The 144,179-nt window shown below is 37.4% G+C and overlaps 3 protein-coding genes and 1 long non-coding RNA gene across 4 annotated transcripts; all 4 read left to right on the forward strand.

The window, feature by feature from the left end:
- Window positions 1-44,673: 44,673 nt before the first annotated feature.
- On the forward strand, window positions 44,674-46,058 carry LOC124172986 (platelet glycoprotein V-like). The gene has a single exon (XM_046552518.1). The coding sequence runs from the start codon at window positions 44,674-44,676 to the stop codon at window positions 45,970-45,972; it is 1,299 nt and encodes a 432-aa protein (XP_046408474.1). The 3' UTR covers window positions 45,973-46,058.
- A 56-nt stretch (window positions 46,059-46,114) lies between these two features.
- LOC124172987 lies at window positions 46,115-103,264 on the forward strand. Its single transcript, XM_046552519.1, has 11 exons — window positions 46,115-46,141; window positions 46,685-48,171; window positions 49,439-50,081; window positions 58,311-58,522; window positions 60,520-60,631; window positions 64,680-64,751; window positions 84,715-86,186; window positions 87,029-87,674; window positions 95,712-95,996; window positions 100,649-100,860; window positions 103,015-103,264. Exons 1-11 carry the CDS (start codon window positions 46,115-46,117, stop codon window positions 103,181-103,183), a joined length of 5,337 nt encoding a protein of 1,778 aa, XP_046408475.1. The 3' UTR covers window positions 103,184-103,264.
- Window positions 54,629-60,764, forward strand: LOC124172889. The gene is made up of 3 exons (XM_046552394.1): window positions 54,629-54,907; window positions 58,311-58,522; window positions 60,520-60,764. The coding sequence occupies exons 1-3, from the start codon at window positions 54,662-54,664 to the stop codon at window positions 60,686-60,688; spliced, it is 627 nt and encodes a 208-aa protein (XP_046408350.1). The 5' UTR covers window positions 54,629-54,661; the 3' UTR covers window positions 60,689-60,764.
- LOC124172890 lies at window positions 76,491-79,018 on the forward strand. The gene is made up of 2 exons (XR_006868314.1): window positions 76,491-76,859; window positions 78,859-79,018. It is a non-coding gene; the product is annotated as an uncharacterized LOC124172890 (long non-coding RNA).
- Window positions 103,265-144,179: the final 40,915 nt, after the last annotated feature.

A 144,179-nucleotide genomic window follows, 5' to 3' on the forward strand; every position in this document is an offset into this window, starting at 1 on the left:
AGGGTGAATTCTCTTCCTTAGCATCCGAGCCTAATCCTAAATTGACCTTGGGATAGGTGAATATTTCCAGCTGGTTTTAATCAGCTGAGAAAGTGCATAAACTCAAATAATAATAATATTAATAAGAAAGATCAATACGTACATCATTCACAAAATTTAATTTACATCACCAAAAGGCTGCAATAGAAAGGCTAACGCTACCCCGCTATATGGGAGGTAGAGGGTTAATAGATTTACAACAGCTCCTCAAAAACCAAATTCATGGACTAAAACATTTCTTCTACGATAAATCAAACAATTCGATGCTTCACAAATCAATAGTATATGCCGACAACAAATTAACACCATTAAATCTAAAAAATGGCACGACCGATGAAGCAACCAACACAGGAGCTGTTCTATTAAATATAAATGTAGAAGTATGGACCCAGAAGGAATTACATGGACGACATATCAATGACCTCAATCAACCATATGTTGATAAAATCTCATCAAACAAATGGTTGTCATTGGGTAAAATTTATGGAGAAACCGAAGGGTTCATGCTTGCAATACAAGACCAGGTTATCCGCAGTAAAAATTATGCAAAGTACATCCTTGGTGATAAAAGCATAACAAATGACAAATGTGGAAGGTGTTTTCAAGTACCTGAAACAATCCAGCACATTATATCTGGCTGTAAGATGCTAGCTAATACAGAATATTTAAGTAGACATAATCAAGTTGCAAAAATTATCTACCAAAAACTGGCCTACCAACACAAGTTAATAGATACTAAGACCCCATATTATCTGTACCACCCTGAAACAGTGCTTGAAAACGGCGCATTTAAAATCTATTACGATCTGCCTATTCAAACAGATAAAACTATAGTTAATAATAGACCAGATATAGTGTTGATTGACAAGAAATATAGAACTTGCTCCATAGTTGATATTGCCGTGCCACTGTCGCATAACATCCAAAAGACAATTACAGGAAAAATTAACAAGTACCAAGAATTGGCAATAGAAATAAAAAGAATATGGAATATGGAACAGGTTTATATAGCTCCAATTGTCATCTCAGCTACCGGTATCATTCCAAAACATATACAAAATAGTTTCAAAATACTCAACCTCCATCCAAATACATACATCAAACTGCAAAAGGCTGTAATAATTTCAACCTGTCATATCACGAGAAAATTTCTCAACCCAATTCAACAGTAAAGGGTTACCTTGGTGAGAACCCGTGCTCTTAACACAGAAACTACTCAGTGAAAACTGAAGAAAATTAAAGAACATCATAATAATAATAATAATTATACCCCTGGTGCTTTCCAACTAAGAAACACACAAAGTTGGAAAGCACCAGGGGCAGATAAAATCCAGAATTATTGGTATAAAAAATTCACATCCATCCACAAAAGTCTAGCGTTTGGTCTAAACGAGATCCTTAAAAACCCAGAATCCTCACCAAACTTCCTCACACAAGGAATAACATACCTAAAACCAAAATCCGATAATACAATGGACCCAAATAAATATAGACCAATTACATGTCTACCCACAATCAATAAAATACTATCATCAATTTTGGCAAAAAAGATTTACAAGCATATCGAGACACATGAAATCTTGTCGGAGGAACAAAAGGGATGTAGAAAGAAATCACAAGGCTGTAAAGAGCAATTGATAATCGACAGTGTAATTATGAACACTGCGAAAAAGGCCAAGAGAAGTCTATTGATAGCATACATAGACTACCAAAAGGCATACGATTCGGTTCCACATTATTGGCTAAAAGAAATCTTAAAAATTTACAAAATAGATATTTCAATTGTGGAGTTTCTAAACACAGTAATGAATAAGTGGCAAACTCAGTTGGTATTGAATACCTCTCAAGGTCAAATTCAAATTAGTATTATCCGAATAAAAAAATGAATATTTCAAGGGGATTCACTGAGCCCAGTATGGTTCTGCCTAGCTGTCAACCCATTATCAAATATATTAAATTCAACGAAATATGGATTCAAATTAAAAATTGATAGAAATCAGACACATATGATTAATCATCTTTTTTACATGGATGATCTAAAGCTATATGCCCACAATCAGAAGGAGTTAAATTATATGTTGAAATTAACGGAGAGCTTTAGTAATGACATATGTATGAAGTTTGGAATAGATAAATGCAGAAAATTAGAAATTAATAAAGGGAGATAGGTTAAAGGGCAAGATATTCTTTTAGATAGCGGAAAAATCGAAACATGGAAGAACATGAAAAATATAAATATCTTGGCATACTGCAGAACACTCAAATCCCACAGAAAGAAATTAAGGAAAAAGTCGCAAGAGAATATAAAAACAGGCTTCAACTTATACTTAAAACGCAGTTAAATAGCAGGAATACAACAAAAGCCATAAATACATTTGCTGTTCCAACTTTAACGTATACATTTGGTGTAATTCATGGGACTAATACGGATTTAGAAGACCTAGATAGATTGACAAGGAAAGCATTAACAGATTACAAATCACATCATCCAAATGCTGCTGTCGAAAGGTTATACATTAAAAGAAAAAATGGTGGTAGAGGTTTAATACGCATTAAGAACCTACATTAAAGAATTATAGATAAGTTCAACAGATTCAGGCTTCAATTGGTGGAAGTTAGACATATTTAAGTAAATGAAAGATCGTAGCACTTTTCCACAAGAATTTTTAATGCGTACAACGCGTTTCGGCTCACTGAGCCATCATCTGGTACAAGACGCTTGAACACATGTGAAGATCCCTTTTATACCCTTGAGAGAGGAGAGTATTGGAGAAGGAGAGGATTTGACATCTTTGAGGATGGGGGGGGGTGGGAACGGGTGTACAGAGCATAGACAATGGGGAAAGATACAACTACGGGATGTGGAGAACCCACGTTGGAGGGAGGGTTCTGGTCATAACTGTAAAATGACGACACGTGCGGAAGACCATAGCAAAACAGGAGGAGGGGGTGTTGAGAAGAGTGAAAAAAGGGGGGCTTAGGGTAAAAAGAGGCCGCGTGTCTTTTGAAAGTGAGAGGAGTAAGTAGCGACGCAGGAAAAAAGGCGGGGTGAGGAGTCCCTTTGGGTTAGCTGAGGAGTGAAAGTTAGCGGGGGTACAAGGGGGGGGAAATTGCCAGCAATAGAAAATGGTCAAATGCGTAGAGAGGATGGGCGGACGGGAAATACCCCGTGGATGTTGGGGCACTTAAGGCGTGGGTGAGGAAAGAATTTCACCATTTGTTTTGATGAAGGGTATCTTTAGGAGAGGGGAGTGGGTGAAAAACACTTGCTCATTCATAAGCGTATTCAAATCACTTTGTACAATTTCGAATTGCTCAAAAACATCCAGTCTTGTACCCTTACTTTCTAAATGTAGAATTACATTTCATTGTAATTTTAAACCTGAAATCCTCAAAGATGTCACTTTGTCACCATCACTCACCATCCTCAAAGATGTCAAATCCTCTCCTTCTCCAATACTCTCCTCTCTCAAGGGTATAAAAGGGATCTTCACATGTGTTCAAGCGTCTTGTACCAGATGATGGCTCAGTGAGCCGAAACGCGTTGTACGCATTAAAAATTCTTGTGGAAAAGTGCTACGACCTTTCATTTACTTAAATTATAGATAAATTTAGAAATTCCTTTTTCCAAAAAGGCGAGACGACTAACCTCTATAAGTCAGTCATAAAAAATGATGATAAAGCAACACCACTCCAGCTTAATGTCAGAGACAAATCAATAGATGAAGAAAAAATAGAGGAGCTAGAAGACACATGGAGAAGCAAGCAAGTACATGGCATACATCACAAATTTCTTCATCAGGAATGTGTAGACACCTCACTATCAAATGCCTGGTTACAAAGAGGTGAGCTATATAAGGAAATGGAGGGGACAATGGTAGCCATTCAGGACAGAGTAATTGGTACGAAGAATTATAGGAAATATATAATCAAAGACGGAAGCGTATTAAATGACTTATGTCGCAAATGTAATGCAAAGAGTGAGACGATAGAACACATAATTAGCGAATGTACGAATCTAGTAGGTAATGAATACACCAAAAGACACAATAATGTATGCAAAATTATTTATTTAGAAATAGCGTATGTTACCGGATTAAAAGTGGATCATGAACCATATTACCTTTTCACCCCTGCTACAGTGCTGGAAAATTAAAATTATAAATTATACTGGGACAACACAATTTATACAGACAAACCTGTCCAGCATAACAGACCGGACATAATCTGGATGTAAAAAAAGAAAAGCAGACCTTTATAATTGAAATAGCAGTTCCGGCTGACCACAACCTTAAGAAGAAATACGAGGAAAAGAAACAAAAATATCAAGACCTCGCGAGGCAAATAAAAACTATCTGGAAACAGCACGTGGTCACCATCATCCCCATAGTAATATCATCAACAGGAATAATACATTCATCACTCAATTTTGGAATTGAACAATTAAAAATTAAAAAAAACACAATATATAACATTCAAAAATCTGTAGTACTGGATAAAAGATAGATCAGTTAGATTGTTTTTAAATGAATTGTAACTTGAGGCAGCGTCTTGGCAAGGCCCGACGCTGGCAGACCTCCAAGTAAATCTTGTGGAATAAAGAATAATAATAATTTTTTATCAATTTTCTCAACAACTTTCTCAGTTACGGAAATATTTTTTCAGCAAGAAATCTACCTCGGATCTCCTGAGAACTATCTGTGACGCAGACAATAAATACACACCGTTAAACCTATCTGACGAAAGCATGCAAGTTAGTGAAACCACTGTTACTATAGACAGTAAAATGTCAATATGGAAAGCTAAATCCCTTCACGGAAGACACCCTCATGCCCTGGAGGCCCCTGAAATCGATAAAGATGCATCGCACGCATGGCTCAGGCATGGGCAACTCTTCCCAGAAACAGAAGGATTTATGATCGCAATACAAGACCAGGTGGTGAAAACAAAAAATTATGAAAAATATATAATTAAAAACCCAAATTTATTGGATGACAGATGCAGAAAATGTGATAATGCCTCTGAGACGATACAGCACATCACAAGTGGATGCACTTACTTATCTCAAAACGACTACCTGCACCGTCACAACCAAATATGCAACATCATACACCAGAAATTAGCTCTGAAGTATAAACTCATAGAAAATGGAGTTCCTTATTATAAGTACACACCTAAAACCATCCTTGAAAACGACCACTGTAAGATTTATTATGACCGTTCAATTATTACCGATAAAACAGTCCATAGCAATAGACCTGATCTAGTAGTACAAGATAAAACTCACAATGAAACGTACTTGATAGACATTACCGTACCTAATTCGCATAATATCACTACAGCCTACACCAGCAAAATGGAAAAGTATGAAGAACTTAAAAATGAAATTAAGAGATTGTGGAAATCAGATAAGGTACATATTATACCCATCATTATCGCCGCCACAGGAGTAGTGCCTCATTCATCCATGAAGGTCTTAAAACCATTGGACTGCCGAAAAACTTGTTTACTACAATACAAAAAGCAGCAATTTTAAATACTTGCCGGATTGTCAGAAAATTTTTCAAAACAGAGTAAAGAGACGAGAGTACTTGGTGATACCCGTACCCCTCGCCTAAAAACAGCAAAAATGCTGTGAAAATATATTTTAAAAAAGTAATAATAATAATAATAATCTACATATATATGTAAAACAAAGCCGAAAATCGTGTTAGTTACAGCAATTGTAAATCGAAAATGTCCGTACCGAAATCAATGATACTCGTTTGTTTGTTGATTCGTCTCAGTGCCAGATAACAACTAAAACATTTAAAATAGAAAATTTTCACGACACAATTGATCTTAATGTTAAACATTTTACTGCCACCGGGACGACATATCGGCCCTCGTTGGTCGAGCGAAAACTGCCAGGTTTAACATTTTAAACATCATTTCACAATTGAAATAATTTAAATTTTGAACAGAATCTCAGTAATCAAATTGGTAGAAACAAAATAATCACTCGGCCCTCGTTGGTCGAGCGAAAACTGCCAGGTTTAACATTTGAAACATCATTTCACAATTGAAATAATTTAAATTTTGAACAGAATCTCAGTAATCAAATTGGTAGAAACAAAATAATCACTCGGCCCTCGTTGGTCGAGCGAAAACTGCCAGGTTTAACATTTTAAACATCATTTCACAATTGAAATAATTTAAATTTTGAACAGAATCTCAGTAATCAAATTGGTAGAAACAAAATAATCACGCAGCATTGACCAACTTAATATCTTTTTCAGTGAAACCATTTCATAAAATATGAACTTAAATCATTGAATTCCAACTTATACCAGCTCGAATTGAGATATCATCAAAAACGTCCCTACCGTGTGTGTAAACAAATCTCCACAAGGAATTGTTGACTAACAGTAATGGCCGTGTACCTTTCGAGGGATCGAGAGGATTGATTTTTATTTCCTCGGAAGTTTTGCAATTTCGATCCAAATATGAGCTTATCAACAAAGTGTTCTCGAGCATTATTGATAACCACGAAAATAACAAATATTTGACTGAATGAGCAATTTTCATGGCTGCGGACGAAGATGTGGATGATTGCAACTTGGTGACTTATGATAAAATAGTTTGTTCTCCGCATTAATTCAAACCTATTGACTGTTAAACAAACAACGACGAAGCCACCAACTAGCAATCTGAAAATTTTCAAGTCCTGCGATGTGCGTGGATTACCACGGCGCAATTTACAGTTGAAGTCATGCTCGCTTTTCACGATGCTTCAAAACGTAAACCAGTTCAACTATGCCATGGAACGCGGTTGGTGATCTTAATTTGGAAATCTCTCGGGCTGGAAATCAAATGTTTGATTGTAAGATCAAACTATTACTTTTCGTTCATAATGTTTAACTATGCTCATCGTGGCATTTGTTAGCACAATTTTAAATTGGTTCACTTTGCATTTGTTTACAATGTAATTTTATAGGTTTTCAAGGCACATGTGCCTTTTTATGATTATCCACTGAGCGAGGAATCCCTCTGTGCGGTGCATTTCCAAAAAGTAGTCCCATCTTGTGATTCGTAATAATGGGCTTATTTTGCATCCGATTTTGAAAATATTTGCATCACTGTGTTTGGCATAAAATTTAAAAGATTTAGAATACCCAAATTATCACTTTTTATTTAAAATAAGTTTTCCATTTTTAGTTAATATTATGGGTAGTGTTGTTTAGTAACTTAGTTTTCATGAATTAAGTATCAATATTGCATGGATCGTCACTGTTAAAGTGTCTTTATTGATTTCAATGTCACTATAAATCTCTAAAACAAACGCCAAGGCGAGAGCCAAAGAGTGCTCGGCTTAGCATCGTAGCGGCTCCCATAGCCTCGCACCAATGTGGCCTTACACAGCGGGGGGGCAAGAACCAGACTGACGTCACACGAGGTTTTCCCAGCATTCATACTAAGCGATCGTGTTTTCGCTCGCATAAAAATTTTCACTTTTCATTTAATCGCGGATAACAGATATTGCATTTAAAAATCTAAAAGCGTAAAATAGGTACTCAAAGAGTAATAATGTTTCATGTTCAGGCATTAAAAAATAATAGGAAACCACCCTATTATAATTTACGTAGATAATTGGTAGTTTTAATACCTACGTCACTTGATTTTAGTCAATGTCTCTTTATCTAAATTATGCTAATATTGCTAGATATGTTTTTTGGAAGGATAGTCACCGACAGTGGAAAATTTCACATTCCCATTAGATGCCTACCTGAACTAAAGCGCCTTCGGTAAACCTTCCAGCAGAATGGATATGATGAGAGAAAAATTTTCAAGGCCCTAAAAAGGTCCATATCCAAGACCAACTCAAGGAGAGAAGACGGAGAAAGAGACGATCGAACTGAGAAGGCGTGTTTACCACACATCTCTTCAGTGTCGGTGAAAGTCGCGAGAATTCTGAAGAGATTCAACATACAGGCCATCCACAAACCACCAAAAAAGATACGGACATGCTCGTCAAAGCAAAAGATCCGGTAGGATTGATAACACCTGGCGTTTACCAAGTGCCATGTGGGTGCGGGAAAATATACATCGGTGAGACGGGCCGCACCATAGACACGCGGCCCAAAGAACATAAGCGCCACCTCCGCCCAGGACAGCCCGAAAAGTCAGCCATCGCAGAACATTGGATGAAATGCAAAAGTACTGTTAAGTTTGACGACACCAAGTTGCTCTGCCGATCATGGCTTTTGAGATCGACTCATTTAAGAGTCGATTGAAATTAGACTGTCTAAGAATACCATCAATAGAGACTCCGGATATGCTCTGAGCAGCACCTGGAAACCTGTGCTCAAGACTATACAAAAGGCTAGGCATGCCGCTGACGAACGCCAATCAGCACTCACCTGACCACCAGAGTGACTGTATATAAGCAAGTCAAAATTCTCACTCGACATTAGTGATGGGCAAAGTCGATCATTTTAGTGATTCAATCAGTTTGACTCAAGTCAAATAAGTGATTCAATCATTTTGATCGAAAAGACTCATATGAATCGAGATCGAAAAGACTCAATCAATGGATGTAAAAAATCACTTTGAATAATCGAATAAATACTGCCTCATCTGCGAAGAGCATTGGTAACGCTGATTGCTCTCCATACTATCCTTTTATATGCTATTTTGATTGTAAATTCCTAGATGAGTAAATTAGATTGCGAAAATGAAGGAAGTAGTGTCATGAAAATATTTGGGAAGGCAAAACTGCCACAGTTTCTTAACACTAATAAAATAATTTCTAACTACATATCTCAAAATATAACACAAAATACACGACACACTATGCATAATTCTGATCTGCAGGATAATTTTATGAACGGCACAATAAAATGTAACCAGCTTTAACTTCTGCTTCTTAACGTTCTCCTACAGGAGTCATCTTAATATTTTCCTTTTACGTGTATTGGTGTTATTAATACTGATAACTGCTGGAAAACATTTAAGAAAAAGATTACACAAGTATTCAGTTCTTCATAACGTAGTATTTAATTTTGTCACAACTATTTTTGCCCTGACGAAAATAGATCAAGCATCGATCGTTCCAAATTTTGGAATAAACCGGAAACCGGGATGATTGATATGAAACCGGAAGTCGGAATGATTGATGATCGACTTGTTTAACGAAATGTATCATGAGTCATTTGATTCACCTAGTGATTCAATCTTTTTGATCGAATCGTTCATGATCGACCCATCACTTCTCGACATTCACAGCCCTGAGGACGGTGACCGAGTCGGACATCGAAACGTTGGCAGATATGGAGTTCCTGACCCGGTGGCGATCCCGAGAACTCTTCACTAAGTCCATTCGCCGGGATAGCACGAAATCTTTCTTTCCCATTAGATGTTTGTTTTGAGGTCTTCGGGTACAACCGCTATACGCTAACCGTCTCTCCTCGATTTCCTCTTAAAGAGAACACTCACATCAAAGTAAAACATATTTATTTTATCGTTTTGAGGACCTCTTCGAAATGGATTCGAGAGACGTGACTATTAAAATTTGTCTGGAAAAGCCATCTGTCGAATGCACACTTGTATCGATTAAAACTATGACTGTAATTACAGCATTAGTTTACGTTAAATTTTATCTCATTTTTACCATAATTTTACCTTTCAACACGAGTTTCAGTCCCTTGCTTTAATAAATAAAAAAGATATTAGGGAAAAATCGAATTTCAGGATTTTCCATATTATATTTTTTACTCGATAATAGATGAAGCGGATTCTTCATCATTCCTAATTGTTATACCTCTGTGATAAGGATTATATCCTTAAATTTTTGTTTATCTCGTAAAAGGGGAAACGTAGACAAAACGAATTGATTATATCCCCATTTACTTTACATTGAAAATAATGGTCGACATAAAACGAAAACTGTAGTTGCCATGGAGCCCGTAATGTAACGAAACATTTCTGTTAGCAATCAGGTACAACACTGAAAATTTCGGACAGGTACGGTCAAAAGCAAAGGAGAAAATGATATAAATTCATGGCGATATATTTTCATAAGGAATCGTTACTTATCAATATGATGTGTACGTGTGCAGGGACCTTTTCTGCCTTAGAAGACCATGGGTTATCGAAACTTGCTCCATTCACTGGTCCATTCCTATTTCACCGAGAAGCCTATTAGAGTCTACAATGCTGAGAGCAGTTTTCCACTAGAATTAGCATCAGACACTAAATGAACGTAAAGCTTTCTATGCATGGGAGAACCGAGGTGGACGCATAAGATAAGGGAAAGCGTGGACAAGAAGGTAAAAAATATATAATCAACAGAACTCTCTTCATCGTTAACCATTAACCAGTGACGTGATATATTTATTATATTACCAGTGGCGTGCGGTCTGGGAAACCGCCATAAAACAGACATTCATGAAACGTTAATAAATCATTTTCATTGCATAAGTTTATGTTTCTTTATCTTCTATGCTACTCCAAACTTTATATTTTATGCGTCACAAATACGAATCAATTTTTCGGTTAAAAAGGTAATTTAAAGCAGGATCCAAAAACTAATATCGAACACACTTGATATATCGTTTTCGTTTTTTTAGCGTCGATATCTCGCCATTATTCTAAATGACGCCTTAAGGCCGTATCACACTAGCGACTGCGGCCGGCGCTGCGGCTGCGACCGCAACTGCGACTGGCCCGTCGATCAATCAGAGCGAGGCAGTCGCAGCCAATCAGAGAGCTCCATTTCAATCTCGCGCGCTTGCGGCAGACGTGTTTGTTTGTTTTGGTTATCGTAGCGAGGGAAGTTCAAGAAGGTTATAAGATAACGCTGAGATAATTTCGGATTTTTAAAGTGAAGATGGAAGCCCAGTATATTGGATATTGCACCCGAGTACACAGGTGAATGAAAATGAAGTACGTTTTAACATATTTTATTAGGAACATTTTCAACAATTGCTGCTCTCTATCTATTCTTTGGGCTTTCGTAAACAAACAAGCCACAAGCAGAAACATTCATACGTACGCATGCGCGATCGTGGCGTCGGCCGCAATGTGTGATGGGGTGCAGTCGCAGCCGCAGTCGCGGTCGCAGCCGCAGCGCCGGCCGCAGTCGCTAGTGTGATACGGTCTTTAACCCTTTCTAACCCAGAGCTGATTATGGGATAAATCAAACATTAAGATTTTTCATTTTGAAAAACCTGAAAATTTAACACTCAATTATAATTATAGTGGCAGCTAAATATTTCGTCATCAAAATTTACTCTGAAAAATAGTGGGTAGTTTAAATACATCCGTAAGAGAGCTTAAAGTTTAAACATTCATGATGCTTCTTAGAAGAGACATTGGGTTTTAAAGGGTCGAAGAAAGGCGGCTAACTAATAGGAAACAATTGAATTCATCTCGTTTATTCCTTTTCTTGATGCTTTCAGACCGCTAATCGAATTAATTTTTTAAATTTACAGAAAAATAAAAAGGTTTGATTTTAATAGTTTTTTATCCTTGTTGCACAAACATTTGAAGCTAACGATCATTTTAGATATTAAAAAAAACAGCCAATTTGAAAATATTCATAATTGTAAACACACAGAGGTTTCTCAGACCGCACGTCGCCATTTAAGGGTTGAGGATTAGTTTGTTTCACGAATTTTGGGACTGAAATGTTAAAAAAAAAATGTGAACTTCAATGGTGACATCTCTTCAAATTCATAACATAAAAACGTACCTATTATTCGTTTTACCCTTAGTATACGCGAAAAACGGATACTCCATATAGGCAAAAAGGATTAATTGAAAAATTAAAAAGTAGCGTCTTGATAATCGTTTTTGAAGTAGCAGCTCACTCCCGCTTTTCATGTGCAGTTCTTATTTGTCCATCCTTGGAACTGTAAGCACTACATACTGTCAGCGATAATCGGCCCACTGTCTGTTTTCAGCTCAGACTTTGCAAAAGAAAAGAGATATAGCATAGCATTTTTATTCTTAGATTTTCCTTTCTTCCTGCAATTTCTGGTTCATGCAAGTTCTGTTTCCTTTGTCTTTTCGTTTTTTTAGTGCATAAAATTTTTAGCCCGATCAGTTGTATCATAAATTGAACGCAATATCTTGTTGTTGCTGCCTCTCGTATTTACGGTTGGTTTTGGGAGCTGTTGTAGATGATACGGGACTGCTTTGCAGTGACATGAATGTTATCGAAGGTGCTATAGTTGACCGCTCTTCCGCCTTACCTAAAGGAAAAGCAACCGATTTTATTGAAGAAGCTAATCATAGTTTTACGGACCCTTTTTGCACGACGCACTACTCCGAGTTAGCTGTTACTTTTGACAAATGAAACTATTGATGGTGGTGATTGTGTTGCCCTTCAAACCTGTTTGTTCATGTTATACATGACAGTAACAAAAAAGTTGTTTTTCTCCTCCTTAACGAGTACCTATCCGTTTTACCCATAGCCTATCCTTTTTGCCCGAAGCCACAATTTTAGAAAGATTCATGAAACCTTCATCATATTTGGTGCTCAGTGGAAGACTATGGTCAAATATTAAACTTAAAGAATCGTTATTATTATTTTTTTCTCCTTTTTCTTTTATTTAATACATCAAAATTAATGGTAACCTAGGTTGTGGCAATACCGTAGAAACCAAATATCAATAAATGTATTCAAAGTTTAGAGGTATGTCAAAATTTTTTGAATAATCTATTTTGTTCATATATATATGTTTATATATATATATTTCTATAAATTATATTGTTTATTAAAAAAACCGATTGCTCCTTTTTTATGTATATATATTGTATATTGCCTAATTCTCTGCATTTTATATTGTTTCACATTTTTTTTCTAACATAGCCCTGAAGATGTTTTTTAAATAAAACGAAACGTTGGCTGCTAACTTTTAATTTATTGACCTAAACACCAGGAAACATCATTTTATATATTAAAGAATCGTGCCATCGAACAAATAGACTACGTTATTGATAACTAGAGAATATGCGCATAGTATGGATATAGTCTTACACGTCACCATAGAGGGATAAAATCAGACATGACGAGGACATTGAGAGAGGTCCTCTTGTCAAGGTAGATTCAGCATATAAAATAAGTAAAAGTAGAAGAACAGTGCTTGGAAGAATTTAAGGAGTTTAAGCAAATATTCAAAAAATGATTACCAAAAAATGTTCGCATTACTTTCGGAGCAAACAATGCATGCATTTTGAGGATTGCCACAAAACCGCAGTCTGTCTTTCCGCATAAAACGTTTGGGAAGGAAGTTGAGAGAACCAAATAATATGTATCGCGAATCCACATCCGGCGTTGACACCACGTTCGAGCATCAGAGTTATTTGGAGCATTGATAAAAATAGATAATGGAATTCATTTCCAATAGGACGGAAAGAAAGCGTCAGAGGAGTAGGCTAACCATTTTATATCAAAAGGTAATTTCAAATAACTTGGTTTTTCAAATTAAACAGGGGCTATGTTTGGTAAACTCTCGTGTAGTGTATGCAACAATCCTCTGATATACCAGCGAAAGAAAGAAAATGTATAGAAACTGCGAAAAATCATCTGTAAATTCAGTCTGTTAACCAGTCTGGCGCTCAAATGACGGAAGAAAAAATATGATGACAAAGGACATACATAATTAGCAGAACACTAGTGGTAGGAGTCCTAAAGGCCGCCGTGACACTAAAAGGTACGTCATCAATTATTTTATAGTTCATGCAGCCGATACTAAAAAAGCGTGTTTTCGACAGAGGAAAATAATAAAAAGTAACGAAAATACGTTTAAACTCAAAAGGGCTAATAAATTGGGATCACGGTTGTAAAGGGCATCATAAGTTGGGGAATCTTCGGAATGACAACTTCCTCATATTTGAAGTTTCCTTTGAAGAAAGTCGCGCGAATCATATTCATTATAAATTTTTTGAATCATCAAACGCTTTCAGAAGGATAGTTATGGTTGGTTTAGGTTACAAAAGCATCATGAACACAGGGCCCACATATAGATGTGAATCGTGCCTTGGTAAGCCAGGTACGTCCAAGGACTTAAAATATTCAGATAGATAGTTGGTGATTTCGTCTTCGTTTCTTATGCAGTTAACAGATTTGAATTCATGAAGAGTACCAAATATTTCATCCTTATGTAGCTAGTTTGAGTAATCCACATCTTCGTTCTGGTCCGTCAAAATTGTTCGCTCAATCAAATATTTTTGATTTTTCTGGTGATCAATCATATTCTGGAACACATTGCTGATGAGCTCACCTTCCGATGAAACTAATTTGCAAACATTCCGAAGAAGTTTTTTTTTCTCGATTCCTCAACAGGAACACGGACATTACCGTTTGTCAACAATTGCTTGAAGATTTGTTTACAAACACGGTAGTGAAGAGTCAACTCGAGCTGGACTTTCATTAGCTCGAATTAAATTTTTTAAAATACAATTTCAATATTTTCAATATATTTATCAACAAAAATTTCATATTACTACGAATTTCAATTATCATATCGGTAAAAACAAAACAAATAATTTAATTTGTAGTTTTGACCGACTTATGAATTGTTGTTGCGTTACTAACTCCTAAAAACATATCACTAAGAAAGAGATGAATTTTTTGTGAAATTATCCTTTTCTAATATCCTGTATGTTATCGGGGGCTAAGACGAATCCAAATAACCTAATATCAATAAAATCGGTGCAGCCGTTCTCGAGTTATAAATATTCTAACCGACACGATTTTCGACTTTCTTTTATATATTATTTATATTTCTGAGGCGATTTGCAATAGATTATTTTTTTATTAGCCACTAGATGGCAGCTACTATCTGGTACATAATGTAGCCAAAACCTTTAAGAAAAAAACTCGAGAAATAGCAGCAGAATCAAGTGATAGATGTCACTAACCATTCTCCGTAGCGGTACCCTTGTGGTGTTTGTGGGCAGGTTCATGCCATGTACCAGTAAGCTTGTGGGTGCCAATGGGCTATCATGTTATGAAAAAAAACATACACGAAAGATTGCATATTGTAGAATATTCTACATTGACGTCTACATAATGCCCAGCTAGCATCCTCTAGGGTGTTTGGCAGGGGGTGATCAATCACCAGCATGCCGCATGCAATTGGATTCCCACATTCACACCACATGGTCCACAAAACGTCACGTATACCAACAAATATACCATGTGCTGTTAGAAATAATAAAAAATTAAGAAACATGCATTTATTTTTACATAGGTTAGTAGGCTACACTAAAAGTTATGCAATCTATTTATGAGTTCTATCGCTGCCGTTATAATTTCCTATTGATCATGGGAAAAAGACATTCCTAATCTGACTGTTCTAGAATGTATCTCTCTTATTTTATTAATTTGATGTGATCTTCCGTAGTATTTTGGCATCCGTAATATATGGAAAAGACACTGGTCTTGATTTTATCTAAAAGGTTAAGTCTATTTTTCACTCCACGGTCCGACGGAGATTCCCGTGCGAGTATATCTAATAGGTCAGTTACACTAACAAGACTATCGTAACGACCCTTCACATACCTAACAGCTCTTCCTTGCACGCGTTCCAACTCTGTTATTAAGCCTTTTTCATGAGGGTCCCAAACACTGGCAGCATATACCAAATGTGGTCTAAAGAGGGTAAAGTAGCTAATTTCTCTCACTTTGTCGTAGCACTTTCCTAATATTCTTTTAACAAAAGTCATTTTAAGGCATAGTTATATACTGTTGACCTAGTCCTAGTCAGCACAATTGCGGTAAAACATCTGCAATTCAGTTGTATTACAGAAGGTTTTACGAAAAAGAAGTCTGTTGGATTAGTGTTGTAATAGAGCTTCAAATTTCCTCTTAAACAATAGTTTTATGATTGAAATAAAAAGCTCAGTCACATGTGAGTTAATAATTGTATTTCTTTTTTAATAAAGTAGATAATATCATTTTTATCATTCATTCCTTTTTTGTATGCTACGTTAATAATGCAACTACAATGATACTTAAAGTATCATTAAAAATGGCGAATAGACGAAAAATACTATTTCCATCTCAAAGTTCACTAATTACACAATAATTTCTGCTAATTAGTTTTGACATTTTTGTTCAGAATACTGGCTCGTTGTATATCGAACCACACACTTGTTAATTCATATCTTAGAAAAGGTTTCAAAAACCCGTAAAAATCCATAAATAAACCAAAGAAACATAAACGAAGCAGAAAAAAAAATTAAAAAAGAAAATCTGAGCAAAATGGTGAAGTATCGCTTTGGATATCTAGTAGAACTTTATTTCAGTTGCAAAAACTTGACTCATGTGGTGTTACCTCCATAGTTATAGTTAACAGTCAATCATTAATCGATAACTCGTAACAATGGGCCTGGAATTAGCATTGTTGCTATTAGTTATTCTATGGATTATCACACGCAAAATAGCACGAATATTGCCTCTCCATTTGTATCTTGGCATGGTATCAAACTTGTGTGCGTATAGGCATCAAGGAGACTTTATTTGGCTAGTGGTGATTTTGGGTGGTATCCTACCCAGACGGCACAGAATCCTCCGTATCTAATTCGTATGCAGATAGTATCCATTGATGAAAAGATACGGAGCGGTAGTCAATGGATACTATCTGCATACGAATTTGATACGGAGGATTCTGTGCCGTCTGGGTAAAACCCCTGCCACACGCCCTATAGGCGGCTTGCGGGGTAGTATGTAGATGTATTAAGGCTACACTTCACGACTTACTTTTGGTGGAAAGAGCCGCCAATCTTTCATCCAATTCGTCTTAAGTCGGATCTTAATAAAGCAAGAAGTTAGCCTTAACAATACCTTTCTGATCTTTCTCGAGGCCACAGAGGGTCTGTGCTCAGAGATATGCGGCACCGTGTTTCTCATGTCTTAAAAAGTATAAAGAATGTTTATGTCCGTTCTGGGCCGCCCTGGGGTGACCTTCAACCTGGAGATTTTTGGCACAGTCCTGTACCAAAACTGGCAAATTTTAGAGTCAGAATACCAAAATTGAACCTTTAAATTTGATTTCAATGATGCCTCATTTGAAAGCATAACTAACACTGTCTTGAGTAAACAGACTTATTATTAAAATTAGCACATTTTAATCTGGTTAGGTACAATTCTATCTCGAGAGAATTCCGATTAAAATTTCAAAATTTATTTAATATATTATAAAACCCCAGTCTTCTGGGTAGTTCTACGCCTGCATTTTTCTCGAACCTTCTGGCCAAAGCAGTTCACAACCCTTGGACAGGGTCTAAAATAGCCCAGTCTTAAATACATGATTTCGCTTGAATTTTATAATGATCTAAAGTTCCTGAAGTTTAGTCAAAATGATGCAAAAGTGTTTAACAGACGTTACGGTTTATTCGGGTGCCATCTCTAGGGCTTTAAATGAAAAAAATTAGTGTACCATATTGATTTAAATATAAAATTTAATGAGCAATATTTTTCACAATAATATTAAAATAATAATTAAAAAAGGAAAACACAAGAATTTTGACATTTCTTATTTTTGGACATGGTTGTTTATTGATACCATATAACTTATCACTAAACTTATTTACAATCCATTTCCATTTATTAAAATGAATAAATTTTGTTAATATTCTCAATATTTGATCTTCCATTACAGTTGTTATTGGTTTTAGATAAATGAACCTTTCTTTGAATAATTTTTTTTAATTTATTACATAATCGAAACTTTTGGTGTTTTCGTCATCGACATTATGGCCATTGTTTACGCTATGGTCATCAAGGTCACATAATGTTATAATACGCTTTTTTAACTGCATGTTGTCTTTTATTTATATATCAATATTGTACGCTCATTGTTTTAATTTACAATTCTGAGAGCAGTATTCCAACGGAAATAGCATTCGTCGTTTAACTAATGTTAAGATTTGTATGTGCTCAATCATATGATTTTTTCTTGATATCAAGGCCAAAAAATTTCCTAAGGCTGTCATGAATGTCTCCTTATGAGAGATACAACAGTCATTTCTTGGAATCTTTCTTGGGATTATAACCTATTAGATTATCGGCTGTTGCAATAAAGCATATAGCAAGTCTGGGTTCTGTCTAAAAAAGTAAATAACCAGTACAGTACTAAAAGACATGACGAGGTATTTGCAAGAAGTCTGTAGTGTACCTTCCTGGGATCATCAACTGTTATATTGTCGCCTGTAATTGGATAAGCATATTGAAAATATGGGTTCTGTCTAAAGAAAGTAAAGAATCAGTATAGTACTAAAAGACGTGACGAGGAATAGGGTAGTTTCCTTCATCAAAGAAAACAAAAGGCATTGATTGCGATTCGTTACCCACCATTAGTGTATTCATAATACAGAAATTATTTGGTTTTTGAAATACCGGTTTAGACGAATGGCAAGGGCCAATTTTATCCTCATTTGAAAAAGACCAGATTAGCGCCCTTGCGTTTCAACTCCACGTGACGTCACAGGGACCTAGTTTCTGCACGAGATGATAGGAGTTATACATCGTCTGAGGTTACCAATGCATGCATGAGGCACAGAGCTCAGGGAAACATGTCTTAATAATCACCTATTAAAACTGGCTAAGGTCGGAAAGTTTTCTTCGTTTGATAAGGTATTAATAAACCTTTTTTAAGCCAAGCGCTACCAGCCAGCAAGGTACTCAGCTACCCGCTAGCATTCTGCGTCCTATCAGCACTCAGAGCCTCGATCAAGGTCACCTCACAAGGCGGGAGGGGGAACCAGAAATTCGTCGCACGGACTTTTTCCCATCATTCCTATTTACGCGTCGCGTTTTCGCGCCCTTGAAATTTTTCACTTTTCATGTAATCGTGAAAAATAGATATCGTCATTTGAAAATCTAAATGCGTGAAATACGTACTCCGGGAGTAATAATCTTTCGATTTACGCAATAAAAAAATTATAGGAAACCACCCTATTTGGAAAAGGTCTTTAAAGTATCCTTCCTGGGATTATCAACTGTTAGATTGTCACCTGTAATTGGAGAAGCATATTGAAAATATGAATTCTGTCTAAAAAAGTAAACAATCAGTATATTACTATAAGACATGACGAGAAATTTGCAAGAGGTCTCCAAAGTAGAGACCTGGGATTATTGCTGGTAGTTGGATAAGCATATTGCAAATGTGAGTTCTGCCTGAAGCCAGTGGCGGCGCGTGCGTATACGCATGTTAGCAAGTGCACACCCAAAGATGAATGAATTATAAAAGAAAACAATTCCTTTGCAGCGAGAAGGTTGAAAATCCTGTCTGCATATGCGAGAAACACGAAGCTCCGAACGTTACAGCTATCTCCTTTTCGAATTCACCGCTTTACAAGTGTGCGATCCCGTGGGATCGCGCCGGGCACATTTTCGGTCTGTGCAATCGCTTGAGGGTGCTCTGGCGGGACGAAGTAAACGGGGGGGCATGTACAGTTCAAATGGGTGATGAGAGCAGACTCAAAACGATGCGAGTGCGCAAGCGCATATTTTTGGTGAGTGACTCGCAGGTAGTGTAGTGGTGTAGCCGCCACCTACACACTACCTGCGCCCGGGATCCTAGTCCGTCCACAGAGTCATCTGTACGGCCGTTTTCTACACTACTTCCTCTTAGGGTGGTGTAAGGAAAGGAGAAAGAATTTCACCTACCGTCACTTGTAAAGGTGTGTTTAGAATAATTATTTTCATGCATGCTAACATTATTTCTGTTCATGCAATTTTAAGGGCAGAATATACCAGTGATATGTTTTGCTTGCTGTGTATGCTATTAGTATGCAAATATGATGCTTATGGATTAGTATTAACATAATTGAATTAAATCATCCTATATCTGCTCTAATGCACACCCTAGATAAATAACCACCAGCCGCCACTGCCTAAAGCAGTGAATTATTAAGCAGTATTGTACAAACAGTTATGACGAGGACCTTGCCAGAGGTCTACAAAGAAGCCTTCCTGGTCGCGTGCCGGTCATTGTAGAATCACAATAAAAATATATATAAAAGCCTAAGAACAGTGCTTGGAAGAATTTAAAGAATCAGTGCAAATCTGTTCATCAAAATTCTCAAAAAAAATATTCCCATTACCTTTGGAGCGAACTCTGTATGCTTTTTGAGGAAAGTCACAAAACTGCAGTCGCTCTTACCTCATTTAATTTGAGAAGGAAGTGGATGGAACGAAATAATATATATCGCGAATCCACATCTGGCGATGATACAATTTTCGAGCATCAGAGTTATTTGTAGCGTTGATTAAAAATCGATAATGAAATTAATTTCCAATACGACAGGAGGAAAGCGTCAGAAGGGTAGGATAGCCATTTAATTTTAAGAATAAATTTTAAACAACATAGTTCTTGAAATTAAATACAGAATATTCTAGGTAAATTCTGAGGAAGTCCATGCTGAGTTATATCAGCATAGTATTAAAAAACAAATTGTATAGGAATTGCCGAAAATCAGTTTTGAATTCAGTCTGTTCACGTGACTGCGACTCAAATAATTGGAAGAAAAAATCTGATTATAAAGGACAAACATCATGACAAGAAAGTTAGTGGTGCGAATCAACATAACTGCCCTGACACTGTCCACCAACAGTTATTTCATGGTTAATGCAGTCGATAGTAAAAAACTTCGCAAAAGTCGTATTTTCGAAGGACCATATTATTGTGAAAAAAAATTCAAAAAACTTAACCGGTAACGCCTGAATTAAATACTTTCTACGATTTTTGTGGCTATCGTTTATCTTAATTTCAATGAAAATCTGAGTCACTAGGAAAATTTATCCTTTTACCACAAAGAGTTACGCCTAGCGGTACCATAAAGTACCACCAACACATTTTGCATCATAAATCCCCAAATATTAGGCTCACATCAGATAATCATATTTTATACGAGACTAGCTGACCCGGCGAACTTCGTACCGCCTAACATTCAATGAACGTATAGTATAGTTGCACCATTTATAAATAAAGAGCGGCTGGATCGGTTTAATCATATTTAATTTATTATAAATTAAATGAGAAAATATTGATGAAATAAAAATTCGCATTCAGTTGTTGGCTATTTGTGTTATTAACCGTAAAAAATGTTTTTAGGTCTAAGTCCGTAGCGTAAACTTGACTCGTTCACGGGGCAGGTTAACGCAACGCTAGACCGAAGCTTGACTGATGCTCAAAACAGTGTAAGAAAAGCCCCTATGAAGCAGCATTCGTATCAAATGACTCTAGGCGCGCCAGCTATAGTATCTCTGTTTGGAAAAAATGCACTGCGTAAACGTGCTGCATGCGTAAACGCACCACGGTGTGTCCTACACATTCGGGTTTAATGTCTTGCGTCAAGCACCTTCTGATAAACAACAGTTTTTGTTTTGTTATCAGGCGCAAGATAAAGCGAATGAAGCTAAATTATACAAAATTAATAAATATTAATATAAATTGGGATCGTGGAATCTTCGGATTGAGAACTTCTTCATCTTTGAATTTTCCTTTGAGTATAGTGGCGTGAATCATTTTCATTATCAGTTTTTTTAATAACCAAACACGTTCCGTTGGATAGTTTTGGTTGGTTTATGTTTCGAAAGATCATGAACACAGAGCCTACCTTTAGCTGTAAATCGTGCCACGGTAAGCCAGGTGCGTCCAAGGACTTTAAATATTCAGATAGATAGTTGGTGACTTCGTCTTCGTTTATTACAAAGTAAAAAGATTTGAATTCATGCAGAGTACATGGACATTATTAATAATCAACAATTGCTTGGAGATTTGTTAACATACACGGTAGTTAGGGGAGACTGGGGCACAGTGGGACACGGGGCACAGTGGGACAATTGATTTATTTAAACAATTTACTCGGTCAAAGGGCAAATGCATTAAAATTAAGGAAGTCATATCACGAGGAATAATGCACAAAAATCTTATTTCCTAATCTTATGTAGCTTCGCGTAAATGTTATAAAATATGTTTTTTGCTATAATTTTCGTAACTTTCATGTTATGAATATTTATGCAATTCTCTTAATTATATCAAGTTTTATAAGGAATGACTTGGTGAATACATTATTTAAAGACTTAGTAATATTTTTCTAAACATATTTTTCGAAAGTAACATGTTTAAAATTTTTGCTGACAAATACAAGACTTCAGGACATGCGGGGCACAGTGGGACAGCTGAAATTGGGCACAGTGGGACAACTTGGATTGGGGCATAGTGGGACAACTCGAATTGGGGCACAGTTTGATGCCAAATTACAGCCCAGGAGCTTCGTACTATCAATATCCGTTACCTAAACGCACTCAAATTTCATATCATGCTTACTTTATAATGTTTTGGCTCCATATTGATGCTTTAGGATTTGAAGCAGTACATTTCAGTTAGTGAATGTGAGGACAAAACTAAAGAATGGCAACATCAATGAACATGAGAAAAGTAATGCCGAAGTAAATAATTAGTGTGAACCCCGATCGTATGCGATAATTTGTCTACATTTCCTGAATCCCACATCTGTTATATAGATGTGCTCTTTGTAAGGAACAGTTCAGTCTTGGCCAGAAGCGAGCTTGAGGTAGTGAGAAGAGAGAGTCTCATAAACATTAGTTGCTGCAACATTCCTCCTTTCTACAAGCCTGCTCTGGGAACATTCAGTGATTTGCGTGAAAGGAAGAAAAACAGGCAATAAAACTTTATTTTTAAAGAGAATTTTGAGGCAAGATTGTTTATTACGTACTATCTATTTAATTCTAATTATTTATAAATTGAATTTTTGAGATTCATAGCTTATAAAATAAATTACCACCATAGTAAACTGTGACTTAAAACTGCAGCACGACTGCACCACAGACTGTCTCCTCTGCGCACGAAAAAATTAGTATATGAGTTAGCTCAGAGAAATAGAAAGAAATACCCGCCATCTTGCGATCAGAAAGACATCGCTGATGTTGGTTTATTTTACGTTTTTTTGAAGCGGAATCCTTCAATTAGCCTTCGAAAATCAGAAGCAACCTCACTGGCCAGAGACGTGGACTTCTATAGGACGGTTTTCAGTGCATTTTTATCCGATCTATCAGCTCTTTATGTCAACATATATTTTCCGCTGGAGGTGTAATCATGATGAAAGTGGTTCCACTACCGTTCAACTCCAGGAAAAGTGACAGCCCTCAAAGGTGAAAACAAGTAGGTGAAGTTACCTCCTCTGAAAGAGGCTCCTCGATGTCATTGTGCAATATTATAAAGGTTCAGGTTAATACAATTCCTCCATTTCTTGTGTTGTCGAGAGTGAAATTCCTCCAAAAAATACTGTTGAAGTGTCCCATAGGATCAGTAGGTGCCGCATGTCCTTCTGAATGGATGACTATCAATTTATTTTTACTGGTTTTAAAATATTTCATCAAACACGCAAAATATTTTAAAGAAAACCCTGCATTGGTAGTTTTACATAACGACGAATCATATATTTCTGCCGATAGTATTGAGTTAGTAAAAAGGAATGGGTGGTACTTTTTACTTTGTCACCTCACTGCAATCAATTAGATAACTGTTTGTTTGGCCTTTTGAAAAAATATTGAAATGACCGCAAATGGCCTATAAACCACCCAGGAGAGAGAATAACAAATTTCAACTTGGTTGAATACAGCACATAAAAAAGCATTTACATCTAATAATACTTATTATTTTTACTTTCGGTTCAACCAGGATATGCCCTGTTAACCCAAGTATTTTTAATGACAAAGACCTTGCCCAAGAAACTGTCAAAGATCAGTTTGTTGGACCTTTAGAATTCCACTTAGAAACCGAGTAAAATCTCGAAAGCCCAGGACAACCGGGGTTGAAACTTCGTTTTAGAGAGCAAAGTTTTCCCTCCTGAGGAATAAACGTCCAAAATCTAGCAGGCTAATATCTAAACATGCTAGACAAAAGAAAAGATAGGAGATACCTACGGACACACCAGTTAAAAAGAGACTGGAAAATATCATCAATAATAAATAAAATAATATCATCAAAGGAAAGAGAGAAAAAACAGCCTGGTCATAAGAAAATGTTGAAAAATGAGCGATAAAATGTCAAGAAAATTTAAGATTTTCAAATTAAAGAACTAAAAAAAAGATTGGAAATGGAAGATATAGCTACAGTTTCAGAATAAAGTGACTAAATTTACCACTAAGGACAGTTGGCAGAACTTCAGCCATTAGCGTAATTAAATGTTGATGAAAAACATTGCATGCAGTGTTTTAAAGTTTATAATTACATGACTTAATATTTTTTATCAGCACATGTATCTTGAATAAAAATTTCTTGATTAAAATGTTCGCTTGCATGTATATTTCACCTATTAATGTTAATTAATTCGTTTGTACCCTCAATTAATTTAAACTTTGTATTTTATTGAGTAATGCAAGCCTGTCCCACTCTGCCCCGTGCACTGTCCCACTCTGCCCCAGCCTGGGGCAGAGTGGGACACTTTTCAACAAAGAAGAAACTTGAGTATTTCAACTATTTTAAGTTAGTTGGATTACTTGCGAATTTTTTAATAAGTTGAGGAATATACTCTTTAAGCAATGGCACCAAAATCTTCCATTTTCCAATAATTCTGTGGGAAATAAAAATGAAATGCTAAAACTGTCCCACTGTGCCCCAGTCTCCCCTATGTGTTTGTTGACAACCCAATTCGAGCTGAGCTTACCTGTAATTCAATTATTTAAATACTATTTTAATATTTCTTTAATATTTTTAACATGTTTGGACATTTAAAGTTTTTTTAATATTGTTAAAAAGATCAGTCATTACATTAGTAAAAACGAAAAAAATCTTATTATTTTGACCATCTTAACAATCAACTCCTGAAAAAATATCTCTAAGATCTCTAAAGTTGAATTTTTTTTGGTGAACTTTTCCTATTTTTTAATGTCCTATATGTTATTCGGGGCTGAGACGAATCCAAAGAACGTAATATCATTAAAATCAGTGCAGCCGTTCTCGAGTTATAAGTGTTCTAACTAAAACGATTTTCGACTTTCTTTTATGTATATAGATATACAGACTAAAAAAATTATAATTGCATAATAACACCTATGCATTAGCAATACATGGGGCGTAAGTAAAGAAAATAAAATGCTTGCTCTAAAAAATTCCGTTTCTTTGGGCTAGTTGATAATTCTCAAATTTCAAACAGCTCTAAATGCTTCAAATACAGCTTTAAAATACCAAAAGTTTCGGAAAATTTCATTAAAAATGTTCTCAGCAATTTCAAATTCTCAAAAACCCTAATAAATTATGATACATAATAAAAAAACAAAACAACGGACCAGCTGATAGTGAGCCTGATAAACAGCTTCTTTTGATAAACGGCTATTTCAACAATTTATGCTTCTGTTTCAGCTAAACCAAATGTATGATTTAAAAATTTCTGCACATCAATCATGCTCTACAATATGATAAGTGTGAGAGATAAATTATATAACGCTTTCAAATGCTGACTCTCAAGTATGTCACACAGGAAAAAATATGCCAAATAAAGAAATTTCGCTTATAACGAAATTAGAAAAGCAAATTTATCGAACTGTTATATGAAATTCAGATGTATCAAAAATGATCCTAAAAAATGGTGAAAGGAAATTAAATATTTAACAGGAGGGAAATCAACTGGCCCATGAAACTAATCGACCTCGCAATATTACTACCTATAATATGGTATTTCTTGGAGTATAGGTCATTTATACAAAAGTTAGCAGCCAACGTTTCGATTTATTTTCTTAAATCATCTTCAGGGCTATGTTAGAAAAAATGTGAAACAATATAAAATACAGAGAATAAGACGATATATAACTTTGTGTGCTCTTGCTAGCCATAGCATAAGCAATGGCCATAGTTTTTATTTTGAGAACGCCGAAATTTTAGATCATGAAGTTATATTGAAAAAAAGACTTTTCAAGGAAATGTTTTACATATCAAAAACAAAAAAAAACAGTTGTAATAAAAAAACAGACATCGATAACCTCAGCAAAATTTATTTTTATTTAATTCATCAAAATTAATGGTAACCTAGGCTGTGGCAATACCTTGGAAACAAAACATCAATAAATATGTTCAAAGTTTAGAGGTATGTCAAATGTTTTTGTATATTCCATTCTGTTCTTATATGTATGTTTATATATACATATTTCTTTAAATTATATTGTATTGTATAAAAAAAACCAATTGTTCCTTCTTTATGTATAAATATTGTGTATCGTCTTATTCTCTGTTTTTTATATTGTTTCACATTTTTTCTAACATAGCCCTGAAGATGATTTAAGAAAACAAATCGAAACGTTGGCTGCTAACTTTTGTATAAATGACCTATACTCCGGGAAATACCATATTATATATTAAATAAGGTCAAGAAAAGGAAAAAAAATATTACTACCGTCAACCACTGAAATTATCGGGCTAACGCTGTCATATGAAAACCGCCATTCAATACATATTACACACCGTAATATCATTTCGAGTGAACTTTGATTGCTTCTTTTCTCGAAATTTTACAAGTAGTGAGTCCTCTCGCTTCGGCACTTTTCGGAATTTATAACCATGATATTCTAGATTCGAAATTTAAACCCATTTTAACCCAGTGTTCCAAATTTGGAAAAAAAACATTGGTATCAAGAATTGACTCTCTCATTTCTCCGATAGAATATTTTTAAACGGTATGAATTTAGTAACTGTATGAACTTGTAGGGGGGGTAACGTGAATACAGCCATCATTGCAATTTTACTGCAACCCTGCCATTATTTTTTTTAAACTACAAGAAGCATTATTTATAGTTTGAAAATTTCTTACGCTACGACAGCTGATATTTGAATCACAAAACTTTTTGGTACAAGGATATTGATTTTCTTTCCGGTCATTAAATTGTGCACAATATCTATTTTACGATTTACGACAATTTGAGAAAATTGTTTTCATGCTCATATAGAATGCAAAAATAACAAAGTAAACGAAACCGTAGGGCGGGTTCGTGGGGATACTCTCCTGGGGCAGGGAGTGTAAGCGCTAGCTTTTCTCCTCTGCACCCAGGAGGGAAAGAACGGGAAGGAACAAGGAAGGAGGCGCCGCCGCGATAGGAGCCCGACGACGCCTCCTGGGAGGGGATAGGGAAGGAAGGGAATGGACAAGGAATCCCGCACCGACACAAAGGCGGACGGGTCCTACTATCAGCGAAACCAAGCATAAGCAATTAATTTTCTACCAATTTTAGTGGAATTTCCTATGAGTAAGAAAAATCCATCGATCAAATCGGTAGATAATGCAAAAATAACAGTGATCCATTTATGGAACACTGTTCTTTTTGCATTAACCAACCATTAACCGATTTTTTTTCAAAATCGGTCAATATCTTCTGATCGCCATCCCGAATGATAATTTCTATCTCCAGTGATATCTTCTAACGCGAAAATATAGTCACTATTGTCGGCCAAGGCATAAAAGAGCATGTACTCATTCTAGTGACTACCCTTGACAAGTTCAAACATGATTTACACTTAATTTAACTAAAAACATCTCTATTTCGCGTCAGTTATCACATGTATGGCGTAAATTAAGACGGTGTATTGCTGGTTGCCTATAAAAAAAACCCTGCCTTCGGGGACACGATAAAAGGTCATTTTCTGGATAATTAAAAGAAATAGATGTGACGTATTTGGTCTAAAATACCAAGGAAAGACAAACGTCATACAATATTCGAAAAAATAAGTGCTTGCTGACACCAAATTTAAATTATTTACATTTTTTTACGTTTTTCGGTAAAAAAAATTTCGAAATTTCAAGACAAAATGACGAATAGAGGATATTGACCGATTAAAAAAAATCATATCTGTAATACCCACCCGGGTACGCAACTTTTGCTGGGTATTACGATTCGCACCTAAAAAATAAAAACGAGGCACCCTAAGGTACACCCTTTTTATCCAGCTGATAAATTGTATTACAGTCGAAATCCAGGTACTTGTTGAACTATGCTAATTATATTTTTGAAATTAAGTGTAACATTACAACTGTGTGGGAGTAGTAGTGCAGAAAAAAGTGTACAATATCGCAAGACTCGTCTGGATCGTGTACTTCAGTCCCCATTAAGCATCCAAGTGGAGAGGTCATGCAGCAGAGAGCAGTATTTAGAGTACTAACGAGCCACGGAAGATAATTTCCAACCATTTTCATTGCATAGCACTATTTATTCCATTTCTACTATTGATGCTTCGCTTATATACTTTTTATGAAGACAAAATAACGAGAAACGTGAAACAATAAAATGTTTTCCATATTTGCAAACATTTATGCATTCGTATATGTAGAAAAACAACAGAGTTCCAATTTTTGGAACACCGGGAAGGAGAACGGGCTAGATTGGCCTTCCGACGATCCTGTATTTCCCTTGTACGATAGAGTACGACGCAAAAAACGGAAAAAGCGCTTCCAGATATCACAACATCCATCATTACATCGTTACATTTACGGCATAGTTGATTTAATACGCTTCCGTCTTTGATTATATATTTCCTATAATTCTTCGTACCAATTGCTCTGTCCTGAATAGCTATCATTGTCCCCTCCGTTTCTTTATATAGCTCAACTCTTTTTAACCAGGCGTTTGATAGTGAGGTGTCTACGCATTCCTGATGAAGAAAGTTGTGATGTTTACCATGTACTTGCTTGCTTCTCCATGTGTCTTCTATCTCCTTTATTTTTTCTTCATCTATTGATTTGTCCCTGACATTAAGATGGTGTTGGGTGGTGTTGCTTTATCATCATTTTTTATGACTGACTTATAGAGGTTAGTCGTCTCGCTTTTTTGGAAGAAGTAATTTCTAAATGTATCTTTACTTCTGTAATGTAGGTTCTTAATGCTTATTAAACCTCTACCACCATTTTTTCTTTTAATATTTAACCTTTCGATAGCAGCATTTGGATGATGTGGTATATTATCTATTAATGCTTTCCTTGTCATTCTATCTAGGTCTTCTAAATTTGTATTGGTCCAATGAATAACACCAAATTTATACGTTGAAGTTGGAACAGCAAATTTATTTATGGCTTTTGTTGTATTCCTGCAATATAACTGTGTTTTAAGTATAAGTTGAAGCCTATTTTTATATTCTCTTGTGACTTTTTCCTTAATTTCTTTCTGTGGGATTAGAGTGTTCTGCAGTATGCCAAGATATTTATATTTTTCATGTTCTTCCATGTTTTCGATTTTTCCGCCATCTAAAAGAATATCTTGCCCTCTGACAGTTATTATTATTATTATTATTATTATTGTTATTATTATGTACACACACAAAAACAACGGTGTTCAATTTTTGGAACACTGGGAACGGGAACGGGTTAGATTGGCCACCAGACGATCATGTATTTCCCTTGTACGATTAAGTACGACGCAAAATAAACGGGAAAAGCGCTTCCTGATATTGCAATATCCTTTGGGTGTGACAAATGACGGGTCGGCTCCGTCTACCGAATTCTTTTTCGTCGCCACTGTCGCGGACTCAAGGGTTGCGCAAAATTTGACTATAAAGAGGAGGGTGGTTCCGGGCAGGGAGATAGACGCGATTGGTCGACCAACGAGAGAAGCCACAGGGCTACCAGTGTTTTCACATTAAATTTCCTGGTCTAAACGTGAGTCCAACCCTTAGTTCTTCTTTACTATTACTGTATTTGGCCTCGTTTCTGCATTAGTGTGTTTTCTGAGGTAGAAAAGTTCATTTATATTAGCTATAATTAGAGATGCGTGAAAATCGCAAATGCGATCCATGCGATGTAGATGCGATGAGTGGACGTTTATGATATTTTTACGCCAATTTGCCTTTCCGACAGCAAAATTCGTACATTTTTTGCCGAGCGCGGTTTAAATGCTCTGCCGACACTCACCACTTAAAGTATGTGAGCGACTGGCCAGCTGCTAGTTGGCTGGGACTCTACGTGTCCGCGAACTACAAGTGGGCGCGGGCAAGCTACAACTCCGCCACTATATGTCTCATTCCTTAATTTATAATTGTTCTACAACGATATTATTTAAAAAATTCTAAAATTTTGTTATATAACTGAGTTTCACTACATCCTATCTTGCCCTCTGACAGTTATTATTATTATTATTATTATTGTTATTATTATGTACACACACAAAAACAACGGTGTTCAAATACGAAATTCAATAACGAAAATAAAGAAATAGACGCAAAAAAATTCGATTAACTGTTATTGAAAGTGCGACAAAATAAAAATGAAAGTGCGATTTTCACGTATGTCTAGCTATAATATAAGTAAATACCGTGTAAATCAATCCTATAGTTCCCCTTGCCAAACAATTTTGGATATAGTCTGTATACCGTGGGTCGGCGTACGGGTCTGCCGGGTTCCAGAGTCCGTCCCATAGTTTTTCTGTTCGGTCCTTACCTCCACCCGGCGCACAGTGGGCGGAAATCGAAAAAAAGCTGGCCAAAACCCCAATTATCACTACTTTTTTAAATACATAAGTTGCATAGTATTGTTCTATAATGTCTATACACCCAAATACGTTAACTTTTTTATTTATTTATCTTTATTTTATGCGTAATATCCTTCGAAATGTGATTAAAAATCGCAAAATTCCAAATTTCCGTTTTAAGCCGCGGCGCTCGCGGACCACATCAGGTAGTTGCCGGCTCCATGCGCCACCCCACGGTATACAGACTATAAGTGCCTTTAATTATTTCAGAGAAATTTCATTCTATCGGAATAATTGTACATAGATAGAATATCGCATTGAAGCAATATGAATAAGTGTAAATGATATGTTGCATGAATGCATTGTTGTCCAAGAGCACAACATTAATTGAATTTCCGCGACAACAATAAATGCGCTGCTACTTGCTTCTATTGAATGTATTATTTTATCGATCATAACTTCATTTACTAAATTTGTTAGCTTTAAGTTTTATATGATTGGGTAGCTTATAATTTATTTCCATTATGAGTTTCAGCATCGCATTTCATTTAAATGGAAAACAAAATCGTTCAAGAAAAAGCGAATCTGAGGAAAGTCGTTTTGATATTACCCTTAGAAAAGTAAATCAGGTGGACTGTTGGTTTTGTTCTCATGAGACCGTTTATAAGGAATATGGCCTTGTAATTTCATTGATCTCGTACGAACGGAATCGTACGGAAAGGAAATATAGTTATTTCTCATTAACTTAACAATGATAATAGAAATGGATATAAAATTAAAAGCAAGGTCATTATGGAAGCTTAAAGATAACGAAATACTTATTTTAGCAGCCCCGTAATACTCCGAAAATATCCGACTGCTACGCTCAATAGCATGGGATAAAATCACTCTTATCGATATATCTTCATATCGATACACCTTTTGTTAGCAATCATTCATGTTAAACATTTTTCTTACTTACATAAGGTGTTTTGCTGTCCAAAAATGTCATGTAAGTTTTATTAACCCATACTATCGATTCAAAATGCGTCTATCGAATTCACAGTTGTGTCACCCACTATAACAAAGGAATTCGTTTTTTAAAATACTAAATATAACAATTTAAAATCACATTAAGGGTTTCAGTGGCACACATTAGTAAAACAGATAATAGCGGATAATCAAATTCAAGGAAAGTAGTTTTTTATTGCTGGTTCGAAAACAGATCGAGTGGAGTGCCTATCACTGCCAAATGCGACCTTTAAAATAAGGACTATGTCGTTCGATTAAATTTTCGTTCATCTCACCAAAAAAGAATCATAATTAGAAGTATTTGAGGTTTTTACTCTAAAATGTAATTAGCGATAAGATATCGATAAAAAAATAACCGTTGGCATGCCGACTGAAAGATAACTAAATTCTTATATTACCAATTAATTTATACGCTTAAATTTTTGGACATATACGGTTACTATCATAGGAGAAAAGGAAACTTATCGATATAATTTCATCATGAAATATTACTAAAGAAAATACTTTTCATGTGTTTATAGTACATTGCTGTCTTAGATTACTGTTAAAACTCTCCCCCCAGAAACTAAAATAATGAGTCTGCAAAGGTGAGCTATCGAAAACACAGTTGCGTAGACTATAATTTCGATTCTAAATTTATGATTCGATTCATTTCACTTTTGTCTTATTTCACACAATCACTGTTGTTTTTTCTATAACTTTCAGTGCCATACTTTGTTCAACGAAAAAGTTATTTGCGAATAAGGCGTGTTAAAAGATATTGGAATCGATATAATTCACTCATTAACCCGGTAACGCCTGAATTAAAAACTTTCTGCGATTTTTATGGGAATCATTTATCTAAATGTTAATGAGACTCTGAGTCATTAGGAGCTAAATTTATTCTTTTACCACTAAGAGTTACGCCTAGCGGTACCACATGGTACCACCGACATATTTTGCATCATAACATCCCAAATATTAGGCTTACATCAGATAATCATACTTTATACGAGATATAAGGGCTACAGAAAATAGTAACTACGTAATAAAACCTTTGCATTAGCAATACCTGGGGCGTAAGTAAAGAAAATGAAATGATTGCTCTGAAAAATTCCGTTTTTTTTTGGGTTAGTTCATAATTCTCAAATTTCAAACGGCTCTGAATGCGTTAAATGCAGCCAATGAAATACCAAACTTTTAGAAAATGTCATTAAAAATGTTCTCAGCAATTTAAAACTGTCAACAATCCTAATACATTACGATAAATAGTATAAAAGATACGTTTATAACTGCACTACCGGCTGGTACCATTTGTCGCCGCTAGGCGTTAACGGGTTAATCGATCGAGTGGAATGGCCCTCAGTGGCAAAAGTTGAGTTCAATCCTCTGGATAGGCTGGTAGTCAAGAAATTCAAGATCGCATTCATCAACAAAAATGGCAACAATGAATTTGCAAGAGCAAGATACTTTTCGGATTTCAATAATGAATAAAACAAGATGGTGAGGAGGCAAGATACCCTCAACGGTTTTTCTTGAAGATTGCAAATATTCATACGTTTGTCTATTCATATAAACCCGAACGGCATAATCCAAAATTGAAACTTCTTTGACCTCCACAATGGAAAATCGAAAATTTTTTTCACCGCGACAGTTGCTTCAACACATGAATTTTCCAAGATAGTCAATTATCAATAAAAAATCTAGTTTTTTTATATTTAAAGGAATTTTTTTCGTGATTACAGAAAGATGAGAAATAAATGCAGAGGAAGGTTCTTAAAAAAGCATGGGAAATTTAAATAAATTAATGAAAAATATTTTTAAAGGTAGGGACGGGGTAGGGATAAGGTTGAAAGGGTAGGATAGGGTTATATCCTTGCCGCTATGAAAGCGACCAGGATCAACTACCAGAAAACTTTAAATTTGTTGTCCCAACGATATTAGACGATTTGTCGATGAAAGAGAAAAAACTAAAGATGAAATCGTTGGAGACTGATAGTGGAGAGCAATGCGGTTTCGAGCGACTTACGGTCTAATATTATTCCGACCCTGCTGGGCGCGATTCGCCGTACAGAATACTGAACAGTACTGGCGCTAAGTAAATTTTGAGAATTACGTCTGCCGGAGGAGTTAAAGTATGTATTATGGACGTTCAGAATAACGTATTGCAACAGAGTCGGAATGCGCAATATTATTACGCCTCATAAATATACAGGGTGTTTCAAAAAGGACTTTACAACTTTGAAAATTCATATAAATTTTATTAAACAAGGTACAGAGCTGGTTTTGGTGTTATTTTAAAGGAATAAACTTCAAGTTTTTTTACCTTAAACTATAAATGTTCTATGTGGCTTCCGTTGGTTATTATGCAGACATCCCATCGGTAGTCTCACTTTGTCTAACTTGCTCAACGACTTCGATGTGCTTGGACGACCTGAGGATTTTTTATGTTCCACTGAGCACCCTGTTTCTACAAAACACCTATGCCACTTATAAATTGTAGGCCTACTAGGAGAATCTTTAGCGTACTTGGTACGAAAATTTCGCTGAACTGTTGTCGCAGACTTCGATTCTTCAAACCAAAACACACAACTAGCACGCTCCGGTCCAGTGAAGGCATCCATCTTTAACGTAACTGTCACTAGCGCTTGTGCAGCGTGATAAGGTACTAGCGGACTATGCGAGTCCAAAGTTAAACTAATTTCCTTTAAAACAACACCACAAACAGCCCTGTACCTTGTTGAATAAAATTTATATGAATTTTCAAAGTTGTAAAGTCCTCTTTGAAACACCCTGTATATGCGAATAGCACGTTGTAATTCCATCCAGAATGACGGCCGTAGAGTTGATCGAGGGTAAAAGACCGAGGTATGAGGAAAGAGGAAGTTCGATTCGTGAATCTCGAGACGACAGAAAATCAAGTATTGTTCATCTGCGCCTCATCAGGAGATGCAGAAACGGAGCTCTAGCGTTCTGTAAATTGATAATATCTGCTTTTAATTGATACTTTACACTATTATTAAGGTTATTTAAAATTCAGTTTATATTGATTGAGAAGGTTATGCTCAGTACTTAACATTTAAACGTGTTAGAAATTTGAGTTGATTTAGAAGTATGGGTTATAGGTGGTAGGGAAGAAGGAACAGGCGCCTATTTTGTTTCGTCCAGCTCTGCGTGAGGGACGTATGGAAGAATGTTCCGAGGTGACAAAAATACCCTCAAGTTGGGAGGACTTCCCTCATCTTTTCTTTCCGTAGAGTTTCACTGACCCAAACATTGAGACTATCCATACCTTCCCACTAAGCTTCCTTATTCTTCATTCACCGCCTTCTTCCCCCATCCCACAAAACTTGATTGAACTCCTCTCCACCGTAATGACCCACCCGAGCTGGACCTTCTTGGAATGAAGGGAGGGCCACTGCGAGGCGTTTTGACAAGGCTTTTGTCCCCTGTCCCTCATGCAGCGATGGAAGGATAAAGAAAAAGAAGGCTATTGTATCTAATTGTCTCCTTGCACTCCCAACCTTTTTCGCGATAAGGGTTTTCTACTCTTACCTGGCCTAACGATCTGGGTATTCCCTGATCCTTGGCAGTCGACACACTACCACCCCTTCTCCTCTAAACAACTTACCTGGCATTCCTTCTCCTTACTCCTACTAACTCACCCCTTCACTTTCGTAAAACCCCCTATGAATAAAATATCTGTGCATTTGAGTACAAAAAGAAACGAGATTTATATTCACAAATTTTCACTTCACGGAAATTGTCTATTCTCCTATTCATCATGAAACGATTTTTACCATGTAAATACTAAACTAATGGTCAGGAAAAATAAATTATTTTCTATCACACAATTAGTTGGGTAGTTATCTTCATTTCACCCCAATGGTAAACTGTCACATCATCGGTAATTATATAAACGCCAGCAATTTTGTATAGACCATCGTAGCCGCAAAGGAATATTTTCGAATGAGAGGTACATACAAGACATATAACAGTAGCCGTGCGATGTGTTCTTCACGGTAGTCGGTGAAACCTCTGAATATCCTGGCAAGTACAGTTGCTCATTCAACGAGAAATATTCACACAACGGTGAGAAAGCATTATTCTATGATTTCGGATAATGCATTGTGTTAAACATTTTTTAGAATTGCTGATTGGTGTAATTCTAAACAGAGTAACACTGGAATTTACTCAAAGGTGACTATCACCACTGCAGGTATGTGGACACGGAGCGGAGAAGGTGCCCAAGCAAAACTAAGACGGAAGCCATGGAAAAAACAACCTAACTTAGCCATGGGTTTCTATGAATAATTCTTGAAAAACGATGAAGTTTTGTCAATGAATATTATGACGAGGCAAGCATAATGATTCTTAGCTAAAAGAAAAAGCACAATTGGTATTGTAATATTTTCCTTTTGTTAAACAATTTCACTTGTTTGATAAGTTATAAATAATTAATAATAGGATTATAAATAGATTATAGCATTTCATACGAAACATAATTGCTTTGACATTAGCGTTCAGAGTGCAGTCCCTAACGTAGCGACGAGGAAATAATCGGCCCTAGGAAAACTAAGTCGGAGGCCCAGGAAAAAACAACTTTAGCCATGAGTTTGTACGAATAATTCTTGTAAAAATATGAAGTTTTGTGAATGAACATTATATCGAGGCAAACACTATAATTCTTAGCGAAAATATAAAGCAAAATTAGTATAGTTATATTTTCCTTTTGTTTAACGATTAAATTTTGTTTATAAAGTTGAGAAAATTAAATAATATGATTATAAATAGATTATAGCATTTCATACGAAACATAATTGCTCTTACATAAACATTGAGAGTGCTGTCCCCGACGTAGCGACAAGGAAATACTGAGCGCCGCAGCGGCGCCGAAAATCCAACGACGTAACTTTTTTCATTAGAGGCCAATAAAATGTAAAATATCAACACTATGCAAACAAAATTTTGTAGGTAGACGAAGAAAGCAGAAAAAACAGACTACTGAAAATTTCAAAATGATCCATTGGAATGGAAAATTTTTACACCACTTTTAAAACCACGAGCGCCGCTAAGGCGCAGCAAATCCATATGAGGGTTAATATTAATATTTCAGAAGCCATCAGATAACGTTTAAGTACTCAGCAATTGTGCATGAATGGTTTATTACCTCACACGCAATGTTTGAAGATTTAATATCTGAGCGTTTTTGATTCTGTAATAGTTGTCAAACATCATTTATATCTTCAGCTATTCAAATTTGTTGATTTTGGATAAGAATATGGTTGGTAAATGAATTAGCAGTTTGATTAGAATTTTTAAGAGAAATGTCACCTATTCAGAAAGTTCAGGTTAAGAATATGGAATGTCGTCGACATATGTATACCAGTATATTGTGTTATTTGTCGTAGTTTAATTTGAGCGCAAAATTCTTTTCTCCAAGTTATTCATCAAAATCTCTGGTAAGAGAGGAGATAAAGGGGAATCTATAGCAAGCCCTTCCGGAAGTTTAAAAACTTGGTTATTGGATCTGACATAATCATGATATTAATAATAAATACATTTTTTCATCTATTCTTGACCTCTATTTTTTAACGATTTGAGCTCTTCGAGTTCTTATCATGTATCACCCTTGCTAACTATAGCGTAAACAATAGCCATACTTTCGATTTGGGCAAACCGAAATATTAGATTATTCAATTAATGTGAAAAAATTCAAAGAAATTGTTAACATGTCTTGATCCATCGACAGCTGTAATAAAAAATCAAATATTGAGAATTTTCGTATAATTTATTTTCATTTAATCGATGGAAAGTGATGGTATCCAACGTAATTAAATTTTCACCTTTCCTTTAATCGCGAAAAATAGATATCGTCATTTTAAAATCAAAACGCGTGAAAAACGTACTCAAGGAGTGATAATATTTCGATTTAGGCAATTTAAAAAATAGGAAACTAACCTATTGTCTAATATCCACGAAAACTTAGAAGAAAACAGCCTATTATTCTTAAGAACCAATTCTTACACCAACGCATTCTATTTTGACAGAGCTTCCATAATTTGAGACATATATATCCCTGGGGTCCTAAAGGGTAAATGGTGCATTATTATTATAAAAGGTTTGACTACATTTTAATAGCTACTCTAACTTCAATACATTTTAGATAAAAAATTGCTTCTCAGTGAAAGTAGTCTTTGAATTTATCACAATATTTATTGTTCGGACAAATCCTATAGGGAAATATGTCATTTTATTTCGCAACAATCTTCTAGTAATGTTTTTATTTCCACCTATAGTCACATTTTACGTCATAATATTGCTGAAATGCCGTTATTTATAAACATTTTTACATTAAATATTTGGTAAATTGTCAAAAACCATTTCAAACAATATATTTGCACTTGAAAACCATTTCCCAGGGAAGGTACCGCCCAATAGAATGCTTACCTCCCGCGCGAAGTAACGAGGCGGGACACTTCCCTTTAATTTGATTTACCCATGTTAAGTGACCATTTGTTTTTAACTTTTACGATCATAGTAGAAGTAAAAATCGATAAGAAAATCGCTTGTGGCAATCTGTTAAGCTCCACCCCATCATGTAAGCCCGTAATTTTTCTTAGAGTTCATCGGATTTTGGTAGATCATTTTTCAGACAAAAAAAGGACATTTATTGCGGATGATGTACAATTTATTTACAATATCCGTTTTTTAGACAGAACTTACGTTTGCAATGTGATTAACTAACTGCAGGTGATAATCAAATCAAATAGATATTTCACTGTTTTGCCACTTTGCTGAGAGGGAAAATGTAAGCAGAATCTTAAATTGTTTGAGGCAATAATATGCGTAATCTCCTGTTTTCGCAGTTTTTAATTAATCTGAAACGGCAAACTGCCCACTATTACTACCCATTCTTCCTTTAGATAAGAATTGAACTTCCTTTTTCGTCATAACCTCCTCATTCCACCATGATCAACTCTAAGGTCGCTATTCTGAAAGGAATTACACCGTGCTATTCGCATATATAACGGCAGAAGGAGTAATATGATTGCATTTTCCGACATTGATGCAAAACGGTATTCTGTACACCCTAATATAATCCATAGTATCTGAAGTAATTTTCTATCGCATGGTTGAACCCTAAAACCGTCTGAATAAGATAAGCACCAAAGTTTAAAGCGAAATTTAATTGAACTTTAAATGTTTTCAGGCAATCGTAATAGCATTCTCTTGTTTTCGCAGTTTTTAATTAATCTGAAACCGCAAACTGTCCATCATAACTCCCCATTCTTCCTTTAGATAATATTTCAGCTTCCTTTTTCCTCAAAACTCCCGCATTTCCCCTTGATCGACTCTACGGTCGTTATTCTGGATGGAATCACGTCGTGCTAATCGCCAATATCACGGGAGAAGTCGCAGTAATATTGCGTTATCGGACCCTGTTGTAAACTCAACGGTAAATTGTTTCAGCCAATCCTTTAATCCATTGTTTTCGCAGATTTTAAGACATTCGAAACAACGAACTGCCCACCATCACAACCCTTTTTTCCTTGAGATAAGAACAGAATTTCCTCTTTCCTCAAACCTTGCTCTTATTCCTTAGGTTACAGCCACTATTCTGGATGGAATTACACCGTGTAATTCGCATATATAACGGTAGAAGGCGCATTAGTATTGCGTATTCCGATCCTGTTGCAAACAGGATTCTGTACGGGCGTAACCCATACTTCAACTCCACCGGTAGACGTACTTCTCAAAATTTTTTTTATCGCCCATGCAATTCAGTATTCTGTACGGCAAATTATGCCCGGTAGGGTGGGAATAATATTAGACCGTAAGTCGCTCTTAACCCATTACCGGCTTAGTAAAGAAATTCTGGAAAATATATCATTTTTTCTCTTCATTTTAGCTAATAACATTCTAAGTAAGGTAAATTGAAAATATGGACTTTCCAAAACATTTGCTATGGTAGAAAATAAATGTTGCGCTTTCGCAACTTTGGCTGAATCCGGTGTCTACATGTAGTTATTCAACCCGCATAGCAAAACAATGCCTTCTCAGAGGAATATGCTATTTTTACTGTCAGATATAATCCTATGCCTTTTTATGCGACGTTTATGACAAATATCGTCATATTGGATAAGTAAAATCCTTTGATATTATGTTTCCAATGAGTTGTTGTATTATTTGACCTAAACCCACTATAAATAGACATGCTTTACGGCTTGAAGGAAATAAGTGAAAGCGAAAATTTTATCAGAAGAGAATGCATTTCACATTTTTTCATTGACATTAATTTTATCATGGCAGACTGAATTACAACAATTAATGACTATTTATGAAATACCCAAGCTTTTTGTGTGCAATGGAACATAAAATTTTGTGCATTCATGCATGGTTTGGCTTTTGCACTGTCGTTTCGGCAATTACTAAAGTTTTTAATTCTTTAGCCAAATTCGTCCTTTCAAATTTCACGAATCTGCGATGAATTAACACTGGAACCGCTGAACTTTCCAACCCCACCAAAACCGCGGCATGGGACTTTTTTGTCCCATTAGCAAAATATGTTGATCCTATAGTGTTTAAGTATAATCGACGGTTTCGATGTGGTTTGTGTGGACAAAACACGTGTTTAGGTAATTTTTAAAACGCTTTATTAAGTATAACTAGGAATACTGTAAACTTATTTTGACTCAGCAAGCGCAGACCTGCAGACGCGCCGGGCAGAGGTGACGCGGTCGGCGCTGCGTCAGTAGGCGGCCGGCGCAGTGCACAGATTATTCCCTTCTGCGCTTCTAACTGGCAGAACAACGGTATCCATGCATCGATTCCCTTCGCAATAAACTGTTTTCATGCTAATTACAAAATAAGGGTACTAAAAAACCCGAAAAGGTATGTTTTCCCCATACGTGACAAAAAAGTCCCAATCCGCGGTTCTTGGTAAATCGTCGCTTTTCGCGCGAACCAAATTTGTAAAATATTTTTGATATAACCAATAGATAGAAAATGAGTAAAATTCTGTAAATTTCAAAGGTATCAAACCACTAGTACATGAATGGTAAACGTTTGCAGAGGGCAATGGGACAAAAAAGTCCCGTCCGCAGTTCCAGTGTCAAATGGCCTTGTTTATGTTCTGTGTTTATGTTTATGTTGTTAGTGTTCTGTGTTTATGGACGTGAATCGCATAGGAGTACGTCATCTACTGACTGATTCACTTCACTTTTTAGATGCATCCCTGCTAGATACGATTTGATATTTCCCAATGACATTTATTTCCATTGCATAACCTTTGCAATTTTCTGGCGTTAGTGAAAACGTCGTCCAGTAAGTTGATGAGCAAGGACCTTTTTCCCCCTGAATTCTAGTGCGGTAATTTGCATTTGCAGTATCAAGTAGGTCCACACCTATCACGTATTTTCTATACTCCTGAATATCACAAGGCTGTGGAATTGTATTTTATTTTTTCTGCTGAAACATTTTCCCGTACCCAACGGAAGTGCAAAACTTGTATTGCTGTCAACAGTGACAATCTATTTATCATTCCATCGAACAATACTAAGAACTCCAGCTTTATCAAATGTTTGTTTTAATTTTCCTCTTGGCGATGGTTTTACTATATTCTATCAGTTACTCCTTCGTTATATTTTACGGATGGCTGTGACAAATAATCCTTTTTCTTTCAAAACAAAAAATGGTCTGACAGTTGAAAAGAAGTTATCGAAAAACATACGATGATTCGAGGGTTCAGGGATAACCTTGAGAAATTCCAGAATAACTCTAGCTTCCAAGACTAATTTTCGATGAAAGTAATTTTCTATCGCCTGGTTGAACCCTAAAACCGTCGGAATAACATAAGCACCAAAGTTTAAAGCGAAATCTAAAAGGATTGTTTTTAAAGTACATTTATGCACTTGGTGTAAGGTATCATCTGCTTTTTATTTAAAAATTGATGTGCAAATATTCGGAATTGTATTAATCTTTAATTCAAGTCGACCAAATTAAGGTCATAATTTACAAATCTGTAATTTTTGTCCAGACAGGTATTGTTTGAAGAGTGTAGATTATTTTTATTAATCTAAATATGTTTTGGTTCAATGATTTCCGAACCAAATCCACGCCTTATTGTCTTCTTTAGACCAATAACATCATATCAATATCTCGCTGTGGAAGTCGGTGATATCGCTGAATCGTGAAGTAAGGGAGGACTAATTCGGAATGAATGTACAAAGTTTTGTTCTATATTGCACCCGAAATGCTTTCATGTAATTCATTAATAGTCCTTATCTATTTTAACTCAATCTTTTGTTGAAAAAATTTCATTAAAAAACAGGAAAATACGTTATCTTGTGTAAAAAAATTCACTTTGACTCATTGCTTTCAAACCGTAATACATCTCTTTTTTATATCGGGGTTAGGTTAAGTAATGCAGCATCATTGAAAACATAATTTATAACAATATTAAGTATCAAATATGAAGATATTTGTCAGATAATATGTGGTATAAAAAGGAGTAGGATTAGATCTGAGAGTAGAAACAGCATATTCCAACGAGACGTAAATATGTGGTAATACGGGTTGCATAGCTGCCTATAGATTCGGCCATAGTTGCGAAAACGCAACATTATTTTCCCAATCCGATTTTTGCTTAATGTTGACTCCCTGTCGAAATATGAGCCTTGATATCTATTATTTGAAATTTTTACGTCCACATGGACGTATAATAAACTTAATAAAGGGAATAGTTACTCTTAGGAAAAATTTTTTATCTTGCGTCACAAGTGACTTGAAAATTGACACGTATTGAGTTCTTTTTATAAATATTGAAATACCGATGAAATGTCATTATAATCTCACTAAAAATCAGTATAAACTTATTTTTTTCGAAAAAAGCTTGAATAAAATTCAACTGAAACTTATTTTTTGCATTTCTCAATAATATTGCGTTTTCGGAACTTTGGCCGTAAATGAGTTAACCGTAACTTGTTTACTATCGGTCGCCTTTCTTTCCTAAGATAAGAATTGAACTTCCTCTTTCCTCAACACTTACTCTATTCCCTTATATCAACTCGACATGGCCTAAAGTGCTTGTAATATATGAGTTTTTATTAACATGCAGCATTTTATCTTAACTCCTCTGCACGGTATCATTAACTTAAAATTAATGCAGCATACGTTAACTTGTCTGAACTGTATCGTTAACTTAAAAATAATGAATACGAAATAATTGAAATTTATGTCAATATGATTGGCCGCCGACAGGGAGCACCACGCCCCCCAGTATTCAAACACATTGTGTCATTAATCGAATTCCAGGATTTTCGAATTTATTTTCCTTCATGGAAAATAGATCTAGCGAAATGTCGATCATTGCTAAATGTGACCATTATGGTGAGGAGTATATTCTAATATTTTGGTTCATCTCGCAAAAGAGGAAACTGATATAAAACGATTTTATGACATCCTATTATTATAAATGTGGAGTGATACAGCAATTTCCCCCGTTATGTTTACGATTCGAAAGCTTTTCGAAACGATATGCATTAAAAATCGAGTAAAATAAATGGAAGAGAGCCTGAAATCATTCATTAGCTTCCCGTTTCAAACATCAACCACCCGCATAGCATCCAAAGGTCGGGAGTATGAAATTAATCGGCTGTTTTGAAGGTAAGTCCGACAAGTAGTTTTTCCCTATTAATCCGTTTAACGCCTAGCGGTAGCAAATGGTACCAGCTGGTAATGCAGTGTTAAACATAACTTTTTTATTATTTATCGTTTTTTATTAGGGTCTTTGAGAGTTTTTAATTGAGAGACATTTTTGATGACATTTTAAGAAAAGCTTGTTATTTTAAAGCTGTATTAAACGAATTTAGAGCCGTTTGAAATTTGAGAACTATCAACTAGCCCGAAATAAACGGAATTTTTCAGAGCAAGCATTTCATTTTCTTTACTTATGCCCTATGTATTGCTAATGCAAAGGTTTTATTACGTACGATTTTTTAGCCTGTATATCTCGTAAAAAGTATGATTATTTGATGCGAGCCTAATATTTGGGATGTTATGATGCAAAATATGTTGGTGGTACCATATAGTACCACTAGGCGTACCTCTTACCGGTAAAAGAATAAATTTAGCTCCTAATGACTCAGAGTCTCATTAACATTTAGATAAATGATTGCCATAAAAATCGCAGAAAGTTTTTAATTCGGGCGTTACCGGGTTAATAGCATGCGTCCCTTCGGGAAATAGTAAAATTCAAAGATGGTTTAATTCTTTGTACTGCAACAAAGTGAGTCGGAAAAACTGTCATTAATATTAAGTGGAGAAAATTGTAGGAATGCATCATGTATTATTTTACTTCGTCTTACTGTCAAAAGTACGTAGAAGGGAGCACAAAATATTGCAAAAAAGTACAATGTTTACGTTTGAATGATGCTATGTAAATTAGTTTTCGGCAGAAATAATACTAACGCTGCTGCAAATGTTATAAATACGTTGAATAAAAACACATCACAATTTGATGAGTTTTTAATCTCATTTTAATGGCACAATACTATTGCTGAAAATTTTTATTAATTTTTTTAAAATATTTATTTCCAACATCCACGTAAACTGCTCACGGCGGCCATTTCAAAGGGTATTGCAACATTAACAAATGAACATCACAAACATCGATGCCCTGGATAGAGACCACCTACCCAAGTGGGATACGGACCCGCGATAAAAATAATTGTTTAATTTTTTATTTTTCTCCTGAAATATTCATCAGTTTTAAATGAGTTGTTTTATAGTAAAGAGTTACTAACGTTACTCTTCACTGTTCTTTCTCGTTGAGAACTTTCCTCGTGATACGGGAGGTTGAAATTGTTACAGCCTTCTGCATTTTGATGAATGTATTTGGATAAATTTTGATTATTTTGAAACCATTTTGTTTATATTTTGGGATGATACCGGTGTTAAAGATGACAATCGGAGCAATATAAAAGTGTTCCATATTCCATATTCTTTTAATTTTTATTGCCTTTCTTGGTACCTGTCTCTGCTACCAAATATATTCTTTCCGACGTTATACGAAAGCGGTACTGCAATATCAGCTATGTAACATGTTTGAATGCATTTTTCGCATAATGGTACTGGTATTTAAGCGTTTATCTATATTCATTACATTTCAGGTTCAAAGAATGCCTGGAGCTCCAAAGCGCAGTGGCTTCAATGTAAACATGGGACAGAGATACATTTGCATCGGTATAATCATGATATCCATCATGGGCTGCTATTCAGAAAAATCATCACGTGATAGCGAACATGGAGGAATGAACGGCTTCCATTGTAAAGAAGATCCCAGATGCCTCTGTTTCAAAGTGAAGGATAGGGGATATTATGAAATGTTCTGTGAAGATAAGGTTTTTATAAGCCGATCGGAATTCGATTATAAAACAGTACAATATTATATCGAATGTAATGCACAATCAGAGGTGGACCCTTATCATTACCTCGCCATCTTTCTATTCTCCAACTTCCCAACGTATAACTATACGTTCGCAAATAACGCGGAATTGAGTGTGCATAATTGCTCAGCTCCGTCTAGTAATCAACAAGTCGTATTTGAAGATTGGAGTTCTGGTTCCATCGGTGGCTTAAGGGATCTTCCACTTGAAAAATTAGAAATACACTGCGAGAAATCGAAAACTCTCCATTTTTCCATGCGTCACTGGAGCGCCTTGGAGAAGCTGAAGGAACTGACCATAATCTGCCCAAATTTGCCGATGTTTGACAAAGATCTTTTCTCAAGGATATCGAAACGGCTAGAAACCCTTGCAATTAAAAACACGGGAATACAATATTTACCAGAAAGATTTCTCACGGGCATAGACACGATAGAGTTGTTGGATCTTCGGAGTAATAAGCTCAGATCACTTGGACGTAACTTTTTGAGCAGATTGAGGAATTTAGAAGAACTCTATCTCGCTGAAAACGAGATAGAAAGAATGGATAACGATATTTTTCTCAAAACAGAGAATTTGGCTCATCTCGATTTAAAAAGAAACTCATTCAAAACATTACCGACTAGTTTGTGCAGGCTAAAGAAACTTGAAATTCTAGAGGCAGAGTATAATTTGATCACTTTCATTCCTCAAGAATGTTTAAACAGTCTCCAATCCCTGCTTTATTTTACCATTCACAGTAACAAACTTGTAACACTGGGACTCCCATCGGTTAGCATAACACCCATCCTCTACAAAGTATTGAGTTCTGATATAAAGTTTCCAAACTCATCTTCAATTCGTGAGGAATCGGGAAACTTAAATAATGCATGGATCGGCTGGTCTTGGGTCCTGTGTCTTCATCTGAACAATAACTCCTTATCGTCGTTGCCGGACAAAGCCTTCTACGGAATGAACCACCTTAAATCTTGGATATTTCCAGCAACAGAATTACGTATTTACCTGAAAACATATTTTCCCGGAACAAAAAACTAGAAGAACTCCGGGCTTCGAACAATCTCTTCACTCACATTCCGGCGACACTGTTGGACGACAAAACCAGACTAATCATACTGGACCTCTCCTACAACCTCATTGAGACTCTAGACTCGGATTTCTTCAGTGATTCATCTTCATTATGCCACGTGCATATCAACAACAACAGGTTAGTTATCTCGTAGTGCCCGTAGTTTCCCGGGTTGAGTCGAGTCGAGTGATATCGGTTACTCGGAGCTGTCAAGGCCAGTGTATTAAAAAATTTGCCAAAAGGAAACAAAATCATGAATTCTTGTAAAAATATACTTTTCAACCCATTACTCCCCAGACTGTATTCAGGGCTTTTAGCTTCGATCGTACCGTATTTTCCGGTTTTTTTCGTCTAATTAAGATAAGTTTATGGAAAAAAAATATTTTCATCGTATTATATGATTTTCGTAATGCTGAGTATACGCAACGCTGGGAAAACTCCGGGAAATAAATACAAAAAAGTAATTTTTAAAAATAAGGTTACATCTTTTATTTTTTCCAAGTAGTTTCTAAGTTTTTTCCAAGCTTCCGCGGAGATTATGATGAATTCTGCTGGGTTTTCCGGGTATTCTTCCGCGTTTATCCATTTTGAAGGACGATATTTCGCTAACATCTTTCATTGCATTTCTCGTATATTTATTATAATTATTATTTATTTTTATCAGTATTCATTATATTTCAGGTCTCAAGAATGCCTGGAGCTCCAAAGCGCAGTGGCTTCATTGTAAGCATGGGACAGAGATACTTTTGCATCTTCCTAATCGTGATATCCATCACTAGTTGCTCTTCCGAAAAATCATCGCCCGATAGCGAAGATGAAGAAATGAACGGCTTCCATTGTAAAGAAGATCCAAGATGCCTCTGTATCAAAATGTATAGGGGACATTATGAAATGTTCTGCGAAGACAAGGTTTTAATAAACCGAATGTCACTTAGGCCGGGACTCACTAATAAATCGGTACAATATGTTATGAAATGCCATGCACAAACAGAGGTGGACCCTTATCATTACCTCGCCATGATCATGTTCGCAAACATTTCATCATATGATTATACGGTCGCAAATAACGCCCACTTGACGGTGTTAAATTGCTCAGCTCCGTCTAGTAATCAATCAGTCCTATTTGAAGATTGGAGTACTGGTTCCATCGGTGGCTTGAGAGATCTTCCACTGGAAAATTTAGAAATATACTGCGAGGATTCAAAAACTCTCCATTTTTCCATGCATCATTGGAGTGGCTTGGAAAAACTGAAGGTACTCATTATCAAGTGTCAAAATTTGTCGATGCTTGACAAGGACCTTTTCTCAAGGATATCAGAACGGCTAGAAATCCTTCAAATCATGAACACGGAAATACAATATTTACAAGAAAGATTTTTCACGGACGTAAAAACGAGAAATATTTTAGATCTTAGCCGAAATAAGCTCAGATCATTAAGTCGTAATCTTCTGAGCAGCATGAGGAATTTAAAATACCTCTTCCTCGGTGAGAACGAGATAGAAAGCATTGACGATGATTTTTTTCTCAAAACGGAGAATTTGAGTCATATTGTTTTACGACATAACTCACTTAAAACATTACCAACTAGTTTGTGCAGGCTGAAGAAACTTGAAGTTCTGCATGCAGGGTATAATAGGATCAGTGTCATTCCTGAAGAATGTTTATACAGTCTCCCATCCCTGATTACTTTTACCCTTCTAGGTAACAAACTTGTTACATTGGGACTTCCATCGGTTAGCATAACACCCACCCACTACAAAGTATTGAGCTCTGATATAAAGTTTCCAAACTCATCTTCAATTCTTGAGCAGTCTGAAAACTTAAATAAGGCATGGATTCGCTGGTCTTTGATTCGGCACCTTCATCTGGGCAATAACTCCTTATCGTCCCTGCCGGATGAAGCCTTTTACGGTATGGTCAACCTCGAATATTTGAATATAGCCAGCAACAATATTGCGCACTTGCCTGAAAACATATTTTCCCGGAACAAACACCTAACCTGGCTCCTGGCTTCGAACAATCTCTTCAAAAACATTTCGGCAACACTGTTGAAAAACAAAACTAGACTAATCGCACTGGACCTCTCCTACAACCTCGTTGAGACTTTGGACTCGGATTTCTTCAGTGATTCATCTTCATTATGCTGCTTGCATATCAACAACAACAGGTTAGTAATCTCGTAGTACCCGTAGTTTCCCAGGTTGAGTCGAGTCGAGTTATATCGGTTACGAATCAGTCGAGGCCAGTGTATTAAAAAGATTGCCAAAAGGAAACAAAATCATGAATTCTGGTAAAAATATAGTTTCTAGTCCATTATTCCCTAGACTGTACTCAGGGCTTTTAACTTTGATTGTTTCGCAATTTCCGATTTATTTTGACCGAATTAAGATGAATTTTTTGAATAAAAATATTTTCATCATATTATATGATTTTCATAATGTTGCATACACGCAACGCTTGGAAAACTCCGGTTAATTAAATACAAAAAAGTAATTTTTAAACATTAGCTTACATCTTTTATTTTTTATCTTGATTTGCACACTCGACATCTTCGCCGGGAATTATCAGTATTCCTTTGGAGGAAATGCCCCATTCTGCCTTTCAACGGACATGCTGGGGTGTGTCATTTTTCCCAGGGTGTATCGTGTGTGCGCATCGATTTTATTGTGCCAAACGCCAATGTTCATAGAAATACAATTTTATGAATGAAACTGTTGGTGGAAGGGTCAAAATAAAAATAAGAGATACTTAAAACAGTCAGTAAATCGAAGAAAAAATTACTCTTAAGTAGAAACTTTATCTGAGAATTAGGATTCAATAAAGTTGCGTTAACGCAACGCTGGGGCTTAAAGGGCTCAAGGCGAATCGTCATACTCATGTATTGTTCTGGGTTTTACATCTCTATGCAGCAGTCAGCCACGATATATATATCAACGTTGTTGCCGAGTACCTTTTCGTCAGACGCGGATTCGGATTAGTCTGAGTTGACCATTACATCTCTCATACTTTCATATAAGATACTCTTGTAGCCTTAATTATTTTCTATAATCATACGCCGAGTGAATAGTTTAAAATCATTTATGATTTCTCGAAGAAAAAATGACAATAACTTTAAGGTTTTCAGGAACAATGTTGGTTTTTCCCGATATTGACAAAATTACCATAAACGTTCCACATTATCATTTTTTAAATTTACCCAAGGATTAAGAATAGACAATTAACCAGGGGATTGATCAAGGTAGAAAGTAATTAAGAGCATGCACTGTAGTATTTTCAGGGTTAGAAATTATCATGCTCGACTCGATACTCGCGAGTAGATATGGACTCGACTCGATACTCGACTCGACATCAAAATGGGCTACTCGCACATTCCAAAGACATTTCACTATAAGTGAAAATATACATTAATAAACAATTTTATCATTTCTTTACAGGTTCCGCCATTTGCCAAACAATATATTTCAACCATTCAAAACACAGAACGGGACATGTCACATGTTTCTTCTCGATATGAGCGGAAATCGGCTGGAGGATGTGCCGGAATTGTCGATTCCGTTGTTGACACACCTAAACCTATCGGGAAATCATCTGACTTCGATCAAACCAGACATGCTATCAGAAGCACCACGTCTGTTGGAGGTCAATCTGTCCCACAACCTTATTCATACCGTAGAAAATCCATTGGAGCTTGACGAATATAAAGTTCTCTTTAGCAATTATTTGATCAAATTGAAAATTATCGACCTATCTTCAAACCAATTAAGGGTTTATCCAAGACTATCGCCCGTCCTAAAAACCTTAAAATACCTCAATCTCAGTGGCAACTATATCACAGAGTTTGCGTTTAAACCTGAGATACGAAGGACACTTTCAACTGCATTGGAGACATTCGACGTGTCACGAAACCGTTTAAAGTCGGTTAAATTCTTCGAACATTGGCTCTGGGAATCTGGGAAGACGAAATACGTGGATCTCTCCCATAACCTTATTGACCTGGAGGAATGCAGAGAGTATATGGTGGGAGTAAGGTTTGTGTGGGGATGCATGTCGCCCCTATATAAACTAACAGCATTGGAGGTGAGAAACTTTGGAGTAATCCCAATTCCTTCTCCATGCTTATTTTCAGCTGTTATTCACCCATAACCCTAACCTTGCATTAACCTAACATTACCCTACATGAATTCTGCTGGTTTTTCCGGGTATTCTTCCGCGTTTATCCATTTGTAGGACGATATTTCGCCAACGTTCCAGTTGGCTTCCTCAGGTCCACTGAAGTAGGACTGTCAGGTCACTTCAGTGGACCTGAGGAAGCCAACTGGAACGTTGGCGAAATATCGTCCTACAAATGGATAAACGCGGAAGAATACCCGGAAAAACCAGCAGAATTCATCATAATCTCCGCGGAAGCCTACTTGGATTACCCTACATGTCTTATTCAAAATATTTCTATAACCCATCTTCGTCTCTGCTATGACGACTATGTCATCGGAAAATGTAAGCTTGTTCATTTTTTCCCCCTGGATGTCCACTCCCGAGGCCTTTTCTATAGGTTTATTAATGGCTTTCTTGATGTAGAAGTGGAAAATCCCTTGTGACGAAGCCAAGCCTTGTCTCATCTCTTTCCTGATTCTGTCTTGCTCACAGCTAGACCCTGTTTTATCACCGCTATCTGGTTTTCGCATAAACTCTGGTATATCATCCTGCCATTATGAAGATTTTCAGCTTATTTCAGGATTCCCATCATTTTGATACAATCCACGTTGCCAAATGTCTTCTCTAATCTTACAAACGCAACCACCGAGAGATGGATAGCGGAAAAATATTATCCGAGGGGTCTGCATAGAGAAGACCCAATTCCATCCCACAGATTTCCGATTTCTGCGGTCGCTTTGGTCTCTTTTTCGAAAAACTTACTAAGTATTCCCTATTACAATGAATCTTTTAACCAGAAAAGAGATAAGCAATAGGCAAACAATTATGCTCAAGGAAAACATAGAAGGGGACTGAATGTAACGGCTTTGTTAGGGAGTTTTTGATAGAAAGCCTCAAACGTTTGCAGCAAAATGTTCCCATTTGGGAAAAGAATAAAATTGAAAAGATTGAAAATTATTATTTAATATTGATGATCATTTTTATAGCTATTTATACAATTGAGTATGGACGTTTTAAATTTTGAAATGCATGACTTATGCAAGCATTGATCGTTAATTATACATTTTCATATGTGTAGGCTTTCGCGGTGTGGCGAAGATTCAGGGTGGAGGTTTTCGGGGTTAGCACCGCGTAGATTGGTCTCTGCAGACAACAGTTCGAAGAGCTACTAGGAACCAGCAACTACGCCTCTCGGCCACAGCTGAGCACACATGGAGTGGGCCGAATCACTACCCCGACTACGACAATGCAAAAGTCATTGCTATGGAAAAAAGATACTTCCCGCGGATCATCAGGGAAGCTATTGAAATAATGAAGACACCGAGAAATCTCAACAGGGAGGACGGATACCAGCTTTCAAACACATGGAAAAGAGTCCTCAGAAAGAAACCCAGAGAGACAAGACAACACCAAGAGGGGCGGACCAATGAGAAGCCATATGAGCCCCATGAACCAACCAATGAGAAGACACTGGCCTCCGACGGGGTGTATAAGAGACGAGCGATTCCTCGGTTCTCCACTTCATTGACCTGAAGAAGCCTGCTGCAATGCCGGCGAAACTGTTGTCTGCAGAGACCAATCTACGCGGTGCTAACCCCGAAAACCTCCACCCTGAATACATTTTCATATTTGTTTTTTTCATCAACTCTGTAGCGAATGAGCGGTTTATTCAAAATTATTCCCCCACTCTCGCTCTTCCGTAAAAATAATCATTTATTAAAAATACAAAATAAAAATAATAAATAATAAGGTAGTTACCTTCATCAACGAAAACGAAAGGCATTGATTGGGATTCGTTACCCACCATTAGTGTATTCATAATATACAAATTATTTGGGTTTGGAAATACTGATTTAGACGAATGTTAACCCATTATTCCGCAGACTGTATGCAGGGATTTTAACATCGGTTGTTTTGCCCGATTTATTTTGGCTTAATTAAGATTAATTTTTGGAGAAAAAACTATTTTCATCATTTTTCCTAGGGTGCCTCGTATGTGCGCATCGATTTTTATGCCAAACGCCATCGGTCGTAAAAAAAAATTATATGAATCAAAATTTTGGTGGAAATGACAGAATTAGAATTAGGGATACTTAAAAAGAGTCAGTAAATATAAGAAAAAATTATTCTGAGGTAGAAACATGTTCTGAGAACTACAATTCAATAATGTTTGCGATAACGCAACGCTGCGGATTAATTGGTTACTGGTCAATTTTATCCTCATTTGAAAAAGGCCAGATTGGCGCCAATGAGATGCCACTCTACGTGACGTCACAGCGACATAGTTTCTATACGAGTAGATAGGAGTTTTACATCGTCTGAGATTACTAATGCATGCATGAGGCACAGAGCTCAGGGAAACATTTCTTAATAATCACCTATTAAAACTGCCTAAGGTCGGTAAGTTTTCTTTGTTTGATAAGGTATTAATAATCCTTATTAAAGCAAAACGCTACCAGCTAGCAGGGTAGTGTGCTACCTGCTAGCATCCTGCGTCGTATCAGCACTCAAAGCCTCGCCCCAATGTCACTTCACTTGCGGCAGCGGGAACCTGAACGACGTCACACGGAGTTTTCCAACATTCATACTTAGCCGTCGCGTTTTCGCGCGCGCTTGAAAATTTTCACTTTTAATTTGAACGCGAAAAATAGATATCGCTATTTAAAAATCAAAAAGCGTGAACTACGTACTCCAGGAGTAATAATCTTTCGTTTTAGGCAATAAAAAATAATAGGAAAACATCCTATTGGTGTATGGCTCGTATTTAATGCAAAAACGTTGTTAGCCAACGTTTCAGTCTATTTAAAAAGTTTACCAGGGCTTATTTTTTTACATATTTATTTATTTATCTTGTAAATTGTAAGTCACAGTCACATTTAGATTTCTCAAGGATAATATTTCAGGAACTTATGTATACTTTCTTTTGTTTTCTGGCCTGCCTTGAATTAAATTTTTTTAAGGATGGTAGCCTCAGCGCTGGTTTTTTTGACGCTACCTTAAGCTCCTCTTTATTTTGCGTTATTTTGTGTACTTTTAAGATGGAGTAATAAATTCATTCATTCATATCTCAAGATGTGGCGAAAAAGATTTTCTGTCTTCTTGTTAAGGTTCTCATGAGGCTACTATTCTTCCATTTCTTCTTAAGACTTCATCTCCAACTCGGTTGATCCATTTGATCTTCATCATTCCTCTTCATCACCACATTGCCATGATCTCCATTCTTGGTTCCTCCACTGCTTCCATTGTCCAAGCTTCACTCTTGTATAGAAGAGTACCACATATGTTGTGCCTTATAAATTTTTCTTTACTTCCACGTTTAAGTGTCCCGCTTTATGACCATCTATTTTGGTGTCCCGTTATCTTTGTTTTGGCTTTCCTGCTGATAATTTCTTTCCTGCTTCTCCAGTCGCTAGTGATCTTGCTACCCAAATTTAACTATTTATTAGCCACTCTAATACTGCATCCACTAATTGTTAAACTTGATAATATTTATAGATGACATTATCATGTTAATAAAATACGTTAAACTCTTTTTAACCCTGAGCTGTATCTGGGAGAAACCAAATTTCAAGATTTTTTACTTGGAAAACTTGAAAGTTTACACAAAATTATAATTACTTAGTAGCTATATATTTCGTAAATTAAATATACACTCTAAAATAATATTTAGTTTAGATAACTCCAAAATAGAGCTGAAAGTGTAAACATTTTTGATGTTGCTTGCAAGCAGCTTTGGGTTATCAAGTGTTGGTACCCCCCAATCATACCTTATTTCCCCGTGAAACTCATATGAACTGTACGTCAGTGACGCGAGTGGCGACTTCTGTAAACACGATTTAACCCGTTTACGCCTAGCAGTACCAAATGGAACCAGCTGGGAGTGCAGTGTCAAACGTAACTTTGTTTTATTATTTATAGTAATTTATTAGGATTTTTGAAAGTTTTAAATTTCTGTGAACATTTTTAATGACATTTTCAGAAAGGTTTTGGTAATTTTTAGCAGTTTTTAATGCATTTTGAGCCGTTTGAAATTTGAGAATTATCAACTAGCCCAAAAAACGGAATTTTTTAGAGCAAGTATTTCATTGTCTTTACTTACGCCCTATGTATTGCTAATGCAAAGGTTTGATTATGTAATTACGATTTTTGTTGCCTGTATTTCTCGTATAAAGTATGATTATTATTTGATGTGAGCCTAATATATTTGGGATGTTATGATGCAATATATGTTGGCGGTACCATATGGTACCGCTAGGCGCAACTCTTAGTGGTAAAAGGATACATTTTGCACTTTATGACTCAGAGTTTCATTGACATTTAGAGAAATTATTGCCATAAAAATTGGAGAAACTTTTTAATTCATGCGATATTGCGTTAATGGGAACTGTGTAACAACACATTTAGGGGCCGACTTTAGCAACCATATTTGTAATATTAATGATAATATTTGTATTATTTATATGCAGGTCATCATACTATCCCACAATCAAATTGCCGTCATACCCATGGAGTTTCAGCACTTTCTGACTAACCTACGTTTCGTCGATCTGAGCCACAACAAAATCAAACGACTATGGCACGGTGATCTTCTTTTCACCAGGGCCCGGGACAACATGGACCTATTATCGTTCCTGTTTAAATACAATGAAAACTATCATCGTTTGTACATAAATCTTTTTCCAGGTTCGAAGAATCTGACTATCGACCTCAGACACAACTCCATCTCCTCTCTGCAACTCCAAGAAAATAAGGTAACGTAACATTTTTCTTTTGTATTACCCTATTGTCCCTATTGTCTGTATTGTCCCTAAAAATGACCCGATTTTAATTAAGGTTATTGATTAGGAAGAAGGGCTTAATATCAACATATTGTATACTAAATTACTCACAAATATCAAAAGTTTATAAAAACCCATCATAAATGTTCAATATGTCCTCCATTGGCTGCGCGGACGACATCTAGCCGATAGCTGAATTCATCCCAAACTGAGTGTAAGGTGTCTTCTGTCACTGAAGCTACAGCAGCTGATATTCTTGTTTTTAGTTCATCAATGTTACGAAGAAAGGGAGAAACGTAAACACGCTGTTTAACATTTCCCAAAAGGAAAATAATTGAGTGGTGTTGCGTCAGGGGACATAGGAGGCCAAGAGTGTAAAGCCTGGTCTCGCGGTCCTGTACGTCATCTTTAGCGGGACTGGCTGCACCTTATTGTTACACCAAATTGCTAGACCGATGGTCTAAGAGTTGCACGCTAAACATCAGCGCTTGTAGTGAAATTCAGCGAATTAATAAAACTCTAAACAATGCCGACCACATCTGGCGCTGTTCCGCTTGCCTAGTGACATTTATTTCAATATTATTACAAGATAAAATCGGATCTTTCTTTTTTGGACACACTGTATAATTTTGTTCAGCCATTTAAGGTAGATTTCCGTGGAGTACCTGAAAATCATTGCAAGAGCCTCCCCTTCCTGTGAGCGCTGCAACACAACCCGCGAGAGATATGCAACCCGTTGAATGTAATCGTTGATTGCTAAAACTCAGGTTCTATTTATCAATATTATTTCACATCTAAAATAATATTTCATCGTAAAAAACGAAGTTACTTTACCTTTGCAATTATTGATAATTACACTTACCAGTGAAATGAACTCCGTTCAACACGATATTCAGATATTTATACGAGTGTTCCGGTGGCTTAGTTGCTGGAATACGATTCTGAAGTTTCATGTCCGACACTTATCCGCAGTTCATTTATTTCTCATAATTTCATTATACTTCTCCCATTTTCAGAAACTTGCTATTCAAAATCATGTTTTTTTATTTTAACTGAAAATTGTAACTCTGTGCGAGGAAATGTTTTTCCACATTTGCGACGTCTGATGTTTTCCGTTTCATTTTGAAGTTGCAACTGGACGCATTTTTAAGATACTTATGTTGTCTTTCATTTTGCAATGAGGTACTTTGAACTGATTCTTATCATTTACGCCCAAATTTTGAATGGGATTAATTTACTAGTTGAAGTTTTAACTCCTTGAACAGTCACCGGAAAAGCTACGTTCTTCAATGATTAAAATAGTTGATTCTCTTGATGGAAATAGCAAATTTTACGAGCAAGATATTTTTTTCTGAACCCTCTTCCTATATGAGTTCCACCTACTCCGTAGGTAGAACACATTTTCTCCCTGGCTCGCTCTATCTTGATTTCAACGGTTCTTTTCAAACAAATTGGTACCTTGGCTTAAATTGAAAGAGTCCAACATATCGTATAGCAATATAAAAAGAATGCAAGTACATTTGTATCTTGAAAATTCATCTTACTACGACCAGGAAATTATATAATTGAAAGAGAAAATTGGGATAACATCATATGCCGCATGAGCAGAAAAAGTGAAAATCATGACAATAATGGTGTAAAGCAGGCTTTTGTAGTAGAAAAGTGTGAAAAAATTATTTAACAAGTATCGAAGTCGACACTAAAAATTTGTACATCGACGTATGAGCAAACATTGTAAAGAGTGGACCACGACAGTATTTGTTACATTCAAAGTTATGAACGGAATGAAAAGCCAGTCATGTTGACAGCTTCCGATCGTTGCGTCACTAATGGCTAAAGTTGAAGTGCTAATAGGGTGGTTTCCTAATATTTTTTATTTGCCTAAATCGAAATATTATTACTTCAGGAGTACGTATTTCACGCTTTTAAATTTCTAATGACGATATCTATTTTTAGCGATTAAATGAAAAGTGACAATTTTCAAGCGCGCGAAAACGCAACGGGTAAGTATGAATGCCGGGAAAAAGTCCGTGTGACGTCGTTCTGGTTCCCGCCGCCGCACTGAGATGACCTTGGGGCGAAGATCTGAGCGTTGATAGGACGCAGGATGCTAGCAGGTAGCAGATTACCATGCGAGCTAGTAGCGCTTGGCTTAAATAGGGATTATTAATACACTATCAAACGAAGAAAACTTTCCGACCTTAGCCAGTTTTAATAGGTGATTATTAAGACATTCTTCCCTGAGCTCTGTGCCTCAGGCATGCGTTGGTAATCTCAGACGATGTATAACTCCTATCTACTCGTATAGTAACTAGGTCCCTGTGATGTCGAGTGGAGTGTAATAGCATGGGCGCCAATCTGAATTGAATCCAATGAGGCTAAAATTGACCATTGCCATTCGTCTAAACCGTTATTTCTAAAGCCAGATAATTTGTGTGTCATGAATACACTAATGGTGAGTAACGAATCACAATTAATGCCTTTCGTTTTCTTTGATGAAGGAAACTACCCTATTCATGCGTGGAGGCCGGTTTCACAGTGACGCGGCAACTGCATCCTGGTGGCGACTCCAATATTAATGTAACTCACATTTACTACACACTCCCCTTGAGCGCACTCACCTGTTTTTGGTCTCTCTCTTGAATCTCACGCGCAGTTGATGACGAAATATTACAATTTTGGGGTTAATATACAATAAGCTCAACAGATTTAGGCTTCAATTGGTGGAAGTTTGAAATGTGTAAATACTTAAATAAAAGATCGTAATACCTTTCCACAAGAACTTTTAATGCGTACAGCGCGTTTCGGCTCACTGGGCCACCATCTGATACATGTTGTACGCATTAACAAATCATTTGGAAAAGTGCTGCGATCTTTTATTTATTTTAATACACAATGAGTGGAATTAAGAAAGGAGATTACCATTTATTGACAATAGTCCATTATTTATTGATATTATTTCGATAGCATGTCCTGATATAACGTCAACATTCTGCATGTTTGATTTTTTTTCCATAAAATCTTTCTCTTGTAATTGCTGCCTTATTTTATCCGCATCACGGTTGATGCAAGTAATCAGTAATATTACATGTTTATAAGCAGGTTAATTCAATCCAGTTACATGTCCTTAGAAAAATGATGCAACGGCAATTTTTTTATATGGAAACTTATCTTTCTCTAGTTACCGCTGCCTTATTTTAGCGAATCACGTATGATGCAAGGAGTTACCATCACTACGATTACAATATTATAAGCAGGTTAATTCATTTCAGTTCCATTCCCTTAGTAAAATGTAGTACGCACTTTTTTATGTATAAAGTAATCTTTCAGGTCTAAAAAGGTTGTTTTATCATCTGTGTTCTTTTCTCCCTCTCAGACTGAAGTTGTGATCCCCGGCTGCGACATTGACAGCAAGTTTTCCCGTGTCAAATTACTCCTGGGACACAACCCTTTCGTTTGCGACTGCGAAGTCTTCAAGCTCCTGCGGTACGCCTCCAAGGAAATACGGCCAACATCTGCGTTGGAGAGGCTCAATGGACACAGGCTTGTAGTGCCAGCGGTCATCGATATTCAGGACCTCCACTGCTCGTAAGCAACAATTCGAGACTCTAATCACCATTGGCGGCGCTGAAGGCAGTGAAGTAATTTGCCAACATGGCCGACATCGAGGATATTGATGTGATATACCTAGGAATTGATATGACTACACAGGTGTAACAGGATGAATCGTTGATGCACTGCAAAAATTAATGTATAAAATATGAACGAAGATTTGTATTGCCTTTAAGGTGTTATTTCAATTCCTAGGGACCACGACATATAGCAGTTAACATTAAGAAATTTATAAATTTTAGTTGAAATATCCTTTACTAAAACGTGGCGATCATCATCATCAAAGGGTTCCTAGTGACAATAAATGCTCGATTCAGATAAATAAACTTCATTCTTAGCAGGATAGAAAAGAAAAAGTGCAATTCGTCGGTTATCCCAAGGGCATTAAACAAACAAACCACCGTCCCAGTAAATGATGGATTGTACCAATGAATGGCACCTAAAAGTCACTTTACATGAACACAAATGCATAAAATATATTACTTACGACGTTATGATTGCTAATCACCAAAAATTTAATTAGAAAAATCAATAAATTCCCAGAGATACCAATGATTTGTTAACGTGGTTCCCATAGGAAATGCTTTGTATCCTCGAATCTTTACTTCCCATTTCGGCCGATAGTTGGCGTATTAATTGTCTAATATACTATTTCAGTCATTCACACGGCGCAAACATACAAATGAATTCACAGGCAAGGAAAGAAAGGGATAGGAACATGTAATAGAAAAAGGACGAGGACAACGATGCTGTGGTAGACGGAAAAAGCCAGAAATAAATGCGGCCTGACTGGGAATCGAATTAAGAACCTCCCACTCGCCCGCCGGGTGCTCTAACCAGTTGCGCTACCAAGAAGCACTCGATTATGAAATGTTTTCGGCGGGGATTTATACAATGAAAACTCTCTATGCTTTGGCCCACAAGAGTAACCAATAGATGGCACTGGGGCAGCTCACCACTCACCAACAGAAAGAATGGGCGAGGACACAAGGATGAAAGGAAAGGTACACACTCACACGATAGCAGAAAATAGACAGTAACAAGGGTTTCGGGGGATGCAGAGTCCTAGTGAGATAAGCCAATATGGCCGATACACTACTTCATTCACTCACACGACGGCTTAAGCACAAACATTAAAATAAAGTCAGAGGGAAGGAAAGAAAGAGATAGGAACATATATTAGATAAACAACGAGGACAACGATGCTGTAGTAGTTGGACTTTATGTTGAACTGGTAATAATTGCAGAAACACAACCAAAATTTATTTCCGGATAGCCAAGAGTTTGTACATCTGTTCTAAGAGCAAAGCGTGTATACCTTCTACAATAATAATTATAATGATAATAATTGTTTATTCATACAGGTGTTAACCCAATGTACAATAAAATTGTTACATGTAGACATAGCATTACATAATTAAACACATAGAAAAAGCATATAAACATTAATAAGCATAATTTAACACATTTATAAAGTAAAGGGTAGCGAAAGATAGCATGAAATAAACATAATAAGTTATAAAATAACAGACATGTAAGGAGAATACAAAAATTAATAAGAATTATATGAGCACTTTAAAAACTTAGCGTTGCGAAAGATAACATTTGATAATATAAAAAGTAAAGGGTAGTAACATCAAAAGCATTATTTCACTCGTTAAAAACAAGTACAGTGTAGCAAAAGATAACATATTATCAATATAAAAAGCTATAATATAAAATATGATTAAATCAAGCTAAGAAATATAAAATATACCAATACCAAAAAACAAGCTCAAATATAAACCATATTGTACGTTCATTAATGATGTAAAGAGGAAATATATATTCTTTTGGTCCATTTAGTTTTTACAGTGTGTTTTCACATTGACATAAAGATCAAGTTTCGTGTGAGGGTGATCGAAAAGTTTTGAGCGGTAGTGAGGTTTTTAATTTTCCGAATGAGTTCCTAATGAATGTTTTCGTTTTTACAGGAAGCCAGACTCGGTCAAGGGGAAAGCGGTCGCAGATGTGGAGTCATGGGCTTACCATTGGCTGCCCATGATTGGATTCTGTTGGAAAGACACTGGAGTTAATTCAGCGTCCGTATACAAGGCAACGAGCTCCACCGAAGCAAAAGCAATGGTTGAACCACCGCCATAGTTGAACCACCGGTGGTTTTCCGGCGACAACTTGTGTAATTTGCTGAACATTTTTGATGAATAAATTTTTGACTTAATTTTTGCAGAATTTCTTGATGAATTTCCAAACTTTTTTGCTCGACCGGGAATTACATTTTTAATTTTTTAATATCTAGGTTTATTCGGCGCAAAAATGGTAAAGCCCTTAATGAGTCTAGCAGGTTAAGATGGTGAAAAGTTCCCCCCGATATTTTGATAAATAAAAAATATGCACTTAAAGTACATCCAAACCTGTTTCCTCAAAGTTTCAGGCCACAAGCATGGAAAAATAACCCCGGAAAATATTGAAACACTATTTTTAGTTTTTTAACCATATCTCCAGTTTTATTTTTGTAAAATCGTTTTCTTGATTGTGTAAACTTTTATAGTTTACTATCCTGATTTTCTCAAAATTTGTTAATTGAAAACGAAACTTTAACATAAGATTAAAATTTTCAAAATTAAATTAAAAATTTTAGGAAACAATAGACACGCCGAACAAAATATATGTTGTTACTCCTGCCTTAACCCAGCCAGCACAGATTTGAACTTATCCTTGGAGAAATCAGATATTGTGGGGATAAGCTTATCCTCCGTGTGTAATATCCCTTTTTTCCACGATTTCAAGCGTTTGGGGAGGGGATGTCATGGTACCATATTGCCAAAATTGGCCGCATAGCAGCGCTGAAGTCCTCCATTACCGTTAAAGCAATTATAGTGGCTTCGTGTTTACATTTTTGGTTTTGTGGATAGTGGTGTTTGTGAGTAAAAATCGTTGATTATTTTGTGTATACAATAATAGTTAAAGTGATAATGCGACCTAAGCATCGTTTTTGTGTGCCTGAGTTCGATGTAGGCTACGCCGGTACGTACAGTTGTGGCGACACATCAAAACATCCCGGATTGTCGTGGATATTAATGAAGGAATCATCGACAGTGCTGTGATTTGTTAACAAATGCGAGGTATTAGTGATTGCAATTGCCAAATTCTAGGGTATAACGGTAATGGATTTCGAATTTGTGCTTTTAGAAACCATACGTATGGTAATTCACCAGTCTCCTCTATAATGTGATGTAAGGAATTGAACAGTAAGATTTATGGTTTACCGATGAAGGTATAAAGACTGCTCCGTGTTCTCGTGTATTGTATATCGTTTCAAGATGAATCATTCATTAAATATATCGTTTTTAGAGCAATAATTTTGTCTATTTTCCACCTTCTTCTAACGGATTTTTTGGTATGTTCCTAAACTTGCGTGAATGTATAACATAGTGAAAAAAACCTCATTGTGGAGACTAATGCGGTATTGGCTTTCTATGGTGAATGATTCAGTGCCTTATATTTCATCATGTAGCATCAAATATCTCAGAGGAATCTCACGAGATATGATCTCATAGGCATACAGACCTCATAGACAGAGTGGTCATATATGCCTCGTGAGATGTCACTGGCATAGTTGATGCTATATTGGATACCATAATATAATAAAATACAATGATGAAAAGTAATGCATTGAATCTTTCCTCATCGAAAGCCAATTTATGTCATTACGGTTATTACATTATTTTCACGTAGTTCTCATGAATCTCGCGTGGCAGCGCAGCGATCGTACGCGAAACAGTTGCCGCCTAGCGGCAATTATACGGCGTAAGGATAGGCATATCTCCAAAAATGCGGAAGTGCATCTCCGATTTATCCCAAAAAACGGCGTGGATTCTTCATACTTTATCTCTGCTTTCAGATAGGTTTCGTCACGGCATATATGTATAATATCCTCGTATTTAGGGATAAGGCAAAATCTGTGCTAGTTGGGAAAGTATAGTTCTAAATTTTTTCAGATTTTTAAAATTGGTGAAACAGGGTAAAAATACACGATTATCTGGATTGCGCCATTTGCATCTATGCTTTCCAGATGGATATTTGGTTTGATTGTTGAGGGCAACAATTGTTGATCAGTATCTAATATTATTGCTTAAGAATAACCATTAACATAAACAATGCCTATCACACTTAGATTAGTTGTAATTTTAGTTTATAAACATGCTGTTAAGCTTAAATATCCTAATTTCAAATATGACAAATATGACAGAAGCCGTAATAACTGGTATATCGTCTTTTCGAACATAGATAATGGCCGTTTTACACAAGGAAATTCATTACGCAGGTTAGTGTTGAAAAAAATTGTTGAAATTGCGAGAATCCGTGACTGCAATTAGAGGAGAACCTATTTTTCCCTCCAGCAGCAGTTAGTTCTCTCGTGCGTTGTAACAATTTACTGATTTGCTCCAAGTAAGTAAAACGGCTTGAGTCACACTATTACAGAATTTATGGCACCAAATATCATTAGGCCAGACCACGAATTTATATTCCTAAGAAATTCCTTCATTAACTAAGCTTGGTCGAGCAACTTTTTAAGTCCGATTATTTCCTTGCAGTGAATGCCACGCCGAACACAATTTCATCCATATTCTGTCTCCTTGTAGACTTAAAGTTCCATTAGAACATATATTGGCATTAATTTAATATTCTACCGATGAAGTTAAAAGCGGTCCATATTTGAAAAACCGATAAATAGAACGGGTATGCAATTTAAAAATGTATTCATGTGTTACAGTAGCTAAGCTTTGCCGCAAAATAATTTTAAACCATATCTCGATTGCATAATATCATTCATAGAAAAGAGCAAGTTTTCAATCGAATCAACTCTCTAAATATATTGGTATGGTATGGTATTTGGAGGAAGTGACCATGAGCTGAGGTCATTTGCGCCATGAGGTTAGGGTATGGAAGGAAGGGTGGAGAGAAACCCGGCGTCGGCATTAGCCTGCTCTTAACGAAAGGTGCCAAGGGGACCACGGCTTAACGTCCCATCCCATGAACGGAGTGTTGTGCTTGAAATGTCCTCCACACGGCATTAAAGCAGGGATTGGGCAGTCTCTGTAAATTCTCTGCCACTGCCGGGATTTGAAACCGGGCCCGCCGGGTGTGAAGCCAACACTTTAGTCACCACACCAACCTGATCCCCCATTAAATATGTTGTTACTGTAAATGTTTCATTATACTATCGTTAGCATTACAATCTCTAACCCTGTCAGGTATTTAATATAGGAAATCATAATACATCGCATTCCTCAACTTGGAAATGGAACCCTCTACAATCCAACTTCGTGTGGCATAGGGCAGCAGCCTTGTTCCCTTGGAACACAATAAATGCTCAAATACCACCAATGCTCCTTCCGAATGTGTGGTCTCTGTTTCCTTTTCCATCTCAGCGAATACCAGATTTCAACGGACGAGATCCTTTGACTGCCCCACTTATTTCCACTGAATTTGACAAACCCTTACAACGTACACGCTCTTTTATATGCAGCGGAACATTTATGGGAAATATAACGTTCATGAAAACCAGCATCTCATTTAGCAATTTTCTTCGGGTAATTTTTTCTCTGTCTCTGTTGCACCTGACTCGTCTGTATTGTTTTACATTCACCGATTAAAATTGAGAATCAGATAATGCCTATTGCTGGCATTAAAAAATGATAGTGTCATCGCTTCGTCGAAAAGTGGTCCTCGAAAATTCAGTCATATTCTCGCATTGTTAGGGAATTGGCTAAAATGTTGTGGATAACTTCATGTTTAATTACAGTCAGGAGATATGAAAAAAATCATTTTAGGCAAACTTGGTATTTCTCGAAGCTTGAAGACTAACTTAATATTACGTCAGGCACAATGTCGGAATTGCTGAGTTCAGGCGCAATGTGCCTAAAAGGAATGAATGTAAAATAACAAACTTAACTCTTATCACGGCTCTGTAGTACACCTTTGAGCTTAGCACCATTATTAGTGTAGGCTATCGCATTAATGATATCTTATACCCCTATACAGGGCCAACAGGAAGTTTGCATCCGTCGCGGACACGAGGATTGCGCTGAGCAGTCTTCAAATAGAACGGTAGTTCCGGGAAGGGAGATAGGCGCCAGAGTACGACCATCGACAGAAGCCACTGTGCACTCAGAGTTATCACATCCAATTTGCTGTTTTGAAGGTAAGTCCAACATGTAGTTTTTCCCTACTAACCCGTTACGCCTAGCGGTACCAAATGGTACCAGCAGTTTTAATCGTATTTTTTAAATTATTTATCATAATTTATTAGGGTTGTTGAGAGTTTTAAATTGCTGAGAACATTTTTATTGGCATTTTCCGAAAATATTGGTATGTTAAAGATTTATTTAACGCATTTAGATACGTATGAAATTTGATGAATAATTATCAACTAGCCTGAAAAAAAAACCGAATTTTTTAGAGCAAGCATTTTATTTTCTTTACTTACGCCCTATGCTTTGCTAATTGAAAGGTTTTATTATGTAATTATGATTTTTATAGCCTCTACATCTCGTATAAAGTATGATTATTATTTCATGTGAGCCTAATATTTTGGATGTTATGATGCAAAATACGTTGGTGGTACCATTCGGTACCGCTAGTCGCAACTTTTAGTGGTAAAAGCATAAAATTTGCACCTTATGACTAAGAGTATCATTGACATTTAGATACATGAATGCCGCAAAAATCGCAGAAACTTTTTAATTCAGGCGTTGCCGGGTTAATATGGTATACCGTTCGGTCTCTGATTTTGTGCATTTTTTGAGCTGGAACAGTTCATTTCCACTGGCTATAATAAAAGTAAATACCATGTAAATTAGTTTTGTACTTCCTCTAGCCCTACAATTTTGGATACGTGCCTTTAACCCACTATTCCCCACTATTGTATATAATGCTTTTTACTTCGTTTTTTCGTAATTTCCGATTTATTTTGGGCTAATTAAAGAGTTTTTGGAAAAAAATGTTTTCATCATATATTATATGATTTTTAAAATGCTGCGTATACGAAACGCTGGGAAAACGCAGGTAAATAAATACAAAAAAGTAATTTTTAAAAATAAGGTTATATCTATGCTTGAGGAGGTTCTCGGGTATTGCTGCGTACGTAAAATTTTCACTCAACGTTTCACTCCTCCTACTGGGAGCGTTATCAAGAGAATGGAAGGAATTTATTCTCGTCCCGACATTATATATGTTTTTTCGTTACCCATTGTTGTGCCGGAATTGAATTTTAGGCAATAGCCGTTGGTCATTATATTGGGCTAAGAACCCTCTCCATATACGGGTGAGGTTATACCCATCCTCCCTATTATTATTTGCGAAAATCTTCATACGAAAATTAATATCCTCTACGGGGAGGACATTTATAAGAAGATAAGAAGACTGTTATGTCTTTGAAATAAGAAGAGTATACTTCTCTTATCCCTTGCCTTCCTGCAACGGTGCCAGGATACAGAAATAATTCCAACTTGTGTGAGAGTGAAACACCACCCGAAAACTCCAAAGACCAAGAAGCAAACCAGCCTAGCTCTTCTACGTGAACGTGTTCGTGCTACGCGTATGCCACTTTTTGTGGTGGCGGAGGAATTATATCACCTTCATTTGGAGCTTAAATAAATTCCTTCCATTCTCTTGATAACGCTCCCAGTAGGAGGAGTGAAACGTTGAGTGTAAAAATGTTATCTACACAGCAATACTCGAGAACCTCCTCAAGCAAAGATAAAAGAAGCTGCGAAAATCATCATACGAGAAAAAACAAGGTTATATCTTTTATTTTTATCTTGAATTGTACACTCTAGATTGTTAGCTCAAAGATTTATATGATTGGGTGGCTAATTATTGATTTTTAATAAGAGGTTAAATACCTAATCATATTTAACCCTTAGGTATACGCGCCTGCAAGTATAGCACCAGTGCACGCTAGCGGGGTTTTAGCCGCACTTTAACATTTTTGATTTTCCCAAGTATAAATTCTAATTTGAGGGTATTTTAACGTATTTGGGTAACTTCTAATAAATAAAAGCCTTAAAATATCTTTCACACATCACATAATTATATGCAAATTTCTTGAAAAATACTTCGACTAATTTTTCTAAAGGAATTGCAGACGGCAATCTAGACGAAAGGAAATCCGGAATAAAGTCAAAAAACACACACACAAAAACGGAAGTGTATATGCTAAATCGTTAATGCAATAATTAAAATTTTAAAAATAACAAAATTTACAAGCAAAATTAATTTTTCAATTTTTTCATCCTTAATGGCCATCACTGCCTCTGAAATGACATTTGTGACATTTTTGACGCAGATGGAATGCTTATTGCATATTAATAGAAAACATTCGTACATTTACCGTATTATAATTTTCATATTTTCCACGTGTAAAACAATGACCCGCCCTACATTGACGTTCCTTTGCAGAAGCAGATAATTTAGGAATTTTCCCAAGTCTCATTGCTAGAAAAGCCTATGTGTCTGCTGGATGATTACCTTTTTTCACCCTGGACTTAAAATGTTTATCTGCAAGGCTAAATGCGAGAGCTTCCATGAACTCCATTCTTGATGTTCCATGGATTTTTTTCAAAATTCTTAGCTACAGAAATCACGTGGCCTCTAAGAGTAACTATATAAATAAACCGGAGAAATTGTGATAGAGGCCACCTTCGTGTTCGTCTTGAAGTCCCCTTTATGATATGAAATAGTAATTTACACACTTCTGGTTCACAGAATCAACACCTCCCTTGCTTGAGTTGTAGTTCAGGATCATTTCAGGTTTTGAAGTTCGTTTCGATGTCCTCTTTGCAGTGCAACGTAGAAAGCACCTCAAAAGAATTTCTCATTTGTTTCGTTTAGTGCAGTACGAAACAAGAGTGCAGGTATCCTGGAAACCAAGAAATGAAGTTTCAGCCTATCGAATTTTTCAGGGTAGAAACTCTCTGTGGGTTTAAGGATTTTTTCAGGCTATCTAAATGTTAGACCATTTTCTAGCAAATAAATGGCTAAATCAAGACTTGAATAGTAATGCTTTGCTGTTATTTTCCCATTCGAATTCATGAATTCCCGTTGCTATCCCGAACGCTGTTCTGTAAATCATCAGGCCTGTTCCATCTATTTTAAAAGCTCTTCTAGCATCTCTCTTTCAACTTTTATTTACAGAGAGAGTATATTTAATTCCAAATAAAGATATTATTTCTATGCGAGAAGTAGTGATGCAATCTCTGATTCTCGAGTACACATGAGATAACAGTTTTCCTTCAATATGCAGGTTGGTATTCTCGATATTTTTTTCAATCACGTTCAGTAAAATCGTTTTCGACAACAATTCGAGTTCAGTTGCGGCATTCTTAGGAAATGATGTTGGCCCTGGTGAAATACGAACAATGTATTTAGCTTTTGTTTGGCTGTTTGCACATTGGATCTAAGAGTTCAGCCAAAAAGTTTCACCGTTTTCCGTTGATCTAGACAAACGTTGAAATTATGTGGTCGGCTAACAATATTATTATCATCAGACTGCTAGCTCTCGCTGAAGTGTAATGCGTCTTCAAAAAAATTCTTCCTCCCCTTCACTTTCATGTGAGAAATAAAAAAAAATATTTTCCAAATCGTGGTTTACCTGCCCTTCCCTCCCATCTTCATTATCAAGCTTTTGAAGCACTCGTTAGAACTCAACAGGGTTATAAATACGTACTGACCTTGGAATATCATACACCCTACTTTTGTCATCATCGGCTCGATTTTTTCACAATTCTATAAAATCATAATACAATTTATGTCCATAAGGAGGTTACGATTCCTGAATCTTGATATAATGCCTTTGCAGCATTATGTTCTTTTCCCGCAGGTAGATACACCAAGTGGCGACACTTCGCCTTCAAACTCCAATGCATAAAACATTATAATAAACAAGCATCACTCATTTTTCGATCACTAGTTAAGTGTATATAGTGCATTTTTACATAAATGTAATGCATATTTGAGAATGAGGACGAAATTTTTAAATTACGACATGTGGTTTGAGGTTGACATAAATTATACAAATAATAATAGTAATGAAATGATAATGCAAATGCTTACAAAAATATAATAAATACGAGACAACAGATAAGCATAGTATTGCAAAAAGGATTATGCTTCCAAGTTTCCACGGTAACGACAGATCATCAGTAGTTCCTTAGTATCGTGTGAACGTCATCTAGCGGCAAATCGCCCAAAGTTACGTCGTTCTCACTTTGTACGATTCTAACGCAATAGATGGTCGTCACATTGACGTAAACATATGTTCTTCGTGGAGGGAAAAGTACAGAGATAGAATAACAAAGTATGCCACAAGTGATCCATTCACAGTAAACGCGCTATTACGAATTTTTGAAAAATGCGGCAAAATCCCCGCTTAGCGTACACCTAAGGGTTAAATGAAACAATCGATAGCGAAAAGTCAAATCCAAGGAGAGGCAAATTAATAAATTCAAGGTACCCCTCCTTTGACATTCAAAATCGAGTTCAAGGTCACCATCGTGGTTGTCCCCTTATAAACTCTAAAACTTTTGTCTGGAGCATTTTTTCTCCTTTTACTCAGATTTCGAGATATTCGGGGTGGGAACTTAAAATGGGACCCCCTGTATAATTAGAGAGACTATAGTTTTCTAGAGAGCACTCACATTTGCAAAGTGTCTGTCCCATTGCAGGCGGTACACTAATATGTTACTACCAGATGCTGAAGTTTCCGGTTAATTGGGACATATCGGGACTTGTGCAATATGCCCCAATTAAGTCGCTGCCCCAATTTGGCGAACTATCCTGTAGATAGGCATAAACAGACGTTGAAATGATAGAAAGAAGACTAAAGAATGTTTATAATGCAACATAAATGTATTAAAATATTAATTTGATTGATAAATCGGCGAGTTTTGTTAATTTATTAAAATTTTTAAGATTTATAACAATTTAGTTAAAAATATTTTTCACAGCCTCGGGCGACACTGAATGAATTTCTTTTATTAAATTCTATTAAAGAAAAGTCCTATCCTCTTGCGGATAGTATAAAAACAAGATATTTCAAAATAGGGCAAGAATGAATACAATACAATACATTTCTGAAAAATAAAGAGTAAATCAAAGGAGGAAAATAAAAAAATAGTATTCTGAAAACTCAAAATTTTAATTTAGACGCGAGTACAGAGTCTATGTCGCCAAATCATGGCCCAATAAAGCGGAATGCTGTCCGAGTTAAGCGGAGAAGACTCTGGGATATTCCTCAATTGGGTTCTGTTGTTCAAGATCTGTCCCAATTAAGCTGCTGCCCCAAGTAACCGGTGGACCACTTAAACGGAATCTACTGTATTTCACATCTGCCATTTTGATGAGAGAGGGATTGCAACCTTAAAGTATAATCGCAGTCTCTTGTTTTCGCAGTTTTAAAGTCGTTCGAAATCGCATACTGCCCACCATCATCCTCCTCTCTTCAATGTGATTAGATTTCAACTTCCTCTTTCCCCATAACTTGCTCTTTTCTCCTTGATAAACTCTGCGGCCGCTAATCTGCATGGAATTACACCGTGCCATTCGCATATTATTATTATTGCATAAGTTACAATTTGGCAACTGGCCAGGTGGTAACATGTAAATACAAAAAAGAAAAACACAACATCCCCACAAAGTCACATATAAACTAGACAGTCGTACAAATTTTAAAATTTAATTAAAATTTCTAAAAAATTATACTTTCCCAGCTTTGTCTTAAATATTTTTGCATTACTAAGAAAGGGCTCAAATAACTCTGCAGGCAATCTGTTCCAATCTTCAATTGTTTTATTCAGGTATGAAACTTTTTTTTAACATTGGTCCTCTGCGCCCGGCATTTGATTTTGAACTGATGATCGTTCCTACCAATGAAATCAGGTTTTCCCACTTCCTTGCTTAATTCCCTCCATGCTTTATCCCCTTTGTATATTTTATACATAACCGCAGAGTCGGTTTCTTTTTCTCCTACTTTCCAAAGATTCCCACCCCAGTATTTTTAAAATGCCTGATACGCTCTCTATCCTCCGATGCCTACCCAAAACGTATCGAGCCGCTTTTCTTTGAACTCTCACCTGCCGAGAGGGTTGCTAACTTTATATATAACGGGAGAAGGCGTAATATTATTATGTATTCCAACCATGTTGCAATACGGTATTCTAAACGGGAGTAATCCATGCTTAAACTCCACCGGCAGGCATAATAGGGTAGTTTCCTTCATCATAGAAAACGAAAGGCATTGATTGCGATTCATTACGGTGCCAATCAGTGTCATTCAGAGCCGTTACAGTGGAGCAATACAGGATGGTACATTTTTGTCACATTGGGCGGATCCAGGTTAAGTTTAAAAAACATATGATTGTATGTATATCATATGACTGTATACCTTTAACCCTCTGGTTACCGACCCTCATTTTATTACGTTGGTTACAGTTGGGGTCCTTTAGGGACCCCAACATATTTTTTTATGAATGAGGGAAATAATAACAATTTTTAACGTCAATGCATTGATTTTATTGAAAAAACATCATATTAGGCCATAATATTACCAAAAATTAAACAATTTTGCATGAAAATGTTTATAAATAAACAAAAAATTGTTTACAATAAATATGAAAATTCAGCTACTTAACTCAATTATTGATTTTTTAATTAAAAATCAGAACACACCATACTAATACAGAAAATTATGCAATGTTTTCATAAAAATATTAATTAGTGAACAAAATTTGTTTGTGAATAAGAGGAAAATTCAATTACACCCTTCATTACTACTTACATTTGTGACAGTCTTGTGGTGATGTTCTAAAAAAACAAAGGCTTTACACTTACAGCATCTTACATTTACCTTAATACAGTAGATTCCGTTTAAAGGGTCCACCGGTTACTTGGGGCAGCCGCTTAATTGGGGCAGATCTTGAAGAACAGAACCCAATAGAGGAATATCCCAGAGTATTCTCCGCTTAATTGGGACAGCATCCCGATTTATTGGGCCATGAGTCGGCGACATAGACTTTATACTCGCAACAAAGTAATTTTTTTTTGTTTTCAAAATACTATTTTTTTTCCTCCTTTGATTTACTCTCATTTTTCACAAATGTACCTATTCTTGCCCTATTTTGAAAGCTCTTGTTATTATACTATCCACAAGAGGATAGGACTTTTCTTTCATAGTACTTAGTAAAAGACATTCATTCAGCGTCGCCCGAGGCTGTGAAAAATATTTTTAACTAAATTGTTATAATTTTTATAAATGATGATAAATTAACTAAACTCGCTGATTTATTAATCAAATTAATAGATTAATAAACTTATAAACATTCTTTAGTCTTCTTTCCTTCATTTTAACGTTTGTTTATGCCCGTATACCGGATAGTTCGCCTAATTGGGGCAGCCGCTTAGTTGGGGCAAAGTGCACAAGTCCCAATATGTCCCAATTAACCGGAATCTACTGTATTGGTTTTTCCTGAAAACCTAATTATGATAAAAGATGACATGCATTGCCATGATTTATATGTATATTTGTAAGCACTACTCGCAAAGGTGTATGGAGCCCACTGACAAGTCCAAGTGGCTTAGTGGGACCTAGGTTGCTGTTTTTTTTTTTTTAATAATTTGTTCAAAAATACAAGGGTACAAGGTACATTAAAATGTTATATATTATTACATCAACCTAGGTCCCACTAAGCCGCGTTGACCACGTAGGGCCGTATTCTTAGTCGACCCTGTAGGGTCATCCCTGGAAACCTGGACCCTGACCCTGGATGCGTCATCAGCCCCTACATAAATCGATCTCGCCCTACATACCCCAAATCAAGCCCTACATATAGCCGTTTTTGGAACTAAACGGGCCCTACTTGAAGTAGGGTACCCGAACCAACCCTACACCCTACAAAAACATGGCGGTCAAATATCGTCTGCTGATCACTTCGATTACAGTATCTACGTCACAATGGATATTAAGGGAGACGACCTCACACAAGCCCTTTTAAAATGTACAGTAACACAGCGGAAATGTAATAATACTACCACTTTATAACCACCAAGTTAAATAAATTATAAAATTGACTGTAATAATAAAAAAAATTAGCGGTATACATCACCTTGCTTCTACGAATATATTATAATATTTTTCACGTTTGGCACTCGGTATACTTTTGGGAAACCAGTGCTTCGTTTACGTACATGCATAGAATACGTATTTTCATGCCATTATTTGCCACACAATAAACTTATCTACGGAAGGTGAAAACGAATGACGAACCTTGATGATGCAACGAAAGCTCCCACGTCAATGCTCATATTTGCTCCGTACTTATCTTGTACAGACCTCTTTTGAAGTAATTTGAAGACAATTAGGTCCTACTTTAGGCTCAATATGAGAGTATTTGCAGCTCTAATTAAGGTACCAACACGTCCTGGCGGACGACACCTATTGTTTATTTTCCTTGAGCCGTTACCCTAACAATACGCCTGAAAGTATCGGACGTCTTTTCTTAGTTTCATAGTTAATTCCCAACACGCCACCAGAGTGGAAAATGGGCGCTGCACCATCATCTACGTCACTTTAGAGAACTTGACGACGGATACCTCCCACCACTTATGTAGGGTGCACTGAGAAACGCATGCAGGGGTCTTTTGTTATGTAGGGACGGATATGTAGGGTCGACTAAGAATACAGCCCATAGCAATGCATGTCATCTGTTATCATAGGTACGTCATCAGGAAAAACATATATTAAAGGTTACTCATACATACTCAAAAGATACATTTTGAAAAATGTGCGGTCGATAATTTTTACAATTATTTTTACATTTATTTTTAGAATTAGGAGACCAGCTGAGCCACAACATGTTCATCATATTTAATGCACATTGTGTTCTTAAATTTTTGAATAAATTATAATAATTAAATAAAACTTTATTATTATTATTTAAAATATATTTTCACAGCATTTTCGCTGGTTTTAGGCGAGGTACGGGTATCACCAAGTACTCTCTTTACTCTGTGTTGAAAATTTTTTCTGACAATCCGGCAAGTATTTAAAATTACTGCTTTTTGTATTGTAATGAATAAGTTTTTCGGTAGTCCAATAGTTTGAATACCTTGATGGATTGTATGAGGCACTACTCCTGTGGCAGAGATAATGATTGGTATTATGTGTACTATGGGGGAAAAAAGTATACCGACAAAGTTTGTGCCGCCACTATCGCTCCGCGGGTTGGTGGGTTTCCTTTCCAGTGGGTTGCTATTATTTGGTCATTGAGGGAAATTCAAGCAAGGCAAACCATTTCCTATTATCGTCACCCAAATACGCGACCGACTACTGAGTCTCCCGCACCCCAAAGCATGACTAGCGATGAACTCCGTAGAATTGAGGCGCATTCGATGGCATCATGTGCGCACATTTGGAACGATACCCTGAATTTTCCTTCGCCTTTCTCAACGAAACGACAAAAATCACTATGGGACATAGCAAGCTTTCTCTTAAGCTAAACAATACATTCAACGAGAATATTTGCCCACGTATTTGAATGCAGTTGATTTGAAGACGTTTTAGTATTTCCGGAACGACTGCCGTGCACATTGCCAGAACGCGTTTTTCTTTCGATCGAGAAGGATATTTTCCTATCGTGATTTAAGATACCTTTGTCAGCAGGCGAAGGAGGGAAAAGTAGTCAGCTTGTTGGAGGCAGGCTTAACAGTAGCGGAAAAATAGCGAAGGATGAATAAAAATTGAAGTACCCTATACTACTCGGAGAAACGCAACAGGGAGGGTAATGAGGCATTGTAAAATCGGAGAAGACCTCCACCTGAGAAGTGACCGAATAGAACCTAGGTGTACAACCGGAGATGTTGATGCTGACATAAAATACACCAAACTTCTGCTGAGATTTCGAAATTAATATAAGGAGAGATACTGTCCCGAGTGAAGTGTGAATTCATTGGAGTATATTTTCCGTCCTTCATTTTTTTGTCCACATTAATTTAGATATTTTATTTGACTCTTATATATTGTCAAAAGTTATTTGACACCAAAATATTATGCATTGTTTTAATTTTACAAAATTGATTTTTAAATAAATAAAAAAGAAAGTGAGGTATCAAATTGTAGAAAATAAAGTTTTTTTTGCCACTGGCTAGGAAAATGTAAAATATTAATTTTGTTTTCCGATTTATGAAATTTTACTCGAAAAATTGGTTTTCATCAATTAAATTTGTAGCAATCATGTGCATGTCATTGAGGAAATTTTCAATCGCAATTGACGCGTGAAACCCTTTTAGAGTGATAATATTTTAGGTATCACTTTTCAACATAGATTTCGTTCTAGAGACGTTGTGTTGAGAAGCGATCTTGGTCGTATTTTTCGCGCTTATTCCGAATCTGTGCTTAGATTCTTTCTATCACATCTAGTTTCATTAGGAGAGCTTAATGTGTGTTTTTACTTTTACGAAAGTAGTAATTTAATTCATTTATGTATCATGATAGCATGAGAAAGTGAAAATAAAACTTTCCTGCCAAAACATATTGTCCTACGATGTCATGCCTTCCTATTCCTTCAAAATATGTTTAAAATTGTGCTATCTTATGGTTTTGTTCGATGCAATGCTGCCTCAGCTGCCACTTCACATCAGCATGTGACCAGCTGTAGGAGTGGGAAGACGTTTGCTTTCTCTGAAGATAGAAGAAGATAGAGACTTTTGTTGCTAGAAGGAAATTACAGCTTATTACAATGTAATCGCTGAGAAGTGGCTTAGTTTTAATCAGTCCTAGTGCGTGAACCATCCTGATTATTTTGTTATGTTTACGGTGAAATTACTTTTAAGGCTCAAAGGTGGAAAATTACTCCCTTTTTCAGACAGGGTTATAAGCTTTATTTTGATGGCCTGTTGAGTGTCCAAGATAAAGGATGGGATCCCCATGTGTTATGTGGCACCAGTGTAGAGCTTCTTACTGGTCGGACTATGGGAAAACGTCATAAGGAATTTGTCGTCCCCATGATTTGGCAGATGATTTTTCAGGCTATTATTATTGTTGAAGAAATGAAAGGAATCACTTCAAAGTCCAAACACACAGTAAAATATCCGGACAACTTTGAATAAGCGATACTACCGTTTCCTCACTCCGAAAATTTACAAATGCCGAAACCAATTGAGTATGTTAATCCTAGAAAATATTCAGAAAGTAATCAAGAACATGATAATGAAGGATTCGGAAATTCGAAGGACTCAAATCTGCTGGCCCTCAGTTTATGACGCAAGAGGGTTTAAAAGATCAAGTGCAAGATTTGAATTGCATCCAGAAAGCAGGGAAAAATCTTACGTTCACTAAGCGTTGAAAATTGTTGGATCCAAATTCGAAACTTTTGATGTCCCGCTCTCACCATGACGAATTTGACTTGGTTTCTTCTTTCCAAAAAACGATTTGCATTTTGCCATGATGCTCCTTCTGTTATGGGTACTCTTAATTTTAAATTAAACACAGATGATTAGCGTTTGTTCATTTATTCCTCCTAGGTAATTTTACATAATGGCAATGAGCTCCCATCAAAACTGTTAACTCACGAAACTGAAATGAAAGAATCGTACGAGAATATGCAGTTACTTTTAGAATAAAATCACTACCAAAAATGTAATTGGAAATTTTGTGGCCACTTAAAGTAATTGCAATGTTACTAGGATTACAGCTTGGCTATACGAAATGTTGTTGCTTCATCTGCGAATGGGATATCAGGAACAGAAAAAATTAATGCTTGAAAAAATTTGTCCGGAACGTAGAGAACTCATCCCTGGTTCCAAAATGTCCTTTGTCAGCCTTTCGTCGAACAAAAAATATTCTTTTCCACCCACGCATATTAACCTTTTCCCTACCGTACCATGACCACCTAAATACTCAAGGCCTTCGCACTGAACTTTCTCTTTTCTCTGACGTCACAGGATTGCGGCTGGCGAAAAAACCGGAATCATAGGCACATAGGCGACAGAGCACATGTGAGTAGCGTCAGTTGCGATCCTTGTTGTTGTAGTGTGAGCAAGCGATTTGAGTTTTCAAGCCTTTATTGTGGTGAAGTTATCGATTTGCTGTGTTTAAAAAGTTTTCAGTATAGTAGGAAAGTGTTGTGTACATCAATATAGTTGTAATTACGACGGGAGAGAGATAGTGAGTGTTTTCCAGTTTCCCAAGGAAGGACTGAGAAGGAGGTGGATGAATGCCATCCCAAGGAAGGACTATCAACCTTCAAAGCACTCAAGAGTAAGTATTTATTTTTCCCTATTAAAATTAAGCATAGTAAGGTGAATATTTTCTAATAATTGAATTAAATATTTTCTACTAGAGGAGTTAAACGTGAGGTAATTGCTGCCATATCGATACATGCATTCTCTTCTCATAAACTTTTCGGGGTTAAATTCTTTCTGGGCTTGATCTTATATTGTTACATGTGCACCGAGTAAAGTTATTATATCAATTATGTAGCATCAGGGATTGTACGAATAGAAAGCAGTGAAACGTTTGAGTTAGGAAATGGTCATCTGTTGGTCTCAATTAATTATTGCAGCTTCCTGAACTTATCCTTCGTGAATTCAAAGATTAATTTTTACATTGATCGTCAAAACGATAGTCACATTGGCCCTGTCCTATTGCATTTGTTGCTAAATGTTCTATTTGCAAGAGAAGGATTATAAAAGTTGTGAATTTTAATAAATTTTAGTCGTTCAAAATCATGGATTAGAATCATTACTATACGCCGAGAAATATTTCCAGCATCATAAAAGTACCGTTGTGATTAAGGTAAGGTTATTTATTTGATCGCATTGATAGGTGTTAATGTATTTTCCATTTATTAACCGATATTTTACTGAAAAATAGCTGCGAAAGCAATCCGTGAAGTAAGCTGCTACTCTATAAGGCGGGTGTATAGGTTATTTGTTTGCTTTTTATTTAGTCTTCGCTTCTTTTTTTCTTCATCATATGGATCCTCAAATGTGAATCATCTAACCTTTTCATACACTTCTTTATCTCAATGGCTTGGAATTATTCGCTCTCTCTCTCTCCCTCTATCAGAATCTACTGTTTCAGCTATGTTTACGTCAATTTCTTGTATCTCAAAGTAAAAAAAGCTTCGGAAATACTATTCATATTAAATTATCATCAAAATTATATAAAATTTCCTTATTCTTGTCCCGTATTCGTAATCCCGTTCATTAGCAAGTGGTTGGCTTTGCGCTATTTACTGATAAAGTTATATTATGTATTAAAGGGTATTTAATCTGTTCTAACCACATTCCATTATCATCTCGATCCTGCGCATGATGACTGGTGCTCATTCATTACTAAATGCTACTCCTGAAGAATTGTCAATAGTAATTAAATATGTCATAAAAATACATATCGTGATCAATTTGCTACTATTTTTTAAATTTTATATTTGTGGCTTCACATTTTTTTCTTCGCTATCGTGATCCTCAAATGACATCTTGCCATCCACTTTCTTATTTCTATTAGAAATCAAATTCCTCTCATTCACAGATTTTCAGGTTTTAGGATCCCAAAACATTTATCCTTTCACATTACTTAAAATCATCATTTTTCCTTTGTCCAATTAATGTCTCTCGAATTTGGATGTATGCCCCACATCCACATACTCTTGCATCTTTCACATCTGGCTTCATTTCTGTTTTCTCACATCCGATTTCATTTATTGGGTTTTCTTATCTTTGCCTATATTGGGACTTGTGCTCGTAAAATATGCGCAACAAAGCATATCATCTGAATTTTTTTCATTCCAACCTCCATTTTATCAGCAATTTTCTTCCCTCACCAATTAATGTTTTATTTCATTCATTAGTGTGAGTCCTTCGGTGATTGCTCGCCATAGGGTTGCATTGAGCGGCGAATGGTATCAAAATGCCATTTTCTCAAAACTGTCGTTTCCAATGACTTAATTGATGCATGCTCTTTGTACTCCCTATTTTTAAGAAGCTGCATAAATAGTCAAAAATGAGAAAGAGGGTGCTTTTACTTTTTTGGTAGTCATGATGACTGTCTATTGTGACCCCTAGTAACAAGGATGGATACTTGCCGGTCCAATAAGTTAGTAATTTGCTCAGAATATGTACCTTATTTTATGACAGCATCTTGAATCTTTCAATTTATTTCTCTGATATCCATTGCTCAGCCAGAAAGCTTAGAAATTTGTTATTCTTACAGTGCCCATAAGTGCCAAAAACTAACAAGATAATCTTTTTTCCAGGGTTGCCATTAAGATGAAATCCTTTGGGAGGCACGACAGGAACTTAACTCATTCGATAAAGTGTTAACTCTGGCAGACTAAAACTGACCACATAAACTACTGTTCAAAGATTTGTAAGCTTCTTGATGACATTAAAATAAATGCTAAAAACAATAAAAAATTTAATGGCTTTTTTCTACCCAACTGCAATTACTGAAGAAAGAGGCACTGAGATACAACTTAGGTGCTGTTAAATCTGATCAATGATTGTTTTCACCCTGATAGATATCAGGCAATTTCCCAAACCCTTCTCGAGTGCTTGTGAATGGGCTGAGTTTAGGGGTATTACTCTGAAAGTTTCACAGACAAGCAAGTGACATTTGCTTTCTTTGTGTCCTCTCTGCTGGTGGTGAGAAATGGAGGTAAATGTTTCACACATTTTTAAATGATTTGGGTAGCAAATGGTCTAGTGTTGTCTGGCTCTGTGGGATGTTAAATCTGATTAATGATTGGTTTCACTCTGATAGAGATCAGACATATTCCTAACCCCTTCTAGAGTGCGTCTGAATGTAATGAGTTTAGGGGTTCTTATTCTGAAAATTTCACAAGCCGGTGACAGTTGTGTTCTGTGTATCCTTTACGTAGAACCTGTTCAATAATTCGTCCGACACTGAAAAATGTGATTAAACGAGGTATTTTTTGATCCATTTTAAAAAAATTAGCGCAGGAAGTAGTCTATATATTATCTCTTTTGGTTTCGTTAAACAGACCTCATTGATTTTCTCCGTCGCGATTCTTCCGTACCCTTAACCAACAGATTTTCATCCGTTTTCGAGGTTGGACAAATTTAAAATGATATTTTAATATCCATTAAAAATCTTACGGTTTCTTAGTGCTAGCCTTGATACCGGGATTAATGCTTTATTTTCCCTTTTCTAATGTTTTTCGTGAACGGTATGGTCATGGATATTAACTTCATAAACAATATCTAGAACTTCATTCTTCTCGTAATTTGGCAAGAATTCCGCTATCGTCTTCATTCGTAAGTTTTATTTTGGTGAATGACTGTAGCGCTAATAGTGCAGTTGAAGGACTTAAATCACTTCTTTAGTCTTAAGAGCCGTCAGGTACAGAAATATAGTCTTCCAATGCATTCATAATGATCATTGACAATTATTCCGCGCATTGATAATTATTTTGAGGCGAATATGATATTGGAGGATAACTCAAACAAATCATCCAATAGATAAGTGAAGGCATTGTACCGTGCATTTGCCAAAAGATTCATTCCGTGTTTATTCTTGAAGCGTTTCGCATTGTTTTCCACCGGCGCCTACCCTCCCAGTCCTCTGGTACGGGATCAGGGTTCCGTGGTCGTTCTCCGGCCGTCCGTCAGCCCCAAACCTGTGACGTCACAACTCAGTGCGGAGGCCTTGAGTATCTAGGTGGTCATGACCGTACACGTATATATACGTGTGGACGTTTCCTGACCCGGGAGACCACTGGCGTATATATACGTGTGAGATTTTCCCGGTCAAGAAAACGAAACCCGTATATATACGTTTTCTAGCTCTCCCCCTTTCAGGACGGTCGTGGGTTTAGGTCACCTTTGTCTCGGGACCCAACGCTTCGGGGTTTAGGATTAACCCTCCGAATCCGGGAGCAGGTACCCGGACCCTTCGTCTTTTATAACCTCTCTCAGCGGTAAGGGACAGCGGTCATACAATTGTTTATAGAGTCAATTTTCGAAATAAATATTTGTTCATTTCTCAATAAATATAAACTAAGAATTGAATTGTTTGTCTTTTGAGCAGCGTTTACAATTTTTAAACGAAATTCTACGACAAATATTAACTTATATCTCGAGTTATGTATAAACATCAACATGGAAATTGTTGCTGCGTTAAATGCTTTGATAATGGCCTTAGAACTTCGTTTAAAATTTGACAATGCTCAGATAAAAATGAGGAATTATATTCAATGTCTGTAATTTACGTGCAAGCAACAATTATCCATTTGCTAAATACATATAAGCAATACATGAAAAAGGTTCAGCGAGACCCTTCTTAACGAATGCACTCCAAAAATGCTCCGTACCACGAGAAAGAAGAGTCTCTTGGGGAGCGGTACAGCAGTCAAGCTAAGACGAAAACTCCGCGGTCTCGAAAGGGTTAAATAAAGACTTTTTTATTTTGTTCAAGCCATGGACATATATGGTGCTGGTTTTACTTATTTGTAACAAAAGGTCCTTCAATTCAGTGAGGCAAAGATCAAATAAGGAGTATGTATTGGGCCACAGATTAAGGATTGAAGGATTCAGAAATTCAACAGCAAGTGAGGTCAACGGAGAAAAGCGCGTGGAACGCATATAGAAATAAATGCATCTGAACATTTTTTAGGAAATATCATGGTTGGAAATTATCATGATCTGGTGGCTATATTAATACATATAACCAAATCGTACCAAAATATGGGCTGCAATATGAATGTAAAAATCTATTTTCTCGACTCAAACCCTGCCTTTTTCCACCAAACCACAGCGCTGTTAGAGATGAACACAGTGGGCGTTTCGACCAAGTTATTTTACATTTCTAAAAATTCAACCAAGGAAATTTCAGCTAAATGTTAGCATATTACTGATTAACACTGAATAGGGACTTACCAGATGCTAAATACAGGAAAAAATCCTATGAAAGTACCTATTTTTCACATTTTTAAAATCACGATTTATTTGCTTTAATATCCTTGAACCCTTATTCAGTTCGGTTTTCCTAAAGTAAGCAGACGTGATAAAAAATATCTGAGCCCAGATTTTCTATCAGGACGAAAAGCACCTCAAGGATCATCCAACAACATCTCTAGGATAGAAAAAAGTTTTTTTTTGACCAGTGTATTTAGAGAAATTCCTGATGCTAAAAATCGCTCCTCGCCATTGCTGCCTTGCAGATTACGTCTAGCGAATATTTATCCCGTAAATTTTCAGAGACGAGAAAATGAGGAATTGGAGATGGGTTTTCAGTAAATTTTATTACGAGTGCCGTTGTAGGTGCGAAGAAGGAACGGAAAGGAGGGTTAGAGGGAGATTGCGGGTAAAGCGTAGGCGCAATTCCTAGGATATTGAATGCGCCAAGATTCTAGAGAGGAGTACGAAATACGTTCGAGCCTCGGTGCGAGGTAGGCAAATTCACCGTCACGACCTTGATGGCTGAAATAAGACCGTATCTGAATTTCCCCCGTCTCATTCCTAGGAATATATATACACTGTTAGAATGGGAATCCATTCTCCTGCGATGCGATGGTGGCGGCACAAACTCTGTTGGGATACTTTTTCCCCCCATGGTACATTATCTTATTTCAGTCTCTTAATTTCATTTTTAAGTTCTTCATGCCTTTCCATTTTGCTGGTGTAGGCTGTAGTGATTGTATGCGAATTAGATACGGCAAATGTCAATCAAGTACTTTTAATTTTGAGTTTTTTCTTGCACTACTAGATCAGGTCTATTGCTATAGACTGTTTCGTCGGTAATAATTGAACGGTCACAACAAATCTTACAGTGATCGTTTTCAAGGATGGTTTAAGGCGTGTACTATAATAACGAACTCCTTTTTCTATGAGTTAATGCTTAAGAGCTAATTTCAGGTGGATGATGTTGCATGTTTGATTGTAACAGTGCAGGTAGTTCTTTTGAGATAAGTCAGTGCATCCACTTGTGATGTGCTGTATCGTCTCAGAGGCATTATCACATTTTCTGCATCTGTCACCCAATTTAATTTAGGTTTTTAATTATATATTTTTCATAGTTTTTGTTTTCACCACCTGGTCTTGTATTGTAATCATAAATCCTTCTGTTTCTGGGAAGAGTTGACCATGCCTGAGTCATGCGTACGATGCATTTTTATCAATTCCAGGGGCCTCCAGGGCATGAGGGTGTCTTCCGTGAAGGGATTTAGCTTTCCATATTGACATTTTACTGTATATAGTAACAGTGGTTTCACTAATTTGCGTACTTTCGTCATATAGGTATAACGGTGTGTATTTATTGTCTGCGTCACAGATAGTCCGCAGGAGATCCGAGGTAGATTTCTCGCTGAAATTATATTTCCGTAGTTGATAAAGTTGTGAGTTGTGCTGATTCTTGATGTGGCGATACCCTTTCCACCAAGTTTTCTGGGCAACGTGCTCCTCTCTATATTCGAGTTTTTATGCAGCATGTTTTTTCTGTCATTTGGGACCAAATTTTTCTTTGTAGGTTGTCTCGATTTGTTTGCGACCATTTGATCATACCAAAAGAGTATGCCAGGAAAGGGATGGCAAAAGTATTAATTGAAATAGTGAGATTTTACCTGTTTAATTGAATGCGAACAAGTTTCTTGATTCTATTTTGGATTTGTATTTTTTTGCTTTATCGTAGAGTGGTCTAGTCGTCTTGCTTGTTGGAATCCTAGGTATTTATCGGTATCTCCATTATCCATGGCCTCTGTTGTTTGCCCATTTTGTAGTGGAATATCATTCCTTTGTACTTTACCTCGGACTATTCAGATTTATTTTAAAAAATCTATTTCAAATTTCATTTTTTTATCCTTAGAAAATATTTCAGCTAAATGGACTAATTGGTTTAGATTATTATTAGATCCTGCATATAGCTTGAGATCGTCCATATAGAAAATATGCGATAGAGTATGGGTTCTTGGTTCATTCCCTTTTATTTTGACTCCATATTGAGTATTATTCAGGAGGTTTGATAAAGCGTTTACCGCAAGGTAGAACCATAACGTACTCAAAGAGTCATCTGGAAATATTCCCCGTTTGATTTTGATATTATTTGTCTGTAAAAGACCCTCGTTAGTTTTTATGTGCACGATAGTGCTCAATTTTTCATCACGGTATGGAGGTGTTTCATATTATCTGGGTGAATTATGTACATTTTAAGTACTTCTATAACCCAGGAATGGGGAACAGAGTCAAAAGAGCTTTGTAATCTATGTAGCAACTGTGTAGGTTCCTCTTCTTTCCTTTTTTTGTGTAAGAATTATTAAATCCATTATCAACCGTTCCTTGCACCCTTCGCTTCCCCTGCGACACCTCTTTTGTTCTTCCATTAAAATGTGGTTTCCTAGTCTATGGTTGTTATATTTCAATATTTTTATTATTATTATTGTCTTTATTATTATAACTTTTTTCCTTTAAATTTTCTGTAGTTTTTACTTAGTTTTTTAGTGCAAAGAGCAAGGGTTATCACCAAGATAACTCTTCGCTACTGAATTGCGTTGAGAAATTTTCTCGTGAAATGACAGGTTGAAATTATTACAGACTTTTGCAATTTGATGTATGTATTAGGATGAAGGCTGAGTATTTTGAAACTGCTATATTTATAATGTAGTATCTAAGGTTTTCCCGGCGAATAGACTGGAGGAAGAGTTCTCGGGTTCCCAGCCGAGTCCAAGGGGTATTCTGCACCGACGTTTCGAAGGCTAAGTCTGCCACAGTCTTCAGGGTGAATGGATTAGCAAAGATGTGTCCGTCCCAATGCAAAGGTATGTAAGACGGACACATCTTGGCTAATCAATTCACCCTGAAGACGATGGCAGAAAAACCCTTGAATCCGGCTTGAAACTCGAGAACTATTCCTCCAGTGCTATATGCATATATGTTTTGGTACGACACTGGTATCTGAGGTGACAATTGGAGCAAACCTCTTCCATAATCAATTTTTTTCTATTGCTAATTCTTGGTACTTATTTATTTTACGGCTATTGTCTTTTCGATGTTATGCGATAGTTGTACAGTAATATCAGCTAAGTAAACGGTTACATAGCATTATTGTATGTTTATTATAATTATTATTTAAGTTTCTATCAATATTCATTACCTTTCAGGTTCAAAGAATGTCTGCAGCTCCAAAGCCCAGAAGTCTTAATGTAACCATGGGACAGAGGTGCATTTACATCGCCATAATCGTGATATCCATCATTGGTTGCCATTCTGAAAAATCTTTGACTGATAGCGAAGATGGAGTATTGGCGGGCTTCCATTGTAAAGCTGATCCGAGATGTCTCTGTTTCAAAGCGGAGGATGACATAATCTCTTCCAAATTCTGCGAAGAAAAGGTTTTACTACGGCGATGGTTAAACATCGATACGACTGTATACTACGATATGAAATGCAAGGCACAAACAGAGGCGGACCCTTATTATTATCTCTCCATTATTTTATCCGCCAACTTCTCATCTCCTACATATATGGATAGAGCAGAACTTCAAGTGTCTAATTGTTTAGCTCCGTCTCGTAATCGTTCTGTCCTACTTGGAGATTGGAGTACAGGTAGTATTGGTGGTTGGAGAAATCTTACACTGGAAGTTCTCACAATAAAGTGCGAGGAATCAAAGACTCTCCACTTTCCCATGCATCGTTGGAGTGCCTTGGAAGAACTGAAGGAGCTCAAGATCATATGTCCGAATTTGTCGATGCTTTACGAGGACCTTTTCTCAAGGATATCAAAACGGCTAGAAATCCTTCAAATCACAGACACGGAAGTGCAACATTTACCAAAAAGATTTTTCGAGGGCATAAATACGATAAAAAAGTTAGACCTTCGGCGAAACAAGCTCAGATTATTTGAAAGTAGTTTTCTGAGCAATATGCGGAATCTAGAAGAACTCTATCTCGGTGAAAACGAGATAGCAGCCATTGAAGATGATATTTTTCTCAAAACAGAGAATTTGACTCATCTCGATTTAGGAAGAAACTCAATCAAAAGATTACCGACGAGTTTATGCAAGCTAAAGAAACTTGAAATTCTGCATGCAGAATATAATCAGATCACTTTCATTCCTGAAGAATGTTTATGCAGTCTCCCATCCCTGTCTAACGTTTACCTTAGCGGTAATAAACTTGTAACCTTCGGACTGCCATCGGTTAGCATAACACCCTTCCACTACAAAGTATTGAGTTCTGATGTAAAGTTTCCAAACTCATCTTCAATTGTTGAGCAGTCTGAAAACTTAAATAATGCCACGATCAGCTGGTCTTTGATCCAGCATCTTTATCTGGACAATAACTCCTTATCATCCCTGCCGGATGAAGCCTTCCACGGAATGGTCAACCTCGAATACTTGAATATATCCAGCAACAATATTGCGTATTTGCCTGAAAACATATTTTCCAGGAGCAAATATCTAATCAAACTCCTGGCTTCGAACAACCTCTTCACCAATATTTCTGCGACACTGTTGAGGAACAATATAATACTATTCTACCTGGACCTTTCCCACAATTTAATTGAGACTCTAGATATGGATTTCTTCCGTGATTCCACGTTCTTATGTCACATATATTTCAACGACAACAGGTTTGTTATCTCGTAGTTTCCGTAATTTACCGGGATGAGTCAAGTCGAGTTCTATCGGTTACAAATCTGTCGAGGCCAGTAACTTTAAGAATTTTATAAATTAATTAAAAGCCAAAAGGAAAAGAAACCATGAAATTCAGGTAAAAATATCGTTTTTGAATTCGAATCGTCATTCTTATGCCTTGTCCTGGGATTTCATCCTACCGTCTGCCGTCTTACCAACCCGTTGGCAGAGTATTCTCAGAGGACCGCTGCATCGCTAATATTTCCTTATGCCATACTTTTCACCCTTCATTTCTTTCTATGTTCAAACACCGAGTTAACTGAAATAAAAATTTTAAATTTACCTTAAGAAAGAAAAAAAATAGCTGTAACATATTTAAGTGGTTTTCCCGGTTTTGAAATAATTACCACAAACGTTCCTTATTATAATTCATTAAATCAGGTTAATGATTCGTAATATAAAAGGAACCAGGGGATTGGTCAAAGTAGGAAGCAATTCCTAGCATGCATTACCAGTCGTAGAAATTACCATACTCGATTCGATACTCGCGAGTAGATATGAACTCGACTCGATACTCAACTCTAGATCAAAATGTGTTACTCGCATATCCCCAACTATTAAAATAACCTTATACTGTGAAATGTCTTCACAACGAACGCCAGTGTAACGAAATATTCAGTATAACATAATTCTTTTCCGTCCAGTATAACGAAACTACCCGTATAACGGAATTTCAGTGCAACGAAAGTATTTCGGTAGTCCGTAGGATTTCGTTGCATAGACGTTTCACTATAAGTGAAAATATATATGAATTAATAATTTTAACGTTTTTTTGCAGGTTCCGCCATTTGCCATACAAGATATTTCATCCATTCAAAATACAGAACGAGTTATGCCAAGAGTTTTTTCTCGATATGAGCGGAAATTGCCTGGAGGATGTACCGGAATTGTCGATTCCAGACTTGACACATCTAAGGCTATCCAGAAATAATCTCAACTCGATCAAACCCGACATGTTCACGCAAACACCACGTCTGTTGGAGGTCAATCTGTCCCACAACGTTATTCATACCATTGAAAATCCATTGGAGCTTGATGAATATAAATTTCTCTTTAGCAAGTATTTGTTAAAGTTGCAAGTTATCGATTTATCATCAAACCGACTAACGGTTTATCCAAGCATTACTCCCGTCCTATCAACCTTAAAACACCTCAATCTCAGCAGAAACTATATCACAGAATTTTCGTGTGAATCGGAAACAGAAGGGATGGATCTGGAAACTGAGTTCTCATTAGAGATCGTTGACTTGTCACATAACCGGTTAAATATGGTTGAATTCATGGTGCCCTGGCAATTTGAAAATATGAAGCACTTGGACCTATCCCATAACCGGATCAACCTGGAGGGATGCAGGGAGAATGTGCAATCCACAGCTCTTGTGTGGGGATGCTTGTCGCCCATACACTGGCCCTCAACATTGGAGGTGAGATACTTTGGATTATATACATGGTAAAAAAAGATTCCCTACCTTTTTCCCGAATCGTTTTTTCCGACGACCTTTTTGCCGAATTTTTTTTCCGAATCCATTTTTCCCGAATAACCTTTTTCCCGAAAGCTTTTTTCCCGAAACCCTTTTCTCCGAAACATTTTTTTACCGAACATCTTATTTCCCGATTGTATAGAAAACAAGCTATTTATCGTAAAATTCAACAAGTGGGACTCCAAGTCCCTTACAATGACCCAACAGATAGAACCCTCAAAACGACAGTTCATATGATGGCAGCTTTAACGTTTTTTTCCAGTTGAAGACGTTGAAACAACTTTCGAGCTGCAAAAGCAGGTTATGCAACAACAAATAATGCATCTGAAGGTTGGAATAACCGCTTTACGTTACTAGTCGGGAAAAGCCACCCGGAAGCCAAAAAAGAAATGGTACGACATGCACGAGAGGCTGAAATCGGTTGTAGAAGAATATGAAGATTACAAGAACGATAGGAATTTTCTTGAATTTCTTAGAGCTATCGCGCACAATATAATTTTCTAAAAAAATTATGTATTTTGTGTATGAATATATTTGGTTATGAAAAATATTAACTCATTTTTATACAATCGGGAAATAAGGTGTTCGGTAAAAAATGTTTCGGAGAAAAGGGTTTCGGGAAAAAAGCTTTCGGGAAAGAGAACGCGTTACGATTCGGGAAAAAATTCTTTCGGGAAAAAGGTCGTCGGAAAAAACGATTCGGGAAAACGGTCGGGTACCTAAAAAAATGATAAGTTACACGTGAAAAGCGTGTATGCAATAAATGCAGTATTGATGCGTTACACGTGAGTAAATGCAACATTGGAGCGATGACTGAACTTACATTCTGATTTTTAAACTTATTCTTGACTTTTCGTATTCTTGACTTTTCGAAGGCTAATCCCTTAACCGGTGACGTGGGGTCTGAGAGACCGCTGCGATTCTAAAATTATGAATATTTTCGAAATTGCTATTTCAAAATACCTATAATGATCCTCGTGAGCGACATACGTTTCTTATAATAAGGACATAGCACTCTTAAAATTTAACGTTCTTATTATTTATTTCTGAAAATTTGCAACTGATTTTTATAAGCGGTCTGCGGGACTTCACGTTAATGAATTGGAAAAACCAATAAACGTAATGCTAGTGGAAGTGAATGAAAAAGTCGTTAAAAACTATTCCAAGTGATTTTTAAAGAATTGTAATAATAAATAATTTTTGAGGAAGCATTTTTAGTTGCAAACCGTGGATAATGAAGTACTTAATTTAAACCATTGCTTTCCAATGTTGCGTGAACGCAACGCAGACTTAGCGATTTTTTTCTCCGTATTTGTTATTGATAAGTAAGTAATATTTGCAGGTGATATAAATATAAATAAATGCCATGATAGACCACAAAAACATAGACACAAATGAAAGAGAACTCACATGTTAGTTTCAAATTTTCGACCCCTTAGGGTCTTCGTCGGGAAGGAGACAAGGAGATACTGAGGAGGAGGACAGAGGATGCCCAAAGGCTGAGGGGATTAGGATAAGATAGGGGAAGGGAGAGGGTGGGGAATGGGAGATGGGAAAGAGGAGAAGGCTATAGAGATCAGTGGGCCCTGTTAAGACCAGGCGGGTTGAAAGCTTGGTATAGCCAAATGGAAGACTGCTCAAGAGTTTTCAATTCTAGCGGTGAGGCGGAGGGTGGGAGAGAGGCAAGTATTCCTATGTGAAAGCAATCATCAAATTCTAAATTGTGGGAAAAGGCGTGGGTAGGGACAGGAAGTGAAGCAGATTGGGAAGTCGGTTTGCAAGAAGCTCGATGGTTGTTAATCCGTAGGTTGAGTGAGGTGGTGGTTAAACCAATGTAGAAGGCGGGGCAGGAATTGCATAAAAGGATATAAATTACATTGCTAGTTGTACAGGTGGGGAATGGAGTGGAAGGAAGCGGAAAAGTGAGAAATTTGTTAGGAAGTGCCTGGGTAATGAGGATAGCACACGTTTTGGACCGGGGTCGTTGGCAAGGGGTAGGTAAAGAGCTAGTACGGGTGGTGAACCTTGAGAGTGGTTTAGTCGTTTTGAGAATGGAAGATAGATTTGGCGGTCGACGGAAGGATAAGGATGGAAAGCTAGAGAAGATTTTTCCAGTAGTGACATTGTTAGAAAGAATCGGAAGAAGGCTTTTGATGATTCTGTTCAAAGCCTGCACGCCCGGGAAGTATGTGGTGGAAAGGAAGAGGTGTGTGGGTTGTTTCTTGGTATGAATTTTGGGTTTGTAAGTATTGTGTAGGATTTTCTTACGCAGAAGGTACTCAGGATATCCTCTACGAAGAAGGGAGTGGTGAAGATTATTAAGAAAAATGTCCAAGGATTCGGGATTATTGCAAATTCTGTGGCCTCTTACTGAGAGAGAGTAAGGAAGGGATTGTTTAGTAGGTGAGGGGTGACAGCTGTTGAAGTGAAGATATTGTTGTTTGTTAGTAGGTTTAATGTGGACTGAAGTGATGAAACTTTTATTTTCTAGGGAAATGGTAACATCGAGAAATGTTATTCGGGAGGGGGAGTGGTTAGAGGTAAAGGATAGTTCGGAGAATTCATTGAGTGCTGAAATGAAAGAGCTCAATGAGTCTTCTCCATGAGGCCAGAGAAGGAAAATATCGTCTATATAGCGAAGCCAAAGTGAGGGTTGAAGTGGGTAGGATGATAGGAAGGATTCTTCAAGGAAACAAAGAAATAAATTTGCGTATGAAGGGCTGAATCTGCTTCCCATGGTGCAACCTTTGATCTGTAGATAATGTTTACCGCTGAAGGAGAAGGCGTTTTTAGTGAGGATTAGGTGAGAGAGATCGACTAAAAAGTCAGTGCTGGGTATCTGAGGTGTAGGTCGATTGTCAAGAAAGTGTCGAAGGGAGGCAAGGCCTTCTACATGAGGTATAGAGGTGTATAGTGAGGTCACGTCGATAGTGACCATAATGATGTCTTTATCAACCGGGAGAGAGGTAGAATGGAGGCGATTGAGGAAATCGTACGTATCTTTAATGTAGGAAGGAAGGGAGTGTACAAGAGGCTGAAGATAATAGTCAAGAAAGGAAGAGATTCGTTCTGTGGGGGAATTTAAAGAGGAGACGATTGGGCGACCAGGATTGTTTGCCTTGTGAATTTTCGGTAGAATGTAGAAGTGAGGGGTTCGCGGATGGGGTGGAGATAATAAGGAAATGTCACCACTAGAAAGGCCTTCTTTTGGTGCTTTCCTTTTTAAAAAGGATTGGATGTTTCGGTGAAAGGCAGGGTTGAGATCATGCGAGGTAGGTGTGTAGGAAGACATGTCAGAGAGTTGTCTTTGGGCTTCGGTTACATAGTCGGTGGAGTTGAGCACAACAATAGTAGATCCTTTGTCTGAGGAAGTAACGACAATATCAGAATTTTTTCTTAGATTGCTCAGTGCTCTTTTTTCGGTAGTGGAGAGGTTAGTTGGAGGATGAAGAGAGTTAAGAAAAGCGGGGTCCGAAACTTTGGAAAGAAGAAGATTGGTGAATATTTCTACAGGGTGATTGGCGGGAAGAGGTTTCGCTTCGTGAGGCGAAGGAGGTTTGAATTTAGCTAGAGAGGGGTGAGAGCTTGATAGTGTCGCTTACGAGCATCACAGGATCGACTTTGGGTGTGGGTGAGAAGGATAATCCCTTATCTAGCACGGATATTTCGTCTGGAGTGAGGGAGTAGGAAGATAAGTTGACCACCGTATGCTCCGGAGACTGATTATCACCCGAAGGGGGAGAGGAGGAGTGGGGGGGAGGAGATAAAACGCGCTGCGGGATCCTCTGTGGAGGAGGCCGGGAGGCTGGGGCAGGAGGGGGAGCAGGGAGATTGAGAAGAAGTGCAAGGTCAGGTTTATAGAGGTGTAGAGGTGGACTCGCAGATGGGGGATTTGCAGTGATTAGTGGTAAAGATAGTCCGTTTTGAAAAAAGGAGTGGTGAGTTTTCACCGAGTGGTGACTATTTGATGCTTTTAACTTCGCGTATCGAGCAAGATTAAATCAGCGTTTACTTGCGCTATAGTGGATATTTACTGTGACCTAAACATAAAAGATGCATACAAAGGTTGCTGTAGAGTTGTCCAAAAAATTGTCCAGATTTCTGTAGGCGTCTGCAAATCCAAGATATACTGGCATCCTAAGGTAAGAACGATCTGTTTACCACCGTTTACAAGTATGCTAAAAGCAAGTGGGTATGTGAGGGTTAGCAAATAGATCGTAAATTCGTATTTACGTGATGTTGTTGACTGGGGTTCAAAGGGAAGGTAGTGGGAGGGCAGAATGCATAGTTAGGCTGGGAGGGGATATCCCGGCACCAATGGGTCTCCGTGCACAGCGGGGGTTGGCGAGTGAGCAAAATGAATGGAGAGATAAGAAGGATCACATTATCGCAGTATTTTCTGAGAAATTCATGCCCACTGGCCGCTGACGATAATGAGCTGGTAAGGCTCCAAATGAGGGTGCAGGTCATTTCGAAAGAAATTGTTTGAGAACTATGAGTGACAGTGAATGCATTGGGATTCCAAGAAAAATATTTCTTGGTATATTGACTCAGGTAATGCCTCAAAGGGATAGCTTGAACACTGGGTATTACGGTATATAGAAGGGGCGATGTTCTGTTCCATCTGCTTTTACTATACCTGTGGTTGTCTGTTGAACAATCGTTCCCTCCAAATGACCTGAACCCACATTTGCAGCCTAAGTTGCTCACTATCGCCAGTGATCTTAGTGCGTGGAATTCTCAGAAAATATTACAATGGCGTGGTATTTCTTCTGTTATGATGTTTAGTGTAGCTCATTTTGTGTTACCTTGATAATCTATTCTAACAATGCTTAAGTGCGTACATGAAAGAATAACTAAAGTAGTATTTATAATTCGTTTACATCAATATTTCATAACAGTATTTGTTCTACACATTCTTTAGCGAGAAGCCATGAATGTGCATTTTGCACATTCTTGGCTCCTATGTTTCTATATTGTCTGTATTTCCGTTAACCTCCTCCAATCTTCAGCGTTTACACTTTTTTTTTAAGTATTATTTTGTCCAAACTATCAATAGTGCCTCACTCAAGTTGCCAAGTGCACAAATATATATTTATGAAACTCTACTGAACCGTTCGATTGATCGTCGGATTTTATACCCTGTGACATAATTCTGTGGGGTTTCGTTAAAGTCTGTGTTTACGTATAACCACTTCCTAGCAACCTCTGACAGGTAAACAACCAGATCAGTAGTGGACGGAGTACATGCTTGCCCGCTTGGTTGGAGCTTTTCCTATGTGCTATTTTTACCACCATGAGTGTCGAATGTTTCGGAGAACTTAGTGCCTTGAGCGATATTGTTACTGTCGCTCATTGAGAACGTATTGAACATCTGTTATTAAAACTTATGAAGTTTGATCCAAGGTTTCTCCACATCAGTCTCGGCTTCATTGGTATCAAAAGCAGGATATGGGAGCATGAACGTGCCACGGAAATGAAGTAGTGCCGTTTTGGAGCAATTTTTGTCGGAACCTGGCCACACTGTAGTCCTATGTGATTAAGCCGCTTCTATCCTAAGGTTTATCTGAGAAGCTAAAGAGATAACTAAGCATCAGTAGAATTACAACAGAGAAGTTTGTATAGGAACATATTTCAAATGTTGGTTCTGAAAAATTGTTTCTTTACCTCCATTTTTAACATTGCCACTGTGAGTAGGTCCCTTTTTTCTTGGAATGCTCTCTTCACTTTGGCTCTCCTGCTGATAGTTCCTTCCTTGCTTCTCCGGACGCTATTGATCACGCTTCCCAAATAACAATATTCTTCCACCTCTACCAGTTTCTGCTCCCCAATTTTAAATATTAGTCTTGACATCTTCTATTATGCTTCATGCTATTATCTTAGTTTCGTTTGAGTTTATTCCCAGCTGATATGTACCCATTACCCACTCATATTAATCAGAATATTTTTCAAATCCTTCTTTGTGTTTAATATGGCGGCAATGTAATTGGGAAATTTAAGCCTACTCATTGTTTTCTTTGATATTCACTCCCTTGGTCTTTTCTTTGACTTAAATAATTTATTTCCCGATGTAAACGTTAAATATTCCTGGTGACAAAGCCAAGCATTGCCTAGCCAATTGTAGTTTTGTCTAACCCCTTTCTGATAATTGCTTCTTCACAGCTTGGACTTGGTGTTATCACTGCTACATTGCCTTCGCATAAACTGTAGATGATTTTCCTGTCATTGAATGATATTCCAATTTCCCTCAGAATTCCCAGTATTGTGCTTCAATACACACTGTCAAATGTCTTTTCGAAGTCCACGAACGCAGTGAATAGGATAGGTGGAGGATTCCGAAATCCGTTCCATAGATGGCGATTTCTGTTACCTACTCGGTCGCATTTTTATTTGGTTTTAACAAATGTCCACAGCGTGGTGATGAGTGCCATGTGATACGCTTTTCTCCAATATTTTTCATTTATATGATGTTAATTATAGCTCTAAAAAATTATGAAATTGAAGGATCACACCATCACCTGTGTTGAATGCGGTTAACCCATTATTATTCCCCAGACTGTATTCAGGGCTTTTAACTTCGGTTGTTTCGCATTTACCGATTTATCTTGGCCTAATTAAGATGAATTCCTGGAATAAATATTCCCATCATATTCTATGATTTTAAAAATGCTGCGTATACACAATGCTGGGAAAACTCCGGTAAATATGTATAAAAAGTAATTTTAAAAAATAAGTATACATCTTTTATTTTTTTCTTGATTTGTACACTCGACATCTTCGGCGGGAATTAATCAGTATTCCTTTGGAGGAAATAACACATTCTGCCTTTTAACGGACATGCTGAGGTATGTCTTTTTTCCTAGAGTGTCTCGTATGTTCGCATCGGTTTTTATGACAAACGCCATCAGTCATAAGAATATAATTATATGAATGAAAATATTGGTGAATGTGACAAAATTAGAACTAGAGATACTTAAAACGAGTCAGTAAATCGAAGAAAGAAATATTCTGAAGTAGGAACTTGTTCTGAGAATTAGGATTCAATAAAGTTGCGTTTACGCAACGCTGAGGATTTATTGATCATCACTTTTATTACCCTCTTTGCTCGGATAATGTCGGTCAATTTGTCAGTCATCGACGCCAGTGACGACTTTTGTCAACGGGTTCCTGCGTGAAATGGGTGGCAAGACATTTAGAGGCCGACTTGAGGATCCCCTTTCGCAATATTCGTGATCGTATCTTTCAAATTTATTCAAACATTCATGACAGGATCAACCTATTCATCTACTGCCCGCAAAAATTAAAAAAAATAATACCACATATGTCATGTTGAGACTTGCTAAAGACTGGTTCTTCTAGCAAGAAAAAGTTAAAAATTTATTTTGATGTTATTTACATAAAACTTAATGAATCATGTACTGCATTATTATGTTTTGGCATACATTTGTAAATTGACGGTGGCTCAATTCTGGTCCTATGACCTTCGAGTACACCTAAAGCTCCTTCTCTTTTTTCATTGTATTAAGTAAAAAAACAAATTTAGGAGCAACAAATTATTATTATTATTATTAATATTGTTATTTTGTCAATGGGACAAAAAAGTCCCATGCCGCTGTTTTGGTGGGGTTGGAAAGTTCAGCGGATCTAGTGTTAAAATGTTGGTGGATGTGATAAAATTAGAACTAGAGATACATAAAAATAGTGTGCAAATCGAAGAGAAAATTATTCTGAGGTAGGAACTTGTTCTGAGCATTAGGATTCAATAATATTGCGTTGACGTAACGCTGAGGGTTAATGGGTCGTCACTCCTAATTTACCCTATTTTTATCGTGAAATGTGGGTCAATTTGTCAGTCATCGAAGCCAGTGACGACTTTTGCAAACCGGTTACTATGCGAAGTGAATGACAAGACATTCAGAGGCCGACTTGAGGATCCCCTTTTGCAATATTCGTGATCGTATCTTTCCAATTTATTTGCAGGTCATCATACTTTCCCATAACGATATCGCCTACATACCAATGGAGTTCCAGCACTACATGTCAAACCTGCGTTTCGTCGACCTAAGCCACAACAAAATCAAACGACTCTGGCACGGAGATCTTCTTTACACCAGGGCCTGGGACACCATGGACCTCCGTGTGGCACCGTTTGACTTTGCACTATTTAATCCACATCTCCTCCCCAATCGACTTCCAGGATCGAATAATCTGACGATCGACCTCAGGCACAATTCTATCTCTTCTCTGCAACTCCCAGATAATAAGGTAATGTAACATGTTGAATTGATTGATTGATTGATGATGCGGTGGGGGATCAGCTGTTAGGGCACTTAAGACCGTATCACACTAGCGACTGCGGCCGGCGCTGCGGCTGCGACCGCGACTGCGACTGGCCCGTCGACCAATCAGAGCGAGGCAGTCGACGCTGCGACTGCGACTCCGAAGAATAGCCGACCGGCTATTCTTCTGAGTCGCAGTCGCAGCCAATCAGAGAGCTCCATTTCAATCTCGCGCGCTTGCGGCAGACGTGTTTGTTTGTTTTGGTTACCGTAGCGAGGGAAGTTCAAGAAGGCTTTAAGATAGCGCTGAGATAATTTCGGATTTTTAAGGTAAAGATGGAAGCCCAGTATATTGGATATTGCACCCGAGTACACAGGTGAATGAAAATGAAGTACGTTTTAACATATTTTAGGAACATTTTCAACAATTGCTGCTCTCTATCTATTCTTTGGGCTTTCGTAAACAAACATGCCAAAGCAGAAACGTTCATACGTGCGCATGCGCGATCGTGGCGTCGGCCGCAATGTGTGATGGGGTGCAGTCGCAGCCGCAGCCGAAATCGCGGTCGCAGCGGCGGTCGCAGTCGCTAGTGTGATACGACCTTTACACCTATTGGTTCATTGTGCTAACCACCGATAACTGATAACCCATAGAGGCCTATGTCCTTAGCAAAGGACAAGAGGTCCGTAATGGGAATATCTCTTACCTCCTTGGTCTGCATAAAAGGTGATTTCAGGTGTCTATGTCGAGTCCTAATGCTTGCGGGGCCCTCAAATATTAGATGTGTGGTTGTTTCCTATTCCGTCTCACACCACCTACACCTATCTCAGTCTGTTACCCCCTAGCCGGTGCATGTGCCTAATTACATGATAGTGACCCGTAAGCAGGCATACTACTGTTCGCAATTGACTTCTGTTCATAAGGAAAAGTCTTCTCTCGAGTCTGGGAGAGAGCTCTCCTATAAGGGTTCTATCCTGACGTAACCCCGGTGTTTCTCGCCAGATCTGTGAATGTTGGGTTGATCCCTACCCTCTGATTGTAGCCATCCCCGTTGAGGGTGCAACTGGCACCATTGGTTCTGGACCAATTGGGTTCTGTTCAGTGCCGGCCCTAGCAAGTTAATCTGCCTTTTCGTTTCCGGTCCCGGTAGCCAGGTAAAGTTCTACTTTACAACGGCTGCCCAAAATATTGAGTGCCTTGTAGCATTCAGCCAATAGCTTGGACCTGAACCAAGGTGAGTTCAGGGCTTTTAGAGCAGTCTGACTATCGGTGCAAAAATGGATCGGCCTCTTATAGAGACCAGTCTCTTCAATAGCGTGCACACAGGTTAGGATAGCAAACATTTCTACCTGAAACACTGTGGCATATCTACCTAGGGGGACATATTCACTACTAGGGGGAACATGTTGCATTAATATCATAATAGAATTCTTAAGATTAAAGTAGAATTCCGTGGAGAACTTAACAAGCATTCTTAAGGCCCCCCTTGCTTTGAGCACTTCCCCTTTCTCTTCAAAAAAACACACTTTTATTTTATCTAAATAACCTATAGCTTTCCTTCCTCTACTTCATTTATCCAACATTCTACCCTCTATAACACTTATCTCAAATCCCCTCCCCGTTCATTACTTCCCCCATCCATACCTTCTGTCTCATCCAAATCTCATCTAGAAGCTTCGTTTCCTCTCCCACCATGTCCAGCACTTCTTCCGTCCTCTTTCGTTCCGTCCATTTCACCTTCTCCATCCAACCCCACACGCACATTTCAAATGCCTCAAGTCTTTCCTCGTCCTCCTTCTTTAGTGTCTATGTTTCGTCACCGTGAATAGCTACATTCAAAACCAATCTTTTTACCAACCTTTTCTTTAAACTCTTATACAGGGTGCGCCAGAGAAACTTACTTATTTGAAAGGTCAATAAAAACAAAAGTACTTCAGTTATAGTTTTAAATTTTTTTTTATTCGAGAAAACAATATCCCAATTTTTTTTCATGCAGTCTTGAAAATTATATCGGATAAATGGCGACCCCCATTGCGCATACACTGATGAAGTCGATTTTTGATTAAAAGAAATCGCCCCCCCGCCAGAGAAACTTACTTATTTGAAAGGTCAATAAAAACAAAAGTACTTCAGTTATAGTTTTAAATTTTTTTTTATTCGAGAAAACAATATCCCAATTTTTTTTCATGCAGTCTTGAAAATTACATCGGATAAATGGCGACCCCCATTGCGCACACACTGATGAAGTCGATTTTTGATAAAAAGAAATCGCATGGAGTCAAATCTGGAGAGCAAGCCCCTATGTGCCCCCCCCCGTGCCATATATGGGGTTATTTGAAATCCCTGGTTTATGTCGATCGACCACGGACCATAGCACACCTCAAGAACAACATTCGCGACGCCATTCCCAACATACCGATTGATATGCTGCAAAGAATGGATACGAATATCAGCATATCAATCGGACTGAAGTACTTTTGTTTTTATTGACCTTTCAAATAAGTAAGTTTCTCTGGCGCACCCTGTGCAACGATATTCTCATAATCTCCTACCTGTTTACCAATGCCTCCTAAACTTATACAATCATACTTTGAAAAAATTGTGAATGTTTCCCATTGTGATTCAGAAATTACGGTTCTACTTGATTACTACGCCCTTAAGACCACACAATTAAGAGACCATGATACTATCGACACTATGTCATAGTAAAACTATGAAAGATCTATCATATTACAAACTGACCCAGCAAACGTTGTTTTGTCATAAAAATTATGTCTATTAAATATTTTGGTGGTATGTAACACATGACATAGGGACTTGCGCAGACACAATGAACAAATTAAGGTTAAGTTAAGGTTAACTAAAGCTTAAAAGTATTTGGAAATGAATTCTTAAGCGCGCCGCTGCAAACGAACACAAAGAGGTATGCATCAGCAGTAGCATTTTTGGGAATAGGGTGGTCGGTGACCTTGATTTGTTTGCTTGATATCGGGATGAGAATGGCCCATTCTGTTACCGAGTCGAAGATTAAAAGATTTCTTTCGGCTCTACCAGGTTTCTACTTCGGGTCTTACGTATAGGGTCGGGGATCATCTAATATATGGTTTTGTCTTCCCATGATACTTCATTTCAATCATTGTTGCGATAATCGTCGTCTCGTAACAAGACGCATTGTCACCTGAGGAAAGTTTTGTTTTACTCGTGAGTCGGTATACATTTATTAGAGTTTCTGAAAGGTAAAACAAATATCGGCTGCAAGCGGGTTCACTCATTGCTTAAATTCTTGCCGTCGGATATGATCCCTTCTGCCAGGGGCCGAAAAACGAAATATCCAAGGATGGATTTTACGCGGTGAGCAATTATACAGCTGTATCAAATGGAGTATTTTTAGCATGTTCTGATTGTAAGTTGTTGCGGCACAAGAAAATCATATTTGGCATCAAATATGGCAAATCATAGCTTTTGATTGCTAAAAATGTTTCCAAGAACCAAATTCTGCAGTCGCCAGTGGAATGCCTTGATCTGCACTCTCTTCCGGCCTATCGGAGGAATCGAACACTGAAGGGCTGCTGTCATGCAAGTGTGCCGGCTGTTATCTGAATCTCAGGCGTTATAAACACGCGGGGCCAATATTTAAGATGGAAACTGCCTCGCCTTCCTCTAGATGACCCTAATGTACCGCGATCAAGAGTTTTAGTCCCTTACTGCAAGGCTACAACACTAGTAGGTGTATACAAAAGCGTCACAATACGCGTCTGCGATTAACACGTTGCGTGCCGAGGTATTTAAATTCCTAGGAAAGCCGATTTGGAAATATGTGCCTATTACGGCGTAATGCCTTTGGTTTAAACATGGTTAAAAAGCTAATGTTTAGAATATAACTTTACCCATTCAAACGCTATGATGCATCAATTCGTTATAAATAACGAACATCTGAAAACATACTAACGAATACGTATTGTATGCTTTAAAATTGTTTAGGTTGACGCACCTAAATAGCGAGAATCTTCGTCATCCGTACGGAACATTCGGGAAAAAAATGACGAGAATTCTCGCCATCCGTACGCAACGTGTTAAGATAATACTCGTTAGCATTACATGCGATTTAATCCGGTGGTAGAGGTAAGTTTTCAGTGTCAAAATCAGAAAACCAAGCGCCTTCAATAAAATAGCTGTTGAATTAAAATTGCTCTTATGAATTAGGTATTACACCGCGAGCCTGCTCTTGAGTCTCGTTTCCACTGTCCATTAAAAATGAAAACGAAATTTTTATACTGCGCGGTAATTTATGTGAGTCTAAATGTAAGCCTAAAATAAGCGTTATTATCACTTATGAGAGATTAAACAAAAATGTAGTCCACTTTCGTGTTTCTTTGTTTTTAGTTCAGATTTCAATATGCTCCACAACGAAACTTTTCTGCGCACATTTTATAAAAATGAATTATTTTTCTCTGAGGTCTGACAGACCCATGTCGGTAGGTGGTTGAGTGACAAAAATACATGCTGGGTGTTTGACGGCTAATATTTTTTAACTCGATTTCCGTAGGAAAATGATGCAAAGGCAAACTCAATATGGAAAATAGACTTTCAGGTCTGGAGTGGACATAGTATCAAATGTTTCCTTTCCCTCCTCCCAGATTGGAGTTGTACTCCCCGGATGCGACATTGACAGCGAGTTTTCCCGTGTCAAATTCCTTCTGGGACACAACCCTTTCGTGTGCGACTGCGAAGTCTTCAAGCTCCTGCGGTACGCCTCCAAGGAAATGAGGCCAGTGTCGGCGTTGGAGAGGCTCAATGGACACATGCTTGTTGTGCCAGCGGTTATCGATATACAGGACCTTCACTGCTCGTAAGCATCTACAGTATAATTTGATTAAACATCTTAAAAATATAAATCTCTATGTCTTAGTCGGTACGCTTCTTATTCTCTTACGTTTGCTACTCCGACAGCAATCACCACCTTTCATGCTTTTTAAAGAAATTATCTGTAACTAGCGACAAAAAAGTTCCCGGCACAAACCATTTAAATTTAACTTCAGACATTCATCCATTCATTTTAAGAACCACGCTATTATTCACGCTGTATGCACATATTATTCACAGTGACACTATGAAAAGCTTACAAAATTAATTGATCAGTAACACTAGAGGAAAGGGAAAAGGTCACGATTTTTCATGGAATATATACTTTGATGTGATTATTGGTGGAAATAAGACTATGTTTCTATGTTAGTGATAAATTATTGTAATTTAACGTGAAAAAATAAATCAAAATTAACGAGGGTATTGTTCGAAAACCGGGTCTCGGATTCCAATCAAAGTTTGCTGTATTCTGTACCATTTTTCTGAACTGACGGCGGCTGACCTTGAGCGTGCTCGAAACCCACCCACTCTTATAGCCAATCACAGAAGAGCGACTGATGAGAAAGTGTATAAGACCCCATAGTCTCTCTCCAAACTCGAGCAGTGCACATCGCTCTCCAGCTAGCAGTGTTGCCAAGCCGAATCTTTGGAGATTGCACATCGCTCGTTCTGCCCATAGATCTTTTAATATGAAAGATCTATGGTTCTGCCGCCCCCGAAAGTACCGTTATTCCCAAGGATGGCAACACCGGTCGGCCGGATGGAGGGGAGCGGAGAGGAAAAGGGAAAGGGATGGAGGGGAACGGAGAGGTGGAAGGGGCAGCGCTTCTGATTGGCTAGTTTCTATTTTCCACCCAGCCGCTATCAGTTCGGAAAAATGGTATAGTCTATGTAGAGCTGTCTACGAATAACCTTCCCATATAGGATTATGTAACTAATATTTCAAACAATTACCGCAGTTATACATTCACAGGGGTAATATATTACCTTAAAATTATTTCATTTTCACATTCAATGGTATCCCTGTGGTTATGCTGTTTAACTCCTTCAAGTAGGTCCCTGGTTATTTTTTCGACTGTAGCTTTTTATTCAAAGAATATGTTTCTAATTCTCGTATAAAAAGGCACTCTATTCATCATTGTTTGCATGTTATTCACTGATTATTTTTCTGCATGGAAAACTTATTTTGCAATACAGCAGCGTTTTCCCATTGTTTCACACGGAAGCCCAGTTTCAAGTGTTTTATTTGAGGAATAGTTATCCTGGTAAAGGGCGCGTAAGGTGCTGATGACATCCCATGGTTCTTATTTGACCCACAACTACGTACTTGATGTTGCTAGTTTTTATACCTCCAAATCACACACATTTTCACTAAATGCTACCAGTATCTAATCAAATTTTCATTTCAATGCCCTCTCATCTCAAATGGCAAAAAAGTGAAGTTTAAATTAATTTTTTCAATATAAACCACTTTGTATGTAATGATGGAGAGAAAAAATATATAAGTTTTAGTCCATTTAGTTTTTACGATGTGTTTACATCATCATCATCACTGGTCAACAATCCTAGGATTAGTTTTACGCAGCTCTCCCCTCAGTTCTCCTATCAGCTAATCTTTCCACACCTATGTATTTCTTCTCTTTCACATCTCTCTGTACTTGTTCCATATATTTTGTTCGAGGTCTTCCTTTTCCATTCTTGATTCCACTTGTCCCTCGACGATTGTCATCATCTGGCTATCATGTCTCATGATGTGGCCAATAAGGTTGTTCCGTCTTCTTGTTTTTTTTCGTGAGGTTTTCATGAGGCGTCTCCTCTCTCATACTCTTCTTAAGACTTCCTCGTTACCAACTCCGTCGATCCATTTTATCTTCTGTAGAACCACATTTCGAAGGCCTCTATCCTTGCTTTCTCCGCTGCGGTCATTGTCCATGCCTCACTTCCCTATAGGAGCATACTCCAAATGTAGGTTCTTATAAATTGTTTTTTTACTTCCGTATTTAAGTTTCCCGCTGTGTATGCACATCGGAATAAAGATCTAGTTTCGTGAAATGGCGATCGAAAACTTTTGACCAATACTCAGAATTCTTATTTCCCGAATGAATTTCTAATGAATGCATGTATTTTTTCGTGTTTTCAGTAAGCCAGATTCGGTCAAGGGAAAAGCGGTCGCGGATGTGGAGTCATGGGCCTATCATTTATTGCCCCTGATTGGATTCTGTTGGAATGACACTGGAGTTAATTCAGTGTCGGGACACAAGAGTACCAGCTCTACTGAAGCAGGAGCAGTACTTAAACCACCGGAATAGAGCTGTTGGGTTTCCGGTCACAATTTGTGTAATTCTCTGAACATTTTTCATCAATAAAATTTTGACTGTTGTTACACAGAATCTCCTTTTAACTTTTCGAAGTTTTTCCTTAATGAGCATTTAAATCATTCAGTTTTTACTCTAGGATTATTTGGCCCAAAAATGGTAGGGCGCTGAAATTTAGATATTGATATGATATTCTGCCAAAGCTCCAAAGTTTTGTGTAATATATATAGTTTTACTCTTTATTTGTTCGACTACAACAGTGAATCATTTCACGTTGTTTAAACGTCGCCCCGTGGTAATTTATACTGCCAGCATGGAGACATTGATTTTTGTGGTTTATTTTAAGTAAGAAAAACAGTTTGAATTAGTACAACAGATTCGGCTGTTATATGGTGAAAGTTCTTTGATACTTTACGGACAATAAAATTTTAATTATATTTTTCGTAAATTTCTTCGTAAATATCAGAACTTTTTCCTCAATCATATATTATGTAATAAGATTTTTTTAAGAATAGTGCTCTTGGTTTTCCGTTCCAAATTCGTGCAATTCTCTAAACATTTTTCATGAATAAAATTTTGACTGTTGTTTAACAGAATTTGTTCGTAACTTTTCGAAGTTTTTCCTCAATCAGCTTTTTAAATTGTCAGTTTCTAATCTAGGTTTGTTTGGCGCAAAAATGGTATTATTAAAGTATTCTACCGATTGAGGTAGGTTTCCATGGAGTGCTTACAAAGAATTCCGGGAGCATCCCCTTACATCTTCCGCTTCCCTCTTCACTGCACAATAAGACCTACTACCTTTCATTGTATCTAAAAATCCTATTCTTTTCCTTCCCCTCCCTCGTTTACCTAACATGCTTTCCTGTAACACTGTTTTCAACATCCCATCCCCTCTAAGTACTCGCTCCATCTTTACCTTCTGTCTCCTCCGTATCTCATCTAAAAGCTGCCTCTGCTCACCCACCATGTCCAGCACTTCGTCGTTTCTCCTCCTCTCCGTCCATTTCACCCTCTCCATTCTTCTCCATACCCACATGTCGAATGCCTCCAATCTTCCCTCCACCTCCTTCCTAAGTGCCCACGTTTCTGCACCGTAAAGCGCTACACTCCAGATCAGACTCTTCACTAACCTTTTCTTTAAATTCTTACAAAGCAAACCTCCCAGAAGCTCCTTTCTGTTCATGAACGCCTCCTTTGCTAATGAAATTCTCTTCCTAATATCCTTACAACTGTATGCAATTACGATGAGCTTCCTAAATAGTTGAACTGCTCACCTTCTCAAGTTTTTCACCACCCACCTTTATCGTAAGTCTGACATTCCTCACTCGTGAGGCTTTACAAAACCGCATAACCCTGGTCTTCTTGTGATTAATCCTCATCCCATATTCCTCGCAACGCTCGTGTTACGCATCCACTAGAGCCTGAAGCCCCCTCGCTGACTGGCTAACCATCGCCTGATCATCAGCGAATCTCACTGATCTGAACATCATTCCTCCCACTTTTAATCCAGCTTCTAACTCATCCCACGCTTCTCTTCCCATCTCCTAAGCGTATACGTTAAAAAGAAGCGGCGATAGAGGACAGCCTTGCCTTACACCTCGGCCAATGCTTGCCCACCCAGATTCCTCGCCCGCTGCCCTCACTTGCGCAGTCTGCGCCATATACAGATTACGTATCAGACGCCTATCCCTCCAATCTACACCTATTCTCTTGAGAATATCCATCAGTTTAGCCCAGTTCACCCGATCAAATGCTTTCTCAAAGTCCACGAAACAGTCATATACGTCATGGTCATATTCTAGCCTCCTCTCCACGAGGGACCTCATTATTGCAATTGCATCACGAGTCGGCTTCCCTTTTCTAAAATCAAACTGATCTTCCCCCAAATTCTCGTTTGCCCTCGACTCCATTCGTCTGTTCAACACCCTCAGTACCACTTTCGCCGCGTGAGATATTAGGCTAATAGCCCTATAGTCCCCGCATTTAACAGCTTTCTTCTTTTTCGGTAGCGGAATTAGAACCGTCTTCACGAAATCTTAACCAACTCCCATCCTCATAGATCCTGCGAACTAGCTCGAAAAACCTTTTCCTACTATCCCTCCCTAGATTCGTCAGCAGCTCGCACGGGATGTTGTCCACGCCTACTGTTCTCCTGGCCTTCATATCACGAAGTGCTTTCTCTATTTCTGAATCTAATTTCCCAGGCCCAACATTATCCTCCTCCTCTTCACCTTCTTCCTCTAAAGCCAATCTCTCTGGTCTATTCCTCCCTTCATAGAGATCCTCCACGTATTCCTTCCATCTACTCTGTACCAATTTCTCCATGTTTCCGGTGCAACCACGTCGGTTTGTTGGTGATGACAACAGTTTCGCTGGCACTGCTGCCAGCGTCTTCAGGTCGAAGATGATGCCGGTCCACGGTTTTTGACCTCCTTATATAGGGGGTCAGTTCCGCCAGTTGTGGCTACTGCTCTCTTATTGGTCCGCCTAATGAGCCTCCTCCAATGGGCATCCAGATGGTAGCCGTCGTCTCTGTTAAAATTGTCCGTCCGGGCTATCTCAATGGATTCGCGGATGAGTCTGGGAAAATATCTGCCTTCTTACACTATTATCTTGGCGTCGTAAAACTTAATGTCATGTCCCAGGGTCCAGGCGTGCTCCGATACGGCAGACAGCTGGAATTGCCGTTTTTTCGTTGCCCTTCTACGGCAGACCCCCTATATCAGGAGACCCCCTATATAAGGACCTGAAGACGCTGGCAGCAGTGCCAGCGAAACTGTTGTCATCACCAACAAACCGACGCGGTTGCACCGGAAACATGGAGAAATTGGAACCTGAACACCGCGGAAACCTATGTAGCCACATCTACTATGTACCTCTTCTCGCTCGGTTAGCATCTTCCCATCTTTAACCATAACGTTAGGCATGGTTTGCCCTCTTTTACCGCCCGATAGTGACTTTTTTGGCATATAACGCGCTTACCTCTCATTCCTTCTGAAACTTTTCCATTTCCTCACACTGTCTTTTCCACCAAGCCTCCCTTGCTCTCTTACTTTCACGCCATAATCGATTAATAATTTGTCTATACATTCTTTTGCCCTTTTCGGTGTCCACGTTCTTCCACTTCCTCCTCTCCTCCATTTCCCCTTATCTTTATCTCCATTATCCACGATTTCTTTATCCTTCTACTGTCAACGTAACCAATTGACTCATCAGCCACTTTGACTATTCCAGTTTTAATATTATCCCAACTTTCCTCAACATTGTTTGTACATTCAATCTCCCGGGTGCAATTTTCAACAAGTTTCTGATATTCTCTCTTCACACTCCCCTTCAAAGCTTCTACATTCCATTTCTTCGCCTTCCTGACTTTCATAAGTCTTTTGAATCTGACGTTGGATTTCATAAGTACTAAATTGTGGTCTGAATCCGCATCCGCTGCGGGGAAGCTGCGCGAGTTTTTCACACTATTTCTAAACCTCTCCAATTACCATGATGTAGTCTATCTGATATCTCCCAATGTCCCCAGGACTTTTCCATGTGTACCTTTGCTCTTTGTGATGATTAAACCAAGTGTTTGTAATGAATAACTTGTTTCTCCTGCAAAATTCTGCTGCTTTCTCTCCCCTGTCGTTCCGAATTCCTAATCCAAATTCTCCTGCTTCGTTTCCACCCCTCCCTTCCCCGACTGAAGCGTCCCAGTCCCCCATTACTACCAGATTTTTCCTACCAGGTGTGTCTCTAATTATTTCTTCCAGCTCTTCGTACACCTCATCTACATCTTCCTCCCTATTACTGCTTGTGGGCGGGTAAACTTGGACCACCACAAGGTTGGTGGGTCCTGCCTCAATTTCTACCACAAGAATTCTTTCGCTTACCTGCTCTATGCCTACCACACGCTTATTCATCTTCCCGTTTAGTACTAAAGCTACCCCTCGTTGACTTTCCTCCCCAACACTATATACATAACCCTGTACCCGTCACTCCAGTAGTCCCTACTATCCTTCCATCTAACTTCGTATAGACCCAAGATATCTATCTTCCCTTTCTGCATTTCCCTTTTTATATTTTCTAGTTCACCCGCCCTCATCATTGTCCTCACATTCCACGTCCCTACATTCATCGATGCCTTCTTCTTCTCCATTCTCTTGGTCTTCTTGTCCTGCTCCTGGGATGCTGATGCTGGAAAAGATGATGATGATATGTCTCTGCAAGGATTTCGCATGATACGGACCCCGAGGACCTTGCCGATCTCGTTGCCACCTACGACACCCGCCCTTAAGGGCTGGGTCTCGCGATTAGACCATCCGAGGCTAGTTTGATCAAACTCCATGTTTTCAGGGAAGAGATAGTTGGTAGGGTTTCCCACTTCCATTCCAACAGTGTTTTTTACGTGACACCATCACGTGGACTACCTTTCGTCTGGCTCCTACCCTTCGACCTATCTGGCATGGGTGGCCCTACTGGGAATGATTTAGAATTAATCCCACCAGCGCAGCTCTAGGGGTCATAGGAACGCGCAAGCCTTTCCACCGCGACAAGGTTGTAGCCCAAGGAAAAGGGCAAATATGGTAGAATGCTGAAATTTAGTCATTGATATGAAATTCTGCCGAAGCACCATAGGTTCGTGCAAAACATATAGTTTTGTTCATTCGACTATACAATGAATCATTTCACATTGTTTAAACGTCGCACAGTGGGGCCAAATGCTTAAAAGGTGGTCATAATTATTAAATATCATGTAGCGTGTTTGAAATTTGGAATATAACAGTTTTCGAGGTCGCTGATTCCGAATATGATATTGAAATATAAAGGAAATTTATATTTTGCCGAAAAATTGGAATTTTTGCTAAAATAAGGCAGTAATTGTTCCTTATGTCCAGTAAAAAGGGGGGAATATTTTTAATTATATAATATTACGAATATGAAACTGATTTTGAAAATTATATGAAATGCATTTCAAAGCTTTAAGGCAAAGGATTAATAATTTTATGAATTTAAAAAAATAAATTTCATCATTGAATGGCTATTTTTAATTTTCAAACATTCTAAACGAATTAATTTCCGATATTGTTATATGTATCTTAATAATGTACACGTAATAAGCATTTATAAATACTTATAGCTTAAAAATATGTCCTGGAACACAATAACGTAGCAAAGAAATTATAAACATTATTATATAACAGTCAGTCTGCGTAGAATATGAACAGGCCCGCGACCACTCACTTAAAAAAATGCAAACACTAAATATAATCCTTCTCTAATTCGTTCCATGAATAATTATCTAAGCACAAAACTGCATTATTGAATTAACCCACTTATTATTTTGAATATGAAATAAAAACTAATAAGTTAAATGTCTTTATAAGAATATATAAAAAGTTAACAAACACATATACATCACACATTATTATATTGTAGGTTTTCTACGTTGAATATGAAAAGAGCTGCGCACACAGGCTTATAAACGTAAACACAAATTTCAAACAGACTTCTTTCCATCCAAAGATTCTTCTACCGATTCCGATGAAGATCCTGATTCTATCAGGTAAGATTCATACAAAATATCCATGGCTCCGGAACATAAAACTGTCGATGACTTGGACCGCATCACAATCTGACTTACAATAATCGAGTCGGAATGTAACATCAATCTCACGACCAAGTACACTACAGTTCTTTCCTTGAGCTTTTTCGGGTAAAATTCTCCCTAAATTTCCTCAACAATTTGTTGTACGCTTCCTGCGCTTCTTCTGACATTTTTTCGATTGGCAACAATGAATTTTGTATGGCATTCCTTTCGTGCAACAGTATTTGGGGTTAACATTGTTGGCATGCAAAACCAGTGATATTATTCAACAATAGCCGTGCGGTTTAGATAGAAAACACTTTGCAGATATCTATATTTATTCTATAGCCAGAAGACAGCTTGTAAAACAGTATTAAATCTCTGAAGAAGCTCCAAATTGAGGCCTGTTATATTGGCGGAAATTTCGGAGCTCTCGAGCTGTGTTGTCGTCATTACTACAACCATACACCTGCTTTGGCCGGTTTATACTAAGCTCCTTTTTAAGTCCTTCTCCTTCTTAGGCTCCTCCACCAATTTTTTAGCGTTTGTATTGCAGATCTGCCAGGTTTTAACTTACATTCTGAAAGCCACTTGCAAGCAGCATTCGAAATTTCGAATCCATGCATGCAACGTGGTTAAACTACATTAGGGATATCATTCTTTACTGGACGAGATATTATAACATCAACTTTGTATATACTTTGTCTTGAGTCTTTATCGCGTCAATTTATTGCAAAAGAACTCATTTTGTTTCGCTTATTATAACATAAGTGCTCCCTCTTGCATGCAGCGTGTCAACGAGCTGCGCTTAGGCGTCAATACGGTTGGAGGTTACTTACGTATTTCTTCATTAATTCACGAAGGGGCGGGTTGGGGCGGATAATTTTTTTGTTTTGATAGCCGAGAGTTGTGGCTACAATAATATAACTATATAACAGCACTGCAGAGCACCGCTATATAACTTAATGATGTTCGTATTTTTATTTTTGAATAAAAGTTGTGCAATTTATTGGTTAATATTTATGTAAATTATAATTTTAATTTCATTTCAATGTCATGGTAAAGCAACATTTTTTATCTATGCACATTACTGCGTAGATTTTATTTTTAAAATTTTAAATTTAGCCCATTGGGTAGCTGAGGAGGAGTCTAGAAGATGAGGGTATTTCGAAGCGAGAGGGAGGATGTGTATCCCAGCAGCGCACCTGTCACATTGAAAGTGATTTTTACGAAGAGGTGCACACTTACCTGCTTCTCAAACTTATTTCTCAGCAGCTCAAATAAGTGTCTTCCCAACCATGTAAAAAGAAATCATAACCCAAAACTTTTATTTTTCTAATTATGGCCACCTTTTATAGATTTGGCCCCACTGTGCGTCGCCGCGAAGCAAGACATATTGCCGACATGGAGTTATTCGTATTTTGTGGTTAATTTTATGAAAGGGGAACAGTTTCAATGAGTATAACAGATACCTACCTACTGATAACGTAACATAAGCTTTTTGCTGCATTTTAATTGATTGCTTTCCGTAGACGATAAAGGTCTACTTAACTCTGTTGTCTTACAGACGTTAGCACTTTGATTGTTGGCTGCTAAATTTAAAGTCCTACTGAAAAATCCAGCCATTTTTACTACATTCGTACATTTTTAAAATATAAACATCAAAAATATATTAATATCGATGTGCATTTCAATAAAATTGGACTTTGCTCTTCTTTATGAATGAGTTGAATAACATTTATTGCTAATTTTTAAATATATAATTTAACAATGAAAACCTACTTTTTTTGAAAAATGAAAAAGTTGCAACATATGATGTACCGCCATAGCATGCATAATAATTTTTTTGATACGCTCAACTTGAACTATTTAAAGCATGGAAATCATAAAAAAGCATTGTTCCAAGCAAAGCATTATAAATCCTGAGTTACAAAAAAGGGTCAATGCACCCTCAACGAACTTTCACCCAAAGAATTTTCACACAAAGTGGCCGAAGATGAGGATGCCGGTAGCTGCAGAGGACTTTTCGTCCTCAAGACATAAAGAGAACTCTTTTTCCATCGAGCAGTTCATTTTTGAAAAAAAATAGAACCTCTAAGCAGTAAACTGGAAAAGTACCGCGGGCGAAATATTACGGCTTCACGCAAAAACAAAGCCAATTAAATGGAAAGACGTAACATTAAGTCTATGACAATCCTCAGAATGATTAGCAGGACGAAATATTACGTCCATGGCATGCAAAGTGTTAGAGATTACTCCTCGTTATAAATCTGTTTTACGACAAGAAAAATACAAAAAATAATAGTGACTAGGTTGATAACATGATTCGACTTTTATTTCTTAAATTTGGTGAGCCAAAGAAAGTCATTAAATGTTCAAGAAAATATTTATCTAGGCATAATAACAGGATAAGGCTATCGCGAGAAGTGAGAAAATTGAATAAGATAAATTTTAATGAAATGGAAGGCCGGAAAAGTAACCTTGTATTCACTATTATCAGCGGGAGTGGTGTATTTACGAACTGGCAACATCATTCACTGCTGTTGTGTTGCCAGCGAAAACTTCATTTAACACTAGAACCGCTGAACTTTCCAACCCCACCAAAACCGCGGAATGGGACTTTTTTGTCCCATTGACAAAATACGTTGATCATGTTATGTTTAAGTATAATTTACGATTTTTTGTGGTTTGTGTGAACAAAACACGTGTTTAGGTAGTGTTTAATTTTTAAATGTGCTGCAAGGCGAAGCGTGTTGGCTTCAAGCACAGACCTGCAGACGCGTCGGACAGAGGTGACGCGGCCGGCGCTGCGTGAGTAGGCGGCCGGCGCAGTGCACAGATTATTCCCTTCTGCGCTTCTAACTGGCTGAATAACGATATATTCACCTTCATAATAAACTGTTATTATGCTAAATACGAAATAAGTGTACAACAAAAACTGAAATTGTATGTTTTCGCTATATGGGACAAAAAAGTCCCATCCCGCGGTTCTAGGCAAATCGTCGTTTTTCTCGCGAAGCAAGCATTGTACAATATTTGTCGGCAAGGACTGCAGCCAAATTATCCATTGTTACGTCAAGTCTGTCAGGTATGATTTGTGTGCAAAATTTGTCCGATCTGAGTTAATACTGATAATATTATTATTATAGTATTCTACCGATTAAGGTAGGTTTCCATGGAGTACTAAAGAGGTGATCTGGGAGCCTCCCTTTCCTTCCAGCAATGCCTTCTTTAATTCACTGTAAGGCCTACTCTCTTTCAATCTATCTAAAAATCCTATTCTTTTCCTTCCCCTCCCTCGTTTCCCCAACATTCTACCCTCCAACACCATTTTCAACATCCCCTCACCGCTAAGCACTAACTCCATCCAAACCTTCTGTCTCCTGCGTATCTCATCTAAAAGCTGCCTCTCCTCGCCAACCATATCCAGCACTTGGTCGTTCCTTTTCCTCTCCGTCCATTTCACCCTCTCCATTCTTCTCCATACCCACATCTCGAACGCCTCCAATCTTCTCTCGTCTTCTTTCCTCAGAGTCCACGTTTCCGCACCGTAGAGAGCTACACTCCAGATCAAACTCTTCACTAACCTTTTCTTTAAACTCTTACACAACGATCCTCTAAGAAGCTCCTTCCTGTTCATGAATGCCTCCTTCGCTAATGCGATTCTCTTCCATATGTCCTTACTACTGTATCCGTTTTCCTCTAACGTACTGCCTAAATAGTTGAATTGCTCAACCTGCTCAAGTTTTTCACCACCCACCTTACTGATAATATTGTTAAGAAAAATAAATTTCAATGAAAAAAACTCTTCTAAAGAAAGCTGTTTGGGTGATCCATAGGGTAATAATCTCCTTCATGGCTGCCTACGTTTCGGGGTACGAGTCGTACTTCATCTTCAACGGCTGAGTGTCATTTCTCTGAAGGTGTTCGCCTTATATAGCGTCCCGGGATAAAGTGTGAGAGCTCAGGGAACCCCTTCGAGGATACAACGCACCGGGGCCGGAAACCAAGCCAGTGGCTTATACGCCCAGACACCCGGGGAGGAGAAGGAAGGGAAGGAAAAAGGAAAGAGGCGCCGCCGCGATAGGGATAGCTGATGACAGTAAAAATGCGGTCTCAGGGGAGCCTTTCGAGGATACAACGCACTGGGGCCGGGAACCAAGTCGGAGACTTAAACGCCCGATCACCCGAGGAGGGGGAGGAGAGGAAGAGAAAAGAAAAGAGGCGCCGCCGCGATAGAAATAGCTGATGACATTAAAGATAGGGGTCAGGGGAGCCCTTCGAGGATACAACGCACCGGGGCCGGGAACCAAGCCAGTGGCTTATATGCCCAGACACCCGGGGAGGAGAAGGAAGGGAAGGAAAAAGGATAGAGGCGCCGCCGCGATGGGAGCCCGCCGGCGCCTCTGGGAAAGGATAGGTACGGAAGGGACGGGACGAGGGAAAAACACCCCAACGGTATAGAAGCGAAGGGGGCCCTACTATTAGCGAAAGCAAGCATAAGCAATTATTGTTCGGGCGATCCTAGTGGATTTTCCTATGAGGAAGAAAAATTCATCGATCGAATCGCTAGATATGTAGTACGACCCACTTTAGAGTACGCATCTCTTGTCTGGGACCCTCATTTCAAAGGAGAGGTCAAGAAATTGGAGAGGGTGCAGAGAAAAGCTGCTAGGTATGTGTTGGGAAAGCATAAAAAATCGGAAAGCGTTTCAGAAATGCTCGGAGTTCTAAGGTGGGAGAGTTTACAAGAGAGGAGGAAAAGAAGCAGGCTATGTGGCATGTTTAAAATTATAAGCGGGGAAAAAGCATGGAAAGAATTTGGGAAGGACATATCAAAACCCAGCTTTCTTGGTAAAAACGATCACCAGTTCAAGATAAAGTGCCGTTCACAAAGGACAAATGCGAAGCAGTTCTCCTTCTTAAATAGGACCATAAGGGACTGGAACGAACTACCAGCAGAACTATTTGAGTCCTTCCCGAAAAATTTACATAGTTTTAAAAAGCGGCTGAAAAAGTAGGGACCAAGGGCTTTGTATAATGTTTTTAATTGTTCTTTCAAATGTTTTCTATTGTTTTTTCAATTTTTCTATTGTTTTTTTCAGTGTTTTCTATTGTTTTCTTTTCATTATGTACATGTTACCACCAGGCTAAATGCCTACTTGTAACAATTTTAATAATAATAATAATAATAATTATAATATCGTGCCGCGATAACAGGTTCCCTCTGATTGGTCCTTGGTATTAGCCAATCGGATTTTATTCAATACGGGTTTCCATACGTTACTGAGGGAGTAACCGGCACCTCTATTTAATTTCTTATTCCCGGCACGCTATATGAGGCGAACACCTTCCGAGATAAGACACTCAGCCCTGAATATGTAGCACGACTCGTACCCCGAAAAGTCGGCAGCCATGAAGGAGATTATCCGGTGGAGAACTCGGATAGCCTTCACTACCAGCATACGCCGGGAAAGCATCCGATCTTTTTTCAAAAAACTCTTTGTTAGAAAATTTATGCTACTTTTTCAGTTTTATGTATGGTTGCTTTTTAATTTCAATTAAAACAATATAAAATTTAAAAAATGAATTTTTTTGCCCTCCTTAAAAGTTGCTTAGCCATCGATATGCACCTTTCGTCGCCGAGGTCTTCAAGTCATATACTCTAGTTGGTATGGTGTACAATGGAGTTAGACTCAATAATGATCTATCGTGGAATAAACAAATGCGAGAAATAACCGGTCAAGTTTATCGTAAAATGGGTTTTGTTAAAAGAATATTAGGAAAGTGCGACGACAAAGTGAGAGAAATTAGCTACTTTTCCCTCGTTAGACCACTTTTGGAATTCGCTGCCAGTGTTTGGGACCCTCATGAAAAAGGCTTTATAACAGAGTTAGAACGCGTGCAAAGAAGAGCTGCCAGGTTTGTGAAAGGTCATTACGATAGACTTGTAAGTGTAACTGACCTCTTAGATAAACTCGGATGGGAATCTCTGTCGGACCGTAGATTGAAAAATAGACTAAACCTTTTAGATAAATTCAAGAGCATTGTCTTTTCTGACGAAGTTAACCATATCTTACGGACGCCAACATACTACGGAAGATCAGATCATATAAATAAAATAAGAGAGATACAATGTAGAACAGACAGATTCCGAATGTCATTTTTTCCACGATCAATAAGAGATTATAATGGCAGCAAAAGAACTCGTAAATAGATTGCATGACTTTTAGTGTAGCCTACTAACCTATGTTAAAATTAATGCATGTTTCTTAATTCAATTATCATTTCTAACAGCATATAGTAGTATAGTTTGTTAGTATACGTGACGTTTTTTGGACGGTGTGGTGTGCATGTGGGAGTCCAAATGCATGCTGCATGCTGGTGATTGATCACCCCCTACCAAACACCCTAGAGGTGGCTCGCAGGGTATTATGTAGATGTACATGTAGATACAAGCGAGGTAGAAACCAACAGCCGACACCTTCGACCTGAAGACGCTGGCAGGATAGCCAGCGAAACTGTTGTCTACAAACAAGCTGACGCGGAAGATAACCCGGAAGAAATACAGAGAATATGAAGCTCGCCCGCTCGAGGGTAAACCTCGATGCTAAATATATCGACACCTTTGAGCATCGATGTATCCTTCGTTTTCGAGAATCGTTTGGAGTAAATGAAATTTTCGTCGCGGAAGTCTGCTGTGGGCAGCCGAGTCATCCATCCATTCTGTCTCGACAAGTCGAACAGTGTGTGATTACTGAGTGGTGGGGAGGGGTAGAATTTCCCCTCTCCCGCGGTGAAAGGTGGTGTTTTTCCATCCCCTCCCTCCACAGTCTGCCCCGCCCAGCTAACAGCCCCCACAGGGGTACCACCCCACACCCTTTTCAAAGAAAAAATACCACCTCCTCCCACCATCCGCTGTATCTACCAACCCCCCCGATTTAACGCGACCGGTTGCCTTTCGTATCCCAATGCTTGCTCGTATAAGTATCCTCTTCTTTCGACGTTTCTTCAGCTAGCTAATTGGACTTCTTAACCCATTAGAGAATAGCGTTTCGATACTATATTAACCCATTAGCCCGTTAATGCCTAGTGGTACCAAATGGTACCAGCTGGTAGTGCAGCGTTAGACGTAACTTTTTTTATTATTTATCGTAATTTATTAGGAGTTATGAGAGTTTTAAATTGTTGTGAACTTTTTTAATGACATTTTCAGAAACGTTTGGTATTTTAAATCTGTATTCAACGCATTTAGAGCCGTTTGAAATTTGAGAATCATCAACTAGCCAGAAAAAAAAAAACGGAATTTTTCAGAGCAATCATTTCATTTTCTTTACTTACGCCCAATGTATAGCAAATGCAAAGGTTTTATTATGTAATTATGATTTTTGTAGACTGTATATCTCGTATCAAGTATAATTATTTTATATGAGCCTAGTATTTGGGATGTTATGATGCAAAATATTTTGGTGGTATCATATGGTACCGCTAGGCGTAGCTCTTGAATATATTTTCTGTGAATGAAATGCTGAATTTGCTCATTATTATAGACAAATCTTTCAAAAATGAGCACACAATTAAATGTAATAATACGCATTCTATGGACAAACGCAACAGTTCTTTGTTCAAAAGTTATCTTTATAATAGCATTTACGGTAAAAGGTTGATGAAGTATGTTGTACCTCACACCTTTAATTGTATGCCAAAGGCTTTATGTAATCTCAAATCTTTGGCCGACATTAAAAGAAATGTGAAAGATTAGTCATTAAGTGATATTGTAAACTTGTAATTTCTTTATTTAAATCTGAAATGTAAAAAATATATTAAATTATCATAGTTCTGTTTAAAAGACCCTAAAGTTGAGGTTGAAATTTGTAATATAAATGCTATGCTATCAATGTGCCACAAGTTGTATTGAATGACTGGAACCTTATGACAAGCCATATGGCTTAGAAGGACCAAGTTTGTATATGCAAATAAAGGCAATTATTATTATTATTAATTATTATTAACCCTTAGGTGCATACGCCCGCGAGGAATTCCCCAGTGCACGCTTGCGGCTTTTCTATTGCCGCATTTTAATATTTTTGATTTTCCTAAATGTAGGTACATTAAAATTTTAGGGTACACTTTAAATAATATTGTCTTTCATTTATAAACAAAAAATGAAGCATATTAACGTTCAAATTTCTTGATAAATACTTTGAATAATTTTTCTAGCGGAACTGCATACGATAATGCTCTTGGTCGAGGAAAAGATATGGAAATATAATACCAAAGTGTGCCACCCAGTGGTCTTCTTATACGCAGCACACGCGCTATTTCGAATTTTCGAAAAATGCGGCAAAATCTCCGCTTTACGTAACTGATGGTTAAGTAACAATGGTTGTGCGCGCCGATTCTGCAGTTCTGCAAACGGAACCAGTATCTCGGATTAACCCTTTGAAGACCTAACTAATTTGCCAAGTGACATTTTTTATTTTTTCTCCATATCCTATTTAAATTACAACCAATTAAGATATATTTTGAAAGAAAACTCGAACAAAAATTTTTAAGCGTGTTTACAAGCGTGTCCCATGGGGGCACACCACAAAATTTTGTTATTTCATGACAAATAAATGTTCATTTGACCAATGAACAAAGTTTAACACTTTGCGTGCCATGGTCGTAATGTTACGTCCTGCTAATCCTTCTGAGGATTGCTATGTACGTAATATTACGTCTTTCCATTAAATTGGCTTTTTATGCGTGAAGCCGTAAAATTTCTCCCATGGTACTTTTCCAGTTTACTGCTTAGTGGTTCTGTTATTTCAAAAATCAACCGCTCGATGGAAAAAGAGTTTACTTTATGTCTTGAGGACGAAAAGTCCTCTGTAGCTACCGGCATCCTTATCTTTTGCCACTTAGTGTGGAAATTCTTTGGGCCAATCGAATCGTTCGTTGAGGGTGCATTGACATTTTTTGTCATCCAGGATTTATAATGCTTTGCTTGAAATAATGCTTTCTTTATGATTTCCATGCTTTAAATAGTTCAAATTGAGCGTATTAAAATATTATTATGCATTTTATGGCGGTACATCATATGTTGCAACTTTTTTATTTTTCAAAAACAGCAGGTTTTCATTGTTAAACTATATATTTAAAAATTAGCAATAAATATTACTCAACTCATTCATAAATAAGAGAAAAGTCCATTTTTATTGAAACGCACATCGATATAAACATATTTTTGATGCTAATGTTTTAAAAAATGTAAGAATATAGTAAAAATGGCTGGATTTTTTAGTAGGGCTACCCTCCCTTCCCCTCTCTCCCGTTCCCCTTCTTCCACCCCCACTACTTCACCAAGGAGAGCTACTGGAGGATCTGCCTGCAGCAGTTTACTTTCAGCACTGAGGATAGCGGGTCAACCCGCTGAAACGTTTGCAAGATTCTTTGTGAGTGTCCTTTTCTATATATATAAATATATATATTGTAACGGTTCAAACCGCGAGAGCCGCCCGCTCGCCTCCCGTTCGATATCTCCCCGTACATGTGATTGTTAACTCTCCACTCCCCCAAAATAGAAAATTACCCGTACGGAGACTTACCGTTTCCGGGCTTAAAATCAAGTTCCCCAATTGTTCGTGCCTGCACGCACACTCACTTACAACAGGATTTAAGGAAATCGTGGCAATAGCAAAACAAATAACTTCAATGACATCCCTTTTACAATTGATTTTTAATAACTGAACTACCATAGGTTCCAAAATTTACACTGACACTAAAGCATTCCCCAAACACCCACAATAAATCCCCGTTCCAAAATCCATCGGCGTCACCTCCAACATGAAATATTCACCTTCGGCTTCTCCTTCAAAATTACAAAAGCACTTTCTCAATGATTATAAAAAATTGATGTTTCCAACAACAAAATATACCCACGCTCTTTGGCGAATGAGCAACGTAAAATGACATTTTTTCCTTGGCTGAAGAAGTGGCTACAGCTACGGAAGTCTCCCAGTTGTATTTTTCGTGTGAGTGTTTCCTTTTTTTTGTGTCTATGTTTAGTGACTGTGATTTGAATAATAATAAACATAATTATTTCACATCATTATTATTAGGATTAAACATAAATTTTCATAGTTCCAACCTTGCATGTATTTGCACTAGGAATCAATAACCATTAGCATTTTTTTACGAATAATCATGTGTATTTTTCTAGTGTGCGTAATTTTTCTATGAAAATAATATTTATATATCCGTGCGGTGTACATATGGCGGTCCTCTTGCATGCTGGTGATTGGTCACCCCCTGCCAAACACCCTGAAGTTGGCTCACAGGGTAGTGTGTAGATGTAGATGTAGATGTAAATGTGGTATATGACTCAAATAGATTCCTGTAAACGCGCTGTGAAGGACGACGACCGCTAAAAATAACAAAACACAAAAAAATTCACTCTTTGCATGCACATCACTTTTATTATCTTAACCCATTACCGGCCGAGTGAAAAATTACTTGAAAATATAAATTTTTTGTCTTCATTTCACCTGAGAACATGCTAAAAATATAAATTGAAAATATGCACCTCCAAAAAATTTGCTTATGGTAAAAAAGTAAATGTTGCGTTTTCGCAACTTTGGCGGTATCCGGTTCCTATAGGCAATTATGCAACTCGCATTTTCATTTCATATACTGTCTTGAATATGCCGTTTTTAATGTTAGATATAATCCTAATTTCTTCCAAAACGTAATCCCAAATTTTTACCAAAGAGATATATTTGATGGAGTTGGTAAATCTACCAAAGCACTATTTCCAATTTTAAATAATGGATGTATTAATCGTATTGGTTTATTCATTAGTCTGTTGTGCATTGTTTGTGGTGATTGAAGTAAGGTACGATCTGCTCATTGTTTGAAAATTTATGTGCAAATATTCCGAACTGCAATAATTTTTTATTCAAGTCGTCAAATTGAGGTCGTGATTCACAAATCTGTAATTTTTGTCCAGACAGGAATTAGATGAAAAGTGTAGATTATTTTTCATGGATCTAAACATGTTTTGGTTCAATGATTTCCGAACCAAATCCACGCCTTATCGTCTTCTTTCGATCAATATCTTCATATCGATATCTCGCTGTGGAAGTCGGTGATATCGCTGTATCGTGAAGTAAGGGAGGACTAATTCGGAATGAATGTACCAATTTTTGTGTTGTATTGCACCCGAAATGCTTTCATGTAATTCGTAAATGGTCATTATTTGTTGCAATTCAATCTGTTGTGAAAAAAATTTCAAACTGGAAAATACGTTATCTTCTGCAAAAATATTCACTTTGACTCATTTCTTTCAAACCGTAATGCATCTCTATTTTACATTGGATTTAGGTTAAATAACACAAAATATCATTGGAAACGTAATATCTGAGGATTTTAATTATCAAATATGACGATATCTGTCAAATACGCGGCATAAAAATCCGTAGGATTATATAAGATAGTTAAAACGGCATATTCCTATGAGACGGCAACATATTGATATGCGGGTTGAATAACTGCCTAGAGATCCCTAATTCGGCCTAAGGTGCGATACGAAACATTATGTTCCCGATCCGATTTTCGCTTAATGTTGACTCCCTGGCGAAATATAAGCTGTAACATCTATTAAGTGAAAATTTGACGCTCATATGGACGAATAAAGAACTTACCAAGGGAATAGTTACTCTTCGGAAAACATATTTATCTTGCGTAACAGGTGACTTGATAATTGGCACATTTTGAGTATTTTTAAAAATATTGATATACTTATGACATGTCATAATTATCTCACTAAAAATCAGCTTAAACTTACTTTCATCGAATAAAACGAAATATGTCTGAATAAAATTCAATTCAAACAATTTTTTTTTGCATTTCTCGATAAAGTTGCGTTTTCGCAACTTTTTCCGTAAATGGGTTAATCGATAAATTTCAAATTGCGTCGCTTTAAAAATTTACGACGATTTAGAAAAAAAGGAAAATTAACAGTCTCTCATTGCATTGGAGTGTACGATATTTTTATTGAGTCCATCTCTAGCCAAACACAAACAAACTGAATGGTTCAATCACGCAAGAGTAAGCCACCTATAATTTACGTTTTAAAAACACGCCTCCCCCAAATGCAAGCAGCAATAAAGACATATTTTGGCCTTGAGACTTATTAACTGTCATTACGAATGCCAATGTAATTGTGAAATGAACCCGTTTGAGCTCAATTGGCGTATAAGTCTTCTCTTAGACTTCTTTTCAGCCAGCTAATCGGATTTTTCTCCTCACAAAGCCATTATCACTTAATTAGCATATAAATATAGTCCTTCGCTTAATAGTCTGCGGCGAGAAGTCTTTTTACGTTAAAATTGTGTTAGGATTACGCTTTTAAACCAATTAAATGGATCACATCTATCGTTATTTTGCATTTCCAATATTCAACGAACTGTATTTTTTGCTGAAAAGAACCGTGACTTGCAAATAAGTGACTGTTGAAATATTACTAGGTTCTTCAACCAGGAAAATTCCGCATCCAGCCAGCTCTTTGCAACGTCTGACCCTGAGCCTTGTTAATAGTCATCGCACAGGAAACCTTAATGGGAAATTGTCTGCGAGTCAAATTAAAAGGCATGGTGGGATTCGACGGCGTTAACTGTATTCTTGGGATGAGAGCTATTTTGCCGGAATTGATTATTATTTTTTTAATCGATTATTCTTTTTTTTTATTTTTTAAAACCAATTTTAGGAAACAATAGCAATATTTAGGAAGTAAGATACGCCGTCAAATGTTCTCTGATAAATTCTGTGCATTTTAGTACATCATTTGTAGAGTTTGGATGCGTATTAGTTGAGTTAAACAGGTATCTATACAGTAGAAATAATATATAGGGGATGGAACAGTATAGACTTCGATGGTAAAGGTTCCACCACATCTTCTTTCGTGAAAAAAGTGTAATTTTTTTCGATTTTTTTGCTGTGTAGGTAAGGTTGAATAATGCCCCGCCCAGATAACTTCCCTGCTTTCCCCTCCATTCCTTCCATACACGCCCTACGCCCCACACCACTGACCCTGTTGACTGCCTCCCAACGCATTTCTCTTCAGTCAACTGCTCGACGTCCTTTAAGCCAGCTGTCAACCGTTGTCTCCGCTTTTAAAAACCATTGCTAACCGTCCAGTGAATGTTTACATCAATTCGTGCTCATTGTTGCGCCAAAAGAATATTTTGACTCAAGTTATCGCGAAGAAAACCATCTTTAAAGTGACAAAATTGACACTAATATCATCTTCAGCCAACATTGGTACTATTTTCTCGCAGATAAGAAGAGTTTACCGCTGGTATATCGTGGATAAAGTGATTTATTGAAGAAAACCTGAGTGCTTTTGCATACTTCACATTATTTCTGCATGAATGTGGATAGTAAAGCCATCAAAATCAGCTGTGTTCTTCATAATTGTGCGTGTTACGTTATACACAAACACATGAACACATCTCCTTAGGTGTCTTCTACCTGTGAAGTGAGTGATTTTTCAAAATATTTTCTTGTCAGTGCGAAAAAAAGCCCTGATCTGGATGTATCGTGAAACATATCGTATCGATAGTGTTAAATTGGACATCGGCTACATTATTTTTCGTTCTTTTTTCCCATAAAAGTTAAGTTTATCGACGAAATGTCATGGAAACAGTGATGTACAGAAGAAAACTCACGTGTACCACCAGCTTTCTACTGTTTTTGTTTACTAGTGGGTTTTTTCAGTCTTAACAAACACGCCGCTCTTCTTTAGTTTGTGCTGAAAGTCAAAATTGAGTGCAATACATTATCCTAGCGTTGTTCTACGCATAAAGTGACCGTTTCATGCGAAGTCGTGTGCTTATTGCAGCGAATAAAGATTTAATTCTGATTTTATCGTGAGGAATATCCTCTTTTGCGGTAAATTGAACAAAAATTTCGTTTCTATCAATGATTGATAATGCAAGATTATTCTTCTTGAAAGCTTTAATTTTATTCAGCGCCGCTTGAGTAGTAGAGAGGATTCCAAGTTGCTAATTTTCACATTCGTGTCTTAAGTACTGCAAATGTTTGCTGGAAAGTTTGATGCTTTTACTTGGTAGCCAGCCAATTTTACTCGACCCTTGTTTACGCACATTGTTAGAAATCATTTCTATCCACAGAACCATTGTTGCCAACGACAAGGCTTGTTATTGTTTACTTTTTGCAACAATAGCTCCAAGATGAACTATTTGCGCCTTCTAGTGTGTTAAATTCTATTGATTATAGTGCCATTGTTGTTTCCTAGCGTGTGTTCAGTGAATCTATTGAAGAAATAATATAAATATTCAAGATAAGTGCACGAGGAGCGAGTTTGAGTGATATTTAGAGGATCCTCGACCTATATTTTCCATTGCAGTTCAGCAAAGGGCATGATTGAATGTCTTAACATCGAGAAAATTTGGACCAGCTGAGAGATCTTCGTTCCTGTTTGGATACATGCCCAGCCAGTTCTTCCACATCGGATCCTGAGTAGCTGCTCAAGGAAAAAGAGGTATGACCCAATTATTTGTCTATTTTATTACGAAAAAAAACAGACAATTTTACCTTTAGACCTAAATATTAGACGAAAATATTGTTGGTTTTACCATGTATAACTCATGAACGGCTGTATCGATTTGAATGATCTTTGATTTTACTGAATTCGTATCATCTCAGGATAACGGAATAGACGTTAAAATATAGTAAAAACTTCACGAAGAAAATTAATCGTAAATTTATGGGTATGTTTTTAGGAGTTCGCAAAATTGTAATAGCTGTCAATATGGTCAAAACTAGAAGATTTGATTTGTTATACCAATTTAATGACTGCACTTCGTAACGTTATTAAAAATACTTTAATGGCAAAAAAACATTTTAAAAATACTAAAATAATATTAAAGCACTGCAGGAACAAGTGACTTTGTACGCAGCCACTTGTTATTGCAGTGCTTTGAAATTCGTCGTCGCAGACCAGCGACAAAATAAGGGTTTTTCACCCCTACGCTGAATTAGTAAGCACGACCCTCGCCGCATGTACCACAGTGTGGACTTGTGACGTCAACATCTTGTTCGGTAAAACCCATCCTGAAGTTCGCTCTGATAAAATGGCTTGGTGGTGTAACTGGCTAACCTGACCGGCAATCGGGAGATCCGGGTTCGAGTCCCGGCTAATTAAAATATTTTTATGGCGAACTTCTTCCTTTGGCGTAGTTAATATTGAGATCACTTAAATGGGGCTGAGCCTAGCTCGAGTTGAGTCAACAAATACGTCACTCGTAAATGGAAACGTATCTTCTAGCAATTGTTGATTAACCCGTTTAACGCCTAGCGGTACTAAATGGTACCAGCTGGTAGTCCAGTGTCAAACGTAACTTTTTTATTATTTATCGTAATTTATTAGGATTTTTGAGAGTTGTAAATCGCCGAGAACACTTTTAACGACATTTTCCGAAAAGTTTGGTATTTTAAAGCCGTATTTAACGCATTGAGAGCCGTTTGAAATTTGAGAATTATAAACTACCCCAAAAAAACGGAATTTTTAGAGCAAGCATTTCATTTTCTTTACTTACGCCCTTAGTATTGCTAATGCAAAGGTTTTATTATGTAATTACGATTTTTGTGGCCTGTATATATCGCATAAAGTATGATTATCTGATGTGAGCCTAATATTTGGGATGTTATGATGCAAAATATGTTGGTGGTACCATATGGTACCGCTTGGCGTAACTCTTACCGGTAAAAGAATAAATTTCGCTCCTAATGACTAAGAGTTTCATTGACATTTAGATAAATGATTGCCACATAAATCGCAGAAACTATTCAATTCAGGCGTTACCGGGTTAACCAACATGGCAGTGTCTCCGTCAACGTATAAAGAAGATTGATTTCGTATCCTCGATTTTTTCGCAATTTCGTTTTATCGAAAGGTGAGCTCATCAACGAAGTCGATAACTCCACTGCGCAAAAAATCGTCACCCACGGAATCAAATCCGAACAACTAGTAGCCCAAGTAGTTCTAGATGAGAGGATTTGTATCGGTGGGCGATTGTTCAGCGTTTTTGCAGTGTAGGTAACGATATACTACATGATGGCAATGCTTATTTGGTAAGTGTGAGGTATTCTTTTTGTTCATTTATATATTACACAAAATGGATGGTTTACGCACATGAGAACATAACCATGCGTAATTTTCCGTTTGAAAAAACACGGTGTGCCCAAATCTAAGCCACAAAGAAACATTGTTTGCCTCTGAGATTTATTGAACGCCACAGGCTAGTTAAAGGACAAACCGAAAGCCCTGTTGAAATAGGGTGGTTTCCTTCATTAAAGAAAATGAAATGCATTGATTGCGATTCCTTACCCACCATTAGTGTATTCATAATACACAAATTATTTGGTTTTTGAAATCCCAGTTTAGACGAATGGCAATGGTCAATTTTAACCTCATTTGAAAAATGCCAGATTGGCGCCCATGCGATTTCCTCTCCACATGACGTCACAGGGACCTAGTTTCTATACGAGTAGATAGGAGTTTTACATCGTCTGAGGTTACCAATGCATGCATGAGGCACAGAGCTCAGGGAAACATCTCTTAATAATCACACATAAAAAATACCTAAGTTCGGAAAGTTTCCTTCGTTTGATAGGGTATTAAAAATCCTAATTTAAGCCAAGTGCTACCTGAAAGCAGGGTACTCAGCTACCTGCTAGCATTCTGCGTCGTATCAGCGCTCAAAGCCTCACCCCAAGGTCACCTCACTTGCGGCAGCGGGAACCACAACGAAGTCACACGGAGTTTTTCCCGGCATTCATACTTAGCCGTCGCGTTTTCGCGCGCTTGAAAATTTTCACTTTTCGTTCTCTTAATAATCACACACAAAAAATACCTAAGTTCGGAAAGTTTCCTTCTTTTGATGGGGTATTGACAATCCTAATGTAAGCATAGCGCTACCTGAAAGCAGGGTACTCTGCTACCTGCTAGCAGCCTGCTTCGCAGCGGCACACATGCCCTCGCCCCAAGGTTACCTCACACGCTTCATTTATAGTACTAGATTAGCGGATTTGTATCGGTGGGCGATTGTTGAGCGTTTTTGCAGTGGGGGTGTCGAAGTGTTCGCGAACATGATTGATAAGCAGTAAAATCACAAATGGTTGAGTGAGCGAGAAACTGCGGCGGATGACAACCAAGATGTGGTTGATTTAAATTTCTTAACCCTTTCTTACCCAGGGCTTATTCTGTAAGAAATCAATTTTCAAGATGTTTTATTTTGAAAACTTGGAAATTTTACACTCAATTATAATTATCGTGACAGCTAAATATTTTTCCATTGAAATTTACAGAGCAAAAAAATGGGCAGTTAAGATATTTCCTATATAGAGCTGAAAGTTTGAACATTTTTGATGCTGCTTAGAAGCAACGTTGGGTTATAAAGGTATATATAAAGGTACAATTCAGTATCGAATGTAATGTACTCTGCATTCGCACAAATCTGGTCTGATTTTGATGAAATTTTGCACATGTATCAGAAAAAGGTGGTAAGTTATTTTTGACTTGAATAAACTATTAAGAATTTAACATTTGTACCTCTCCCAGTCCAACAACACGAACATTTGATTATATCGTAACTCAATTAAGTTTTATTTAGGGTGTTTCAGGAGAACCTGCAATAATTCAGGAGGTAGTAGGGAAGACAATTTTTTTAGCATTTTTTTGTTCATAAAGATGGGATCGCAACTCCATAGTTACTAAGCTACGGGAACACAAACATTTCAAATGCAATTTGTGGTTACCATGTAAACAGTTTTTCTAGGTTATGAAGCCTTTTAATTATTTCAATTAATAACCAGATATTTTATAGAACAAATAATAATTAATTTAGGACGAAAATATGATAGTATAAATGTCTGAAACAATTGATCATATCACCTATGAGGCTAAAAGGCTATCATCATTTGGTTGGTATAGGTTCAGCTTTCTTATCAACTTTCTATGCATGAAAACGAGCCTTCCTTGTGTACTCTAAGGCCCAGCGCACAAGGTGTGCCTGTTTTACAACTACCGTTGCAAACCAGTTGCGCGCGCAACTGTTTTGTGACCTCGACTATGTATTTGAGTGTGGAGGTGCACACGAAGCGACTGGTTTTTGATGATCTCAAAACAGTCTGAAACCAGTCACATGCAACCGTGGGCCCGCGGTTGCAGTTGCGTTGCAGACTTCAGTTGCACGAGACCAAGTGGTGTTTTGGTGGTATTTTGACGGCCGTATAGTGTCGATCTCAAGATGAATGATCAAGAAGTCAACATGAAGCTAGTTGGAGAGGTAGAGAAGCATGAAGTCCTGAACAAATGCAAACTATATAACGTCTTTGGCATTGATAATAGTTCACAGAGTCTTTTTCACCTGACTCAGTGATAGTAAGGCCCAGCGCACACGGAGCGACTATTTTGAGACCACAGTTGGGAATCAGTTGCTTCTGCAACCAGTTTGCAACTGAAACAAAACTTCTGTCCGCACACGGGTGTAATGACAAAGGGCTGGTTGTGAATCAGTTTCGTCCATTGTGCAATCAGTGAAGTGTTTACGTAGTGCGGTACGTGTTGTTTTTTAGCCCTTGCATTGGCCGTCAGCGCTTACTAACACTGACTCAGGAGAAGGAGACGCTGTGAACTATTATCAATACCAAAACCGTTAAATAGTTTGTACTTGATCAGGACTTCATGCTTCTCTACTGCCCCAACAAGCTTCATGTTGAGTTCTGGATCATTCATTTTGAGATCGGAACTATACGGCCGTCAAAATATCACCAAAACACCACGTGGTCTCGTGCAACTGAAGTCTGCAACGCAACTGCAACCGCGGGCCCACGGTTGCATGTGACTGGTTTCGGACTGTTTTGAGATAGTCAAAAACCAGTCGCGTCGTGTGCGCCTCCCCACTCAAATACATTGTCGAGATCACAAAACAGTTGCGCGCGCAACTGGTTTGCAACGGTAGTTGTAAAACAGTCACACCGTGTGCGCTGGGCCTAAGCGCTGACGGCCAAGCCAAGGGCTGAAAAACAACACGTAACGCACTAAATAAACACTTCACTGATTAAAGTTCAACAGATTCAGGCTTCAATTGGTGGAAGTTAGACATATTTAAGTAAATGAAAGGTCGTAGCACTTTTCCACAAGAATTTTTAATGCGTACAACGCGCTTCGGCTCACTGAGCCATCATCTGGTACAAGACGCTTTTTTCACTCTTCTCAACACCCCCTCCTCCTGTTTTGCTATGGTCTTCCGCACGTGTCGTCATTTTACAGTTATGACCAGAACCCTCCCTCCAACGTGGGTTCTCCACATCCCGTAGTTGTATCTTTTCCCATTGTCTATACTCTGTACACCCGTTCCCACCCCCCCCCCCCCCATCCTCAAAGATGTCAAATCCTCTCCTTCTCCAATACTCTCCTCTCTCAAGGGTATAAAAGGGATCTTCACATGTGTTCAAGCGTCTTGTACCAGATAATGGCTCAGTGAGCCAAAACGCGTTGTACGCATTAAAAATTCTTGTGGAAAAGTGCTACGACCTTTCATTTACTTAAATAAACTTCACTGATTGCACAATGGACGAAACTGATTTACAACCAGCCCTTTGTCATTACACCCGTGTGCGGACGGAAGTTTTGTTTCAGTTGCCAACTGGTTGCAGACGCAACTGATTCCCAACTATGGTTACAAAATAGTCGCTCCGTGTGCACTGGACCTAAATGACCAGAGCCTTCTCCTTTCAGCCGTTATAATTTAAGCAGAAAATGCGAAGTTGCCCCTCTTTTTCACGCCCTGATGATGTAGCCAGGGATCCGGTTCTCTTGCCTTCCCGGGTAGAATATTATCACCTGGGGGAATCGTTGTTGTCAATGTATGCGAGATCTTGGAAAAGGACAGGATGACCCGCTGGGTATGGCCGCGTGACGCCACCAACTCATCCACGATAGGGTGAAGCGGTCGTTCAATTTTCCTCAAGATTTGCTACGGCAGATAAATCTAAAAAAAACCTAAGATAAATTTGAGTATACTTATTTCATAAAACCCTTCATAATCAGATATTACAAATTACAAACATTGGTGTAAAATTAAAAAGCGGAACATTGAGAGAATCCTTATTATTCATACTCAATCACAAGTAAAAAAAATAAACTTCATAAACAAAAAATATAATGGTGTGAATGGGTATTGAAGGCTGTTTGGGTTCTCCACCAGGTAATCTCCTTCGTGGTATAATGAATCATGCAGCCCTGAGGGTGGAGTATGAATCATGATCACCCGCAACACGATGGGAATAGCGTACTTATGAAAAAGATAAGTTAATTTCACCTTAACCCTAACACTCTGCAGATAAGTTGGAACAAAGATGGCGGAGTTCTCAATGCCTGTGCTGAAAATGTAAGTGACGACTATACCCATCAGGTAGTAGTGTAAAGGATTGCCGTCCAGAGGACTCGGAGCTTATTAATGAGGTGAGACATCGTTCGGCCAGATTATGAACTACTTCCAAATTAGTACGATTGACTCCCGACGTACAATGAACGGGCAGAAGGCGCGATTTAGAGTTTTACCGGTGAGTCAATAACTCACCCCAACCAGCCAATTGACTAAGGTTATTTAAAAAATGGCGGATGTGTATCGTTGTCAGTTTCTAATGTCGTTTATGAGAAATATGAAACTTCAATCTATTGAAATTGGAACAGCAATCACAAAATTGGTGAAAGTTGGAGCACTATTGATTGTTCTTTTTTTTCAATTATTTAATTGATTAATGTATGTTCTCTTTTTTTATGGATCAAAATATTTTCTTTTCTTTTTTTTAGGCCCTTTTATTATATATTTTTTTCTTTTGGGCAACGCATAGTGCGTTCGGAAAAAGGAAGCATCAGTTATGCTTACATAAATTGCCATTGATTACTTACACTAGAAGAGAAAAAGTCATACGATAGGCTCATAGAGGAAAATTAATTAGGCAGTGTTTTATGTGTTTTTTTTGTCCATAGAAAATGTGTTTAAATTACTCATTACATTTAAAATTAATCATGCAGTCCGGAGGGTGGAGTATGAATCATGATCACCCGCAACACGATGGAAATAGCTTACTTATGAAAAAGATAAGATAATTTCAACAACCCCCTAACACTCTACAGATAAGTTGGAACAAAGATGGCGGAATTCTCAATGCCTGTACTGGAAATCTGTTACCGATCTGTACTTCTGTTACCGATCCAATCGCCATGAGAGCTATTTTCACCGGTTGCGTTCTCCCTATCTCCGAGTACTGCTCCGTTATTTACTCCACTGCCAGCCCCTCCAACCTTAAAATTCTTGAACGCCCAGTTAATTTCTTTATTTCAGTAGTCCGACACCGTGTACCTCACATCCGCAATTCTTCTCGCTCTGAAGTAATGTCTACCCTATGATAGGTCCCACTATCCTGCCGTAGGAATTTCCATGATATTTCCTTCATTTACAATGCCTTAGCCCATTTATGCCTAGTGTTCCATTTTTGGAATACCTGATGTAACCTTCTAATTTAATGACTACGACTCATTATATACAAATATGCCACGGTTTTTCTTTCTGCACCTCTTTATAAAGATATATTGTATTATGGGGCGCAAAGATTTAGTCAGTTTTGCTAACCCATCGCAGCCAGTGTGTTGAGAAATATGGGTCTTTTTTTATCAAGGCAGTTTTTCTGTGACCATCTCTATTGTTATATTAATAACAATTTGCCATTACGCCCAAATGTTGTAAAATTTTCCCTGCATGTTTAGTAATAGTTAACCTACAGTAATGGCAAGTTCCGATCCTCAGAAATGCTGCCTTTCTTTTCACTCCCCATTCTCACCCGCTCCTTCCGTAATAACCACCAACTACACCAACCTAAATACCGCCTTTCTCTCTCTTAGAGATCACTTTTTTACAGACTCCCTACCTCTTTTAATACCATTTCGAGTACTCACTCTTCCCTGGATCTTTCAATGCCCATCAGATTATTCAAGAGGCATCTTCGAAAAGCCATCTACTGAATCCCTTTTTTTTTCTTTTTTATATCCTTTTCATAGTTTTTTTTATGAGTTTATATTTTTTAAAGCTACAGATTATATGTTTTTATTCAATATATAGGCCATTTTGACTGTTTGAATAATTAAATTAATTAATTAATTCACTTCAAGACTAAATTTTAACAGATATGAAGTGAAACACTTTGAAGTATCTGCCTCATCCATCCTAAATTTTAAGACTCATTCTTGAGACAAATAGTTTACAGTTGTGTACACGAATGTACATCTTGGGATTTTAGAACATAATTTTTATTCCCTACGATAATACAAAGAAATTATTCTAATGTAGAAAATATTAAATGAACATTTTTTTTTACTTTTCACGTAAGGAAATATCTTCTCTTTTCCTCTTACTTTAAGAAGCTCAAAATGACAAGAATCGTAATTTAGGTGGAGTGCATGGTTGAATTGCATCCGAACGTGTTAAGGTTTTCTGTTGAGTCTATCAAAAGATAAAATTTGATACGCTAAAAACAAGAAATGTTTGTAATCACATACGCTTCATGAATCAGTTACATGTTTATTTCTACATTTTGTCCGTTTAAACTAAAAATCCACTCAGCATGATTCGCTTGCCGTGCACTTGCTATTTAACTTCATACTCTAAAACAATTTTGACAGATTATGTGATTTGCGCCATCTGTGTTGGTGAGAAGGCGTTTTAAGTTTAATTTTTTTATACACGAGGTAGAAATACGCTGAGAACGGCTACTTTTGAGAAAATAAAACTTGTTTCATTGCTGAATATTGGATTCATTAATATTATTAGAAAGAACAACGATATACTTTCTAAATCTTCCCTCTATATTGCTGATAAATTTACAAGCTATTCATCTATGAATATTAAAAATTAATGTTTTTTCCACCGCTTAGCTCAAGTTCTGAGAAAATTGTAAATTTCCAGGACTTGTATCACGTTCCAATCTAGACACGTATAAAAAATTATTCGTTATTATTTTTTAAAATTGATATTCTTTTTTTTAATCTCTCCGCCACGTTTAAAAACTTGTCTCGAGTGGATTAGAAAATACTTTCATCGTTTTAATGTTTTTCGTGATAGCTTTTTTTTCATTATTTCCCGAGAAAAGGCTGAGCTCAATCTCGAAAGTTGTTAAGAAAACAGGTTTCCATGGAGATAATTACTCTCGCTGCCGTGAATTCACGATGAGGCGCATTTGCTGTCTCGAAGTGTTTCGTCATTCAGCTGTTTTCGTGCTATCCCTTTGATGAAGGAAACTGATATATTGACACAATATCACAACAATGAAGGGTTCTCCGTGCAGTTTCTAGATGTGGTATAACCCACCGCGAAATGGAATGGGTTTACAAAAGTCGTCTCTCGCGGCGTCGACGATCAAAACGATTCAAATGGTCTACTGAACCTGACGTCACCATTTGGTCCAAACATACCTCGAGTGTTTCCATGGTAACACGAGTATAGTGTCACGTAACCTGTATACTGTTAGCGAATGATAAAACTGTGATATCTAATAAAAAAGCTATCCGTATGGATGTCAAGAAAAATCGATGCATTGTAGCTTGGCGAGGTTTCGCAGTTGAAATAAATTTTTAAAATTTTAATACATATTGTACTTAATTTTGATATTTGCGTAATTTTTTCCTACAATCCTCATTTGAGTGTAAATCACTCAAGTCACGCGATAAATGTGATTGGTGCAAGCGTTTACTGAAGAAAACTGCCCGCCCTCTCCTTTAACCTTGGTCTAAGAGCTGGTTTTGATATTTCTGGTTGGTTCTAACCATAAAATGTCACAGCCCTCCTTTTTATCTACAGTTGGCTCGATGATCTGGTTAGCTTGATATCTGAACTCATACAGAAACTTAACACACGTTTCAAATACCTGTACTCAACCCTTCATCACATTGGGTGCTTTCCATTCATCGACATAAGTCGACATAAGTCGAAGAAATACGTCACTTACGTATTTCACGCTTTACAAAAGTCGTCACTCGCGGCGTCTACGATCAAAACGATCCAAATGGGCTACTGAACCTGACGTCACCATTTGGTCCAAACATAACTCGAGCGTTTCCATGGCAACACGGGTATTGTATCATGTGGCTTACGTACGGTTAGGGAAGGATAAATCTGTGATATCTGATGTTATTTCTGTTATTACATTTATTATTTATTATTATTTCGCATCTTTTGATTTGGGCAATTAAAATAAATAGCAAACCCCCCTATTATTTCATGTAATTCTACCGCAAAGTAAAAGGTAATTCAAAGTATAACTTTGTTGGACTGCAACTGATGTTTTGACTCGACGCGACCGTGAGCGTATTAGATTGATTTCGTGTTAGGCCCGATGAATAATGTGTTTTAGTCTTATAGTAGTCTGATTAATGCGGCAGCCTGATTTCTTCTAATGTTTTAAAGCTCAATACATCACTTTTTTTTATAAAATTCGTATGATATTTTAACCCATTATCCCCCGGACTGTATACAGGGCTTTTAACTTCGGTTGTTTCGCATTTTCTGATTCATTTTGGCCTAATTTAGAATAATTTTTGGAAAAAAATATTTTCATCATATTATATGATTTTCAAAAGGCTGCGTATACGCAACGCTGGGAAAACTCCGGTAAATAAATACAAGAAAAGTAATTTTTAAAAATTAGGTTACATATTTAATTTTTATCTTGATATGTACACTCGAAATCTTCGCCGGGAGTTAATCAGTATTCCTTTGGAGGAAATTCCCCATTCTGCCTTTCGACGGACATGCAGGGGGGAAGTCATTTTTCCTAAGGGTGTCTCGTATGTGCGCATCGATTTTTATGCCAAACGCCATCAGTCATAAAAATACAATTATATGAATAAAAATGTTGGTGGAGATGGCAAATTTAGAAATAGAGATACTTTAAAAAGCCAGTAAATCGAAGACAAAATTATTCTGAGGTAGAAACTAGTTCTGAGAATTAGGATAAAAAATTTTTGCGTTAGCGCAACGCTGGGGATTAATTGGTTAAAGAAGGCGACCGACAGCTTAGGTCATTTTCGCCAGGAGGGAAGATTAAGATGAGGAAGGGTGGAGAGAAACCCGGCGTCGGCATTGAACTGCTCTTAAAGTAAAGGCGCCAAGGGGACCACGGCTTAACGTCCCATCCGACGGACTGAGTGTTGCGCTTGAAATGTCCTCCGCACAACACTCAAGCAGTGATTAGATTAGTCTCTGAAAATTATCTGCTACCACCGGGATTTGAACCCGAGCCCACGGGATGGGCAGCCAACACTCTGGCTACCAATCCAACCCGATACCAATAAAATTCGTGTTTCCATATATGTTCTCTGCATAAGTAATGAAACCGTTTTCTATCCATTGGCCATAGTTAATGTTTTGCTTGTAGTGTATCTAATTGAAAATTTATCAATAAAAATTTGTAACCCTTATTCGAACTACTTAATTAGTGAGTAGCATTGGAATGACACCAATATATATTGAAAAAAGTCTTGTAAATCGCAATAAACTAGACTCATGTCACGATGACCCAACGCGAGCAGCTACTTAAGTTTTGAGGTGTGATCATTTATGGGTTCAGAGCCCATCTGGTGGGAGAAGTTACAATCACTGGACGTGTACCGATCATCGTGGCGAAACCCGCAGAGTAAACAATTATAACCAGCTCTTCCGATGCCCTTCGATGAACTTTTGGCCGTCTTAACATCCTCGGGGACTTGTTAAAGAGAACTACACAATCACTCCAGCTATGACTCGACAGGTTTGAAAACCAATATTTTCTTCCTCTTAAGGCAACAGAAAGGGCTGGGAAACATGCATGGAATATTTGAAGAACCTAAAAAATGGTATTTTATATACTTAAATAAATAATAAATAAATAAATTGTTTTATTACTCCAAAAAAAATAAAAATAACTGAATAGAATTAATTACAGAAAAAGGAGTAACTTTAGGTAGCCATTATGGACAACCTGTTTTTTTGCTACCATCATAGGGTTATGCTGACATAGAAACATTTTAGGGAACAGCAATTGAATTTAAGTAAGTACGTACATGTATTACATAGTATTATATCAAAGAAAAAAATCCTCCATACTTTGCATTCTAAACAACCAAGACTTTGATGTGTGAATGAAAAACTTTGCTGTTTCTACAATTTGGAACTTTATTTTCCTGACTAGTTTCGATACACTGTATCATATTCATAGGACTAGCCAGGGCTAGTCCTATGAATATGATACAGTGTATCGAAATGGAAATGGAACACTAGGACTAGTAGAAACAGCAAATTTTTTCATTCACACATCAGTAAGATGGATTTCTACAACGTGAAGGCCTCTACTATTCAGTGCATCAACCAAGACTTTATATTTTTCATAATTGCGTTAGTATTTTTTCCTTTCAGATATGAATCAGGTAATAAGTTGTACACTTTTGGGCCTATAAACAAGAAACAACGTTTACACAGCGTAAGGTTAGGTCTTGGTAAAGTAATACGTGATATTCGTAGGGTGAAGGAAGGACGGTTGTATAATAATAACCCCGTATTTCCACTTCTCATGAAAAATCGATGTAAAACCTTGTAAATAAAAAGATGTCTCAAGGGAAGCAAGCCTATACTACAAAATAAAGGAAAGGAACTTTCAAGACGGCTCTTTTTTTAAATTATTCTAATCAGCCTTTTTTGTAGTACAACAATGGATCTTATTGAAATTTTTATAAGCTGCACCCCAACTAAATACACCGTAGCCTGGTATTTACTAGAGCGTTATAAACGAGTTTCAAAAAATATGTTGGGCATTTGTTACGGATGAAATAAAAATTTGATATAGTTTGCCTCATACTATTTGCAACATTTTTAACATGTTGACGCCATTTTAAACCCTCATCCAGGATTATTCCAAGATACTTGAAACTAGACACCCGCTGTAAGGGCAAACAATCCGAACACTCATTCATGTGACAATGTTTGGAGTGGTAGTACAAATCCCAGTCAATTATATACCCGTTACAAATATTGTAGCAAATGTATTTAGTTTCATTTACATTCATTTTTAATGTATTTGCTTCTAACCAATTCCACTTTAATTCAACTTTAGTACATGCAACTATCACTTCTGTGAAACTCGGATAATTTTTTTGTCAGCGATACGAGTGGCGAATTTCGTAAACGTATAACAGCAGACCTTTATTTTCTTCTATTTAGGAAAACGTATTTTTTATAGGAAACAATATTTAGTACTTTTATACCATCTATGACTTTTTAATTTCGTCAGAGAGGAATATATAGCCAACATTCAGCGATAATTATTATTATAATTTCAAGCTATAAAAAATCTATTTTAACAAAATTCCAGAGCTCTCTTGGTTAAATATTAATGTCTTTTTTACTTACTTTTACTCCTGTGACCTTTTGAAACCTAGAGGGTCTTTAGCCTCACCAACTAGGCACCTCCGTACTCTATGGTCGCCTACCATATCCAGCTGGTCTCCAATCTTTCTCACATCCTTCCTTACTTCATCGTCCCAGCGCATTCGTGGTCTTCCTACCAGTCTTTTGCCTTCGAGTTTGCCTTCCAGAACTTGTTTCAGCATTGTTCTTCTACGATCCAACCATCTTATTCTCTTGTTTTCAATTAATCCCATGATATCTGGTCCTTTGTTTAGTTTTCTCAACTCTTTGTTCTTCCCAATTCTCCATCTTTCTCCTTCCTTCATTGGGCCGAATATTCTTCTTAAAACTTTGTTTTCAAAAGTTTTTTTGTGATACCTTTTGTAAAAGCCCACGCGTCAGAGCCATATAATAATGCACTTAATTGTTGAGGCCTTTACTTTGTAGGATTCCATTATATGGCTGGAAGAAAATTACTTTGCTTTTCTACAAAACACACACTTTATTACCGACTAGTTTTGGTACATGAAAATGGTACAGTGTACCGAAACTAGTCGGCAATAAAGTGTGTGATTTGTAGAAAATCAAAGTAATTTTCTTTCAACCACCATATAATAATATTGGCATGACTATTGTTTCAAATATTCTAAGTTTTGTTTTATTTGACAAGAGTTTATTTTAAAATAGATTTACTAAGCTCCAACGTACCTTTTAAAATAGAAAATGCACTTGTATGGAAACTAAGATATCTTAAAGCCTATATTTTTAACCTGGCTTGGCGTATTTGAAGTAGAAAATTAAAACGATTCCCACTTTATTTGGAGTATGCTCCTATACGGAAGTGAGGCATGAACAATGACAGCAGCGCAGAAAGAAAGAATAGAGGCCTTTGAAATGTGGTGCTACAGAAGAATGATGAAAATCAAATGGAACGACCGAGTTAGTAAGGAGGAAGTCCTAAGAAGGGTAGGAGAGAATAGAAGCCTCATGAAAACCTTAATAAGAAGACGGAACAACCTTATAGGCCACATCTTGAGACATGATGGCCTGATGAAGACAATCGTCGAAGGACAAGTGGAAGGCAAGAACGGAAAAGGAAGACCCCGAACAAAATATATGGAACAAGTAATGAGAGATGTGAAAGAGAAGAAATACGTAGGTGTTAAAAGATTAGCTGATAGGAGAACTGAGTGGAGAGCTGCATAAAACCAATCCTAGGATTGTTGACCAGTGATGATGATTATAAGTCATAAGTCACTCACCTCTCTACATTCACAGCACTATTATTTCACTCAATGCACTACAACTACACACACTGCACCTACAAATTCGCTTAGATAATTATTGACTTAAGTCGCATTGGACTACTAGATGTCCCTGCGCCGCTATATAACATCGTCGTGTGAGCACCAAGCGAGCATAAAGTATCTATTTAATTTTTTTCATTTCGGGGGGGATCAATCCCCCTTGATCCCCCCCCCCTGGCTACGGCCTTGATGAGGAAATATTACGAAGAGTAGGAGAGAAGAGAAGCTTCATGAAAAGCTTGAAATATATTTTATATTTCATGCATATCAAATATATTTGGAGCATTATTTTGTGTTTCAAATACTCCTCGGCCTGTATTTTTCCAAGCCCTAGAAATACCTGTTTCAGGTCGATAGATTATAATAACGTTGGCTTTCCTCCCAGAAAAGCGGTCTTATTCACCTGTTTGGTCGAATCTTTCAGAAGGGCACAGAGAACATTACATTCGATCCTTACTTCATTTCCAGGTAAAATAGGAATTTATTTTTTATTTTTTTATTTTTTTGTTTCATCACCAAAAACGGCTTCTGCATTGGCTGTTCATTAAATAAATAATACGTAAAAGATAACAAACAATAGCACAAAAAGATAAAAACTAACAGAAAACAAAATTATTAAACATAGGAAGGGGCACTATTGATTAGAAAATGGTGAATTATTCAGATGGCATTTTAAGGTGGCTTTGTAACTAGTGTCAGAGGAAAAGAGGTCCAGGGAAGGGATTTTTGAAGCCATGGAGTTAAACAAGGAGGGGATTCGGTAGAACAGAGAGCGTTGAGAGATGGAGAGACGGAATCGCGGAATGTGAAGCAGAGAGTTGTTTCGTAAGGGGCGAGGAGGAACATGAAAACGGAAAAGAGGGGGAATTTCGTTTGTCCGTAGAGAACCGCTAAAGATTCTATGCAGAAATATGAGGTCTGATAATAATGATAAATTAAGAGAGATATTTTGCCGAATGATTAGGTATAGAAATTCGCTTTTCCCACAAAAAAAAAGGATTTAAATAATTACTAGGTGGTGGGTTTATTATAACTAACACTTGGAGTATTTTTCTTTACGGAGGCGAGGCATTGACAATGACAGCAGTAGGGAAATCTAGGGTAGAGGTCTTCGAAATGTGATTCTATTCATAAGAATGGTGTTGGTCAAATTGATCGAGGCTGTAAGTAATGAGGCCGTCCTAAGAAGAGTAGGAGAGAAGAGAAACCTCATGAAAACCTAATACGAAGACGGAACAACCTTATAGCCAATATAATCTGAGACATGATGGCCTTATGAAGACAATCGTTGAGGCACAAGTGGATGGCAAGAATGGAATTGGAAGATCTCAAATGAAATGTGTTGAACAGGTAAAGAAGGATGTGAAAAAGAAGAAATACGTGTGAAAAGATTAGCTGATAGGAGAATAGAGTGGAGAGCTGCGTCAAACCAATCCTAGGATTGTTGACCAGTGAGGATGATTTGAATAATTCCTGAAATGTTACGCAATTAGTTTCTTTTTCGATACACGACATCAACAAAGACCCAAAAGGTGTTTGGTGACAATCTTCGCAAAGATCTCTGACATCCCCGTTCCATCGAGGGATCGCATTGTTGTGTGGACACGAGGTGACGTCACGTTCGTCGCTATGGAAACCGCATCGTCACCCGGACGTGTTTGTTTTGCTCCCCGAAAGATGAATGCCCAGATATCCGTGCGTCTTGTTACGTTGCCTCCTGTGACACGAGTATTTGCTTAATGTATTCATACGCGTAAGCAGAGATAATAAAGAAGGTAAGATGACGCATTCGGTTGTATGTTAGCTTGTTTTCTAAGCTCGCTCTCATGACATGAAAATTGGAGGATGCAAGGGGCATCTATGGGGTCATCCCTTAACACTTTCAGTCTGAATGTAAAAGTTTCAACTTTTCCCAGATCCGAACATTTATATAGGCTAAACTTAGTTAGGAAATTTGGAGAATGGTTATTCTCTAAAGACGTGAAAGATATCTTGCGTTTAGCACTATACTGTGGCAGACGTGATAGCGAGAAGAAAATTAAGGAAATGGAGTAAAAGGCATAGTGATTTAAATTATCTTTTTTTTTCCTCGCACAATTCAGGATAGCATTGGTGTCTCAATCTATAGAATTAATGGCGTCACTCGCAAGGACTACTCTTTACTTTTTTAAATTTTTCCTTTATTTTAACCTTGCACGAAATGACTATAAGACTTACCTGTTGAATTCTTAGTTATTTTAAAGTTATATTACTCGAGAGAAAATAATTAACACACCTTATTTCTTTTAGTTAAACAGGACAACAATGTACCTGGTATTTACAGGTATTTACAGGTACCCTGTATTTACTGTAACCAAAATATATGTTTCCATGTAGAACATTTACATGCCAACCATGATAAAAACATGAAAACTGTTTATGTTTAAATAACATCTTCCAACATTACCTACCGTTGCAATTTTTTCCTTTGCATAAATATTAACGTTTGATTTGTTACTATGCGTAAAAGGACATTTCAAAACCCAGCTTTGTTGGAAAAAATGATCACCAGTTCAAGATAAAGTGCCGATCAAAAAGGACAAATGCAAAGCAGTTCTCCCTCTTGAATAGGACCATAAGGGACTGGAAGGACCTACCAGCATAACTATTTCAGCCTTTCCCGAAAAATTTCAATATTTTTAAAAAGCGGTTGAAGAAGTAGGGTCCAAGGGTTTCTTGTAATTTTTTCTATTGTTTTTGCATCATATGCACATGTTACCACCAGGCCAATGGTCTACTTGTAGCAATTTAATAAAAATAATAACAGAGATAGAAGCCTTGTGGAATATGCAGTCAGTGGATATATGCCCAATAGAGATAACAACAACAGGAATCACACCGTGCGAAGTTTTACATCAGCTTAAGAAGCTAAACTTGGAGAAAACTCTACCAAAAATACAAAAATCAGTCATCCTGGACACCTGTCATATTGTCCAACGGTTCCTTTCCATAGAATAATAACTGAGCTAATAACAAAACATAGCTGAACTTGACTTGGTCCGTTCACTGTGAACAATCCTGGCAAGATAGCAAGAGGGAAAAAGGAAAATTATAACAATATTGATTATGACCATGTGGTATGAATGTTGGCGATTGATCACCCCCTGGCCGACACCCTAGAGGTCTTGCCTAGAGGACTCGCAGGGACTTACACTTCTGTATGTATGAGTGTTTTTCCCGCCTTTTCTCCATGGCAGTCTGGTGTCATTGGATACCTGGGTGTACCCCGAGGGCGGGAAGAAGGCGGAGATGGGGCGGGATGGGGCGGGTGAGGGCGGGATTATAGGAACTTGCCCCCATCCCCTGAGGGCCGACTAATTACTATGTCCCAACACCCATATAATAGCACAATATCCTTCTTTGATATTATCCCTAGGAGGACAATTTTTTTCAAGATACATTGAAAATATTTATACAGTTTCTTTTATTCATAACGTTGCAATGCAAAAGGCAAGATTGCTCCTAAGAAGGTGTCGGGCATCTTTCTATTAGCCTCTTTAATTTAACCTCCATGCATTTTTATTATTATAATCTCTTAAGTGTAAATTTTCATCGTTTATACCCGCCGCTGTACTTCTTAGTACCTTTTAGTTACGTTTCTGGCGCTACATGCAATATGTGTTTTGTTTTGCATCCGTAAAACAAGAACACAGCGGCAAGCGAGATGAGTGTGCGTTGTCAAGCGTTTTCACAACGTATTCATTTGATAGTTTTTTGACTAATAAATATTGTTTATAAAGATTACATCTGTTGAAAATGATGAACGACAATAAAATATTACTGGTTAGAATAATTTAATGAAAGTATCATCGCCGTGAATATTAGATTGTTTGACGATATCAATTCAAATTGATGTAATTCCATATCACCGTCGGATATTATGTCAAATAAACCTTTTGAAGAAGCGAGGTAATGTATAGAAAATAAATGAATAGGTATACGTGTATGCTGGTGACTGAAAGTCTCGAGACTTGATCTCAGAACTGTGTTAACCCGGAAACGCCTGAATGAAAAACTTTCTGCGATTTTCATGGCAATAATTTATCTAAATGTAATTGAAACTCAGGGTCTTTAGGTGCAAAATTTATCCTTTTACCACTAAGAGTTACGCCTAGCGGTACCATATGGTACGACCAACACATTTTGCATCATAATATCCCAAGTATTAGGCTCACATCAAATAATAATCATACTTTATACGAGATATACAGGCTACAAAAATCTTAATTACATAATAAAACCTTTGCATTAGCAATACATAGGGCGTAAGTAAAGAAAATGAAATGCTTGCCCTACAAATTCCGTTTTTTTGGGCTACTTGATAATTCTCAAATTTCAAACAGCTCTAAATGCGTTAAATACAGCTTTAAAATACCAAACTTTTCTGAAAATGTCATTACAAATGTTCACAGCAATTTAAAACTCTAAAAAACCCTAATAAGTTACGATAAATAATAAAGAAGTTACGTTTAACACTGTACTACCAGCTGGTACCATTTGGTACCGCTAGGCGTTAACGGGTTGTTTGGAAACTAGTCTAAGACTCCGATAAGTTCCCGAAACTCGAGTCTCGTGCATTTATCAAACAGTGTGGAAAACAAACACCACTAAAGGAGACAGTAAGCCGATGTGAGTACTCTGAGACCAGTATCAGAAGAATTTATATTGTTTCGATTTCTGACTAAATTTGTATCTATGAGAGTTGGAAAATACATGCGCGTTCCCTGTCAACAATTAAAGCCTTCTTTGACCTATCGCCGATTTTTTGTCTCCCAGGGTGGTCTAAGTCGCATATCCACCTATTCCTTGACTTTTCGAGACTGAATATAGAGACTTTTAGTCTTCTGTGGACGATTTTTATCAAACAGTTGGTAGGATTCAATTTTGTCATTTAAACCCCAGGGTTCACACACAGACTGCCCCAGGGGTCGTGTGTCATTTTTGACCTGTTATTTTAGTAACTTCGTATCGAGCAATATTCAAGAAAATTGGCACAATTATGGAGAAAGGTCCTACGTTTTGTTGAGGGCAAGCAAATTTCACAACTTTGACCTTTTGACCTCATAATGTGGGTCCAAACCAAAAATTTTTAATTTGTCTCATGGCGTTTCAACGTTAAAAAAATCGAGATAGAAAAAAGTTTGTATTTCATTGACCAAATTGTCAATTCTTAGATTTTTGGACACGAGAAACCATAAAATAACATTTTTATTAATGAAAATTTAACCGTTGACCCAGTAAGGTCACTGTCAAGGTCATAAGGGTGGCAAATGGAATAGCATACCAACCAAAGGGGTCAATCCATGGGTTTTATAGGGTGCCCAAGTCATTGGTATCGTCCAAATACCTGTATTATTCACTTATTGACCTCCGAGGGTCACCATGGGGGTCAACGGTCATATATGTACCATACTGCAAAATATTTGTTAGTTAGTATTTCTTTCAAATTTCACTGGGCTGTTATTTTTCCACCAACGCTGATTATGAAAGGAGCTTCAAATATAAATAAAACAGAACAGAGACTCATGGAGTTTAAGAGTTTAAAAAAAGAGGACATTTATTGGGTTCTCGAAAATCTTTGTGCATATAAATTTGAATTCTCTTTAACCCTTATCAACTTCGCGGTTTTTGAGACGTTAGTACTGGCGTGGGGACATATTTATTTTTTTCTTAATAACTAATGATATTATGTCAAAACCACCATGAATTTTTTTAAATTTAGTCTGTTGACAACAGTTATAGATTATTAGATTTTGATATTTTCAATATTTAATATTTGGACATACCAGTTCCACAAATTATTTATTTATTCACTTAATAACTACTGATATTTTGTCAAAACCACCGTGCATTTTTGAAAGTTCAAATGCTTTTCAACAGTTTTAGATTGTTAAATTTTGATATTTTCAATATTTAATGTTTTTTTCATATTTTTAAGAAAAAACCTTGCATTTGTTTGTGAACCGTAAAATCATATTGAATTTTCTCTTCAATCAGATCCTGGGAACTCATTATCCAATTATTATAACGAAATTCAAAATAAAGTAATACACAACACTTCACTTCACAATGGTAACTACTTCAATGCAATAAAAACGAGGTATCTATTACGTAACTACTGGCGCGGGGACATATCGAGTCCCCAGATTACATTGCACATTGTTTTCACTTCACAAGGGCGAGATAGACTGACTAAAACCAGTTTGCTAGGACGGGGGGGGGTTGAGATGAAGCTACTAAGTAGCTAAGCGGTGTTGCCAAATCACACTGGAAGTAGACAACAAATTTGACAGCCTGGGGATCCATCATCACCCAGCGCCAGTAGTTAGTTAAGTAGTAGTAGGGTTAATTAGTAAGAATTTTAGTTTAATTAATTTGTCAGGAAACGTATTTGCCGACGTTTCGTAACATAATTTTCAATTACACGGAAGTTCAATAAAGAAACAAAGTGGTTGAACTTTTTAAAAATATAAGTTTTTAAGTGAAAAAAATACTCCTCCCTACTGAAGTTGTTTCGCTATCTCGACGGATTCACGTATAAGACGCGGATAATATTCTTCCGTCTT

This window comes from Ischnura elegans (assembly GCF_921293095.1).
Source record: "Ischnura elegans chromosome 13 unlocalized genomic scaffold, ioIscEleg1.1 SUPER_13_unloc_3, whole genome shotgun sequence".
In the NCBI taxonomy this organism is placed as follows: Eukaryota; Metazoa; Arthropoda; class Insecta; order Odonata; family Coenagrionidae; genus Ischnura; species Ischnura elegans.

What these genes read in the sequence shown, in the direction of transcription:
- LOC124172986 (XM_046552518.1), top strand. Translation starts at nt 44,674, where the DNA reads ATGCCTGGAGCTCCAAAGCGCAGTGGCTTCAATGTAAACATGGGACAG.
- LOC124172987 (XM_046552519.1), top strand. Translation starts at nt 46,115, where the DNA reads ATGCCACGTGCATATCAACAACAACAG. An exon ending in TTGCATATCAACAACAACAG is followed by an intron (nt 48,172 to 49,438) that starts GTTAGTAATCTC and finishes ATTTCTTTACAG; the next exon opens with GTTCCGCCATTTGCCAAACA. An exon ending in ATATATTTCAACGACAACAG is followed by an intron (nt 86,187 to 87,028) that starts GTTTGTTATCTC and finishes GTTTTTTTGCAG; the next exon opens with GTTCCGCCATTTGCCATACA.
- LOC124172889 (XM_046552394.1), top strand. Translation starts at nt 54,662, where the DNA reads ATGGAGTTTCAGCACTTTCTGACTAACCTACGTTTCGTCGATCTGAGC. An exon ending in TGCAACTCCAAGAAAATAAG is followed by an intron (nt 54,908 to 58,310) that starts GTAACGTAACAT and finishes TCTCCCTCTCAG; the next exon opens with ACTGAAGTTGTGATCCCCGG. An exon ending in ATTCAGGACCTCCACTGCTC is followed by an intron (nt 58,523 to 60,519) that starts GTAAGCAACAAT and finishes TCGTTTTTACAG; the next exon opens with GAAGCCAGACTCGGTCAAGG.